Source organism: Vitis vinifera, chromosome 10 (assembly GCF_030704535.1).
Source record: "Vitis vinifera cultivar Pinot Noir 40024 chromosome 10, ASM3070453v1".
In the NCBI taxonomy this organism is placed as follows: Eukaryota; Viridiplantae; Streptophyta; class Magnoliopsida; order Vitales; family Vitaceae; genus Vitis; species Vitis vinifera.
In genome coordinates this window covers 9004087-9148265 of record NC_081814.1, presented here as the reverse complement: position 1 = coordinate 9148265, position 144179 = coordinate 9004087, and the positions used below count along the sequence as shown (strand labels likewise).

Genomic DNA, 144179 nt, shown 5'->3' with positions numbered 1-144179 from the left:
AGTACAAGGTTCTAAGAAAAAATAGAATAAATGAAATAAAGAGCAAACTCAAGAAGAAATGATAGAATAATGAATATGTTGGAGAATTTTAAAAGACCCTCAGTCAGAGAATGCATGAAGATTTTGAAGAGGCTCTTGACTTATGAGGATCCATTATACTATGTAGCAATTAATGTGTTTTGAAATAAGAAAGAGAATAGAGAGGTGTGGGTGGAGATGGAAAGTGACCAAGAGCGAATGGGATGGATTCAAAGCTTGTGAAAATAACTTTTTAAATATTTGTTTTAGATTTCTGGAATGCATATATGGTATATAGCTTATATGATGATTGTAATGTGGTATATTTGGTCTGCTTGTTTTGGATATTTGATACATTTAAACTTTTCCAATTATAAGACTTTCTCTCTACATTTTATTGAGAAGACTCACTCCTATGGTAGTTTATCTCTACTATGATGATTTGAAATGAGTGTGATATAAGTTAGTTTTTCATGGTAATGGATGCATAATGTAATGATATAAGTTGTTACTCATACATTGTTATAACTATTTGATTATATTGTTATGTTTTTATTTCATAACTATTGTTTTTTTATAATAGATATTCTTATGGAGAATCCTTCACATCACTCAAACAATTCGAGTTCATCATCATCAAGTGAAGATGAAGATACAAAGTTAGAAGTGACAAGAGTTTAAAAAAAAAGATTGATTGAGTTGTTACTCCAATTATTAAGTGACTCATCCATTAATAAGGAACTAGTATCTACATCATCATTTACAAGTTCAGTTTTCATTCAAGAGCTTTTTGATGGTTCATCTAACACATGTTATGAACTAATGGGGATGGAAAAGTATGGATTTATTTCTCTATGTCACATGTTTCGAGAAAAAATATGGCTTGTTGACAATAAACATTTGAATGTTGAAGAGAAAATGGTTATGTTTTTTATGACTATTAGTCAAAATCTTCAAAACCGATTGATTAAGAATAGATTCCAACACTCAAGTCAAACAATTCACAAATACTTCCATGAGGATTTAGTGGCCATGGTGAATTTCTCAAAAAATATGATTACTCCTCCATCATTCAATGATAATTCAAATGGTATCTCTAATTATCAACTAAGACAAATTTTTAAGGTACATTATTTTTTATTTCTAATTATTCATATCATATTTGTATTATTCTCTTATAAAAATAATTATTTATATTTTAAAGAATTATTAGCATGTAGGATGTTGTTGGTGCAATTGATGGAACTCTTATCTATACATGCATTCCTACAGATCAACAAGTACCATATCAAGGTTGTGGGAGAGGAGAATGTTTTCAGAATGTTATGGCAATTTGTGATTTTGACATGATATTTAGGTATGTTGTTGTTGGATGGGAAGGTACAGCTCATGATTCAAGAGTCTTGATAGAAACTATATGTAACCTGCAACATAATTTTTCAATGCTCTCATCAGGTAAATATTTTATTTTCATTTTATTTAATATTATTTGTTATTATTCATAATAATAATCAACTCAATCCTTTTTTTTTTCAGAAAAATATTATTTAGTAGATGTAGCATACACACACACTCGAGGTTTTATGGCACCATATCGTAATGTACGCAATTGGTTGAGTGATTTTCATAGAGGTGGTATAGCTATAGGAAAAGAGGAGATATCCAACCAATACTATGCAAGATTAAGAAATGTCATTGAACGTGTTTTTGGTGTTGTTAAGGTGTGTTTCCCAATATTGAAGAGAATAACACCTTATTCATTTACTACTCAAACAAAAATTGTCATGGCATGCTTCTCTATTTATAATTTTCTTCGACAAATCTCAGTTACAGATAGATTATTTTTTGAATATGACAATGAAGTGGAATTGGAAAGTGACAATGCAAATCAAAATCAAAATCAAAACTCAACTACAAGCAGTTTTTTTGCAGCATTTGATCAAGAATTCATGCAACAATTCCGAGACCAAATCGCAAATGGATTCTTTCAAGTATTTAATTAACTTGTCATTTTTTGCTTTTTACTATTATAAGAAATGCAATGTTTAGATATTAACACAAAATGTGATGACTTTAGATATTTGAAAATATGTACTTGAATTGTTATGTTTTTTTCTTTAATTTGATTTAGGTTTTATCAATCCATTATTTTTTAGATTATTAAGTTTAAATGTTTTGTTTTAATTATATAAAAAATAAATGTATTAATTATTTTTTTGTAAAAATGATAATGATAAATTATTTATTATAACAATTTTATTATTTTGAACTTTTTAGAAATACATTAAATTATATTATTTTTCTTAATCCATTAAAATATTAAGATATTGGTTTTTAGTATATAAAAAATAAACAGCTTAATACTTAAATAAAATATTAAAAAAAACAAACAACTTAATACTTAATATTATTAAGCATTATTAAGTATTAAGTTAAATATAAATTTTATTTAGAATTAAACGAAAAAAATAAACACTACCTCTATCTATATGTCCTTTTTGTTTTACCTAATAATATTCATTGATCGATGTAATTTCCTTTCCAATAAAGCTTATACCCATGTATATTTTATCCATTTTGATCAATGAAAAAATCAAGCTCTACCGCCTACCTTCTTACAAAAGTCTTCAATACAAACTCTTTTTTAATACAAACGTACGTATATTATTGTATTTTCTAATATTAATATATATATATATATACCAAACAGCCAATTTAATATAAGTGTCATGAATATTTATCATCTACCAAAGTTTCGTGACAAAATTCATATATTTTTGTGAATTTTTGTACCCTTACATACGACATCAATATTTTCATTAATACTTCCGTTTGATGGTATGTAAGCGAATTTATTAACTCCATCTATTGGGTGTTCTGAGCTGATGAAATCTTAATTTTCCAAGGGATTAAGATCGCCAAACACGACTCCTAACGTCTGGGGAGCTTTGACCCAAAATAGTGCTTTTTTAAAAAAAATTCCAAAAAATAAAGTGGTTTTGAAAATAATGCCCGATCTAATGCGTCTGTGCCACATAAGCTGCCAGGTCATAAAACCGTAGTTGGTGACTACGGTTTTATTTTTCTAAAGTGTTTAGAAACCATAGTTACCAACCACGGTTTTAACTTTGACTTTTTTTTAAATGGTCAAAGCCGCAGTTGGTGACCACGGCTTTAACTTTCCTTTTACCTTTTCCCCCTTTCCCGATTAGGTTATTCATTTTCCCAATTTCATTTTCCCAATTACCTCTCTTCTTTCCCGGTTACCTTTCTTTCTTTTAGGGTTTCGTCTCTTTAGGGTTTCATCCTTCCTTTGCATCCTTGGCTCAAATTCAAAGTTTGGAAGCCATTAATCAGGTAAGATTTCTGAGTGTTTCTATTTATCGTAAATTTTAATTTTTTTTGTAAATCCGTTTGGTTTTGAAGTTGTTGTTGTTGTTGTTGTTGTTATAGTTGTGTTTGGGTTCTATTTGGTGAATACATGTTTGATATTTTTTGTTTTTATTTTAACTGTGAGCTTATCTGAAAGAAAAAAGGGTTTTTTGGTAAGAAACGGATATGGAATGGGGGCCGCATGGATTTTTTTTTGTTAAAGATCCAAAAATGGAGGGGACCACTGTAAAAAATTCCAAAAATGAACGAGAGGAGAGGTGGTTTTTGTTATAGGAATAGAAAAAATAGGAGTACTCCCCTTTTCAAGGGTTAGATTTATCTTAATAGATTTCTTATTCCTGATGAAAAGGATTTCTATGAAGGTTTGAATTTTGGAAGAGTCCTCAGAACTTGACACCCCATAGGAGATTTAATCTTACTGTAAATTTCGGATCACTTCAAAATAAAAAAGGAGAATATTTATCCTAAATAACCAAAAATAAAATTAAGAATTAATCTGTATTTTCTCTAAGTTAGGATTTACGGATGAATATTTGGGTTGAATTCAACCTTCCTTAATAGAGAGCTAGATCTTTCCATAATATTAAATACTCAAATTATATATAATATATTTTCCAATTAAAACACTTCCTAAACAAAGCTTCTATTTTTTTTTTCTTTTTTAATGAAAACCAATTCCTATTTCCACAATTTTATTCACTAATTTATAATAATTTTGTTCTTAAACATGTCCTAACAATGCTTATGTTAATTAACAACAACAGTGGATATTCCCAAAATTAAGACTTATTTATTTTATTTATTATACATTTAATTTTGTGCATAGATATATTGTAATGTTACTTAAACATAGTACATGCAAGTATAAATAATAGGGGTAAATAACCTTTTTCCCATTTACTTATGAGCTCTTATTAGACTGGGAGAATTTTTTAGGTTTACATTCAACAGGATTTTATGGAACTTCAACATTTAAAATATGGTACTTAAATAACCCCAACTGCTTCTGTCTTACTCTTGTCCCTTTGATTAAGCTTAGGGGTCACAATCTCTCCAACCTCTCCTTCCATTAAGTTAATTAATTGTTACTTCTTTTTTTATTCATTAAGGGAAGAGTCTTACCTGTTTTCCAACTATGAAATGATTAAATAAGAACCCAGCAATGTCTTTTTTTTGTGCTCTTAAGCCCAAAAATTAATAATATATTGTCTGTTTGTGTTGGATTGGGTTTGGGTGCCAAGTGACTTGACTGACCAATAAATGTGAGAAATAAGAAAAAATATATATATAATTTTTTTGAAAAAAACTCTTATGATATAATAAAAAAATGGTTCTCGTGTTTATAATATCATTAATGATTTAAGATAAAAAAAATTGATTTATAAAACAATTAATTGAGATTTCTTTGATATTTAAGAAAGTAATCCAAAAATTTTATTATATATATATATTGTAGAGAAATATAGATTTATCTTATATTTTTCAAAAATTATTTTAATTTTTTTTATTAATGATTTAAGATAAAAAAAATTGATTTATAAAACAATTAATTGAGATTTCTTTGATATTTAAGAAAGTAATCCAAAAATTTTATTTTATATATATATATATATATATATATATATATATATATATATATATATATTGTAGAGAAATATAGATTTATCTTATATTTTTCAAAAATTATTTTAATTTTTTTTTAAATTTAAGAGAGTATTTTTTTTATATCTTAATTTTTTTCTTAAAATAATATTTACTATGATTTTCTATTTTAAAAACAAAAAGAAGGAAATATGTCCAAATGTGTACTTAAGTAATGCCTTTTCAACGACTAAGCTTTGATAAGTTTGACTACACGTGTTGAATTATTTCCATGATGGGGGACTTTTGAGAAATTTCCAAAAACCCATCTGTAACAAGGTCCCATGCAGCTTTAACCTTGTGAAAACTCCAAAAAGGATGCCCAAATAGGTAGAGGGCAAATTCCCCTCCTAGCATTCCAACAAAGGCTTGCTTGGTTAATTATTAAATTGTAACGTTATAACTCAGAAAAATGGACAGTTCTTTTTAAGTTTGTTTAAGGTTTTTTCTCAAACTTTTTCCACAATGGCCTAACTAAAACCTTGATTGTGATAATATATATGAAAGGAAAATGAGGCTTTTGAATTTCTATTATATGTTCTTTATGAATATGATAGACAAACAGTTGTATCTCCATTCTTCTTGGGTGTACAACCTAATGAAGTTGAGCCTTCGTAATAGATTATGTTGAGTCAGCCTTAGTAAAAGTGGGAATCTAACTCTTCAGGGTACTTGTAAACAAAGGTATTTATATGGCAATGTTGTCAAGTGCTATGCATTTAGTAATTTGGACATTTCCCTGTTAAGCTATGACATTATGCCTTTTGACGAATTGGGCCTACTTTGAGCATATTATTCTTTATTCATATAATTATTTTTATTCTGCTAATGGATATGTTTTGTATATCAGACCATTGAAAGCAGTCCGAGCTAATGGATATGTTTTAATGTCGAAATTGATTTCTAGTGAATTCAAAATCCGAGTAATTTTTTCATTAATATATTTTGTTCTATTTTTTATTAATTTCATTTTTTCATTAATCAACTATTGACTTTTATGTTGGCATCAATTTTATTAAAATTAAAATCAATTTTATTAAAATTAAAATTAATATTCAATAGTTATAAATTAAAATTAAATTTAATATTAATTTATAAATAAATTTTTTTCCCTATATTTAAAATTAATATTAAATGGATTTATAAAATGTTTATTTGTTTGCATTTTTAATATTCAAATAATGTTTATATATATATATATATATACAAATGATTTTTTTTTTAATAATTGTATATTTGATATTTTATTAATATATTTTTTGTGGTGGGTTACTTTTATTTGATTTTGAGTTTTTAACTTTTTTTTAAAAAATTTTTTTAATCAAATATCAAGTGATTCATGGATAATAACATAATTATTTAAATTATATATTATTTAATACTTGATAATATTCAATTTTATTTTAATATATGATATTTTATTTAAAAAAATTTGGTCGAATATTCTTTATTTAATTTTAAGATTATTGTAATTGTTTAACTCAAAATTTATTGATTTATAACCCACTATCTAAGTTTTGAATTAAACTTCTATAAAACATTTATCTATGATTATATTTGTATCATAGATAGCTATTTAAATAAAAAAATTATTATTATTAAGTGATTTATATTTTTCCCCCCTAATGCGTAAGAAGGTGTTTTATTATATACTTTTGTATTCACATGTTAAAAGATTATACGCAATTTCTTTTGCTATTATTTTCATTAATTATTAAACCATTTGATATTGTATTTTTTGTAAGTAAATCATGTCTGAATGTATTGTTCCTGTTATTTGCTTTTATAAAGGAAAAATGTTGAGGACAGAAACAGATGTAAAGTATATTGGGGATGAAGTTGTAATTGTGCCTTTGGATGTGCCTGTTAGTGCAACCTACGAACACTTGTTATCTATGATATACTCGAGAACTGGCATTGACAAAAAACAATTTCAAGTAGTCCTCAACTGTCGGTATCCTTTAAAAAGGGAAAATAGGTTCCAACCTTGTCCAATATGGGATGATAATAGTTTATCTCAAATGTTGAAATTGGTTAACACATTTGGAATGGACAAAATTGAATTATATATTGAACAAGTGCCAGTACAACCATGGGTGAGAGAGCAATTATTGGGTAACTTCACACAATTATTACTCGGACAAAATGATAATGTTGAGGAATTTAAGTATGGTTGTGGACCTAGTAGTGCCCCTGTTGCAATGACTTATGAGTGTAGAGCAAATGAAGATGAAGATGAAGATGAAGAAGAATGTGAATCCCAAGAAGGTGATGATCAAAGTGAGAGAGCAGAAGATATTCAACATGATGACGATAGGGTGTTTGAAGTTATTGATGAGGAAAACAATAATGTTAATGTTGTTTCATCTTTCTTAGCTCTTCACAAAGCAATGGAAGGTGAACAAGGGAGATATGTCTCTGTGGATGGGGAAGGTTGTGATATGTCAAATAACCCAGATCCTGAGGACCCAATAGAGTTTTCCCCTGTTCAGTATCACTCGGCACCATCATTGTAGTTTGAAAATGTAGAAAACATTGGTAATGTCGTTTCAAGTGACTGGACGCCATGGGAGAACACTAATATTGGAAACTCGGGTGGAGAGTTCATGGTTGGCCAAGTTTTTAATTCAAAAATAGATTTACAACATGCTGCAAAGTTGTACTCTATTAGTGCACATCAAGAGTACGTTGTTGTTAAGTCAACTACAAAGTTGTTAGTCTTAAGATGCAAGAAGGCTAAGCAATCTCAATGTCCATGGAAACTCCGTGCTATGGTTGTAAAAGGTACAACTTCATTTGCAATCAATAAATACAACGGTCCACACAAATGTGTAAATCCTTGCTTGAATCGGGACCATCAACAATTAGATTCCAACTTGATTGCTGCTTATATCCAAGGAATGATTAAGGCACAATTCACATTGTCAGTGGCTGCTATTCAAGCAAGTATTGTGGAGAAATTTGGATACCAAATATCATACAAAAAGGCATCTAAAGCGAAACTTAAAGCTCTTACAAACTTATTTGGTGATTTTTATAAGTCATATGCAGAGCTGCCACATTTTTTCATTGCCTTAGAGCAGGCAAATCCAGGATGTGTTGTTATTTCAAAAACATTTCCTGGTATTATGGAGAATACGGAGATATTTCAGCGAGTTTTTTGGGCATTTCATCCATCTATTGAAGGATTCAAGCATTGTCGGCCTGTACTCAGTATTGATGGTACACATTTCTATGGCAAGTATAAAGGCACTTTAATGATTGCTATGGGTTGTGATGGAAATAATCAGTTATTCCCATTGGCTTTTGCCCTAATAGAGGGCGAGAATATTGATAGTTGGGGCTGGTTTTTGACATGTATTAGAACCAGAGTAACTCATAGGAGGGGACTTTGTGTTATATTAGATCGACATCCAGGCATTATGGCTGCAATGAGCGATGTTCATCTTGGTTGGTCTGAGCCATACGCATATCATAGGGTTTGTATGCGTCATCTTGCCAGTAATTTTATGACTCGATTCAAGGATAAAATATTGAAAAATCTGATGTGCAGAGCAGCCTTAGCAACCAAGATTGAAAAATTCAATAAACATATGAACACAATTGGGAGGATTAATGCAGTCGCACAACAATGGTTGGAAGCAATCCCTTTTGAGAAATGGGCGCTCTCTCATGACGGAGGTCGAAGGTATGGCATCATGACTACAAACATGTCGGAGGTGTTCAATAGTGTGCTTAAAGGGGCTCGTAGCTTACCCATAACTGCTTTGGTTCAATTGACATTTTTTCGGCTAAATAGTTACTTTGTTGTGAGAAGGGAATAAGGTGCTAATCGACTTGCTTCAAATGAGGAATACACTCCATATGTTGATGCTAAGATTAAGGCAAATGTGGTTAAGGCGGGATCTCATGAGATTGTTTTATATGATCACATCCGAGGACAATTTCATGTGAAGACTAATAAGGGTACTAAGAGTAGCTCAACTCGTGGTCGAACATATCGCATCAACTTACAGGAGTATGCATGCACATGTGGTAAAACACTCATATATGGATTCCCATGTAGCCATATTCTAGTAGCATGTCATTTTCGTTAAGTTGATTTTAAACCACTTGTTCAACACTACTACAGTACACAATCGTACTATAATTCTTGGGCACCCTTGTTCCATCCTATTTTCAATGTATATGAGTGGCCTCCTTATGATGGTCCAATTATCGTGCCTTCTAAGTCGATGAAACGTGCATCAAGTGGACGACCTAAATCGAGCCATTTGCATAATGAAATGGATGTTAGAGAGGGCAAGACTTCTATTACATGTGGGTTATGCAACCAAAGTGGCCACAATCGTCGTTCTTGTCAAAACAATAATAGAATTGATTAGACTATGTGATTTATGTATGTAAGTTTCTTGGATATTGTGATGTAAGCTACTTTGATACTACCTTTATGCAATTATTGGCTTTGGTTTGATTATAAATATTGATGTTATTTACATAATCAGGTTATTTGTATTTGGAATAATGTCCATATTATAGGGGATACTTTGTCAAAATTTTGAAATTTTCTATTAAAAATGTTAACAAAATGCTCAATTGTATTTGTATCTCTATTTTTAATTTAGGCTAGTATGACTTGTTTATTGGTCATAAATAAATTGATGTACTTAAATTTATAAAATTGATATATACTTAATATAAGGAAAACTCCATAAATTTTTTAAAAAAATTCCATTAGAAATAATATTTTTTTTTAAAAGAATAAGTATTGTTTATTTATCTTCACAATTTTGTTACAGATATGGAGTATAGAGGACATAATTCTGATCCAGATCCATTAGATACGTCTGTTTTGGTTCTACAGGATAGACACAGGTCTCATTTAGTTGACTCTGGCCAGGTATGTATATGCAAACACATAATATCTCATTAAATAATGGAAAAATTTGCAGTTTATTATCTAACTGATATATTTGTACTTTTACAGCTTGCTTCAGTCTTGACTTGTCGACAGCATGTATCTAGGCTTATGCGGGAGTGGGAGATGGATTCTCTTCTTCGACCTTATATTATTCGATCTGGATTTTATGGTGTATACCGTATTGGACACATTACACTAGATTGGGGATTGATCACTAGTCTAGTTAAGAGATGGCGTCCTAAGACACACACATTTCACTTACCTGTTGGGGAGATGACCATTACTTTACAGGATGTTGCTGTCATATTAGGACTTCGTATTCATGGGCTTCCCATCACTGGCACATGTGACATAGATTGGTCACTGCTATGTTATGAACTTTTAGGAGTGACTCCCCCTATATCTGAGATTAGAGGATCAGCGATATCGACACGATGGCTATGTCACCAGTTCTCTCAGCCACCAGTTGATTTAGATGATGCCACATTAGAGCGGTATGCACGAGCTTTCATATTAGGACTCATAGGTTCAGCGCTATTTACAGACAAGAAGGGTACCCACATCCATATGTGTTACCTCCCACTACTTAGAGACTTGACTCAGACATCTATGTATAGTTGGGGTAGTGCAGTATTAGCACACCTATATAGGGAGTTGTGTCGAGCGAGTTTGGACGGTGCCACCGATATTGTTGGATGTGTCACACTATTACAGGTATAATTAATTATTCACATTAGATTAAAATTTCTAGTTGCTTCAAGTTTATAATTTAAGTAAAATTTTAATGTTACATTTTTTTTTCCAGTTGTGGTCTTGGGAGAGACTCCACGTGGGTCGCCCTGATTTTGGTCGACCACCAGCCCCTCCAGCAGCCCAGCATTTAGAGCATGATGCAACCAATGATTTACCAGCTGAGCAGTTGGACCACGGATTACAGGATGAGGCATTGTTACACGAGGGTTTACCAGCTGATCCGTTAGGATGTAAGTAGAGAGTACCTTTATCATGGGCTCAAAACCCATCACGTGTGTTGACATTTTATCGAGACCAGTTAGATGCACAAACCCATGACCAGGTACATATAAGATGTAATGTGCTATTGTTAACCATTTAAACCTGTACTCAGTATTAATCTTAAATGTTGATTTTAACAGGTTTTATGGGAGCCTTACATGGGAGACTTAGTTGCCCATCTTCCGGCGATATCTCTAGCAAACCAGGAGATTTGGCAGACGATGTCACCTCTTATTTGCTTTGACATTGTCAAGTGGCATCGACCGGAGCGAGTGCTACGACAGTTTGGCCTTCAACAAGGGATACCTCCATCTTGTTCCATAAAGCTAGACCTCCATTCTGTGGATAGGCGAGGACGACATAAGTATGATTGGGGAGCATTCCATGCACAGTATATTACCTTATGGGGTAGTCGTGAGGAGCGTATTGCAACGGCACCACCTATGGTGGGTGTTATGCAGTTTCATGATCCATATATGGAGTGGTACCGACATATTACACGACGTTTGATCACACCCCCTCTCCATAGAGATCAAATGAGGTATCATAGTACAGCAGCAGCTACTCAGTTATTGGTAAGATTTTTTAATTTATAAATGGTTTATTAAATTATAATTAATTAAAAATCATTTTTGTTTGTTTAACGTTTTTTTTTTTTTTAGATCACTGGTATGGTTGAGATTGCTAGTCGATCTGTTGGGCCTACTTCAGGTGCATTAGGCGACATTCATCAGATTGCTATTGATATTTTGCATGTTATTGGAGAGGAGCATCGCATACATTCACTCCGTCAGTCGCCTACATCATCATACCCATCCATGAGCCCACCTGTGTCAGCCACTACAGTTAGGATGCAGCCTATTCGAGGCCGAGGGAGAGGTAGTAGACGAGATGATGGGCGAGCTGGTCGACAACCTCGACGATCTATGCATCCACCTGAGACCATGTTAGCACCATCCACATCATCTACCCCATTTGCACCTGAGGATTCCACACTTCCCCCTTCACCCCTACCATCACCTTCACCTGGACCTTCTCCCTTAGGGCATGTCATATCAGATACCACTCTACCATCACCTATATTTCCTACCACAGAGGCCACTATACCTGATGTCACTATACCAGAGACTACCCCACTATCTACTAGTCTACCATCACCTCTACCTTCTCTCGAGGAGACCACTACACCACATGTCACCTCACCATCATCACTTATATCTCCTTTGCTCAAGTCCACTATACCAGATGTTATTGCACCAGCTACCATATCAGATGTCACTATACCTGAGATCACCCCACCATCTACCACTTTACCATCACCTACACGTCTTCCCATAGAGACTACCATGCATCATACCCTTACACATGTTACACAGTTAGATGTATGTCCACCTAGGAGACATCGTGGTCCACGTAGACGTCGAGTCTTGCCTCCATCAGCTCCATCTCAACCTATACATACTGAGACATGGCAGATTGCACAGATAGATTCCACAGAGATGTCTCTTTATCATAGGCGTCCGCAGAGAAAGAGGAAGACCCCATCATGTGGCACTCATTGAGGATTGTTTTTTAGTTTTTGTGTTTATTTTCATTTGCATTATATTGTTAACTTTTTTTTATTATTATGAACAAATTATTATATATTTAAATGAAAATATGATAAATTTTAAACTTAAATTGAACTTAAATATATATATATATATATATATATATACTTACATATAGCAATCTGACAATCTAAAATATTAGTTTTAGGTTTAAATTTAAACTAATTATCTTTATAACTAATTAGTTACAACAACACTATATTGATATAGAATAAATAATGTATTAAAAAAAATTTACAATCTAAACCTCCAATCAAAATAATTTTTAAAAATTGAACATTCACATGATTTAAAATTTGAACATAAAAAATTGGTTTTAGGTTTAAATTTAAAGTTATGATCACCAACTACTATTTTGACTATTTAAAAATAAAAATAAAAAATCATGATTACCAATTACAGTTTTGTGATGTGAATACCTACATGAATACGACACACATCACATTGAAAATTATTTTGAGAATAAAATTATTTTATGAATTTTCTATTTTAAAGAAATCATTTTTGCCCAAAACTCCCATTAGTACCCAATAAGAAACATTTTTCCTATTATCAATGAATTTACAAAAATATTCCAAAAGCATTTTCATCTATTTACCAAAACAATTAAACTAAATAGTGAATTGATTGGAAAAACAAAAGTATTTTCTTTCTACAATTCTATATTTTAAGAAGTGGAAAAACAAATTCTTTTAGGTTGGCATTTTAAGTTTAACATTTTAAGCCTTTCCATTCCATTTTGATCCCATTTTGAAAGGAGAAAAATGGAAAAAAAAATTCTTTTTGTTGTATTTAAGCAATTTTCCAATTATTTACCCACTTGAAGTCATATTATATTTTGTTCAAGTGCATAATTGCCTTTAATTTTTACACAAAGTTACAAAATAATATAATGTTCTTCATTATAAGGGTATAAAATAGTATATTTATAACTAATTATATTTATATTGAGTGTAGTGCCAAATATTTTAATAAAATTATCAAAATATATTTTTATATCAAATTAAAGACCTCAATTATTTAATTTCATATATTACTATTCTTTAAATAATGAGATCAATTAAAGTTAAATATTTTTATTACACCACTTACATATTTTTAATCAATATAATATAATATTTTATTTAAAAAAATTAAAGTTAAATATATATATATATATATATATATATATATATATAAAATTAAAGTTAAAGTCGTAGTTTATATACTATATGTAAGTGGTATATAATGTCACATGTATATAAGTTCAATTAAGTTTAAAATTTATCATATTTTAATTTAAGTTCATAATATTATATCTATATGATAATAATTTATTTATATATTTAAATAAATATGCTAAATTTTAACTTATATATATATATATATGTGTGTGTGTGTGTGTGATATTATACACTATTTACATATAATATATAAAAAAAAATTATTAATTAATATAATAATTTATATTATTTTTTTCTCTAAATAGGCATTTAAAATTTATTTATTTTAAATAAACATAATTTATTATATTTTATTTATATTTAATTTTAATTAAATAATTATATTTATATTAAATATAGTGTCAAATGTTTTAATAAAATTTATTTATATATTTAAATAAAAATGTGATAAATTTTAAACTTAAATTAGACTTTTATACGTGTGTGTCTGTGTGAGAGGTATTATATACCACTTATATATAATATATAAAAAATTATTAATTAATATAATAATTTATATTACTTTTTTATTTTTCTAAATAAGCATTTATAATTTATTTATTTTAAATAAATATAATTTATTATATTTTATTTTAATTAATTAATTATATTTATATTAAATATAGTGCCTATTGTTTTAATAAAATTTAAAAATATATTTTTATATCAAATTAAAACTATCAATTATTTAATTTCGTATATTATTATTTTTAAAATAATGAAATAAGTATATTTAAAATCAAAATAATATAATATTTTTATTAAAAAAATTAAAGTTATATATAAATATATATAAAGTTAAAACCGCAGTTGGTGACTACGGCTTTGACCATTTTAAAAAAAAAGTCAAAGTCGTAGTCACCAACTACGGCTTTAAACTTAAAGTTAAAACCGTGGTTGGTAACTACGGTTTCTAAACACTTTAGAAAAATAAAACCGTAGTCACCAACTGCAGTTTTATGACCTGGCAGTTTATGTGGCACAGACGCATTAGATATGGCATTATTTTCGAAACCACTTTATTTTTTAGAATTTTTTTTAAAAAAGCACTATTTTAGGTCAAAGCTCACGTCTGTGGCATCCAAGTACTGACAAGCCAACTTTTTTGTGGAATCTAGTCAAAACCATAAAGGAAGACTGGCAGACAAAAACCTTTAGTTTGTCAGAGTTGCATCACGTTCCTTTGATCCTTTCTTGTCAAACTTTTTCGAAATAAATGTGGACCTCGTGTCGATTTGCAGTGTCGCAAAATATATTCCTATGCCTATTGGTAGATGACCAGCCGGGCCCTTGGACAGCAACCAACCTTCTTTTTTCAAAAGCAGACTGTCAGTTTAGTGCGCCAGACATGGGAGTGGGATATGAAGTGAAATGAACCTAACCTATTAACACATTTAACTTGTTATGTATCCCCTTTTCAATGCTGACTTAACCTCCTAGACACTGCACCAATATTTGTACCTTCTCTAATTCTAGAATGTGTTTTGGCGTTGCTTCGCAATAAATTAAATAAAAAATAATTACTATATATAGGTAATAAGCTGTGTTAATGTCATTAATTTAGGATAAGAACAAGAACTTGGAAAAGAAAGCAGAAAATTTTATCATTAATCAATCAATTGAGTCACCTCCAGTCTTTCGTTATCATGAATATGAATATGAAGTGGGCCACCAAGCCTGATAATTAAGATCATTCAAAAACTCCCTAAATTGACTTTAATTCAATTTGGATAAATTGGATGGAAAATGCCAACCAAGGATGCAAGTTTTCATGAAATTTTCTTAGGACTAATAATTCAGACAACTCGATATGAAAGCCATGTGGAAAGCAAAGAGTGGTGGCATTAGAGACAATTCCGCAATCCAAATAATTTTTTGTTGATATTTTAGGGATTTAGTTGTTGAATTTTTTCGAAAATTCTGGGGCATCCACTTTTGATCCAACATGATCCAACAATCATAAATGCACAATCCAAAAATCGTTTTAATCAAATTTTAACTATGTACATACCTCATTTTGATCCCAGTGCAATCAGATCTCACTTGATTATTAATTGATTGTTTATAAATCATGAATTTATTAGTTTGTTTATTAATTATAATTATGAATAAATATTTTAATATCGAATGATTTCTATCAATATACATTTTATTATTACTCATCAATATAAATTTTATTATACATATATTATTTTCTTAAATAAATTAATTTAATATAGTTGATTATTTGTTTTATTTATCATTTTTTAGAACATCACTTTAATATGTTTTTTTAATTAATTTTCATCTTATTGATTAGTTTTTTATATTTTGAATATTTTGGTAAAATCCAATCATAGGTGCTTGCTTTTTTATTATTTGTCATGATGGCAGACGGGAAATGTATGGCACGTGTTATCATCGTGTTAGAATATGGAAACAGTAATGGACACATCATTCAGTATGGCATTTTGTATGACACAAATGCCCATGGCCTTCAGGTCCATCCCATGCATTTCATCTCAATGGGGGACCATGTCGGCCAGCCAGGCATTCTTGATGGGTGCACCCAAACATAATTGAACAGCTGATACGATCCTGCTAACCATTCATTTGTGCTGAGCTTTCTCGGAATCATCATTGCTGACGATTGAGCATTTGATCAGCTTCAAGCATGTCCCAGGGAGGCTGTCCAGTCTTAATCAGGATTACATATATAATAGACATCTTCTGTCAATACACATAAAAGTATTCCATATTTCAGCTCGTTTGTCTTCTGAAGAAGCTTAGAGGATCCATGGCTTAAGAAACAAGACATAGGGGGAAATAAAGGGATCCATAATTAACTAATTTTTAGGTTGATTACAGTACAAAAATGTGGCTTAACCATTGTACTACCTTGACTGTGGAATATTTGACTTTCTAGCTAGTCCATGTGGCTATGCCTATGAGGAGTTCCATCAAGCTTTTCACTGTTTTTTACGCATTTGTATTTTAGCAAGTTATGAAGCGATCTCCTTTACTTCCTTCTGACCATTTGCTGAGAGGCAACTATCAGTAATATGGATCTTGGTACCTAAAAACATAAATTGCCAACTCTGCATAAACCTGCATTTATGTGAAAAGCAGCTAATATTGACCTTTCCAGAGTGCGATGAGGATATTGTTGCAAAGCAAAATCTTGGTTGTTGCTTTTTCAGGATACAATTTGTCCTAATTAGATCCGTTACCAATTGAAAGGGAGAGTAACTTCAATATCATTGAATGACTAGTGCAAGTATGAAAAAATGCCAACACTGAACAAAATTTAGTATTAGATACGAGTTGTTTACATGGGTCTGTTGTTGGAAATCCAACATAATAAGCACTAAGAAGATGCATTGCATTTGTCATGGGGGCATGATCTAGGCAGCAATATTCCAGAAACAGTCAGCTTCCTTAATTCATGTGTGTACCACCATGGATGATAACACAAATGGTTCCTTAAATTTCGTTCTTCTGAAAATTTGGTTTAGGCATGTTGGCAAACTTAATTTGAAGTTGCTTCAATATTTGTATGTATGTATGTATGTATACAGACATGTATGCTTACATATATTGCAATATTGCATTGCTGGTGCTATTTATTAATTTATTTTTTCTTGGTTCTCATCAACTTTCTAGTAGTTCTTCATAAGGTGAGTCATTTCTTGTTTCTTTTTCGTTTTTCCTCCTAAGACGCATCTGTATTATAAATACCTATCTTAAGATGGTTGAGTAGATGCTCTCAATTAGACCCATTAGCAATGGCAGAGTCTTCGAGCTTTCCGAGTGTTCCTCCTATACTAAGTGTTCAGGAGCTCGCCAAAGAGCCCATGACTGCAGTCCCGCAGCCCTTTATCCTGGATGATCCGGAGCTTCCCCTTGATCTTTCAAAGAGAGCCTCCCTGCCAACAATCCCCACTATTGATATGAAACATTTGATCATGAGTGAAACCACGGATTTCGAGCTGGAGAACTTGCACTCGACTTGCAGGGAATGGGGCGCCTTTCAGGTTTTTGTCAATGATCTTTAATTATTTGTCTACTTAATAAACATGATTGCACTTGAACTTTTAGGGTTTTTTTGGGTGTGTATGAAACCTAGTTTCATGGATCCAGCAAATGATGAGGAAGATATGATGGGGAACAAAAATTATTCATAAAGGATTTGGCACATATCATATAATTAAGTTGTAATTTTTGTATATAGTAGACTCGGGATTTGGGCAAACCCATTATTGGCAAACCCATTATTAATTCGGTAGGACCAGAATTTATATATTTATGTAAAGATAGGATTAGAAAAATAATGGGAACTAACAGTTGTGTTGATGACTCACAGTTGGTGAACCATGGAGTCAGCTCTTCACTTATGGAAAAACTGAAATCTGAGATCGGAAAATTTTACAGACTCCCCTTGGAAGAGAAGATGAAATACAAGATCAGGCCAGGTAGTGTTGAAGGATACGGCCTGTCCCTAATCCGATCGCAAGATCAAAAACTTGATTGGGGTGATAGGTTTTACATGATAACCAACCCTTTTCATAGAAGGAATCCACATCTATTGTCAGAGCTCCCTCCATCACTGAGGTTCTCTCTGCATCTTCTTCCTCCTCCTCCTCATCATCATCTTCTTCTTCTCTTTCTGTCAGGCCCATATATCTTTTCTTGACTGCAGGGATACCTTGGAATCTTACTTATCGGAGATGCAAAAACTTGCGATGACGCTTCTCGGGTTTATGGCTAAAGCTCTAAATTTGGACAAGAGAGATATGGAAGAGTTGTTTGATGATGGGATGCAATCAGTGAGGATGACTTACTATCCTCCATGCCCACAACCAGAGCTGGTGATGGGCCTCACCCCTCATTCGGATGCGTCTGGCATCACTGTCCTTCTCCAAGTCAATGGAGTAGATGGTCTCCAAGTAAAAAAGGATGGGGTTTGGATTCCTGTGAACTTCCTCCCAGATGCATTTGTAGTGAATCTAGGAGACATTCTAGAGGTTTTCCCATACCCCATCTCTCCCCCTTGAAAGAAAAAAAAAAAAAAATGCATTAGAACAAAGTATATGACAACCTGAGTTTAGCTCATAATTTAGAGACACCAGATATAATTTTTCAAACTTTTTAAAGTTTTCCGTTTTAGATAAATATCATCTTCAATCATTGTAGTTAACTTGCAGCTCAATTTCTTAAAAAAGAAAAAGAGGGGAAAAGAGAGAGAGAGAGAGAGAGGATCCACCCCACAACAACCTGAACTTTCCTTTTAGTTAGGCAGAGTGCATGAACGTAATAATTGTATGCTTTGAATCGATCCTGGCCCATATTCTTCACATTCTTACAGAAAAAAAAAAGGGGGGCTATTCCAACAAAATTGCATTTTGTTCCACCTACTCATTCTAATTGGATTTCAACATCAATACATCTCAGTTGGAAGTGAGGAGTAGCACTATCACTGACTGCACAAGTGTTCATGCATGATTAGGCAAAAAGTTCTATGGTTAGGTGTCACTACTAAAATTCATTGGAGAAGCTAGCATTCTAACGAACTAATCATTTTTGTAAATCATGTTTCTTTACAAAATATCAAAAAATCTATTTAAATAATTTTATAAATAAAAATTTTTCTAATTAATGAGGCTACATGATAAGTTAAATAATCAAGCCTGTGAATACTAAGGTGAATATCATGATTTAGGAAGTAGAAGCCATTTCAGTCCCATGTTTCTTGGTTTTAATAACTATATACGAGTTAGTTAAAATATCACTAAAAATTTCATATTAATTTTTTGCATTATTATTTGTGTCACCTCAAAGATAGTGGGTTTGTCATTTAAAGAAAGAATACAATTAACTTTTAGTAGGTTTTTAAGGTCAAAATTGGACTACAAATTGTGTTTTTTTACTTATTTTATACGGAGGATCGACTGGGATCTATACACATTTGCAGGTGGAGATATATAGAATCTCACTATCTACTGTGTGGTCTTTTTAGTGGAAGCGGTTCCACTAACCATGCATGTATCTTCGTTTATGGATGTTATCATTGTCATTCTGAAATGGGTGAATCCTTATCCATTTTTTCTTCTTTTATTTTCAATGGAATCTGGTTTTTTGTCTCAACACAACTGTTAAAAGTTATGTACTCATGATGTATTAATAAGACTATTCTAAGTTGCGATATTCACAAAAGGAAATCAAAACAATTGCGGAAACATTTCTTCTTTTTTTTTTTCTTTTTGACCAAGTAGTGCTTCCTGTATTGCAGATTGTGAGCAATGGGATCTACAACAGCATAGAGCACAGGGCAGTGGCAAATTCAGTGACAGAGAGGATCTCCATTGCCATGTTCTTCAACACCAAATTCTCGGCCGAGATTGGACCTGCAATTGGTCTGATAAATCCTCAAAACCCACCTTTGTTCAAACGGGTGGGGATGGAAAAATACTTCAGAGATTTCTTCGCCCGTAAGCTGGAAGGAAAAGCATACCTAGAGTATATGAAGATTAAAAATGGGGAAGGCGACACTGCTTGATGGCAACAATTATATGGTTACAATAAAAAGTGTGAGCAATATATTATGGTTTGGCAATTGCTATCTCACTACATTTGAAAGTAAAGATTTCTTGTAATGGGTTGTTTCCTTTGTTTTTCCTTTTGTCCTTATATTGTACAAATATAAAAATATAAAAATTATATGGTGGTTGTAAAGTCGATACATATTATCAACTTTTAATTATTTAAGCTTCAGATTAAATGGTTACATCAGAGTATACCTATGTTGAATTAAATTTGTTTGAAATGTAATTTTTGTTAAAATGGTTATGCAGGAGTATATAATATGCATCCCTTGAGAAGGTACACAATAGTGTAGTAAGAATGGAGAGTTATTTTTCTGTTATTGAGCTTGAACTATTTATACAAAGAAGTTCTTGAATCTTGATCCTAACTACCCTAGGTCTAATTAATTACTTACAGGTGTAACAGTTTAACAGTTCTGAAGTTGTTTGTTAGTGAGAGTTAGGTGCCCCGCAAGTGCAAAGGGCAAGGAAAGAAAGGTTTGTGTGCGAAATCAAGAGGAGGAGGAGCTGTAGGACTGAGTGAAGGACAATTTCACATACTGTGTGAAATTTCGCACACCCTGTGAAACCACAAGATGCAGCTAAAATGAATTTTGCACACCATGCGAAATTTCGCATGGTCTGCGAAATCTTCTTATGCACTAACTCCGTTAGATTTTTATCTCCAGATTTTTGTGTAAATTACTATTTTCTCCTTGTAATCAATCAATGATAGGATTTCTTGGTTAGGAACTATAAAGGGGGGTTGGAAAGACCTCTTTATAGAATAATATCTTTTTGTATAATCTTTAGAGATATACGACACTTGTAATTCCCATAGGAAGAAATATACAGAGCCCTTGCTTTGCCTTTCATTCTCATTTTGTTTTCATTTTTCTTTCTAGCCAAACAACCTCTGAGGATGATTTCTCAGGGGATGAGTGGTTAAATTTTACGTTTCTTGGAGTGATGGAAACTAGGTGAAGGACCCGGATGCATGGGTGGGAGTTTTCCTTGCTTTAAATGAAGGTAGTTGTTAACCATTAATGGTTTTTATTTCAAGGTTTAGCTTTAAATCCCTTAGAATCACCTTGAATGACCAATACTTGGTAAGCTTTTTGGATTCTATGGATGTTTATTGCTAGATCCATGGATGTCCATTAGTTATCAAGTACGAGCCATTGGAATGTGGTTCAAGGTGAGAATCACCTTGAATGGCCAATACTTGGTAAGCTTTCCGGATTCTATGGATGCTTATTGCTAGATCCATGGATGTTCATTAGTTATCAAGTACGAGCCATTGGAAGGTGGTTCAAGGTGAGGGTCTTTAGTGTTTGAAGCCATTAATGGTAAGCAACTACCATTTTTCATGAACCCTTTGGATCAAATCTTAATTTCTAAATACAAAACCGGTTCGGGAGATAACCATCCTTTATGTTATTGTCCCCAATACGAGGAGAAGATCCGAAATCTCCCCCTTTGCCTAAGGAACCCGATCCTAGTGACCTAAAGCTCCAAGAGACATTCTCTTTGTAGTTAACTTCAATTGCTATTTTTGCTTAACTTAAAATCAACTTTTTCAACCACAATTCCATTTTCTTTAAAAGCTAATTTTCATAAGGAAAAACACCATTTCATTACCTTCACTAAAGTCACTTGTACAAAGAAAACTCATCCCTGTGGACGATCCTAGAGCCACTATACTATAGTAGTCATGCTACCCTAGTGTGAGGTGATTTAGGTTTTATAAATTTTGTTGATAACACCCGTCTGGCGCAAGAATCAAATGGCACCGTTGTTGGGGACGAATCAACAGTCCAATGACATGCTTCGGTAAAGAATTGCATCAAAAATAGGATCACCATGGGAGAAAGATAGTGTCTTGCCTAGGTAACCAGGTGTGGGAGTTGGTTTAGCTTCAGTCAGTGTTGTTCAATGTAATAAGTCACTGATGTATTTATGCTGACTTAGATGAAAATGAGTATTATCTCTATGAATTTCAAGACCAATGAAGTAGTTAATAGGGTAAAGGTCCTACAAAGCAAATATGGATCTAAGTTGCGTAACAAATGAGTGAACTTGTGGTGTAGAACTCTTTGTGGCTAATATGTCATCAACATAGATAAGAAAATGAGAACATCAGTTGCTATGTGGTAAAAAAAAAAAAAAAGGAATTGTCAACACGAGAGCACTGGAATCCCCAAGTAATTAGTGAGTTTTTTAGTTTGTTTAAGCCCATAGATGGCTTTGTGGAGACTGCAAACACAGGAATGATGATGAGGATGAACATAACCAAGTGGTTGTTACATGAACACTTGCTCCTGAAGCTCCCTATTCAAGTATGCATTTTGAATGTCTAGTTATCGAATGGTCCATTAGAGTGCAAGGGTGAGCAATACACAGATAGTAGAGGGTTCACCACATGGCTAAATGTTTCAAAGTAGTCAATACCTTGAGTTTGATTGAACCTTTTTGCAATGAGGCGGGCTTTGTAGCAATCTATGCTGCCGTCTGGTTTATATTTCAGCTTGAAAACCCATTTGCATCCTATTATGTTACCATGAGATGAAGGTGGAATGAGGGTCCACATATTGTTTTTCAGAAGAGCTTGATATTCAGTATCCATGGCTTGTCTCCAATTGGTGTCCTTGACAGCTTGTTGAAATGTGTGTTGTTCAGTAACTGAGAGTGTGAAGAAGATTTTGGGTTTGATAATGCCAGCTTTGGATCAAGTAGTCGTGAGATGGATGCTTTTGACAGAAGTGAAGAAAAGGAATCAGAAGTGGAAGGGTCAACAAAAGGAACCTATATAAGTAAATGAATGGTTTGAGTATAGCTATCAGCTATAGGCAAAGGGAAGGGAGTGAAGTTGTTTGAAGAAGAAGAAGATAGGGTCGATGTAGTGTTATTGAGAGAAATAGCAAAAAGTATGGGTGATGGAAATTCAGGGGTGCTGACAGGCTAATAGGAAGAGGTAGGTTGTTTTTACGCTAAAATTGTTTGAAATGGGAATGTGAGCTAATCAAATGTGACATGTCGGGTTATGTAAATGCAAACTGAATTAGAATGGTAGGCACATGTAGCCTTTGTGAGACATGTTATAGCCCAAGGAAATACATGGAAATGATTGAGAAGAAGTTTATGAGCATTGTAGGGCCTGAAATGTGGAAAGCAAAGGCACCCAAATACTTTGAAATATTTATAGTTTGGAGATTTTTGAAAAATAATTTGAAACGAAAAGACTTGAGCAAAAACTAGTGTTGGCATACAATTGATGAGAATTGTAGATGTCTGAAATGCATAGGACCAAAATTTGAGAGGAAATTAAAAATGTTGTTTGTAGAAATGTTAGGTCGATTTCAACTATGTGGCAAAGTTCACATTTGACTCTGGTGTATAGGGATAGGAGAAACAATGTTGAATGTCATGTTTGGTAAGGAAATAAGTAAGGGCTTTGAACTATCCTCCATTATCAAATTGTATTTGTTTAACAGGTAGAGCAAACTATTTGTCACTAATGTTTTGAACTAGACAAAGGTAGATAACGCTTGGTCCTTAGTGTGTACAAGATAGATCCAAGAATATCTGGAGAAGTCATCAAGAAAAAACAATAAGTATTTTGCTCCTATTATGAAAGACACTGGGGTTGGTCCCCATAAGTCTATGTGAAGCAATTCAAGGGGTTAGGAGGCTCTATAAGAGGATATGGTAAAAGGTAACTTGTGACTTTTAGACATTTGACAAGAAGAACATATGTGACCTGTATTGGTATGACTATTATAGGAAATATTACAAGTGAAGAGCATTTGTTTTAAGACAGGAAGTGTTGATGTAGACCCTCAATTTTGTCCTCCTATCACATGTCCTATTAGATACTTGTTCAATACTTTACAGTAGTTCTTTGGTGGCCCATAGCTACTCATACTACTTACGTTTTTTAAGCCACCTCAGAGACTTTGGTTGAGGGATTTATCTAACCCCGTTGTGACTCTTGACAGCCCTAATTTAGACTTAGGCCCACTTAGGCACCCTAGACCCATTTAGATACATTTGGCCCATTAGGCATCACCTTAGGCCCATTTAGATGCACTTGACACCCTCTAGCTTGCACACATTCACCCTAGGTTACTTAGACAATCTTTCAGAATAGGTCACTTGGACACTTCTTTTGGCATAGCCCACTTAGGCATGTTCTTGATTTTGGTTACTTCCTTTTCCAAGATAGGATGAGTATTGGTTTGACTATTTATTGCATGAAATGATTTTTTATTTTTTATTTTTGAGGGTTTGAGTTTGACATTTAAATTATTATAATCCGTTGCATTACTTTAATTTCTTGATTTTTTCTAATTGCATACGTCTGATATTTATTTTTATACCTTTATCAATTTATTTGTTTATTTACTCACTTATTCATTTATTCTTTAATTCCATGAATTGACATTTTGGATTTTTGTGGCTGTGTGATTTGATTTTCTATTTTATTTTATTCTATTTCCAATTACATGATTTCTTATTTCAACTTGCATGAGACTTAGAGCCATCAATGAGAGGAGATCACGGCCAAATAGGGAAACTTGGAAGGAATCCGGGCTGCATATAGAAAGTGGGCAGATCACGGCTTTAAGAACGAATCCGGGCTGCATATGATTTGCTTTAAGAAGGAATCCGGGTTGCATATAGAAAGTGGACAGATCACGGTTGAGGCACATCCGGGAGCATATGGAAAGAAGATTAAAGGGGATCTGATCACTTACCAAACAAGATACGGCTGCATCCTTGGGGAAATCTCCAAGTGAGCCACACATAATGGACTTCCCATATCCACGCGCACGTAGGAAAAAATAGAAATAAGATATTCCATAAGGAGTGGGTTGCCTTATAAATGAAGGAGAGAATCCAAGCATAAGGGAATTTTATTTTTTTTTCGGAGGGGAATAGGCGGAAAGAATTTTCACGCAGTATTTTGGAGGAGAGCAAGGGACTTCAGGTAGAGACCGGGCTATCACCTTAGTCACCAAGAGGGGATTTTCTCTTTCACTTCACAGGTTAGTTTTCCATATAATATTCTTATTTAGTCTAGATTTCTTTTAAACAAATTTTAGTTTTTGATTAATTCTTTGTGTTAAAGTTTATTTGGTTTTTAAAATTCTCAATTAGTTTAGTTCTAATCCACCTTTTAATTTTAGTTTATGATTTAATTGAAATGAGTTAGTGATTTTTATTCCTTAGTTCAAGTAATTTGTGAAGTAAAGTTTATTTTTTAAAATTCCGGATTAACTTGATTTTAGTTTATGATTTAATTTGAATAAGTTAGTGACTTTAATTCCTTAGTTTAAGTAATTTGTAAAGTAAAGTTTATTTTTTTAAAATTCCGGATTAACTTAATTTTAGTTTACGATTTAAATTAAATGAGTTAGTGATTTTTATTCCTTAGCTCAAGTAATTTGTGAAGTAAAGTTTAATTTTTTAAATTTCGGATTAACTTAATTTTAGTTTATGATTTAATTGAAATGAGTTAGTGATTTTTATTCCTTAGTTCAAGTAATTTGTGAAGTAAAGTTTAATTTTTTAAATTTCGGATTAACTTCATTTTAGTTTATGATTTAATTGAAATGAGTTAGTGATTTTTATTCCTTAGTTCAAGTAATTTGTGAAGTAAAGTTTAATTTTTTAAATTCCGGATTAACTTAATTTTAGTTTATGATTTAATTCGAATGTGTTAGTGACTTTAATTCCTTAGTTTAAGTAATTTGTGAAGTAAAGTTTATTTTTTTTAAATTCCAGATTAACTTAATTTTAGTTTATGATTTAATTTAAATGAGTTAGTGATTTTTATTCCTTAGTTCAAGTAATTTGTGAAGTAAAGTTTATTTTTTAAAATTCCGGATTAACTTAATTTTAGTTTATGATTTAATTCAAATGTGTTAGTGACTTTAATTCCCTAGTTTAAGTAATTTGTAAAGTAAAGTTTATTTTTTTTAAATTTCGGATTAACTTAATTTTAGTTTATGATTTAATTTAAATGAGTTAGTGACTTTTATTCCTTAGTTTAAGTAATTTGTGAAGTAAAGTTTATTTTTTTAAATTCCGGATTAACTTAATTTTAGTTTATGATTTAATTTGAATGTGTTAGTGACTTTAATTTCTTAGTCTAAGTAATTTGTGAAGTAAAGTTTATTTTTTTAAATTCCGGATTAACTTAATTTTAGCTTTGTAGACCCTCAATTTTGTCCCTTTAGCACGTGTCTTTAAGTTCATTTTCAGCGCTCCACAGTAGTTCCTTGGTGGCCTATTACTACTCGTACAACTTACCTTTTTCTGAGCCACCTCGGAGATTTTGGTTGAGGGATTATCTGACCCCTTATTGTGACTCTTGGCAGCCCTAATTTAGACTTAGGCTTTTTCGTTCATTTTTAGGATAGCTTTTAGGTACACTTGGCCCATTAGGCACCGCTCTAGGCCCATTTAGACACACTTGGCTCAGTAGGCACTTTTAGACTCACTTTTGTATGACTTGCATGGCCCGCATAGGATTGACTATTTTATTCAATTATTTTTTCTTACTTTATTTATTTTTATTTTATTTTAATCTTTGATAGGTTGCAAGATTGCTAACTCTTTTGTTTTTTATTCTCTCTATTTTCGTTTTTTTATTGTTTGATAAGAGAATAGGGGCTGCTATTCAACTCTCACTAAGGTATGTGCACTCACAGCCGCAATCCTATCCGACCGACATCCCACTTTCTCCGAATATCTCACAGCCGCAATTTTATCCGGCCGACGTTCCACCTTCTCCTCTATTTGCTTCTTTGATTGGGAACTTATTATTTTTTTAAATTGAATTTTTGAATCATTGTTCAACTAAACATTCCTAGCTATGAAAAATTCATCTTAGATCCTTTCTAGGTATGAAATCCATATTCTAACATACTCTTGCTGTCATTTTCCTCCCGACATGCATTTTCACTATTTTATTTTATTTTCAACCAATTTTCTTGATTTTTCTCAATTTTCTCAAGCATGAACAAACTTCATGATTCCAAATAATGGAATTCATATAACCAACTCATGCGAAATCAATTAGGGCTTTGGTGGGGGCCCGACATTCATGATACTCTCTTCAATATTGTTTACTTGATATGTCGATTTTTTATTATTCTTGATGATAGACGTGAATTTGTTTTGTATTTATGGTTGAGATATCCTTGCTTCCCATAGAGATGTGGATGCTTGCAAATCAGGTACGCCCTTTCTACCCCACAACCCTAAAATTCTATGAATGTGTATGTTCTTATGAGACATGACCATGTTTGATGACATAATTGATTGTCTTGATGCTTGTTTGATCGTCTTTGATGAAAATACATACTATGTGTCATATTTCCAAACTAATCTTTAATGTCTTGTGTTAGCGCTCAAGAAGTGATCCGGGTATGCATCTTAACCCTCCTTTATTGTGATTAAATCTTGTTTGGCATGCTATATATTTGAAATCACCTAGCCTATTTAGATACCTATAATGTACCGATTAATTGCCACACTTCCCTTAACTTAGTTAGTAGAGACCTTTATAGGGCTTAGAGGAGTGCTACCTCTTAGAGGTACCTTCCCAATAAGTAATCTGATCCCCGGACTTAGACTAGGGTTTTTCAAAGACACGATTTTCCAAAATTTATGGAGTCATTTCTTAGGGTATTATTTCTTGTTTTATTTTCCCTTTAAAATAAAAATAAAATAAGTGGCGACTCCAACTTTTTTTCAAAAATCAATTTTTCACAAATAAAAAGCGAGTCTCGTCGATCGAGTGGGGAGGCACGTGAAAAATGCGGGTCCACAAGCTTATGATTTAATTTGAATGTGTTAGTGACTTTTATTCCTTAGTTTAAGTAATTTGTGAAGTAAAGTTTATTTTTTTAAAATTCCAGATTAACTTAATTTTAGTTTATGATTTAATTTGAATGTGTTAGTGACTTTAATTCCTTAGTTTAAGTAATTTGTGAAGTAAAGTTTATTTTTTTAAATTTCGAATTAACTTAATTTTAGTTTATGATTTAATTTAAATGAGTTAGTGATTTTTATTCCTTAGTTCAAGTAATTTGTGAAGCAAAGTTTATTTTTATTTTTTTTTAAATTTCAGATTAACTTAATTTTAGTTTATGATTTAATTTAAATGTGTTAGTGACTTTTATTCCTTAGTTTAAGTAATTTGTGCAGTAAAGTTTATTTTTTAAAATTTCGGATTAACTTAATTTTAGTTTATGATTTAATTTGAATGTGTTAGTGACTTTAATTCCTTAGTTTAAGTAATTTGTGAAGTAAAATTTATTTTTTTAAATTCTGGATTAACTTAATTTTAGTTTATGATTTAATTTAAATGTGTTAGTAACTTTAATTCCTTAGTTTAAGTAATTTGTGAAGTAAAGTTTATTTTTTAAAATTTCGGATTAACTTAATTTTAGCTTATGATTTAATTTGAATGTGTTAGTGACTTTTATTTCTTAGTTTAAGTCATTTGTGAAGTAAAGTTTATTTTTTAAAAATTCCAGATTGACTTAATTTTAGTTTATGATTTAATTTGAATGTGTTAGTGACGTTAATTCCTTAGTTTAAGTAATTTGTGAAGTAAAGTTTATTTGTTTAAATTCCGGATTAACTTAATTTTAGTTTATGATTTAATTTAAATGAGTTAGTGATTTTTATTCCTTAGTTCAAATAATTTGTGAAGTAAAGTTTTTTTTTTTTTTTAAATTTCGGATTAACTTAATTTTAGTTTATGATTTAATTTAAATGAGTTAGTGACTTTTATTCCTTAGTTTAAGTAATTTGTGAAGTAAAGTTTATTTTTTTTAATTCCGGATTAACTTAATTTTAGCTTATGATTTAATTTGAATGTGTTAGTGACTTTTATTCCTTAGTTTAAGTCATTTGTGAAGTAAAGTTTATTTTTTAAAATTCCGGATTAACTTAATTTTAGCTTAAGATTTAATTTGAATGTGTTAGTGACTTTAATTCCTTAGTTTAAGTAATTTGTGAAGTAAAGTTTATTTTTTTAAATTCCGGATTAACTTAATTTTAGCTTATGATTTAATTTGAATGTGTTAGTGACTTTTATTCCTTAGTTTAAGTAATTTGTGAAGTAAATTTTATTTTTTAAAAATTCCAAATTTTAGTTTATGATTTAATTTGAATGTGTTAGTGACTTTAATTCCTTAATTTAAGTAATTTGTGAAGTAAAGTTTTTTTTTTTAAATTCCACATTAGTTTAGTTTTAGTTTATGTTTTAGTTTGAATGTATTAGTAATTTTAATTCATTAGTTAAATAATTTTATTAGATAAAGTTTATGTTTTTAAATGAGTTTTAATTTAGTTTTGTCCCATCTTTTTATTTGATGCATTTTTATAATCTTAGTTTAGTTTATTAGATTAATTAATTGTATTGATAAAATTTATGCCTCTGATCTTGTTTTAGTTTAATTGCAATTTATTTGTTTGGTTTGCATTTTTTTTTACATAATCTTAGTTCATTAATTTAATCAATTCTATTGATAAAATTCATGTTTTTAACCTTGTTTTAGTTTTCTTTTAATTTATCTATTTAGTTTAGGTTTTTTTTAGGATTTTAGTTTATCAATTTGGTTGATCCATGTAATTAATCTCATGTCTTTTAAAATTGTTTATCATTGTTTTGATTCATGTTATCTAGTTTAAGTGGTTTTAGAATTCTAGTTTATTAGTTTAATTGATCCTATGCGATTGAATACATGTTTTTAAATATTAATCTTATTTTTATTTCATCTTTTTAGTACATGAGTTTTTAGGACTTGAGTCGTTTAAGTTGATTGGTTCCATGTCATTTTCATATTCTGAACTTGTTAATTTTATTTCTTGGTTGATCCACTTTTAGTTTGTATGTTTTTCAAAGCTTTAGATAACTTGTTTAATTGATCTTAAGTTGTATTATTTCTATCTTAAATATATAAATTTTCATTCTTGGATTGATCATAATTTAGTTCATATGTTTCTCTAAAATTTTAGTTAATTAGCTTAATTGATCTTATATTAGTTTTTTATTATTCTTCTATGTCTAATTCCCCATTTTTAATTCTTGATTAATATCTTCTAATTTTATTTGATCTAAAGTCATTTAGTTTATTGCTTTGATAGTTTTGTGAAGTTTAATTTTTAGAGGTCATTGGAAAATCATGAAGATTGGCCTCTACCCTCACCTTTATTAGTCTTGTTGATTATTGAGAAAATTTTACTTTGTGATTTTGTTTTATTTTGGGTTGCCTATATTTGATCTTTGCGAATTGTTTATTTGTGAATAATGTCTTTCCCTTTAAAATAAAATATTTTTCTCAAAATGTTCCTTATAAAAATCTATTTTAAAAATTCATTTAGAGCCCTTAGAATCAAAAATCTCATTTTCTTAAAATAATATGCAACCATTTTTTTATCAATTTGCATCTTTCTCGGTTTGTTTAATGAAAATTTTGGTTTTAAATCAGACGCGAATCCAAGCATGTAGTCTCACATAAATGGGATAATTCTAGGTTAGATTTGTGTATCTCAATTGGGGAATTGGTGAAACCCCTACATAAAAAAATCTTTTCAAAACTTATTTTTGCTACAACCTTTGTTGGTTGTTACAATCATATCTATTTTTTTAGGAATTATATACAAGACGTATGTGATAATTGATGAATTAGTATACTCTGATAAATTTTGTTATGCTAATTAGATAACAAGCATGGTAGGATTTATCTTATTATTCATTATCTAACCCCTCATGTCTTGTGGAAGCACATTACGAGTTACCCATGCTATTCAAGTATGCTTCTTACCTTCGTATCTTAATTCCATAAATTATGTATTGTTTTATATATGATCGTTATGTATTGTTTCGTATGCGATTCTCAACCTATTCAGCATATCTTTTTTATTGTTTGTTTAGCTTGCCATGTTTGATTAAGAAACTAGGATAAAAATATATGTTGTGTGTTTTATTTTCCAAACTAATCAGTGATGTCTTTTGATGGCGCTTAAGAAGCAGTCAATGTATGCACCCTAACTCTCCTTTATTGTAATTTGATCTTGCTTGGCATGTTATTTTTTAAATCACCTTAGTCTATCTAGGTATCCTCAATTAATCAATTAATTGTCATATTTCCCCCAATTTAGTTAGTAGAGACCTTTTTAAGGCTTAGAGGGATGATACCTCTTAGAGGTACCTTTCCAATAAGTAACCTGATCCTCGAACCTAGACTCGGGTTTTTCAAAGACACGCTTTTCCAAAAATTATGGAGTCATTTTTTTAGGGTTTTATTTCTTGTTTTATTCTCCCTTTAAAATAAAAATAAAATAAGTGGCAACTTCGATTTTTCTTTCCAAAAATTAATTTTTCACAAATAAAAGTGTGTCTCGCCGATCGAGTGGGGACACACGTGAAAAATGTGGGTCCACTGTTGGATGGCTAAGTCATTGATGCCACAAGGAGACTTCATGTGAGGACTTGGTTGTAAAGGCTAAGTGATGATTTGGAATGGATGTTGATGAGAAAGTTGGATGTTAAAGAGGAAACTTGTATAACCCTCGTTCAATGTTGCCTTGTAGTAATGTTTTCTTGGTGAGATAATCCTTGATACAAAAGAAGGAGGGATGGAATTCAAAGTACGAGTGATTATCATAGCAGAACTTGGAAACACTTATGAGGTTAATGGCAAGGTGAGGTACATGAAATGCAAATTGTAAGTGAAAAAATCGGTGAGGAATATGAAATGCCTTAAAACCAATATTGGAGATTGTCAGTTTCTTACCGTTGTCCATTGCAACTTGGTTGTCACCTTGATATGGTTGAACATTGTGAAAGTTGTTTTGATTGTGGGAGAGATGGCGAGTGGCTCCAATGTCTAGGAACCAAGTATCATCAAACCCTAGAGTGGGTGAAGCCATCATGGCTTGTTTAAGGTTGTTGTTAACAATCTATTTGGATTAAACACTCTTTAGTCCTTGGAAGTTTATATCAAACATGTGGTAACAAGATGCTACCATGTGACCATACTTTCCACAAAGTTGGCATTGTGGACAGTGATTGTTACTATTGTTGTTATGGCTATAATGTAGATTGTGACCTCGTTTACCAAAGCAGCCTCGGGCATGAGATTGGTGAGAGTTAAAATAAGTATTGAAGGAAGATGGATGCTTCCTAGGTGTATGTCGTCTTGGCTGGGTGGTCCATGTTTGTGTGGCAAGGTGGGGCATGGTATTTTCTTCTTCTAGTATGGTATTTTGCACATGAATTTTTTGTTCATGGGTCAGTAGAATACTATGAACAAAATGTAGTGGTGAGTCATCTTCTCTCACAGTTAAAGATGCTACTATCGGATTATATTTTGCTCCCAATCCTCTAAGAAGTTAGAAAACCTGATTTTTCTCAGATATAGGTTCGCCAATAGCTACAAGATTGTCTATAAGGAATTTTAACTTGAGAGTATATTTCATCATTGACTGTGACCCATTCTGAGTGGTTTGGAATTCTAGTCTAAGCTACATGATATGTGCCTTAGATTATGTAGAAAAGATTTTCTCTAAGGCAGACCATGTCGCCTAAGATGTTTAGTGGTCAATTATCTAGCTCATTATTTTTGGTGTAAGTATGGAGTAGATCCAACTAAGAATCATTCAACCATGTTTTCTCCATTATATGAATTCTAGGTTTATGGTTCCTAAATTTGTTTCTTTTGGTGAACAAGCCTTTAAGCCTTCAATGTAATCCTCGAAACCATTTGCAAACACTATGTTTTCCATTTGTGTTCGCCAAAGGATTTTTTTTGCTTTTGAAGGCAATTGAGAAAAACACTTACCTCCCTTTAATGGATAGCTATCAAAAAAACATGGGCTTGGCCCCTTATGAGGCATTATATTGCAATAAGTAAAGATCCCCTGTATGTTGGAATGATGTTAAAGAAAGATGACTAGCGTGAAAATGGAAAAGATAATGATGGGATAAGATATCCCAAGTTTAGAAGCATTCTCATATAGCTTAGTTAAAGAGAAGAGTTATGTTGATGTTTATATAGATATTTGGAGTTTGAAGTAGGAAACCATGTGATCTTAGGAGTGTCACAACTAATTGGAATTTTGAGGTTTAGTGGAAAGCGCAAGTTGAGTACAAGGTATGTGGGTCCATTTGAAGTTTAAGAGAAAGTTAAACACTAGTTGCTTATCAAGTTTGTTGGCAGATCGGAGGGTTGGTCATGTCCATCAACTTCCCTTGTGTTCATCGTGGGCGCTTGGGTGAATGCACTATAAGGATAGGGTATGCGCATTTCCTACAAGTAATTGCTTTTAGAAGAGTTGGTAGCGCCTGAGGTCCTACAAGTGGTATCAAAGCCGAGGTCACGGGTTTGAACCCTAGGGGTGTTGCTGGGGGGAAGATTGTTGGCAGATCGGAGGGTTGGCCACATCCATCAACTCCCCTTGTGTTCGTCGTAGGCGCTTGGGTGAATGCACTATAAGGATAAGGTATGTGCCTTTCCTACAAGCAATTGCTTTTAAGAAAGTTGGTAGTGTCTGAGGTCCTACAATATTTAATGTGCCCCGGTTTTTTGCATTTGAAACACACCAAATCTCTTTTCTCTTCCCATTTTTCCTTGTCACCATGAGATGAAGATTTCTTTTTAGAAAGGTCTCTTCTAGAGGTGAACTTTCTTCCTCTAAACCTTTCACCCCTCATGTATTTGTTGAGCTTTCTATTGATGAGGGTTAAATCATCATCTTCTTCACTTGGTTTTCTTCTTCAACATCTTCTTCTTTCTTAGTTGTAGCTTTGAGAGCTATGATTTTCTTCTTTTTGTCTTCACCCTCTTGTAGCTTTTTTTACCAAATTGATCTCATATGTCATTAATGACCCTATGAGTTCCTCCATAGGTAACTTAGTCAAGTCTTTTGCTTCTTGAATTGTGATGACCTTTGTATGCCACTTTGATGGGAATGACTTCAATATCTTCATCACCTTTTCAGATTCCTTGTAGGTTTTTCCCAAAGCTTCAAGACCATTGACAATGTCGGTGAACCTAGTAATCATCTCAACAATAGTCTCATTTTCTTTCATCACAAACAATTCATAGTTATGAACAAGTATATTTATTTTTTACTCTTTCACTTGATTTTTTCTTTCATGAGTTATTTCAAGCAATCTCCAAATTTCTTTAGCTGATTTACATTGACATATTCTATTATATTCATTTCTATCCATAGCACATTGCAAAGTAAAAATGGCCTTAGCATTTAATTGAAAATTTCTTCTATCAAGCTCATTCCATTCTTGCTTGGTTTTGGAACCAAGACTCCATCAACTAGTTTTGTAGAAAAAGTTGGGTCATCTTCAATGTTGTCCCATACATCTAAATCGGTTGATTGTAAATACCAAGTCATTCTAGTTTTCCAATAGGGACAGTCAGTTCCAGTAAAAAATAGAGTTCTATGTTTTGTAAAATTTTCAATTTGAGATGAGCTTGATGGAATAGTCATTTCCTCTTAGACGATTAAGTCTTAAATAAGAGGTCTTGCTCTGATACCAATTGAGAAAATAAAGGTTATGCTTAATTAAGAAAAACACCCAAGAGGGGGGTGAATTGGGTTTTTCAAAAACTTTTTCAACACAACAAATTCAAGCACAATATAATCAAAAATAAAGATCTAGAGTTAGAGAATTCAAACTCGGATTTTATCGTGGCTCGACACTTCCTTGCCTACGTCCACTTTCCTCAATCTCCTAACCGAGTGAGGGTTCCACTAACTTGAAGCTTTAACCAAGCTTCCAATCCTTTACACTTGGATTCCGGTCTCAATGGGCTCTTACACAATCTCTTCAAGATTCAAACATCTTGAAGGCTTTAACACTCAAGTTTTACAAGAAAGAATCCATCAACCTAGCTCAAAGATAGCTTAAATACAAAACAAAGCTAAGATGACTCACAAGGGTGCACTAAAAGATATGCAAGTGAGGATTTTATGCATTAATAAAGAAATGAGAGCTTTTAGGCCAAGAACAGGTAGGTAGACAATTGATTGCAAGTGTTCTCTATCTCATAAATGAAGTGGAGCTCTCAATTTATAGGTCTCTAAGCTCAAGAGCCAAGAAAAGCAAAAGGCAGTCTCGACCGGTCAAGTTGGGGGTCGATCGGTTCACTAGCTATTGGAGCATTTAATGCTTTAGCAGGTTACCGTTGCCTTGACCGGACTTCGATCGAAGGACGACCGGGAAAGAGGAAATCTCAACCGAGAAAAGGAAGCTACTAGATGAGAGAGAGTGTTTTTGGCACTTCTCGACTAGACCTTGATCGAACAAGGGCAATCGGTCGACTGATTCCCTATCCAGTTGAGCCGGTTGGCCAGAGCCTCAATCGGTTCAGCCTTTTAGCCCTGAAAACCTATCTTTTTCAATTCTTTTCTTTTCTAACACTTAGGCAAGGTCTTTAAGTAAATTAATATGCCAATTTTGAAATATTTTGCCTAAGGTACATTTGATAAAACTCGGGTTTTAATGAAATCAAAACTTTAAAGAATAAACCGAGTTTTCAAAGATGCATGAAAAGGTATGAAAAACCTAAGTGCACCCATGCACTCATCTTACATTCGTTTCCTATAATCTAAAGTCTTCCAAAAGTCTTGATCTTGTATCCATTTGGTCCTTTGATGAATTTCTAAATTTATACCTAAGATTCTTTACCATTCAAACCAATTACTCACTTAACCATGGTTTGTTATCATCAAAACCTGATTAGGAAAACCCTTGGGCTAACAAAGTTACCATACCAACAAGTCCCTCATATAATCACAATGTACTAAATGATCTTCAATAATAAAATACATATCAAATTCATCACACATCCTAGACACAAGTAGAATTATGCAAGGAGTTATCTTATGAGAATCAACATGTCCAGATTATATATCATTAGGAGAGGGTACTATGAAACAATTCATACAATTATCAATTGTCTTGTGGTCCAATCGTCTTATTGAAAGAGCTACATGGAAGACAAAGTGTGAGATGAAAGAACAATACCTTTACTTGTTTAAGCATAATTATAAGAAATTTTGAGGATCTCTAACTTTTAATACTAATATTTTTGAAGTTTCCTTTTAATTGCCTCCTTGCTAAGCAAAAACATCACTTTTTTGCTCATCCCTTACCAAGCACGAGGTGTCTAAGGTAGGCAACCAAGCATAAGGAGTCTAAGGCAAGCAACCAAGCACGATGTCTCTAAGGTAGGAAACCAAGCACAAAGAGTTTAAGGTAGGCAACCAAGCATGAGGTGTCTAAGTTGTCGCACCTGCCAAGCACCTGCAAGGATTAAGCACGTGTCACATGTCGCACCTACCAAGTAGTTGTAAGGATTAAGCACGTACCACGTGTCGCTTTCATGCAATAAGGAAGACACTAATCACTTTCCTTTGATCGACACCTAGCGACGAGTCACTTAAGTGTTTACTTGCTTAGATTTTTATAAATAGGGGCATTCACCTACCAAGAAAGGAAACTAGAGAAGTATGAAAAGCTCTTATGGTGGTGTTATGCAAAAGGTTCGATCTTTGAGTCCTCGTAAAGAATGTAGTGTGACAATTCTAGTCTAAAAATTGAGTGATCTTATAATGCATGATTTTATATGAATTTAGAATTATATATCTCATGTTTCAAATGTTATATATTTATATATTAGTTTTCTTAAATATCATAAGATATGCTTTGAAAATGTGTTGGTTAAATGTTATGTTCATAATAGATATGTGTTCCTTATATCCTTGATATGTATATATGTAAATAGTTAAGATGGTTCTATGATCATGAAGGGATGAGTACATATTAGGGAAGCTCTATCTAAGGAAGTTGGGTTTTAAGTGGGACAATTGTGACCCCTCCAATCTTTCCTAGAAGCCTACCTAGAACGTACTATTTCATCGAATATCACCGGTATTGTCATTGTGGTACTTTAATTATTACTATGGATATTATTGTAATATACCCTAGGCCTATATCGTGTCGTTGAGATGGAAGGGCACACCATAGTCGATTGACCTAGTGATCTTTTGTGTCGTGAGATGAAGGGACACTAGAGCAATTTGTATGAGAAGTGTTCCGAGAGATATAGGAGCACTATGTTTATAAGGCACCATGCTATGTGAGACATATGTCGTTTGCAAACACATATGTGAGACATATGTCATTTGTGGACACATATGTGAGACATATGTCATCTGTGGATGCATATGTGATATATGCCGATGGAGGAAGGCATAATAGTAGAAGCTATATTGTATTATATTGGGATGTGCCGAGAGTGGAGCGGCACCATAGTCGTGGATTATGCATGTGTTTGACTGATTATACATCAGTTTGTCGATGTTGTATGTTTACTTGATTGTTATGCTATAAATTATTTACGTTGAGTGTTACATGAATGATGAAACTTATTTTTCTATCTTAAACTGACCATCCTAAAACCTTCATTATATGATCATTCACTAAGTTATATTCACTTTTTAGTTTCCTAAATTTTTCAAATGATGACCTAGTAGAACCAAATATTGAGCAAGTTCCAAAGGACGAACAACAAGGCATATAACCATTGCTGCTTTTTTTCTTTTTGCTTTTTTTGGATAGATTGTTGAGATGTAGTCATATCCTTAGGTATGTATAAGTTTTCGATCCCTTAAGGCCAGCTCTTATGTACTAAAAACTTTGTACTTCATAAGAATAATGATTATATAGTTCCTTTAACATGCTTCCTTGTGCTACTCTGACACAACTTATTTGCTCACAAGTTAAATTCCCTTTGTAGGATAGTATCCCCATTTCAATCTTTAGACTAGAAAGAAGGCATTGTCTTATAGGGACGGCGCCTGCAAGGGCGGGTCATCACACATTGACTCTAAAGCATCACACCGCATCACACCACATCACATCACATTACCTCATATTTCCAAAAACCTCTTTTTACACTCTAAGTATGGCAGTCATGATGATATTATCATCGATTATGGTAATCAAGGTCCTAATACTCATATCAATTGCACTAATTTTATTACATCTCAATCTAAACACTGGCTAAATAATGTTTTGTTTGCAATAAAAATATTTATATATATATATATATATATTTTACAACCAAAATCACATTTCCATTGAATTTTTTTCTTGATTGTTTTGTTGTTAAGGACCTGAGCACTAAGGTATCTCTCATTCAAGAGCCAAATAATGGGCACGTGCACGAGTGGTCATCCTCTTTGACCGTCAATAAAATTGTTTGTGTCTTCCACACCTCCAAGTCGTCAATCAACCAATAGCATCATCACCTCCATCATCCATTAATAAAAGTTCTTCAAAATCTTGTGTTCATTGAGTCTTAGCATGTTATGCATCCAATTTTAGTCATTTCAATTCTTGTTTGTGTAATAAGAGCCATAGACTTTCTATGGGAATTTCATCTATCACTTGTGATAAACCTCGTGAAGTTCTATACAGTGATGTTTGGGGTCCTACTCCCATTGATGCCTTTGGTCATTTTCACTAATATGTTATGTTTGTGAATTATTATACTAAATACTTTTAGCTTTATCTTATGAAACAAAAATCGAAGGTTATCGCTATATTCGAAAATTTTAAATTTGTGATTGAAAAATAATTTCAAACTAGCATCGTTACAATTCACTCCAACGAAAGAGGGAATTTGACTTGGTAAATTCTTCATTCTGCCTCCATCAAGTTAGGCAAGTAGGCTTGTCGATTGAAAATGGAATTTTGAGTATCCATTAAAAATAGTAATAAGGCAAAAAGCATGAAAATAGAGCAACATGCAAAATTCTTACAAAGTAACATTAATAAAGTGTCCTACTAAGAAAGTGAGGAGTTGATAAATGCAAATTGTGGGTGAGTCTAGATGAAGTCTGACTTGTCTTTATGCTTAAAAAAAAAAATTTAAAGATCTTAATAAAGGATAAAGAAGCATTGGTGGAGAGAATCTATAAATTTTTTCTTTTTTTTTTTCTTTTGAAATCACATTAACCTTGAAAATGTTGAACAATTAAAAGGAAATAAAATAGAGATTAACAATAAAATGAAAAAAGATACTAAAGCTTATAAAAGAAAAAGGTTTAGATGAAAATGATGGAATCGGAGATGGAAACTTGAAAAGACCACCACTTATCAAACTAATTGAGGATTTCTAGAGAAATTGTCAATCACTCAGTGAGTGATATGATAATCTCACTTAAATGCTAAGGAATAAAATTTTAAAGGCAAATATAGGAAAGATACTTCATCTATCAGTAGTTTAAAGTCAAATTCAGATCATTTAACAAAGGAAAGGAGCAGTAAAAATAAAAAAGCTTTGAGCAAAAAACCTAGAAGCAGAGGAAATCATCACACATTGGAAATCTGAAGTTGAAAGGTTGAATGGTAAAAATAAATAAATAAACTTTTGATTGAGAATGGAGGTCTGAAGAAAAAAAAAACTAGACAATACTAGTAATTTAGAAGTTGAACTAAACTAGAGATTGGAATATTTAAAGCAAGAAAGAGAATTTAATCATAAGAAAAGAGACTATCATGAGAAGGAGCAACAAACATGAACTTCTTCATTCAAGAAAGCAGATGGACAATGACAAGAGGAGAGGCCATCGAGATAAAGACAAGGGAGCACAACACAGTGAAAAAGATGATAATTTAAAGAGTCATGATGGAAACTTGGATGAACTCCATAGCAAAAGAAGGAAAAATGAGGAATACCTAAGAAATGGTCATGCTGACAAAGAAGAAATCTTCTATAGCCACAAAGAAAGTACCAGTTATTGGAAACGCGAAAAGGATGTTATTTTGGATTGGCACAAAAGAGATAATCAACCAAGAATAAGCGATAATCTGATGATCACCATTCTATCAGACACAAAAATGAGGGTTAATTAGATGCAAAGGGAGAGGGAAAAAAAAAAAGTAAGAAATGGGCAAGATGCAAAAGACAAAGTGGGTAACCCATACTAGGAGAAACAATGAGTATAAAGGCTCTAATATTATATTATAAAGGCTCTAATATTATATAGCAAAAGAAGAAGATTGAGAAAATATAACAGTCTTCTCATTGATCTCATTGGTGATTGGTGAATACTTATATACAAATATCTTTTGAGTCTAACCTTTACTTTAATTCCAACTCTATCTTTTACTCTAATCAAAACTAATAATAATTATTTTTTATTTTAAGTTAAAATAATAATAAATAAATTCTAATATTTAAATTAAGAATAAACATTAACTTAATATTATTTATAAAAAAAAATATAATACGCCTTGACCCTTATGAGAAATGTCAATGTACATATTTGGTTTGAAATACAATGATGTCTTCTACAAGTATCAACATATTTAAAGCATATGATGATATTTGCTCTTTAACTTAATACTTTTTAGGCATCAACATTGACAAAAGATGATACTTCCAAAGCCTCGAAGTTTTTCACCACATATCTTGTCAATATTAAACATGACGCTTTCTATAACCGTCAATAAAATGAAACAATGGAGCAATAAATGTGAATGATTAAATTTTTTGTAGTAGTGACGTGTGACGTCAGGCATTTCAATAGAGCACCATCATGAAGTAGCTAGAGTTATTTGAGCCAAACTCGACCCACAAGACAAAACTTAGATGTTAAAGCTCCCATTCCTCCCATCCATCCCTAGTGGTTACCTTTGAGAACGACATCTAGACCTTAGGCTGTATAGAACTCCTTCATGTGGAATACCTCATCATCCATATCTATAACTACTTTCAGACAGGATAAAGATGAAATCCCTTAAACCATGCTAATTGTCTTCTAATTTCCTCTCATGATCATCCATAAAAAGCAACAATGAGTAGAAATTAATAAGAGACAAGTAAAAAAAAAACGTCAGTTTATTCAAATATCCTCATTGCTGACAAAGTGACAAGAAAGGGTCTAGGAAAAGAATCTCAGGACCTCCTCCTTCCCACTATCAAAAGGGAGGAAGATTTTTTACAATTTTTCTCACAAATTATCATTACATTTTGAAGTTATGTAGCTGCTATTCTTCGTGGAATCTTTCTTGCCGTGAAATTTGAATGGAAAGTGAGTTGTGGAAACCGGAAAGTAAAAAGGTTTGTCCACAGAAAGCAAGAGTACATGCACTACCAAAACCCAAGTTTCATGCCTTCAGAAAGTTTCACGTGAATATATGATCAAGTCTACCTCCTCAGATGTGACGCCCATATCTAAAGTTAGATAATAATTTTGATTTGAACTTCTATCTTATTGTTTGTGGGTACTGCCCATAGTTTCAGAATGGTAGAAATGGTGAAATTAGTTGAAAGTCAGGTGGTTTTTGTTTGTATTGATTTTGCACTTGGAAACTATGTTTTAAAAGTCATGTGTTAGTAGAAAATAAGGATAATGAGATAGCTTCAAAAGTTTGTTACACTGATGAGAAAAATGTAGGAGTCTCTTAATTTATTAGAACCTACGCTATACTTGCCAAAAATATTTTGAAATTAATAAATGATATTAAATTATGAAATTTGAATTAGTTTTGTTACATTTCATTTGGGATGATGCTGGGAATCGAGCACTTTATTGAAAGGGGGGCAACACCCCTAAAAAAAACATTATGTGATGAATGACAATCTACTCCTATTATATATTTCATCCTTTTAAATTTTAGGGTTTTATTCTTAATATGTGCATCGCAATTGAGAAGATTTTTTTTTTTTTAGAACTTCACCAATGTAACCCTTCCTTTCTTTTGAAAATTATTTAAATGTTGATACAATTCATGAACGCAAGGATTATATTAATCATCAAATCATACCTAAAAATCTTGTGTTTTATTTATTTTTTGTTCGTGTGTATGTGATTTGATTAACAAATAAATGGGTTTAATTAATACTCTTACAAAAATAATAATAATAATTGCATTTTATCATTTTTTTTATAATTAATATAAAATGTTTTTTAAAAATAATCGTTTTGAAAAAACAATAATTTAAGATGTTTTTAATTATTTTAAAATAAAAAATTTTATTATAATAATACAAATTTTAAAAATATTATTTTAGATAATATTTATTATTATAATAATTGGTGGAATACCGGAGCAGGAGGGAAAACATTGAGTAATGGCAAAGAAAAACAAACAAGACGTTAATTATATGATTTCTAAGCATAAAAATATGATTTAATGATTTAATTTAAATTATTAAATATATTAAATATTGTTAGTATATTAATGTAGAATACTAAGGTGACAATTTTGTTCTTTCAAATTGAAAACCACCTTCAATGAAATTTTATTTTGTTGCATTTAAAGGGTGTTTGGGTTTTTAATTTTTTTGTTAAAAGTAAATTACTCTGAGACTCTAAATCATTTATTTTTTTTATTTTTTTTATGATTTGTTATAAATTTTTTATGATTTAAGGTGCATAGGTTGTCCAAAGTCCAAACGTTTATCGTCCAAATCTAATATAGAATAAAATAGGAAGTCCAATAAGGTAGAAGAGTGGAAACTAATAAAAAAAAACAATATTTTAAATTTTTTAAAATTTCTTAGACTCATTTTTGCATTATAATCAATTAGTAACCATTTGTTTCCATACTTCTTCGAGTCTTCAATATTTGGTCTTAAAACCAATAAGTCCATTAAAAGTAATAGCATTAATAATTCGTTTAAGTTTTCTAGTACTAAGAGATACTTAGGATATGTTTTCTAGTACATAGCTCCTAATAGTAAAGAATCATAGTTTTAAAAATCGGACCGTCGTCATGAACCACCATCAAACCAAACGACCAGCCAAATCCGATCCAGGTTGGCGATTGAGTTGGAAGAGTCATGAGCCGCCATCAAACCAAACGACCCAACCATTGAACCATTGAGTCCGATAACTAGGCCCCCAGTTCGAGCCTGTATTCTTTTGGCCAAAATGAGTTATGCTGTTGGGCTACGATTGAACCATTGAGTCGGAGAAGTTCGAGCCTGTATTCTTTTGGCCCAAATGAGTTATGCTGTTGGGCTTCTAAAGCTCTTACCCAAGATAAGCTTACGATGAATTTTAATAATCCCCATGTTAGTATTTCCATTCCTAATTCTTCAAATTCATTTTCTAAAGTTTCAAAGATCAGACAAATTTGAGTTAAAAAAGATAAACTAATTACATTCAAATTAAAGGCCTAATAAGTTTCAATTCCACTCTTTAAGATTTCCCTTCTTTTTTCTTTTTTTCTTTTTTAAGAATTTCATCTTCTAGGTAATCTTTAAGAATTTACACTACTTAATAGTGCAACATGTTTCATGGCCTAGGATCATATCTTAGCTCTTCATTCTTTATCTTTAGTGTCATGTCATTTTAGAAATCCTTTGATATTTCTATTTTTGTTTTAGGACTTTATTGTTAGTGGGCTATATTGTTAGTATAATTGGTATTTCTATTCAAAATCATATTAGGATATTTATGAAATAGTATAATTGGTTCTATTCAAAAGAAGAAAATGAAAATAAGAATATTTTGCTCTGGTGATTACGTTATTCAAATTATAATTTCATATCGTTAAGTCAAGAATAAAAGTCATCACTTGCAAAAACGGAAAATATTTTCTATGGGTAAAAAGACTATCTTACCCTCTAGAAGTAATTTTTAGATATTAAGATTTAAACCCATCATATCATAAAAAGGGGAGGAAAGATAAGCCACAAAAAAAATTTAAATATTAAATTTAATTTAACTAATTGATAAAATAAAAATATATAACTCATTTAAAGGATCTTATTTTAATTTCACCTTAATTTAATATCATTCTGAATTATTCATATAAAAGAAATTTGAAGAATAAAAATGCAAATTAAAAGTTTTAAGTTCCTAAAGACCACTTATTATGTTTTACCTTAAATGAAAAAAAATTCCCATCTACTTACCAAATTAAGTGGGTTTTGATCAAAATTAAGTGATAAGTAGTATAAAATTTATGTCATAAGATAAAATTCATGTTATCAAACATTATTATAAAATGAAATCTATCGATTTTTCACTTATTAATAAGTAATTGTTTTATTAAATACCCTCTTAATTAATATTTTATATGAAGTTAAAAATATTTGTGGGCAATATGTATTCAAGAAAAGAATGATATGCAACTATTGTTTAAATTATATAATATAGTTGAACGAGCTTCAATACACACAAAGGGCCTCATTCGGGCCCAATTCTGAGCATTTGGGCGGGCCCAAAGATGAGCACTATTAGGCCTGAGTCCACTGCAAGGGCCCAAAAAATCAGTCTTCAACTTATATTATTTAAATTATTTCATATACTAATCAAATTCTCAACAAAAAAAATCAAATATAAATCAACATTATTGAGTGGGAAACTTTGGATTGAATCTCTCATATACATCGGCCTCATCAAGAAGAATTTTGATGATCCTTAAATTGACATATATATATATATAGTTTAAGTGAATTTTTATTTAATTAAACTTCAAAAATAAATAAAGCTTCAAAGTTTCAAAATAAAAAAAAATACATAATAATAAATTTTTATTTGTTATTTTTTTAGTTTTATTGAAATCCTAATATATATTAATTATTATTAGTACTTAATCATTAAGCATAAATATTATTTATTTAATTAAAAATATTTTTTAGCCTTTAGAATCTAGAGGGCCAAAATTTCTATTTTTTTTTTATAAATTCTTAATAGTCTAATACGTCATTAAAATAAGTGAGAGGAACCCCCAATTAGGGTCAATCATACAATATATGGTGGATGGGCCCGTTCTTTTCCCATTTGAACAGATACATAGTCTCACAATTATAAAGCCTAAGTTTATCCCTATAGATTTTATATATGGACTTCTCATCAATTTTACAAAATCCCTATCTTGTTGACCAATTATGTTGGACAATTCGATATCTATTTGGGGTTTTGGAGTGCATGCATCTAAGATCATGGGCATAACAAAAGCGAGAAAAATTTAAACTTCAACCTCATAGGATATGTTAGAAATTATAATTAGAATTTGAATGCTTTGAAACCTAAATCCTTTTATAGTAGAGATGTTGAAACCTCATGATTTTACACTTGATAGCTCTTTCTCGAAGCTAGGCACCAAAGAAGGGTGGACTTCTCTCCATAGGGATGAAATTTAAGGTTCTCGATCTCTGTAGACGGAATAGTTAAATGATGCAAGCCTTAAACCTTAAAGAGGCTTATATAGACTTACATATAGGTTTAAGTGATTTGATTCCTTCTTAAGTCTAGGTCACTTAACCTAGCTCACTAGGTCTTAATTAATTAATTAATCATATGAGGTTTCAGTTAATTAATTAGCCTAATTTAAAAAAATCATTTATAAGCTCCCATACAAGGCTGTGTTTCTATCAAAACACCCTTATGCACACTTATGATTAAGAAAATTCATCTATCCCTTAAATGATATGCCACCCAAGAAATATGAGTTTGAATAAGGATCATTCATGCCCATAGGAAAACACCGACTCCCTTAAAATTCAATTCTGAAGTTAACTTAACACTCCACTAAAGAAAGTCAACTCTACTAGTATCTTATGTCATTACATTAAAAAAAAGAATTAATTAAATCCAATTCAATCAATTCCTTAAATCTATGACCTATTATCTACTATCCATAACCTATTATCCAATGCATATAGATTCCCTGTAAATCGGTGTCCATAATCTAATTAGATAAATGTCATCATCCTCTCAAAATTACATCTATAATCTTTGAGTATTAAATGCTCTTATTATATAACTAATTAATATACTCTAACTCACTAAAAGTATATATCAAATTTCACTAAAGAATTACTATGGTGCCACAGATTTCATAATTACAAGTTATTTGGATCACTCAAGAGGGCATACTATCTCATACCTATGAGATATCATGTTGTTTATCTTGATAATACATATTATCACTTATTTTAATCAATAACAACTTAACACATAAAGAATATATAACCACCTTACGATCTCACCCATAGGTTAAAGTCATTGAAAACCTCAATACTAGCTCACTATTCTCATAAGATTGAAAATTCATGCAATATAATAGCTTGGTGAATCATAACTACCTAATAATCAATATCATAATTCACAGTAGGTTTTATCTAATATATAATCGTACATATTAGTGCATTCATAAGGGGAAAATCATATTTATGACCAAAACAGGTCATTTCTCTAATTAAGAGGTAGTATACTACAATCTTAGATTGGTTACCTAAGTTCATGAACCATCTATGAATAACTCATCGATTTATAAAGAATTTATGATTTAGATCTTTCATGCAACACCTAATACATTCAGATCATGTATAATACAAAATATACAAATCTAAATGCTTAAATAAATATCAATGCAAATAAGGGTAGAATAGCAACATCATGTATTATTTTTAAAGGGTTATATCCCAATGTATCTAACTTTAAAGCCATAACTGTCCCAACAACAAAGAACAAATGCACAAAAACATGTAGAAAGCGAAAAAAGCATTTTAGTTTTCTCGGAACAATGGGTAAGGGTGCGGTGGAGTCCACGTGTTGTCGCGGATTCTAGGTGTTGCCATGGGCATGGCACAAAGTGAGACCCTACCATCCTTTCAACCAAGATCAACCCATTATTCTATTTGATTATATTCTTATCAGTGATTAGTCTTCACTCTTCAGGATGATCCGGGTTGACCCGTCTAGAATTCGGTAAAAGAAGGCCGACCCATGGCCCATGGCCCATGACCCATGACCCATTCTCCATTCCTTTATATCTGATGGAGGCCGGCAGCATTGTCTAATACAGAGAAAATACAGAGAGCGAGACAGCGTTGGAAAATAAACCAAAGAAAGCCAAGATAGTGAAGGAAAAAATGGGAGATACGGTTGTAGAGGAGCTACCGAGGTCTGCCACCACGGAGGATCAGGGTTCCACCCACAACCCTAACCCTAGGCCTCATGGCGACGATGAAGAGGACCTCGAGGAGGGAGAGATCGTTGTCGATGACGCCTCGGCGTCACTGAAGCAGTCGGCGGCGATAACCCATCAACCTCACCCGCTGGAGCATTCGTGGACTTTCTGGTTTGACAACCCCAGCGCTAAATCGAAGCAAGCCGCATGGGGCAGTTCGATGCGCCCGATCTACACTTTCTCTAACGTTGAAGAGTTCTGGAGGTATCCGATTTCTTGGTCCTTTTTCTGTTTTTTTTTTCTCTGTTTGTTTTCCGAGAAATTTCAGGAAAAAAGAAGAAAATAAAATGAATTTCAGTTAAGTTGCGGTATTACGGTACAGTTGGTATAGTTGTGTGTTGGGATTGATTTAGGGTTTGATTGGTTTCAACGATGTTTTTTGGTCAATTTTGCATTCTAACCGTATCATCATCTGTTGAAAATTGGTCAATCTTGTAGTTACATTCTAATTAGGTTCAGTTTCATTGTTGGGAAAGCTGGGTGGGAGCAAAGATAAAGTAACCTTTTTAATGTTGAATTGTTAATATTTCATGAAACAATCAAGGTTTACCTTACCTGTGATGTTCGGTTGTGCTTGTTGCCTGGTTGCATGATATCAACAAACTGTATCCAGGGCTTTTGTATTAAATTGTTTCTTGATTTTATTGGAGAAAATTTTCTAGAAACCTGCTAGTGTACACTAGGTTTTGCGAGCGTTTTCAAATGATCTTATCGATGATAAGTTGATATTCAAAATTGATCTCACATTCATTCCCCAGCACTGAATTGTAAATCACCAAGAAAAATAGGCTTGTTCATTTTTTCCTCTGTAGTTGTGTAATCAGTTTGATGTTATATTTTTCATTTCTTGCTTGTCATTGTTTGTCTTTGGTTGAATCTATACAACCATAAGAGTGATTTCTTGTGTTGGATCTTGAAACGTTTCATGCTGAAATTCTTGGATTTTGATGCTGAAAATTTATGCACCTTAAGGAAATATGAACTTTTTTCCACTTTCAGAATTTTGTATTACAAGTTTGTGAATGATGGTTCTTTTTTGTTAATTGTTGCGGCAGTTCAGTTTTCTTGTATCATTGATTGTTTGTGAAAAATCATCACTATTTGTGAATGAACGGTGCTTGTGTTATCGTATTCCCCATGAGAACCAAGATGACTATTCCTTCTGTGCAATCTTATTAATCTTCTGTGTTCTATTTGCTTTCTCTTTTCCTTTTTGCTTCAACCTAGTCATTCCTGAGGAATCTGGATGTTGTTCTTTTGTTTTTCCTGGTTTTTCCGTTTCATGTTTTTCTGATTGGTTTATTTATCTTGAAAATGTGCCAAATTATAGAGATCAAAGTATTTGACCTTGATATAGTGAGGAAACTGGTGACATGTGTTAGATGTTGTTTACGCTTATGTGTACACACTAAGAAGATTTAAGCTGCAAAAATTGAAGTCCCATTTCTCCACCCTGGTCATTTTATAATCCCATCATCCATCCGAAAGAATGTTATGCTTTTACTTCTTGATTGAAGGTTCAAGTTGCTTCCTCTACTTGAATTGAATGTGAGTGAGGCAGTTGAACCAACTGCAGTTTTGCTTTTGGTAAATTTGAAGAGATCAAGACCCTTGATTTGCAGTTGCTTCTGTATTTCTGTCTGAATTATTGGCTTTAATTAGTCTTTGTTGGAGTGTGAACCTGCAATTATGATTTAATAGGAAAAGATCTTTTGTTCTTCATGTGGAGCAAATTTAAGCCTGACAAATCTTTTAATTTACTCTGATAAATTTTTTATCATAGAATCACAAATAGAAAATAGTAAAATGATAGGTGAAGAAGAAAATTAGTGAATTATTTTATAGACAAATGAAAAACTTTATTAAAAGGAAAACAAAAATTAAAGAAACTTATGTTCATGAAAAGCCCAAAGCAAAACTATTTTTCCTGTCTAATTTGCCTTTGCTTCAAATGGTTACTTTCCTTTTATGAAGTAGCCATATTCTAACAAACAAGTTATTTTTCAAGAAATTTGAGCTAAAAGCCCTTGAGGCTTGGCTTAAGTAGGAAGGGAATGGGATGTGGAAGGGACCAAATCTTGGTTCAATTCCTTATTAAAAGGCAAAAACAAACATAACAATAAATAAAATCCCTTTCCTTATCAGAAGAAAAAAAAGGGGGAAAAAATTGAGCTAAAAGCAAAGAGAACTTAGTGCATATTGCATATACTTTTTGCCTTAAGTAGTGATGTGTATTGCTAAGGACATTGATTTGAGTTGGAATTTAATAAGGAGCTAAAAATGTATTTATAAACTTGCAAGTTCTTGGCTCATGACTATATTCTTTAAATCTTCATATGCTAATTCTTAACATGAACAGAAAATAAAAACCGATCACCACCACCACCAAAAAAAAAAAATGATGTATCAATATAAGCTTTTGTCTGGTGATCAGTTCTCCGGTTCACCTGCTTATGTCTGCTGTGAGTTCCTCAAATACTGAGATGTTACTTCAAGGGATCTGGGCCTTCATGCTGCACCTAAAGCTGTTTCCCTTGAAAGTCTCTTCAAGACGTGATCAAAGGCATAATCGTTATGCCTTTTAGAAGCTTCTATTCACCTTTGCTTGTTGTGCAACTGCATTTTCCTTTGTTCCCCTGTACATAATTGCTATCCTAGTGTTTCTCCTTCCAAACTGAAATTGCCTTTCCTTCATCTTTTCTTTAATGACTGATATAGTTGTCATGAAAATTCATTTTGTATTTAGCATTTACAACAATATACATCATCCGAGCAAGTTAGCTGTCGGAGCAGACTTCCATTGTTTCAAACACAAAATTGAGCCAAAATGGGAGGACCCTGTTTGTGCTAATGGGGGGAAGTGGACTGTAACCTTTGCTAAAGGGAAATCTGATACCTGTTGGCTTTATACGGTATGCTTTAGGCTGTACAGAAATTTTATGTTGAGCCTTAAATTTTTAATGTGGCTTCTAATCTTCAATATATGCTACTAGTTGCTAGCCATGATCGGAGAACAGTTTGATCATGGAGATGAAATCTGTGGAGCAGTGATCAATGTCAGAGCTAGACAGGAGAAAATAGCTCTATGGACCAAGAATGCTTCAAATGAAGCTGCTCAGGTAGCTAAATTTTATAAATTAATCTGCATTTTCTGAGGTTGTCCTAACTATTATGTTTTGGTTTATTTAACATGTTTTAATGAGTGACAATTGAATTATTGTTGTTGTTGTTGTTGTTGTTCCTGCTGTTGTTAACGCATTTCAACGTTCTTCCTATTTTCTACTCTGAATGCTCTACTTGGTTGCATGAAAGAAGAGAAATTTTGGGATCAATAGGGCTGGAACTTATGTTGTAAAATCCAATTTTTCTGCTTCTTTCTCCTTTGTTGTTCAACAAACAAAACCGGGTAGAGCTGGTGGAGTCCAAGTGATTATTTTTATTATCTTCAAAAGGAGTTCATTTCTTATTCTTTGATATGAATTACATTGCTGCATTTATTGAAGCTGGTTTTAAGTGAACCTTTTTGGTTCATCATCTTAAACAGTCCATTTCCAACTGCAGTCATCAAGCTCATTCACATGTATTGATTGCATTGTCTGGCCCTTAAGCCTGGCTCAAGTGGTAAAGGGTTGGGGAGGGTTTGTGTGAGGTTCCAAGTTCAAGTCCCAATAGAAACAAAATTGATTGCATTGTCCAGCTTTGCATGTTCGTTTGTGAGTGTCTTAGTGCTATTACTGTTGTTTTCTGAACAATGTGACAATATGGTGCATTTTGTTGGTCTATGTTGGGAAGTTAGTCTATATAAATGATTCTATGCGATCTGTTAGTCTTTTGGATGATTTCTCTGATCCAGTTAGCCTGTTGGCGATTAGATTGTACAGTTTCCAGGTATTACTAACTCAACTCGCCGGTTTCATGTCTGGCAGTAGTGTTCCAAATTGCTTTCATGTCTGTTAGTTATAAATGAATTGACTGCTTATTTTCAAAACAAGGTGGTTGCTGCCTGTTATTCACAACATTATGTTAATTGATTAATGGAGTTGAAGAAGGGGCAAATGTAAAACTGTAATATGAAGGGATGCAAAGCATTAATGCGGTTCTAAAATAACTTGGATAAAATTTATTTACATCAACTGCAACTTTAGTTAACAGTCAGGAGATCGACAGGAATCATGTTTCAGTGGTCTCACTATTTCCATCCTGTCTTTGTACAAATGGAAGTCCAAAAACTATGCACACCAAGATATTGATTATAGAATAGAACCAAGCTAGGACAACAAGTATGTTGAGATGGATTGTAGTGACTCTTGCAAATTAGATAAGATCACAAGTTAGCACATGGAATACTTGAGATTCACAGCAATAAAGCTGGATTTGTCAATTGTCTCCACTTGCAATAATTGCTCAACTCGCACTTGCAGAGTGCCTTACTTAAAGTTTCTTGTTGCAGCTGAGCATTGGAAAACAATGGAAGGAATTTCTGGATTACAGCGAAAGCATAGGCTTCATATTTCATGTAAGGATTTTGTGTTTGATGCATAGTAGAAGCATCTGCCTGCCCTTTCTGGTTCCAATTCATCAAAAGCAAGGGCCTACATAATGTTCTATTTTTCTGTTACAGGAGGATGCAAAGAAGCTTGACAGAGCTGCCAAGAATCGATACACGATATGAGGCTGTACAGAATTGTGTCTGTGGAGGGACACCAAATGATTCAAGACGTCAACCAACATGTTAAGAAGTTACAATACATAGTTGAGAATTCAGAACTGAGTTTTAGCCGTCTTCTTGTCCTGTTTGCTTCTGTTTAGGCCTTGTTATAGAAAGCAGTCTTAAACCATCTTAATTTTTCTCTTCAAATTCTCATTTCGTTCTCCTCCATCCCCCATTTAAATTTTATATGTACCAATATATACTTGGTAGAAGTTGTCACGCTTCAATCATTTTAATCTCCATTTAGAGTTAGGAAGCGCTTTTACTTTAAAAAGCGTTTTTGATAAAATAAAAAAATAAAAATAAAAAAATGTATTTGGTGATGTTAATTGCTTCCCGAACTTACGGGAAACCAAATTCATATAATGCAGTGGATTTGATGGCATTTATTCACTTGTTTTGAACCTGTAGGAATTGAGAAAATTAATGTTCAATTAACTTATTTAAACCATATTAGAGATGGGTATGGTGAATTTAGGTTGTATTAGAACTGATTTGATTATTAAATCAAACTAATCCAATTTAATATTAGTTGGATTCATTGGATTTAAGACCTTGACATATTTTAACTAAATATATATGATATGGGCTCAATTGGACTCGCCAGCCCTGTACCATTCATCTTTTTATGGAGTTCAAAAATTAAGTCTTACAAGCACTTGTGAGGAGAGATTCAAAAAGGAAAATAAAACAAAAGTAAAAATCATTCTTATATTACCCAAAAAAGGAAAAAGGAACAAGAAAAAGTATTTATTAGATCTGTATCAGGCAGGACGGGTGAGTACTAGCATATTTCACTATAACGCTATAAAGAATATTCATTTACAATTCCTTTACAAGTCAAGGTAAACACCTAGATGATCAAAATTAGTAAATTCAGTAGAATGTTCTTTAAAAATAACACTCATTTATAACACCATTGTCTTCTTTCCCTCTCCAATTACAAAATATATAAACAAATTGAGCTGGAAAAAAGACAGTTTGGGTTTCAGTACTAATAAAGAATCTCTCCCTCCTCCCCATCTTCATTCAAAATTATCTTTTCATCTTCATCAACGAAGAAGTCATCCTTTATATACAAACCCAATCGCTCTAACGGATTTCCAAAGTTGAAAGCCCTCAATTGCACTTTGGAGTCTCTCTGACGATAATACTGGTAAGTGAGGACACAACCACTGAGCTTCTCAAGCTCTTTTACAATCTGCACATTATTCTCGAACTCAACAGTCCTTGCCATCTGAGGAGAGACATCCCACAGCATTGTGTAAATGAGAGCTTTTAAGGCTTTTTTATGAAAACAAAAATATGAAAGCAATGAACGATAAAACAACCTTCTGCAATGCAACTCGTGCAGCTTCCCTTTCTTTTTCCCGCTGCAGTTTGGATTCAGTCTCTGCCTTCATTCGTGAGGCAGCTTCAGCAGCTCTGACTTGAGCTTCAAGTCTACCTTTCTCTGTACAGGAAAAAGCAAAAGCATTAATTATCAATTTTTTAAAAATAAATATATATATAAAAAGAAAACAGAGAAGATGACATGCACGCAAAAGAGGATAAGCCTACAGAACTTGATGATCTGTACAACAATTACAAGTCCCCTAACAATAGGGCACATTGTTATTGTTATAGTTAAATATGCACACCTCCAATTGATAAGATTATCAATTGAGAACAATGTGATAGCAATATGCAGGACTTCCAATTTGATTACAATATTGAGAAAATATCATCCAAATGAACCCAGATTTTGATGTCCTCTCTGAATTTGAAGCTGTCCACAGGATATAACAGTTAGAAGGGTAGTCTGTGTGTTCATATAATGGGGAAATCTGGGTATTAGAAGGCATGTTACAAATAATGCCTACCTAAAGATGTGGGGTTATAGAGACTTGCAGTTAACCACAAGCATCGTGGAGGAAGATTATTGAAACAGGGAAGTTTGAGGAGAAAGACGGCAAATGGTAAGGAGAGTATGAGAAGACCGTTTCTAGATTTTATTTTTATTTTTAGACCTTTTTTAGATTTTATTGAGAGATTGAAAGATTGGGCAAGGCTTTTTCAGGCTTTGGTTTTTTTTCCTTTCTTTATTCCCTTTTTTATTTCAAGGTTTCTTGTACACTACTTGTGCACCTAAGTCTTGCATATACATAAAAGGAAGCCTACAAAATTCATCATATTTCCTGTAAAGTGGCATCCCATGCCCTAACCCCAATTGACTCGAGCGTTCTTTTAAATGAAGCCTACACTCATTTGCAACAAGTCTTCTTCCCCACTCCCATTTATATACACCCAATCGACTTGAGCGAAGGCCCTAACACCCCACTCATATCAAACTTTTCATTTTATAGGCAATTGCGATTTTATTTTTGATAGGCAATTGAAATTTAATAGAAAAGCACAAAACAAAAGTGGGCTCACCTTAATCAATCATATCATACTTGAAAAGGTTCTAATTTCTACTTCATCAATTTAGTACAGATCTAAAAGCCAAAAAAAAGAATCTACTTACAAAAAAAAAACAAAAAGGCCAAAAAAAAAATCAAAGATTGTTAAGCGAAAGCCCTAACACCCCACCTCAATCCAGAGAAAATAAACAAGCAATAGGCTTCAAACTCATGAATTCCTGGAGAGAGAGGCCCAATTACCACATTAAGTCACCAATTTAACCCAAAAGTTTAAACTTTATTTTTTTTTTTTTCATGGTTAAAAAGGGTGGCAACAAAAGTTTAAACTATTTGGCAATGGCTACTAGTGTAAATCAAGCCAAACTTTGGCTAAAGCTTACTATAGGTTTTTGCACTTTCTAGAAAATTGTCACAACTACAGTTTTGTTTCAAGGCAAGACTTAATTGCCAGAAATCTAAAAAAAATTCAAGCACTTCATAAAAACAGGAAAATATAGATAAAAATTGCAATTTTGTGATGAATCTTACGCTTAATAGTCACGCACACCAATGTATGTATAATAAAGCAAGAAATTATTTGACCATTGACAAGCATGAAGTTGATTAAAATTTTGTCACAATTACAGTTTTTTCTTTTTTTTTTTTTTGATAAGTAAATCATAATTGTATTAAAACAGAGGCGAAAAGCCACAAAGCATACAGGGTACAAAGCCACTAACTCCTCTCAAGGTAAAGACATAATTGCCAGAAATCTAAAAAAAATTCATGCACTTCATAAAAACAGGAAAATATAGATGAAAATTGCAATTTTGTGATAAATCTTACTCTTAATAGTCCACGCACACTAATGTATGTACAATAAAGCGAGAAATTATTTGACCATAGACAAGCATGAAGTTGATTAAAGCACCTTCAAGCTGTTTCTTTTCTAGTCTTTCCTTTTTCTGTTGCATTTTCACTCGATCAGCTTTATTACCCTGAACAATCAGTCAACAGCATGCATCAGCAACATTTCATATTAAATCAATTAACAATTTCTCACTTGCTAAATGAAAACAACCAAGTTATCCGCACCCCCCCCCCCCCCCCCACAACACACACACACACACAGAGAGAGAAGGTTAAAGGCATTACATGGTCAAGAAGTGTCTTCTGTTGTGCTTTCAAGATAGTGTCTGCAAAACGGCTTTTTAGCATTGCCGCACGGAGAGCTTTCTTCGGTGATAGTTGGACATCAAAAATTGGAGTTATCCATCCTGAATGAAATAAACATACACAAAACATTAAACAGAGCAAGATATGCCACAAGTTTGTTTGGTAAAGAAGTTTGATGGCTGAAATTGAAATTTAATTCAACAAGAAAAGTAATACATAAATCGGACATCAAGAGTAGGCAAACTGACCTTCACCGGGAGCAGCTGCTGTAGTAGGAGTCATAGGGTGAGAACTAGTACAGATGTTTTCATCATCCACTGCACTTACTGCACCTTCAGATCATTTCCACATCAGTACCTCATATTATGAAGTAATAACTAGTGGAATATCAAAGGGAAAACATCCTCACCATCAGAATCTGGATCTGATTTGCTAATCCGTGATATTGTGTTTTTCACCTGACAATTCTAAATTTCAAATATTCAGTAAAAGTTTCAGTTAAATTTTGCACAGCACACAGACCAAGTACAATTAGTCAATAATCTCTACAAAGATCAAGATATAAGATAAAGCACGATCATTTTATACCGGTTCAGAAGCATCACTTGAACATGCACGATAATCTTTAACGAATGATCTCTCTGTAGATAGATCTGAACAAAAGCAAAACATACTTGAGGCAACAACTAGTGAAAATCAAGAATAAAGAGCAGCAAAAGAGCAAAATAACTAACCACTTGAGGATCCATTGTTTGAATCATTCTGAAGGCTCAATGGCAACTTGGTATTCCCAGAACCACAAGCATGAGCATTGTTTCTATCAGTGCCTATAAGACACATTGCCAATTAGCTCCTGTAAAGAGCCTTAAAGCAGAAACTGTAATTTGCCAATTCATACCTTTGTCTAGGTCTTTCCCAGATGATTTGGTTCTGCAATTTTCTGCTGTTTTAGTGCACTCTACCTATGTAACAAGAATAAAGTACTCATTGATCAAATAATAGAAAATAAGAAAAGATTCAATTTAGTAAAGAAAAAAAAAACAAAACTCAACCACACATAAAACCATCATATAATCTTTGCTAGGATTAAAAAGCTTTAATTGGTTCAATAGTTTGGCAAGTTATTATCTTGGTTTCAGTTTACACAAACACGTGATTCCAAAATTGTGAAATTTACTTACCTTTTCAGTTCTTGCATCGCATGAGATCTTCATCACTCTTCTCAGCTCCAATAAAGTTTCTTCATCAAATTTATCAATGTTCACCTCCATTGTTTCTATATTTTGGCAGGTCATGCCATGTCTTCGAAGAAAACCACCCAAGTAGGGTGGCATCTTTCCCCTTGACACTTCCATGAGCTCTTTTCTCAGCTTTTGCTTGTCCTCAAATGACATTGAATTGGCATGCAAGGAAGGTGTTGTGCTACATTTCTGCCTTGAACTATTGATTGTTTTTCCTCTACCTCCACTTAATATTTTCCCTGGATCAACCTTTGAGCTTTCAGACCAGTTTGTGTCCACAGTTTTCCATCTTGTATTAAAAAGGTCATTTAGTTTCTTTGCCATCTGATGAACATTATTAGAAGGAGGATTATATAGCATGGCATTGGCAAAAGTTAGCCTGACATCAGCTGCAAATTCTTCAGTAGCAAGGTACATATTTTTCTCCAGTTTGGACTTTATTGTTCCCAAATCCATTGGTTTAGATATAATAGAAAAGTAGTCTGGGATATTCAATGCCACGGGATCCACTGGTTGATTGAAAACCCAACCAGCTGGATGAGTCATCAGTTTTTTCAGAATGGAAGTACACTGCAGTGTCGTACTACGATCCATCTTCTGCCTCTTCGCCTTTGGAACATCTGTAATGCCCGGTGTGCCACGCTTCTTTGTGCCTGCAATAGAAGATTTTGCTTCTGACTTGTCAGTAGCCAAATTATTTTTAGATCATCTGAAGAATGAGCCACAGAATTATATAGTTTATTCATCTGAAAATTATCATTTTTAGTGACATAGTACCATGAACAGATTCATCAGTGAGTGAAATATCATTCCCAAACTCACATGATAGTGTCACAGGTTCAGCTTCAACTTTTTTAGCTGCAAATTTGATCTTCAACTTCCGATTCGGTAATATCTTTCCAATAGCATCCATAGTGAGGAGCTGCAAGAATCGAAGAGGAGGACTGTCTAGATGCTCAGATGGATGCTCATTCGACAAAACTGTTAAAACTCTTTATATGCAATGACAACAACCAAAGCAGTAACTGCTCAGCCTCCCACCCAAAAGGAAATCAACAACAGGGAAGAGCAAAAGAAAACCAGCATGCGTCAAGAGCAAAACAAAGCAGAGGCTCACTGCACAATAATTGTATCACATTAGCACAATAAAAAAGACACTGATGCAGTATTAGTGTAGTCCTGAAAAAATAATAAGCTAGTAGGGGAGAAAATTTTGGGCAACTTCCCTAATGAAAATAGAACACAGTTTTAACCTTTTCATTGCTTAACACCCTTTTTAATTTCTAGAATAGGAGAAAGAAAATTGGAGTCAAACAGCTGTTCCATTCTCAAATAGCAGTAAGGTCCCAAATATTCTTTCCTCTTCCCTTCTCTTCTCAAGAGAACCAAGTAGAGGTGATGATTCTTAGTAGACCCATGAAAATGACTCAAAATAAACACAAAATTAGTGGGCTGGGACGAAGTTTAATTCTGTTTGTGTCATAGTCAGATCGATCCACTTACCCTGGATATAGCCTATCAAAACAAAAAAAAAAAAAAAAAAACAGTTACCCTGTCAATTAAACAGGTCATGTTTGAGTTAGGGTTTCACCCTGTTTAATTGTCATGTCATGTTGACTTGATTGTCACTCAACCCCTTTTATAACCCGTTCAGTTATCAACCCCTTTTATAGCCCGTTCAGTTATCATATCAGGTTGACATAATTATGACTAGATAGGTATAAGACCTTGATTCATATTGTTTTATGTATTAAGATAACAAATTTTAAAACTATAGGAAGGCTTTTTCAGGATTAGGAGATGAGAAAGGTGGATAAATTCATGAATCTCAATCATGTTGTTGTCTTTTTTGGCCTTGTATACATCATGTATACTTTAGGTGCTCTTTCGGCGCTTTTAATACAATTGCTTTATGTATCAAAAAAAAAAAAAAAATCATGTTATAGTCCACAAGCAGGAGGGAAGGGCAATTTACTCTGAAGGGAGGACAAGAAGGGGAGTTTCTAAGTTAAACGCTGTTATATAACTCATTAATAGCAGAGAATTTAGAGCTGTTCTCTACCAAGGAAATTCGTGGTACCTGCACTCCATTGAGAACCCCCTGATTCTTGCTTGGAAGGCAGTTTCAGGAAAGATACTAACAATTGATCTGCCTACGAGGAGAGTATTTTTTAAAGTAAATAGGTACACTCTGTGTATGGTAAGTGAAGAATCAGCAAATCACATTATAATTTGAACTAGAAAATTGCAGGACATGAGGGAAGGCTCCAAAATAAAAAATTAAAGGAGAACCTTATTCAATCCCTTTGGGAGTGGGTCTAGAGCCTGTTAGGATTGAAAAATTATACAGTGTTGAACTTTTTGGACAGTCTAAACTATAGATAGCAGTTATGACACAGGCTTTTTGTCTAGGTGTCATATACTTTTCTCTTTTCTTTCATTGTTGGCCCATCTTGTACATAGGGTGTGCCCCATTTTTTCTAGGCTGTTATGTGCTGTTTAATACATCCTCCGTGTGTCTATCAAAAGAATAAAACAAAATTCTATAGAAAATGTACTTTAAATATTCAAGCGTAAAAATTAAATAAAAGTAAAAGCCAGTTGTTCTATTGTATTCTTCAAGCACACATAGGAGGAGGGATCTCAAAGAGCCAGTCTAGAAGTCGTGGCTGGCTTCTAGAAGCCGTCCAAAGTTGGGGTGGCATGACAAAATCCTTATAATTGACAAACTTATTAGTAGAAAGTGGATAGATTACAAATACATGCTTGAGGTGTTTGGGAGGACAGATTGAACAGAACAATAAAATGATTGTCATGTTAATAAGTGCTCTTCATCGACCTTGTAACGAGTTCCTTTGAGATATTGAGGTTTGAGGTCTTGAATTCTGTTTCACCTTGGAGACAACAGAATCTATTAATGCCTACCTCCATGGTTTTTGGCTTTTCATTATTATTATTATTATTATTATTATCATTATTATTATTTCATAGGTATTCTTTTGTCCCCATTGGGAGAGGGGAGTCTGTCTCAACAATGCGCAAGCCGAAAACTCTAGACTCTATGGATCGAGAGCTAGTGTCATCTTTAGCAAATCTTGATGATCAAAAGATGGTTTACAATGAGGCTGCTCTATCTTTGTTGGTTCACTCCTCCCTAAGCCCAGAGGAGAGAGTGTCATCTGCAGATGACACCCTTTTTTTTGAAGTAGAAGGTCTTGCCAATAAGTTATTGCCTTTGCAAGAGCTGAAGGGCTCCGATCTGTCTTTCAAGAAATTCGCCTTCTTTTGCAAGTTTTTAGGATTTCTAATGGAAGGGTATGAGAGGGAAATTGTGTCCCTACTGAGAAAGTTGAAAGCCAAAAAGGATCGTAGAGTAGTGACATTAAGTATAAAGAGGAGGCCTTCCTCTATGTCCTGCTTTGACAGGGAGCTTCGAAAATTGGAGTGCTTGATTAATTATAGTAAATCAAACAGAAAAGAGAGGATTTGAAACAGTGGGTGGGTTATGTTTGGTGAGTGATCATGAAGTTTGAGATTTTCGGTTTGCAATTGTTTGGTTTAGAGGTTGGGTGTTCGGCTCTCCTCGAAAAAAGGATGGATAGAGAAGAGGAGACGAATTGGAATTGTATCACTAGGTCTTAAGGTAAGGGTTTTGGAGATGTGGGCTTGTTTTGTAATTCCTATGGGAACATAAGGTAGTCATTTCAAGAAGTGGGGAGGGAGAGTAGAATCGGCAATAGTGGGTAGATGAAGTTTGTTTTTACCCAAGGGCTCGATAAGATTGTAGTTTGTGGATTTGGGTTGCAAGCTTGAAAGGCCTCTCTTAGGTCTTTGTCTTTTTAGGCCTTTAGGGTGATGTTTTTGTATTTGGTTATGGTTTGATGTTTCTCTTCTCTTTTACTTGCCTTATGTGTTATTTGTATACTTTGTGTGTACTTTGTGCATCTTTTCCAAGTGCTTTTAATATATTTGTTCAATTTACCAATCAAAAAAAAAAAAAAAAAAAAGCCCACCCACCCTTGACCACTTGAAGCAGGCCTCAAGGGTGGTTTTTATTTTTTCCTTAATATTACATTGATGGTGGAGCTCAGGCATATGAATTCATTATTTGTTACTTGCAGCATGCATAATATTTGTGCAGTTTATAACTTTTTAGTCAGGTATTAGGACACAAGGTTAGGACACGTCCACAGGAACTCTAATCTAGGTGAAGGGAAGAAAAATACAAAGAGAAACAAGAGTTTTCACTGATGCTATAGCTTCTTGCCAAAAAATAAAATTGTATATAGATTAAAAACCAAAAATATGCTCGATCTAGTACATTTCAACCATGTGGATGTCCACATGGATGGATTGATGCTTTTTGTTTTCCTTTGCTTTTCCTTTTCAACAGGGCAAAATCACAGCCATGGAGTACATTTTTTATCTATTTAAAAAAGCCCAAAATAAAAAACCTTGATCTATGCTTTTTTTCCCTCTTGAAAAAAGCCTAAAAATGCAATAATGGAATACGTTTTAGAGTTTTTCCTTTTCTTCAGTTTCACATATGTGTTCCGTCTTTTTCTTCAAATTAAATTTGAAAAATCTAAATTGAAGAAATTTGAGCATGAGAGAAAGAGTGATCCTAACAAATAAGCCATTATTTCTCTGTACTTTCTAAGTGATAGTTTCATGACCTTGGTTTTCTATTTTTTCTTTTGATAGGCAAATGGACAACATATGAAAAGATCAGCACCTAACAAAAAGAGGCACACCCAATGTACACTAGGGGTATACAAAAGGAACCAAAAATAAAGGTAATAAAGGAACGAAACAAGAAAGCCCACAAAAAATGATCCATCTATTTCACAATTAAGGCCATCTAAAAAATCCAACTTTGTGAAGATCTCAATCCTTATCAAATCCCAGACCACTTCAACAATGATTGTCAAAAGGGTCTCCTTAAAACTCTGTTATACCAGTTCTTCGTCATTGAAGATCCTTCGATTACACTCTTTCCACATGCACCACCAAAATAAGCATAGGGGAGACATGCCCCAGATCTTCCTTTGCCTTTTCTCCATCCCCTTGACCTTCCACCCTAAAAGAAGGTTTTTCAATGAGTCCACAAACACCCACTGCAACCCAAAAATTGCTAAATAAAATTCTACAACTTTTTTGTCCTATTGCAATTGATTACAATGTGATTGTTGTACTTTCACTATCTTTACAAATGCTACATCTATATTTACCATCATCCACCCTCTTCTCACGAGAATATCTATTATAAGAATCCCCCCGACAGCTTCCCATTTAAAAAAGTTCTTAGAGGAGCATGAAGCCTTCAAATATCCATGGTTGAGAACAATTTTTTACTCTCACCACATAAAGAACTATAGTAGGACTTCTAACACAAGTTGCCTTTCATATCTTCTTTTCAATGTAAGCTATCTCAACGATGTACTTTCACTATCTTTACAAATGCTACACCTATATTTACCATCATCCACCCTCTTCTCACGAGGATATCTATTATAAGAATCTTCCCCCCAGACTACTTCCCATTTAAAAAAGTTCTTAGAGGAGCATGAACCTTCAAATATCCATGGTTGAGAACAATTTCTTACTCTCACCATATAAAGAACTACAGTAGGACTTCTAACACAAGTTGCCTTTCATATCTTCTTTTCAATGTAAGCTATCCACCCCCTCTCCTTACACTCACTAAATGTATGAGCTAGAAAAATTGAACCACCACATCCATGTCCCAATCCTAAAAGTGTCCTCTGAACCACACAGAACTATGGTCTCAATTCCCTTCCCCTTCCCACAAATCTGCTTTTGCAGCATCTTTGGCAAAGACTAAACTACAAACTCTCATCCACCCACCTGTCCTACCAGAATTAAAGAATTTAGTTCTCATACCACATCTAACTTGAATAGTTGTTTTGATTCTAAAATATCTAATTCTCTTCTACTGATTTATCATAAACTTACACCGAAAGACCCTCTCACCTAGAGAGCGCTCCCAACCCCATCCGTTTCTCCATACATGGCATGGATGAACTTCCTCTAAGAACTATCATGCTCATGTGCAAACCTTCATAATAATTTGCTTATGGTAGCTCAATTTAAGGCCTTCAACTTCTTGCTTCCCAATCCACCATACTTCCTATCCTTGCAAACAATTCCCCAACTTACTAGAAGCATTTCCTTTTCTTCTAAGTGGTGACCCCACAATAAATCTCTCTGAATTTTTTTCAATCTAATCCTTAATCTTCTGGGAATTGAAAAAGGGACACGAAGTAAACTAGAAGACTTCATAAAGTGCCCTTTAATATTGTTAACCTCCCTTCTTCTCACTTAGATAGATATTGCTTCTTCTCGGAGGCCAATCATCTCTCCTCTACCAAGTCCCACACAACACAGAAATCCCGAACTGGTCTTAGAGGCAAGCAAAGATATGAGGTGGGAAGACTCCAAACTTGCATCTAAATAGCAAAGTAAATTGTCCACCCTACCACCTCTCCCACAGGGACCATCTCATTTTTGTTAGTTTATCTTTAAGCCTAACACAAATTTGAAATAGATAACAACCCCTCCCAATATCTAAACACATCCACATCATCCTCATAGAAAATAAGCATGTTATCTATAAACAGTAAACAGGATATATTCATTATCTCTCTTCTCTACCCTTCACAACAAAACCTCTAATGAAACCACCTTGCCCTGCTTTAATAATGAGGCAACTGAGAGCCTCCATTATAAGCACAAAGGGGATAGTGTATCACCCTATCACATGTTTTACAACTCTAAAAAATATCCATGGGATGTCATTAACAATGACAATCTCACAATGGATATGCTAAAATATATCTTCTTTCTCAATGCATGATCAAAACTCATCGTTTAGATGACAAAGAGGAGGAACTTTCAATTTAAATGATCATATATTTTTTTTATATCCAACTTGAAAACAAGGCTGGAGCTTTTTTTTCTCAAGTCAATGCCCTTGTTGGCGATCTCTAGGTTTTTTCTTCTCTTTTCTTTTTTAGTTTTGTTCTATAAATGCTTTAAATTTTAACAAGTATTGTCTTCTATATAACTTCATTCTTCTCAATTCATAAAAAGCTTCTGTTTTTTTTTGGTAGCCTTCTTAGGGAGATTGTCAGCACACCCCTTGTTTGTGGAGACCGATGATGCCATGGTATGGTAGCCTATGAAGGATGATGTTTTCTCTGTTAAGTCCCTCTACTACTCCTTAGCCGATAGGAGAGTGGAACTGTTCCCCCACGATATTGTTTGGAATTCTTGGGTGCCCCTGAGAATTAGCTTTTTTGCTTGGGAAGCAACTTGGGCCAAGATTTTGACTCTAGATCAACTCAAAAGGAGGGTTTGGAGGATTCCTAATAGATGTTACTTGTATAAGGAAGAAGAAGAAACTAGTGACCATATTTTCATCCATTGTTCAAAAGCTTGTTTGTTGTGGCAATTGATCTTTGCACATTTTGGCATTCAGTGGGTGTTGAGTTGTTCGGTTAGAGAGGTCCTTCTGAGTTGGCACGAGTCCTTTGTGGGTAAAAAAATGAAGAAGGCTTAGAAAGCTGCTCTGTTGTGTATGTTTTTGGGCTTTATGGCGGGAGAGAAATAGGAGGGCTTTTGACAACTTTGAAGGCATGGATCAAACAATTAAAAATTCTTTTTTGTATATATTTTGGGGTTGGGCTAAATTGTAGGGCAGATCTTTATCATTGTTAGACTTTGTGGATTGGGTAAGCTCACGATAGGGTGCGGTAACGGGTTTTTGTGTTTTCATGCCTTTTTGTCCTTTTTTTCTTCGTATACGTGTATACTTTCTTTTTTTTAATGCAACTCTTATTTACTTATCAAAAAAAAAAAGCTTTTTTTAGGGGAAATTTTTCATATTTTAGATCATTTTTCTTTTACTTTCTTTCATAAATTCTTTTTTTTTATAGGTCAAAAAAAAGCTTTTTGTGAATTGAGAAGAACAAAGTTATATAAAAGACAATACTTACTAAAATTTAAAGCATTTATAGAAAAAAGTTAAGAAAAGAAAAGAAAAAACCTAGAGATCACCAACTACTTTTCTTTCATAAATTCTCATATATTATTAATTTTGTATGCTATTACTTTTAACTCAAAAACATTATTTTGAATTTTTAAAATTTTAAGTTCAATTTTTAGGTAAGTAGAAAGCTATAGGAAGTGGGGAACTAGGGGTGAGATTTATATGAATAATATAAAATCTAAACAATATACAATTAATATATCTTTATCTATCTATTTTAAAAAAATAAAAAATGTCTCCTCAATATGTTATGGGTAACCAATATAACTTTTCACAAATTTCTTAATTTAAAATTATATACTGTGATATTAATTTCAAGAAAAACTGGTTTACAAATTTTAAAGGAAAAACTAAGGAAAAACATTGTACACCCTAAAAATAGTTCTCACAATTTAATAAAAAAAAAAAAAAAAGTGACAAGAAAATTAATAAACAGAATCTTAAACTTTACTCTTACTCAAAAAAAAAAAGAAGAAATGGGAAAGGAAAACCTTCTAAATAAATTTTTTTTAAATGCAGACTGATTTTTGACCATTTTTGAAGAGACAAAACCGCATGCCATGGATGCAAATTTTGTTAGTTTTATGTCCCAAATTGCAGTCATGTCTGCACTTTTCCTTTTTAAAAAATGTCCAAACATGCAGCTATAGCCTGTTGCTTTTACCTACTTTAATACCGAAACACACAGGTTTTGTCCACGTGGCAGAGAAGCACTAGATTGAGTTTGTTTGCATTCTAATCTAAAAGCATCTGTTTTTTTTTTCCTGGAAGAAGCTCTACTATGGATGCAAACTCAACAGGCCAAAAAAGAAAAACTATAAAAACAAGACCTAAGTAAATATACCAAAAACAGCATGATCATATTTTAAAAACCCGAGGCGCAAGTGTTTATGCCGTACATGATCTAAGTCGCATACACATACGAAAAGGTGCAAGCACCATACCCTTCTGGTGCCAATCTTGGTTGAACTATAAGCCACAAGGTCTTCGCTGAAGAAAAATTGTGTTTATTTCATTTTTAAGAAAATGATGGTCTAGCTTAATGAAGAAAAAAAAAAATCAATGGGTCTAAACACTGAAATAGGAGACCTTTTCTCGGAACAAATCAAAATGAATTTTATCCGCACACAAAAACCCAATCATCAGAAACCAAAACAAAAAATAAAGGAAACAAACAGAAAACTAGGATTTAGGATTCGAACAAGAATCAACAAAACCCAATCAACATCGCAAATCTGCGATCAAAAACCTTGAATTCATATTACAAGAGGACCTCAAAAAAATATTATACGAAACAGCAATCTATTGAAACGCAGATCATCAAGCCACACAGAATTTCTAACGAAGCAGTAAGACGGATTCCTACTTTTAAAAAAAAATTAAAAAAAAAAAGGGATTCATCGGTTTTTCAAAATAGAGAAACCCGGAAACTCGTAAACTCCGATGGTACCCCACTGAGCATTAGGCTTACGATTTTTATTGGCTCCCAAAAACTGAAAATCGAAGATCGATCCTCTTTTCTCCATAACATAACTAGAAACCTCACAAACTAAAACAGAAAGCGAAATTAAAAAAGAAATTAGGGTTTAGAATTGGGAAGATAACTCACCAAAAGTGTACAGAACCCGCGAAAAGCACCGATCGAAGACCTGGAATCACAGCGCAGAAGAAAGAGCGAACCGCGGAAAGAGAATCTTCTGGGCTTCGAAAGAGAAAGAGCTTCGACACGGAGAACGGCACTGTACTACCGCGAGGGATATCGGAGGGGGCGAGGTTTTAGAGTGGACAGTAGTAAAACAAGGACTAGGGCTTTTCTATTTCTTGATTACAAAGTTACTTTTAACTCCCTAAAATCCCGGTGAATATCATTTTAACGCGGTGTGATTACAACCAGGTCCTCCTTTTTTCTCAATTTCCATTTTACACCCGAATGCATCTAATTTCATTCGCATATTACCCCTCCATTAATCATATTCATTTTTTTAAAAATTACACAACCTGTCTAAAATTTTACTAAATTACACAAACTTCATATCTTTTAAAATTATATTTCAACGTAAAAGCCTCAATTGAATCTTCTCCTTCCAGAAAAAAATCTCTAAGCCCAAATAAATTAAAACTCTAACAGCCACTTAAATTAATAAAAAGAATCCAATTTTTTCCTCAAGTCAACCAAATCCTATGATGATCCAATCAAAATCAAAGAAATTAAAAAATTAAAAAAATAAATAAATAAGACCAAGTGTCATGGGGAAGGAGATAAAGATAAAAGTGGCCCCACTTGTTCTCTTATCCATCTCTTAAACTTGGGATAGTGAAGTCAAACTTTTTTATCTTTATTTAATCATAACCTAAAATATGACATAGGCATATATTATATATCATATATTTATTTTTTTATTATTTTTTTTAAAAATAAAATTTTAATTTAAAAAGTAAATTTATAGTTGAAAAAAACTAAAAATGTATACAATATATCATAAATAATATTAATATATATATTATTTAATATATATATATATATATATATATATATATATATATATATATAAATTATTTTTATATATTGAATAACATAAAATAATTTTATTATAAATTATAAATATTTTAATCAGACTATTATTAACAAATAAATAAAAAATTATTTACTAAATTTTAAATTGTTAAACAATTTTCATATAATGTTGCACATATGAGAGATTTTATGGACTTGTTTGGTTGTTATTTTCAAGAACTAATTTTTATTTTTAAAAATAAAAAAAAATATACTAAAAAGAAGGGATGTGTTTTTATTTTTTTGTATTTTCCATATTCTCAAAAACCACTTTTTTATAACAATAAAAATGTGTTTTCATTATTTTTTCACTATTTAAAAAATAAATTATCTTTCATGTTTTTTCTCCGTTCTTTTTATGTTTTCCTATCTATTTTTTTTATATTTCTACGAAGATGAGCTACACCCAACCACCACAACCCCACCCGCAAGCCCTTTCTTTTTCCTTAAATTATTGAAATTAATTAATTACACATGGTTACAAAGTCATCATTTGTTTAAGAAAATTATAATTTGTATAAAAATTTGAAAATAGAATATATATATTTTTAATTTAAATGAATTGTATATATAAAAATTATTTATATATTTATAATATCAAGTTAATGGAAGAAAATACTTTATTAATTAAAAAAAACAACTTTCGAACATGTTTTTTGTTTAACTTATTCTAAAAAAAATTATTAAGTTAACCAAACATGTTTTTTTTTTTCAAATTTAGTTTCCAAATACAATTTTTTTTTCTAAAAATACCAAAAACTGCTTTCCAAAACAGTTTTCAAAAACAACCAAATAGGCCTCATATTTCTTTTAATAACAAATATTAAAGTGAAATAAAATTTTTGTTTTAAATAAATATTGAACATTAAAAAATAATATGTTTTTATTCTATTTTTTATTCATTTTACAAATCAAAACATAATATATCCTGAAATAAGATTTTGGAATATTATGTCCACTTAATATAACATTCATTGATATTATATACCATTTAAGAGGTGTTTGGTACGGTCGGAATAGGGAATGGAAATGAATATTTTGTTTTCATTCTTATTTCTTAGTGGATAGAAATGAATTTGATGATTCCATTGTTGGGATTTTATTTCTCCTGCATTTTCGGTAATAAACCGAAGACGTGATTTGGTCCACATCATTCCATCAATTTAGGAACGAGAATTCATTCTCCAAACCACGTTCGCATCACTACCCCATGTTTTGTGCATGTTCCAAGTAGACTCAATGATGGAGAGAGTCTTTTAAAACGAGGCAGAACACTAACGGGAGGGTACCCTAAGCCTGCAATCTCTTTTCAGTTTTCAAAACATCATCTAAGCGGAGATTATGAAGGTTTAGAAGCACCCGAAACCCGAAAATAGCAAAACTCATTTTAACTTGTAGAATGGCAATACCAGGAGGTATGTTTTCCGATCAGTTTATAATTTTGTTTATGATCTAATTGTTATTTAATTTTTTTTATATAGCATGTTTAGATAAAGATTACAGTTGGTATCAGAGCCTTGTATACCTTTGCCTTGTTCATTTTACAATCTGCATTTTTCAATCAAATGAGTTTTGGTATTTTGGAGGTTTTGGTGTTTTAAATCATCAATTTGGTGTCTAGAATGCCTGGAAACTGTCGGGTTTTATTTCGGGTTGCAGATAGGTCAAACAAACCCGGTTGAAACAAGGGGTTATCATTTTGACTGTCAATAAGACTTAAATAAGTAAAAAAGTAATCAGAAAATGGGCAGTAGCCCAGTTGGTCATGGCCTTGTCTACCTTCATTGATTGCACAGGTTTGAGTCTTCCTGTCAAAAACCTATAAACTTATTTTTATTTTTTTTTTATAAAGAGATTGATTTAGCTGGTATTTCTTTCCTTCAACAAAGCCTCTGCCTCAAGACTTGCATGTCACGGATTTCCGTTTCCCTGGATCTAGTGAATTGTAATAATAAAAAAAAAATCATAAAATTTAGTGTTTTTAAAATATGTTAATTTATGGATATTTTATGTGATATATTATTTATTTTTGCTAGTTGAATGCATATTTTTATTTTAATGGTTTATTGTGCATACACATTAAATTAAATAATTTGCACATTAAATTTATTCTTAAAGGCTTTTATGGTTTTAATTTTAGATATTAACGTGCTTATAACTTGTACAATTTCAGAAATTTTGCACATTGATATTGAGTTTTGTGTAAAAAAAAATTACTTATTGTTTCATGCAATTTATATAAGTTTTCTTGTGAATTAATTAAATGTCAAGTGATCCATATAATTTTAATTAATTAAGGACTAGTCACAACATCTTTAATTATGCAAAATTATATATTAATTGTTTTGGGATCACATATTGGAAAATGACATTATGGGTAATTAATTATATTTGATATAACAAAATTTTATCCCACAGGAATTTTTTATTATATTTGTATAATTAATTAGGGTGGAATATCAAATTATATTTCTTAATTACCCACAGGAATTAGGAAATAAAACACAATTTGATAGTTTTATCATAAGGTTTTACATGGATCTAATTGAATTAGAATTTTAGCCCACAAACAAGTTTTATGTCACTAGATTCATAATTTTTTAACATGAATTACATTGGTAAAACATGATATTTGTTTATTAGTCTCAAATTTGAATTATAAGCATGTATGTTTAATTTTTGTGCAGTCATGCAACCTACGAATTTCTCTAATATAAAATGTGACATTCCCGAATTAAAAGGCGATAACTATAAGGTTTGGAAGGAGAGAATTCTCCTTCATTTGGGGTGCATGGACATTGATTATGCTATTAGGAAAGACAAAGAAACCATTATTGACACCAGCACTACAGCAGAAAAGGCTCTTTATGAACAATGGGAGCAATCAAATCGCCTTAGTCTGATGTTCATAAAGACCAAAATCTCTTATGGTATTTGTGGTTCTGTGGATCAGCATGACAATGTCAAGGCATTACTAAAGACTATTGATGAACAATTTGTGACTTCAGATAAGGCACTTGCCAGCACCCTGATAATGAAGTTTTCATCTTTAAGGCTCACCAATGTGAGTGGTATGCGAGAACACATAATGCAAATGAGGGATATTGCGGCACAATTGAAAACACTTGAGGTTGAAATGTCTGACTCCTTCATTGTGCACTTCATTTTAAACACTCTTCCACAACAATATGGACCCTTCAAAATCTCCTACAACACACACAAAGATAAGTGGTCAATTAATGAGCTTCTGACCATGTGTGTTCAAGAGGAGGGAAGGTTGAAAATGGAATTGGGTGAGAGTGCATTAATGATAATGGAAGGAAAGGATCAAAATTAGGCCAAAAAGAAAGGGAAAGGTAAAATACCGCCCCAAGGTGGAATCAAGAAAGTCAATAAGTGCTTCTTCTGTAAGAAGAAAGGGCACAAGAAAAATGGTTGCACCAAATTCCAGAAATGGCTTGAGAAGAAAGGTAAACCAATCTCATTTGTTTGTTATGAATCTAATATGGTTGATGTTATTTATAACACATGGTGGATTGATTCTGGTTCTACAATCCATGTTTCGAATACCTTGCAGGGTATGCGAAACCTAAGGAAGCCAATGCCAAGTGAGCAATGCATTTATTCAGGAAACAAGATGCGTTCACATGTGGAGGTTGTTGGAACATGTAGTTTAGTTTTAAGTAGTGGTTTTATTTTAAATTTAGAAAAGACATTTTATGTTCCAAGTTTCTCTAGGAATTTGATTTAAGTTTCAAGAATTGTACCTTTGGGTTATTCCTTTAGTTTTTATGAGACATCTTTCAGTTTGTTTTATAAATCTAATCTTGTTGGAAATGGTACATTGTCTAATGGTCTTTTCTCTATCAATTTGCAAAATAATACCACTAATAATACTATGCATGTTCACATTGGTACAAAACGATGTGTTATGAATGAAGATTCCTCTATGTTGTGGCATTAGAGATTGGGACATATCTCCATACAGAGAATTAAGAGATTAGTAAATTATGGAGTACTTAGTACTTTAGATTTTACTGATTTTCACACTTGTGTGGACTGCATTAAGGGAAAGCAAACCAACAAGTCTAAGAAGGGTGCCAAGAGGAGCACAGACATATTAGAGATCATATATTCAGATATTTGTTGTCAAGACATGGACGCGTATGGTCCGAAATACTTCATCTCCTTCATAGACGATTACTCATGATACATGTAGATCTACTTGCTTCATAACAAGAATGAAGCATTGGGTGCCTTTAAAGTTTTTAAGGCTGAAGTAGAAAAACAATGCGAAAAGCAAATAAAAATTGTGAGAACGGATAGAGGTGGAGAATATTATGGTAGATACACTGAGGATGGACAAACACCTAGTTCATTTGCGAAGTTTCTTCAAGAGCATGGGATAGTTGCTCAATACACCATGTCTGGTTCCCCAGACCAGAACAGTGTGGCTGAAAGAAGAAACCGAACATTAATGGACATGGTTAGGAGTATGCGTAGCAACTCCAAGCTTCCCGAATCCTTGTGGACTGAAGCTCTTAAAACAACAGTGTATATATTGAACCGAGTTCCAACAAAGGCTGTCCCCAAGACGCCATTTGAATTATGGAAAGGTTGGAAACCGAGTTTGCGACATATACGCGTTTAGGGATGCCCATCTGAAGTAAGAGTTTACAACTCACAAGAGAAGAAACTAGACCCAAGGACCATTAGTGCGTATTTCATTGGATATGCCGAAAGGTCTAAAGGGTATAGATTTTACTATCCATCTCACAACACTAGAATTGTGGAGTCAAGAAATGCTAAGTTTCTTGAGAATGACTTGATTAGTGGGAGTGATCGATTTCAAGACATTGTTTTTGAAAAAGATCATATAGATGTTCAACCATCCACTTCAAGTGATAGATTGATTGTCATTCAGAACGCCCCTCAAGTTCAAACGGGTGATAGACAACCAATCATTGAAGCTCCACAAATTGCTAATGACAATCCAGTAGATCAAGTTGTTCAAGATTCGCCAGAAATTATTGAACAACCCATTGAGCAACGTGATCCTCAGGAAAATGTTGATTCAATATTAAGAAGATCTACAAGAGTGAGAAAACCAGCAATACCTAGTGATTATGTTGTGTATCTGCAAGAATTAGACTATGACATTGGAGCCGAAAATGATCCTGAAACGTTTTCACAAGCCATAAGTTGCAAAGAGTCTAATTTATGGTATGATGCTATGAAAGATGAGATGAATTCTATGGCATCTAATGGAGTCTGGAATCTTGTTGAGTTTCCTAATGGTGCAAAAGCCATTGGATGTAAATGGGTCTTCAAGACAAAGAAAGATCCATTGGGCAACATTGAAAGATATAAAGTGAGACTCGTTGCTAAAGGATTCACTCAAAATGAAGGAATTGACTACAAGGAGACTTTTTCTCCTGTATCTAAGAAAGATTCTCTTCGTGTCATTATGACATTAGTTGCACATTTTGACTTAGAGTTGCAACAAATGGATGTGAAAACGACATTTCTCAATGGAAATCTAGAGGAAGAGGTTTACATGAAACAACTAGAAGGATTTTCTTCTAGTAGTGGTGAGTGAGCATTTGGTATGCAAGCTTAAGAAATCCATATATGGATTGAAACAAGCATCCCATCAGTGGTATTTGAAGTTTCATGATGTTATCTCTTCATTTGGTTTCGTGGAGAACATTATGAATCAATGTATATATCAGAAAATCAGTAGGAGTAAGATATGTTTCCTTGTTTTGTATATGGATGACATTTTACTTGCAACCAATGATAAGGGTTTGCTACATGAGGTGAAACAGTTTCTATCTAAAAACTTTGATATGAAGGATATGGGTGATGCGACTTATGTCATTGGCATTAAGATACAGAGAGACAGATTTCAAGGCCTTTTAGGTTTGTCCCAAGAGACCTATATCAACAAGGTTTTAGAAAGATTTCGAATGAAAGATTGTTCACCAAGTATAGCTCCCATTGTGAAGGGCGATAGGTTCAATTTGGACCAGTGCCCGAAGAATGATCTTGAGCGGGAAAAAATGAAGAACATTCCTTATGCTTCTGCTGTTGGAAGCTTGATGTATGTTCATGTCTGCACAATACCTGACATTGCATTTGCTGTTGGGATGTTAGGGAGATATCAGAGTAATCCAAGTATAGACCACTGGAAAGCTGCAAAGAAGGTGATGAGGTACCTTCAAGGGACCAAAGACTACATGCTTATGTATAGACGGACTAATAATTTGGAAGTGATTGGCTACTCTGATTCAGACTACGTTGGCTGCATTGATTTGCGAAAATCAACTTCAAGATATGTCTTTATGCTAGCCGGTGAAGTTGTTTCTTGGAGAAGTGCAAAGCAAACTTTGATTGCAACTTCCACTATGGAGGCTGAGTTCGTGTCTTGTTTTGAGGCTACCTAGCATGGTGTATGGTTAAAGAGTTTCATTTCTGGGCTTAGAGTTGTGGATTCAATTTCTAGGCCATTGAAGATATATTGTGACAATTCAGCTGCAATTTTTATGGCTAAGAACAATAAAAGTAGCAGTCGAAACAAGCACATCGACATCAAGTATTTAGCCCTAAGAGAACGTGTTAAAGAGAAAGCAGTGGTTATTGAACACATTAGCACTGAATTGATGATTGTTGATCCTTTGACTAAAGGCATGCCACCGTTGAAATTTAAGGATCATGTAGATAGATTGGGACTTGGTTCCTTTATATGATTTTCGTTGTAAGAACGAATGTTATTTTCAATGAAACTCTATTTGTGATGTTTTCTCATATTTGATTTTCTTTGTGTACACTTTTATTCATTTATTGAGAAATATCATTAATGTTTGGACCTAGAATAAACATAGGGTTTATTCATTAAGCCATATGGGCTAGTGTTTAAGAAACATGATGCATTGTGATACATGGAAGATAATACTCGATATTAGAGGACCTATCACCATGATTCATGTGTTTTGTTTCTTGCTATGATGAATGATGGAATATATGGACCAAGTGGGTGAATGTTGGGATTTTATTTCTCCTGCATCTTCGGTAATAAACCGAAGATGTGATTCGGAATGTGGTCCACATCATTCCATCAATTTAGGAACGAGGATTCATGCTCCAAACCACGTTCGCATCACTACCCCATGTTCTGTGCACGTTCCAAGTAGACTCAGTGATGGAGAGAGTCTTTTAAAACAAGGCAGAACACTAACGGGAGGGTACCTTAAGCCTGCAATCTCTTTTCAGTTTTCAAAACACCATCTAAGTGGAGATTGTGAAGGTTTAGAAACACACGAAACCCGAAAATAGCAAAACTCATTTGATCGCTCAGATTTTGTCGTTTATTGGATCAAAACAAAATTTATAACCTAATTCACTATTCTATAGCAATTTGTACCCAATCAAAAAGTGGTTTTAGTACAAACTACTGTAGTATAGTGGTTTTTAAGTATCGTCCACAAGGATGGATTATTCTTGGTAATTAAGGCTTGAATGAGATGATAAGAAATGATTGTGATCAAATGAAATTGGTTTGAAAATGCATGATAAAATCTCAAGGTAACAATGTATTCAAATTGAAAGGAAAATGAAGTGTAAAAGAGAAGAAAATTAATAAGATGTGAGATTCTCGGAGTTAGGATTTTCTAGAGAGCAATTTCCATAGTGAATAGGTGTTAAGATATAATTTTCATCAAGTTAGATTGAAAACCTAAATTTTCATCAAAACCGATTTTTGATTTAGCTTTAGATCTAGATCTAATTTCTCTTCAAATTAGGTAATCTAATCCAAGAGATCAATTTGAATCATATATTCAATTCATCTTAAATTATCTTCCAATGATTCACACAATGCAACTATTCAATCTCATCAAATCTAGCATTAAGAATTTGATGAATTTACCTAGCATGCATTGTAGTAATCATCCAAGACAATTTGAAGAGAAAAATCCCCAAATTTCAATTAATCAATCAATTGGATCAAATTACCTTAGCAATTCAAGCTCAATTCTCTAATTCACCATAGATCTTGCCTCTAGATCCTCCCTCCTCCGAGAAAAACGAGATTTAGCCACTCATGCTTGGAGATTTGATCTCACAAGACATGTTTGGCTACCGAGAAAATAAGAGAAACTGAAGGAAAGTGGAGAATTATATAGAGAGAAGAAGTATGAAAAGTTCTACAATTAGAAAATGTATCAAAAGGTCCTTAAATGAGTAAATCTCGTTTCTATTTATAGGCCAAGGTAAAAAGGACACTTGGCAACATTTTAGAGGTCTTTCGGATGCTTCTTCATCAAGGAATCTAGAGAGAATGCATTTTCGCACGATCCCCTAGCAATCTCGTATGATGGTGCGAAGTGGAGAATCCATCAGCTTCAATTTTGTTCTTCTGGAGCGTTTCGCACGGTCATGCGAAATCACTTTTTCACAATTTCTCTATGTGCTGCAGCCACAACCTTTCTATTTCATTTCGCATGACTATGCGAAATTTTCGCATGGTCATGCGAAATCAAAAATCATGCTATTCCGGCTCCTCTTTGCAATTTCTCTCATTTCTTCATGTTTAATCCATCTCCACCACCTTCAATTAAGCTCCAAAGCTTGGTCCAAGTGCATTTCCTCTTCCTCTTCATCCACATTATGTACCCTCCTTCATTCCATTTTCCATTTGTCACTCCATGCTTCAAAAATCACCTTAAAATATCTCCAAAACTCAACAAAGAACCATTAGTATCTCTTGCAAGGGTAGCAATGTATTACTTGGGCATATTAGGTATAATTACTACTCAAAAGATGTAAAACTCATGAAAGTTAGTATCTAAAATGTGTGGTTTTTGAGTAGTAATCATCATTTTAACTTGTAGAATGCAATGGCAGGAGGTATGTTTTCCGATCAGTTTATAATTCCGTTTATGATCTAATTGCTATATATATATATATATATATATATAGCATGTTTAAATATGAGATTACATCCATTTCTAGCATTTGGATGAACTTAGTAATGCAAGATTGGAATCATTATTTGTTTCCATTTCAATGTTTGATAATAATAGGAATGGAAATGAAAAAGAAATAAATTTACAATAATATCCTTCCATATAATTTAAAATAATTTTTTATTTTTATTTTTATTTTTAAAAAATAAATTTTGAGAGTTTTTTTTATTAAATAATAAAACTAAATATATATATATATATATATATATATATACTCAATAAATAAAAAATTAACCATAAAAAATCATATAACCCTAATGTACAAATATTCAATTATCTATCGTTTTTATTAAAAATTTGAATAATTTGTCATGCTTAAGTAGTTACAAAATTATATTTTTCCAAAAAAAAATATTTATTATGATATTTAAATTCTCAAACCTAGCAAATATTTTTCCTATTTCCAAAAGACAATATAAAAGAATTCAAATTTCATTTAAAACCCTAGAAATTAGAAATTGAAATTTTTTTTCTAAATGTCGTGGAAGGTTTGATTGATTCAGTTTTGGAGAATCACTTGTTACATAGAAGTAGATGATGAATGGGTCTCTAGTTTTCCAAAAAAGATAAGCATCAGGCTTGAAGAATGAGAGAAGAGGGTAAAATAGTAAATTTAGGTTATTTTATATTATCAAATGGGTTTAATGAATTAGAATATCACCTACTTTTGATGAATTCAAATCTCAGTTATAAGTTGGATTTGATTTCTACCTAAATAATTTTTTATTCTATTTTTGTCTTCTTAACATTTATCCAAACATAGGAATAAGAGAGAAAATGAATGAGATGTCTATTCTCACTCCCTATTCTCGTATACCAAACAGCCCCTTAAGGTATATCTTATCCTCCAAACCAAACATAATCTCAAGATTTAGTTAAGTTTCATTTAGGATTATTTAGTTACTTTAAGGATTAATATGAAATCAATTAAATTAGATATTAGTTAATAATTATGATGAGTTAATATTAATTTATTTTTAATTTCAAAACTAATTTAGACAAACACCAAATGATGTCTTTTTAATCAAATCCATCATGGGAATAAGTCTAATAATTTGAAATGAAAAATGTATTACGAGATTACCTTTAATTTCATAGATGATTAGGGTATTTTATACCCAATTTTCTCAACACGGATTGGACAATCATATCAAATAAGAGCTGCTGATTGGTGTTATTTGTTGTCTATCGTGCAAGAATTCTGGACCATATCATTGACTATGCATTTACATTTGCCAATGTTGTCGATTGTGTGTAACAACTGGATGACATTGATTTTTGAGTATAAATGTTCTCTTGATTGTCACTCAGACATTGGTGGTGATTAATCATCTGTCCAATGCTTGGAATTTCTAACTGGCTTGGTTTGTCCGTTTGGAAGTCCTCGGTTGGCTTGGTTTGTCCATTCCGTCTAGCATTGGGGAAGAAATAAATATGTCTTTCCTCTTGCGCCAAAGCTTGTCTTGGTCCAAATGGATTGCTCCTAGATGAATCATTTGCTTACCTTGAACGGCAAAAAAGTCTCAAACCTGAGAAGGACACATGGAGGAAAGCTTCCTACACTATTGATTATGTCCTATGCATTGGCCACTTTTTGGGGAAGGTGATTTTTCCTTCACTCGATACAACATTTTAAGCAGCTTTTCTTCCATGAGAAATATTCTTAAATGTGAGAACTTTGATTTATAGATTCTATAATTGTACATTCGCCCAACATGCATAATCCATGCTGATACATCGTTACTATTTGATGATTCATGAAGCTTACATCTTTGCCAATTTCAAGAACACACGAGAAGTTTGTCTTGTAACTTGTGCCAAACCTTTGTCCTTCTTGATGTTAGAGAGAAGTTTAAGTTTACAGTAGTTCATGCAGTTCCTCCCCAGGTCTAGTATTCATCTCGAGTGTCTACCTAGCCGAAGATGAAATACAGCCAAAAAATATAAATTCCGCTTGTTTCTTTTGCATTAAGTCATGCCCACATTTATCTATCACACAAAATAGAAGCAGCATATATTATACATGCATCCTGGAGTTCTAGGCGTTGGTTGAAAGTTCTTTGCAGAATGGAGTGACATAAAAGATTTCCAATTGTAGTAGTAGCTATTGATTTCATACTTAGTGATATGCATGCATTATTAAAGGATTTGGCAGAATTTTCAAGACCATGTTGAGCTTATCTTGTTGCTTTCAGTCTGACGGTGGAAGCCTTGCACATCTAGATGGTTTACCAGTCTATAGAAATTGAGCTACTGTATGAAAGGGTATCAGTTGTAGCAAGAACATATTTCCTGAACATCTAAATTATAGATGGTGTTTTTTGTCAAATGATTGAACAGAAATAAAGCGATGGGCTTCAACAAGTTTTCTAATCTTACCAGTCTATTTTTGAAATTTGCCTACGTACCCTGTCGCAGGCTTTTGTTTTACTATGTTAGTCATAGGAATGATAATCATTATGACTTTAAAACAAAAAGGGTGTTTTTCATTTAGAATTTTGGCCATTCAACTGTGATGGTCATAATTTCCAAACACAGCCCAGGATGAACATTCTTCAATAAAATCCGCACCTGATATGACTTTATGCACACAAGGGAAATCACATGCAGAATTCCCCGACTTTCCCTTGGATTTGGTGTCCTTCCCTGCACTCTAAAGAAAGTCCCTTGGCAATTCTCATTATCCCTTTCTAGGTGAAATAAGCAGGCGCCCACCTTCCATCCCATGCCACCTTTGACAGATTTGAGTTGAATATTTATCTAGGTTCTGAGATCGATCAGATGTAGAGTATGGCTATAAAAAGGTAGCTAGGGAAGGGGGCTTTAAACCCAAAGCCCTAGTAGAGGAGCCAAGCCTCTTGACGATTTTGAAGTTGATGTGTATGACTCTCATGCATATGAAGGCATTCTCTCCTTTTCCCCAATCTTTGCTCCTGCACTAAAAAAGATTTTCCCAAGTAAGACAAAGAGATGAATCTGAGTTAGAGGTCAGCTGCCTCAAAAGCTATATTGGAAAAGGTGAGTTGCAGAGTTTGAAATCTGAATGAGAAGGCATGCCAAACCGAACAAGTGGTACACAAGTAAACCAGTGAGCAGGGGAGTTGAAGCTGGGATGGGATAGGTGGCCATTCTCTCGGACCACTCTCCACCACACTAAATAAAGAAGAATATGACACTTCTATATGCATTGTGAGCTCATTTCCCAACAGTCTAGGGATTTTTCAGCATTTGAAAATGAAGCTAACATATTCATTTTGAGAAGTAGAAACTCGCTGAGAGTTTCTAAATCGAACCAGATGATTTTATTTAAAGACCTTATAATTAAGAAAAGCATTTAAGATAAAAGTGAAAAAATAAAAATATTGATTCTTATATAAACTCTATTTTTATACCAAGAAAAGCATTTACGATTCCCTTTCTCCAACTCCCCTTTTTAAAAGTTGGGATCCACTACTTTCCTTGTGTAACATGTACACTCTTCAATAAAAATAGTCTAAATTTCTAACAAAAAAATACAACTATTAATGTTGATATTTTTTAAAATGTCATTTATACGTGATCAAATGATATATTTAATTCTTACTTAAAATTTTGTCTTAAAAAATTAAGTGATAATTAATTCAAGTATTCTTTTCTTCTTACACACTAATTATTAATTCAATTGTTTATATAAATGAACAAGAATTAACAATTATATTATTTAAAACAATTGATAGAAACATTTGAATTAAGAACATTTTAGGAAAAGAAATATAGAAAAAATAGTTTATTTTTAAAATAAAAATGAGGAAAAAAAATATTATTTGCAAAAAAATCTCCTTCCAAATATATTTTTGTATATCAAGCATCTTTAAAATTGAAAATGTAATGTAAAAAATATTTTTATTTTTATTTTTATTTATAAAATAATAAAAACAGTGTTATAAAATACTAAAGTGAAATGAAAATAAAACAAAAAATGAGAAATTAGAATATAGAAAAAAAATGAAATGAAATTTTGATTATAGGTCTCATTGAAATAAAAAAATATACATTATCTATAAGTTCTCGATAAATTTTCATATTTTATAACAAACAGAAATATATCATTATAAAATATTATACCATTTTTTTACCCTTTTTTATTTTTAACAAGGAAAATAAAAATGAAGTAAAAACGTGTTTGGTATGATATATAAAAAAAAACTGTTTCCAAGAAAAGAACCGTTATAGAAAGGTTAATCCTTTATTTGCTTTCGTGCTGACTTTAGAAACTTAGCCTGCATCCAACTTATCATCTAAATTGATCCATTTTTTTTATAAGTTTGGCTTAGTTCCATTTTTTTAATTAAGCAAAAACCAATCATGTCATTCTGTTCTTTTTTATTTTTTTTTCCCTCGAAAAACAATCAAACCTTTTTGGACCCCGAAAATATAACATCATAAAACGATGTTATCCTCAAAAAAGGATAACTGTTTTAAACCAATGCACAGTAAACCTATAAATAGGCGATATCAACCCATCAAGATTGTGCAGCATCAACAATGAGGTTTTGTGATTTCTTTTTGCTTTTCCTGCTTCCTCTCCTGGCCTCATGTGCAGAAAGAAAGGTTGTCTTGATTTTCCTCTGATGAAACCACGTTATTTTTTGGGTTGTTCTGTGAAATATTTTCATTGCTCATCTCACAAGTGCTGTGACAACACAGGTCTATATAGTATATTTTGGAGAACACAGTGGACAGAAAGCACTTCATGAGATAGAGGATTATCACCACTCGTATCTTCTCTCTGTGAAAGCATCCGAGGAAGAAGCTAGAGATTCTCTCCTCTACAGTTACAAGCACAGCATCAATGGCTTTGCAGCAGTTCTCAGCCCCCATGAAGTCACAAAGCTTTCGGGTAAAACAAAGCGTTCAAATGGGTCAGCATTTATATTTTCTCTCATGGCAAACAAGTCTAATAGTTTTTCTTTTCCAACAGAGATGGATGAAGTGGTATCAGTATTCCCCAGCCAGCGGAAAAAGCACACCCTCCACACTACAAGGTCATGGGAATTTGTAGGCTTGGAGAAGGAACTGGGAAGAGAACAGTTGAAGAAGCAAAAGAAGACGAGAAATTTATTGGAAAAAGCCAGATATGGTGATCAAATCATAGTTGGGATGGTGGATAATGGTAATTCCAATACGAACGATTTGATTTTCGTGTGATTCCCCTCTTATTTTCTTTCCTGTTTTATGGAAAACTCATGTGCTTTTGCCTCTATCATAAGGCTGCAACCTGTAATGATTGATTAGTTGAAGGCAGTGTATACTGATTGCATGTGATGGATGCGGTGTTGATTAGGTGTATGGCCGGAGTCGAAGAGCTTTAGTGATGAAGGAATGGGACCTATCCCAAAATCATGGAAGGGAATCTGCCAAACTGGAGTTGCTTTCAACTCCTCCCATTGTAACAGGTGAGCGTTCAATCTCCTCCTGCTTTTGTGGCATTAATCCTTTTTACCATTATTCCATGGCTGTTTCCTAGTCTTCGTCAGGAAGAGTTAATTTTAAGCAATACCCGTGATCGTGTTTCTTCTCCATATGGTCCACTCATGTTTAACAGATACGGGTGCTATGAATTCTAGGCCTTTTGGGTCTTTTGATCAATGTATACATCACCCTTTTTTTCAACCATAAACCTAATTGATGTGTTCTCTGGTAGGCCACATAGATTCTTATTTTCCTCCAAATCTTAGCCACAACACTATTCCTACATAGCATTAGAATGATTCTCTCTTTGCAAAATGGGATGTTCTTAGGCCTCATGATTGGTCGAGAAATCTCAGAACCAATAGGAATCTTGCCTGTTAGAAACTGATGATAGTGTTAGGACAGGCATGGTGACACAGTTCAGTCTCCTTTCCAGGACGAGGATGAGAGTGGCCCCATTCGAGGTTTGGACCAAAAGCCCTGATGCTGCAGCCCACCGAGAAACCACTAGCTGCCTCTCCAAGAAGGCATAGAGTGGAATCTGTGTGCTTCGCATTCATGGAACATGTATCAGAGATGGATCATTCTTCTTTCTTTTCAACTGTAACCTACATCATCACTTGATCCCATTCTGCTTATTCTGGGTATACTGTTATGGGGACCCCTCAGTAACTTTAAAAAATAAAGATGTTTCAGATTTCAACTATACTTGTCTAGTCTAAAGCATGATCGAGTGTTGCATCTGGTGACTGTCATGTGATTTTAAACGGCCGAACGTTCACACTTTACAATTAACAAAAGTTTGACAAGAAATTAGTAAGTAAGAAGGGATCCAAAGCATACTTTTGAAAAGGTTTTTGATTCGCAGTTTCTAGTCTTTTTAAGCTAAACAAAGAAAAGTTGATTAGAACAGTTACCCAGGAAAAGGCCAGCATTCTTTTAGTTTGGTGGTATTTGTATCTTTTCCTATGGAGAGAGCTGAAAATGGTTTCAAAACTAATACCAAGAGGGACTTATGTAGCTTACCAAGTAGCAGAAAAGTAAAAGCAAATTTCAGATTAATTATGCCCTAGTGTACAAAGTCCAATGGTTTAGGTATAAGAACAAGCTGGCATGGTTGTAATTGGATTTTACACACTTCTAGAACTGAACCAGATCATGACAATCAAGGTGTTTTCTTCGAAAGCATCTAATGGGCCTCCTTCCCTGTGCTACACGCTGTCCTTTTGTAGGTGTCGGATGTTATTTACACACACCGTTCCTGATTCTAATGTTGGAATATTTTTTTAGTGTTACTGTAAAGAGTGTGTTTTAATTGGTGATCCCTATCTGTCCATTTTGATCTAAAAGTGAACGGTCTGAGCTGTTGGTCGTTTTTTTAGCTCCTCCCATTACCATCTTGTGATTTTTATAAATCCAATGCCAAGAAATGCTCATGAGATAGTCCTCTGGGCTTGTTTTCAGTGCACACACCTTGGTCAGTCCGTGACAGGGGCCTACATGTGACCCACAATTTGATGTGTCCCGCCTCTCTACTACTGAGGTCATATGAGGATGGAGCAGATGATCCTTATAAAAATTAAGCTTTGATGTGTCCTACGTATTGGCAATTTTGCAGGAAGCTGATTGGAGCTCGATACTATCTGAAGGGTTATGAGTCGGACAATGGCCCCCTTAACACCACAACAGATTATAGATCACCACGTGACAAGGATGGCCATGGAACCCACACAGCATCAACAGTTGCAGGGCGAAGGGTTCACAATGTTTCAGCACTTGGGTATGCCCCCGGCACTGCCTCAGGAGGAGCCCCACTGGCTCGTCTCGCCATTTACAAAGTCTGCTGGCCGATCCCAGGCCAAACAAAGGTGAAAGGGAACACATGCTATGAAGAAGACATGTTAGCAGCCATAGATGATGCCATTGCTGATGGAGTTCATGTACTTAGCATCTCTATCGGGACTTCTCAACCTTTCACTTATGCCAAAGATGGTATAGCAATTGGAGCACTTCATGCCACCAAGAACAACATTGTAGTGGCGTGCAGCGCTGGGAATTCAGGCCCTGCCCCCTCAACTTTGTCCAACCCTGCACCATGGATCATCACAGTTGGTGCTAGTAGCATAGACCGAGCATTTGTCACTCCTCTTGTTCTTGGAAATGGCATGAAACTCATGGTAACTAAACCTTTGAGAAACCAAGGGAATGTTCTATGAATATTTTGACAATTCTTGCTTTTATGCCCACTTTCTGTTCTGATTCCTTTTCAGGGACAATCCGTAACCCCATACAAGCTGAAGAAAAAGATGTACCCCCTGGTATTCGCAGCAGATGCCGTCGTCCCTGGAGTGCCCAAGAACAATACTGCAGCGTAATCTCACTTTCCAGTTAAAATAAGAATAATTAAAATCATTATTAGTTAAGTTGGATTTTTTTTGTTAATGTTTATCATACAAAAACTTGTGTATGTTACAGAAATTGCAACTTTGGTTCCCTTGATCCAAAGAAGGTGAAAGGAAAGATAGTTTTGTGCTTGAGGGGTGGTATGACATTGAGAATTGAAAAGGGCATTGAAGTGAAAAGAGCCGGGGGTGTTGGTTTTATTCTAGGAAACACGCCGGAAAATGGATTTGATCTCCCAGCAGACCCTCACCTTCTTCCTGCAACTGCAGTGAGTTCCGAGGATGTGACTAAAATTCGTAACTACATTAAATCAACAAAGAAACCAATGGCAACCATCATTCCAGGACGGACGGTGTTACATGCTAAACCAGCACCATTCATGGCTTCTTTCATCAGTAGGGGTCCAAATACTATCGATCCTAATATTCTCAAGGTAATTCCTGTCATCATTTTTTTTTTCTCTTATTGAGCATTCAGTCCTTGTCTGTCAAACCTTTTAAGACTTCTAACTTCTCAAGGTAATTCCTGTCACCATTTTTTTTCTCTTATTGAGCATTCAGTCCTTGTCTGTCAAACCTTTTAAGACTTCTAACTTCTGGCATACCGCATCCGCAACAGCCTGACATCACAGGTCCAGGACTCAATATATTAGCAGCATGGAGCGAAGGATCATCCCCTACAAGGTCAGAATTGGATCCCCGAGTGGTGAAGTATAATATTTTCTCTGGAACATCTATGTCTTGCCCTCATGTGGCTGCTGCAGTTGCTCTTCTCAAAGCCATTCACCCTAATTGGAGCAGTGCTGCTATAAGATCTGCTCTCATGACCACGGGTATAGTTAAACAACATTCATAGTAGTTGGGTTTGGAAGGCCTTCATTCTAAGTTTGTCTGGTCTGTCCATAATTTTTTTACCTACCCTATTCTGACCTATGGTTTCCATGGAGTATGTTTGTTTTCTAATATGATACATTTCTCACATTACAGCCGGACTTGTAAACAACATTGGCAAGCCAATAACTGATTCATCTGGCAATCCAACAAACCCTTTCCAATACGGTTCAGGCCACTTCCGACCAACAAAGGCTGCAGATCCCGGTCTAGTATACGACACTACATACACTGACTATCTTCTCTACCTCTGCAATATTGGAGTTAAAAGTCTGGACTCCTCATTCAAGTGTCCAAAAGTGTCACCCTCATCCAACAATCTCAACTATCCATCCCTCCAGATCTCCAAACTCAAACGCAAAGTGACCGTCACAAGGACTGCCACTAATGTTGGCAGCGCTAGAAGTATATACTTCTCTAGCGTTAAGTCACCAGTGGGATTTTCAGTTAGGGTTGAGCCAAGTATCCTGTACTTCAATCATGTTGGGCAGAAGAAAAGCTTCGACATAACAGTAGAAGCAAGAAACCCTAAGGCAAGCAAAAAGAATGACACAGAGTATGCTTTTGGTTGGTATACATGGAATGATGGAATCCACAATGTAAGAAGCCCTATGGCAGTGTCTTTAGCTTAGTTTTGTCTATCACTTCCAAATTGGACTATATATGTAAGGGATTAGAGTTTTCTCAAAATGATTGAAGATTTGAAGGGATTGCAAGGGCAGGAACATGGAAAGAAGACACTGTTCCTGGATCTTTTGTTAATCCTGTTCCAGGTTTTCTAAGATTTGAAATAATATTACTAGTTAAACTTGAAACCTCCAAAGCAATGTGGCTTTGAAGATAACGAGAATGAGAATTCTGCTCCTCAATTCTTCTTCTTCGAAACTGGCTTGCCTGCAAGTTCAGAATCTCAAGTGTGTGCAATTTTGTATTATAGTTAAACAGACAAAAGTAATAGCAATACAAATACAAAAGCGGTATGAACTTTCTAAAACTTTCCACAGTGGTACAAATTGATTCAGAATTGGGGCCAACCAATATTTACAAAAGATCACTGGAACCACAGTGATCAACATAACTGCCATTGCTCCAAACACGTCACCATAAACACCCCCACAGTGCCCGCCCCCTCCCCCCTCTAATTTAATTATATGCTGAAATCTTAATGCAACCAAAGAAACAAACTGGCCTCAGACTACAGTAAATCCATTTCACTTCCAAAGTACATTCATCCAATGTCGCAACACAGTCTAAAGGAAATTTGAAGATACCAGTGCCTCATGTTTTATAATTACCAAACTATCTTTTCTTTCTAACTACAATTTACAGCAAATGATGACATATTTATGGACATATCTACACAATACATTAGAACCACCTCCAGGTTAGCAAACAAGGATAAGGCTTCAACAATAGCTAGTAGGTGCTTTACCTTACCCACAAAGGGAGTTTGAGTTGATCAAACCTCTATAGCAACAGCCATGAAATCTCCATGGATGTCCTCCTCGGTTTCTAAGATCTAGCAAAGAAGCCCATGTGCAAAGTTCAGATGCTGTGCCTTCAATACTGAAAATTTAAATTCAACCCCCATTTCATTTGTGGTTCAATTAGCATTTTTCATCCCATGCATCTCTTCTCACTCTAACCCGTTCGCCGTTAAAGTGAATGTACTTCCATTTGCATTGATATTTTTTGAGAACCAGTTTCTGCTTATCTTCTTGGCCTAGTGTCTGGAATGCACATGCCACTCTCCTTACTGTATCTTCATCTGGTTTCACACCCAACTCCTCCATGTCAGCAAATACCTGAGTTCTCTCAGAAATTTTGAAGTTTAGCACCATAAAAATAAATGTGACCAATGATGAAATCATACAGAAGTTTCAGAAAAAATGGTTAAAAAACTTGGGTCCAATTTTTTTATGCCCAGAAGTTGGAGTTGGGAATCATTATGGAATTCAAGATACCTCAATTACTTTATCTCGCATGTCATGATGATCATACAAGGAAATCATTCTAGAAAACAACTGCTTGGAAATGGAGCGTGTATGTGTATGCAAAATCATGTTCCATAATGATTCAGCCTCATCCACCCTCCAATCCATATCAAATGCCAGTAGAAGAGTGTCATATGTTCCCATCGTAGCTCCTTGGCCTTTACTCAACATCCACTTAGCCACCTGAGAAACATTTTAGGATTTGTAGCAAGGAAAATTATCTAACATTCAATTCAGATACTTCTAATAAATCTAAAGATAAAGCTGAAAAAATTGTCTAACTACATGAATGCATTCACCCCAGCTATTGAAATAGACAACAACCAAACATTAGTTTTGTCATTAGAGAGAAACTAGAGATTCTCATAGTATAGCATCCATCAGAGAAGAAGATATCACTAATGAACCTTCTTCTTTTTTTAATTTTTTAAAGGCTTTTTCAGATAGGCATATCTAACTTTCTTATATAGCATATAGCTCAATAAATTCCCACAAGAAAAAAATATCTACATTCTTCTTTGAATGTTAACTTCTTTAGATTCTTATGAACTTACATATTGCATTGAAATTGCAATGTCTCAAGGGAATTATGCCCTAGAGGGGAGGTTAACAGGAGTTACAAACGTTTATTAAAAAAGAAAGCTCAAAGAAATAAACCAACACAACAAAAAGAACCTTTGTCCATAGGTAACTTTTTTCTTTTATGTTTTTGGCTTACATGGAATCAAACCTCAAATCTCCAACACTCATATTCTATCACAATGAAAATATGCCAAGACAGTATATGAATAATTCAGACAATTACAATAACATTACTCACGTGCATTATATTAATATAAGAAATTCAAGCACAATGCAAATATGGAAGACAACAAGAATTATAGTTGTTAGGGCTCAAGCCTATATCCACCTTCTGATCACAAGCTGGTATTAACAGTATATGAATAATTCAGACAATTACAATAACATTACTCACGTGCATTATATTAATATAAGAAATTCAAGCACAATGCAAATATGGAAGACAACAAGAATTATAGTTGTTAGGGCTCAAGCCTATATCCACCTTCTGATCACAAGCTGGTATTAATCCACTAATCATATAGGATTTTATTGGAATCACCTAAAATCATTTACAATATACACTTGGTTTCCACAGCTCACAAAAAACCGATCAAGCAATCAATTGAGTTCTCACAAGCTCAACCCAACACAAGCTTTTTTCCAAGCTCACATACAACTAATTAAAACAATGGGCTACAACACTACCTCAACCAAGCAAGAGCTTTAATAAGCTCAACCAAGATCAAGGGATTCACTTCCTTTAATTTATTTTGAATTTTCGATAGAAAACCTACAATGCAAATTAATGGAATATTAGTTTTGAATATTACCTCCCAAAGCACCACCAGCATTCAAGGCTCTCCAATCACCCTTGAGCATCTAAGTTGATGAAGAGCTCCTCTAAACTTCACTCATCCATAGCTTTATGACCACCTTGATGGCAATCAAACCACATTCACAGCCAGAAAGGAACTCCTCACTAAACAATTTCTCAAATAATGATTGTGAGGAATCTATGAAGTTTTAACCTTGAAAATTTTTACTCTAAGTCTCTTTCTAGGCTTAAAATCCTGCCACCCACCCAAAAACAATGGGTTTAACTAGAGGTGCTAACTGCACTGTCAAAAGCCTACTTGGCCAACTCCCAAATCTCAACAATCATATAAAAGAAGAAACTTAAAATAGCTTGTCCAACAAAGGCTGTGAAACCCAGGCTGGTGAACGGGCAATAGTTCAGTTAACATTTTTTTTTTTTTTTTGATTGGAAACGACACAGATTTATTGATAGATAAAAAAGTACAAAAGAAAGATGAGGAATCCTCCTGCCAAAGACAGCTAAACTATAGAAAAATACACTGAAAAACAAGCAAACACTCTAAAAAGACCACTCCTTATGGAGTACACGCAGCTATCCAATCAAGATGTATCGCATTAAGGGGAGTCCCCTTAAAAACCTTGGAACAATAAGCCCAAAGAGAAGCAAGGAAAACAATAGAGTCCCATAGAGACTCTGAATTCCTTGCTTTATCCTCAAAAATCCTCGCATTTCTTTCCCTCCACACAATCCGAATAAGAGCGATGTTTGCAGCTTGCCACAAGGCTATCCCCCTCTTAGACGAACCAAATCCATTGAATTTGATGTACATCATGTCAAGGATGCTCCTCGGGGGAACCCAATCCATCTTAGCTAACTGAAATAACCTGTGCCATAACCCAATCGTCAAGGAGCAATGAAGAAACATATGATCAGCTGATTCCCCATGCTTCATGCACAGAATACAAATATCCGGACTAAGGGCTTTGTAGGGTCTTCTCACTTGTAGCATGTCATTAGTATTCACCTTCTTGTGTGCCACTAACCAGATGAAGGACTGCACTTTGAAAGGAATTTGAGAATTCCAAACGAATTTAGAAGGAAAAACCTGAGGAGATCCAAAAAATTGGGATAAAGCTAGAAAGAAAGATTTAACTGAAAAAAGCCTTGAAGAAGACAAGGGCCACAATCTGGCATCTGGAACCGAAGGAGATAAATGCACTCCATCAAGAGATCGCATGAGGCCTTCTAAGTCCTCAATCTCAGAATCTGACAAGTTACGACGGAAATTTAAATTCCAAGAGAAAGGACGAGTAGGACCGAGAACTAAAGAAATAAGTATGTTTTTATCCAAGACTACTCTAAATAGACTTGGATATTGGGATCCCAAAGGTTGGTCCCCCCACCACAAATCTTCCCAGAAACGAATTCTTTCCCCATTTCCTACCACAAATCGAGTAAACGAGGAAAACTCCTGAAAGACTTGAGAAATAGCCTTCCAAGGACAGCGATGTGACCATCTGACTATTGTGTTGGCATCCCAACCATTGGAGTGTGAACCATAGATGCTTAGTATGACCTGATGCCATAGAGCTGAACCCTCTCTAGGGTACCTCCACAACCATTTCCCTAAAAGAGCGAGATTTCTCAGAGAAATATTCCCAAAACCCAAACCCCCTATTTCCTTCGGTTTACACACTACATCCCACCTAACTAAATGATCCTTTTTGCCTTCCCCAATCCCTGACCATAAAAAATCCCTCTGCAACCTCTCGATTTTTGCAGCAACTGAAGCGGGTAACTTAAATAAAGAAAGATAGTAACAAGGCATATGGGTAAGGCAAGATTGGATGAGAGTTATCCTCCCTCCAAAGGATAGGTATGCCTTTTGCCAACCATCTAATCTTCTTGAAATTCTCTCAATCACAGGATCCCAAAAACCACCTGCCCTGGGGTTCCCGCCCAAAGGAAGACCCAGATATAGTATAGGCCAGCCAGAAGCCTTGCATTCAAGTGTCTCAGCCAATCTTGAAATATGAGCTTGATCCAAATTGATGCCATAAATATTACTCTTGTCTAAATTGACCTTAAGTCCAGAAATATGCCCAAATGCTAACAAAAGACTCTTGAGAGTCTGCAAGTCTTCCTCCCTAGTGTTAGAAAAGAAGATGGTGTCATCAGCAAATTGCAAATGAGATACCCTAGTTCTGTTTCTACCCACCCTGAAACCCTCCAACATATTTCTCTCCTCTGCTCTCAAAAGCATCCTACTCAATACATCTGCTACTAAAGTAAACAAAAAGGGGGATAAAGGGTCTCCTTGTCTTAATCCTCTCGATGCCTTAACCCAACCTTTAGCGCTACCATTCACCAATACTGCATAAGATACCGAGGACAAGCATCCATTCATCCATTTCCTCCATTTAGGACTGAACCCCTTCTTCTCCAACACTTGATCTAAAAAATCCCACCTTACGTGATCGTAAGCCTTTTCAAAATCAATTTTAAAGACGACACCTTCCTCCCCTGATCGTCTTCTCTCATCCACTATCTCATTTGCTATGAGGACTGCATCCATTATTTGTCTCCCTTGAACAAAGGCGCCTTGAGTAGAATGGATGGTTTCATGTAAGACCTCTTTTAGACGCCCTGAGAGCACTTTGGCTATTATCTTATAGAGACTAGTGATCAAACTAATGGGTCTAAAGTCTGAGATTTTCTTTGTCGTACTCTTTTTGGGCAAAAGAACAATGAAAGAGGCATTAGTGCTTTGATTGATAACTCCGCTCCTATGAAACTCTGGGAACACTCTCACTAAATCCTCCTTAATCACATCCCAGCAGTCTTGGAATACTGCAATAGTAAAGCCATCAGGCCCCGGAGCCTTGTCCCTATCCATCTGAAATATGGCCTTAGAAATCTCTTCTTCAGTAAAAGGGGCAACCAAACTTATTGCACTTTCTTCCGAAATAGGGGACCAATCTAAATCTTCAATACTCTAAGACTCTCCTATAGGATTCGCGTAGAGTTTTTCAAAGTAGAGTAAGATCTCCTCTGTGATGCTCTCGGCATTATTCAACACTAAGCCCCTTTCATTTTCCAATGACTTGATATACTTCCTATTTCGCCTACCATTAGCCACTTTATGAAAAAACTTAGAGTTGCAATCCCCTTCCTTAACCCATTTCACCCTAGCTTTTTGTCTCCAATGGATTTCCTCCCTCAAAATTAATTCCTCTAGCTCCCCTTTTCTTAAGGCTCTTTGAACTAACAATTCAGAGGTGAGACCCCCATCCTGCTCGATGGCGTCTAAGTTAGCTAAATCCTTGAGGATACTTTTTTTCTTTTCATTAAGCACTCCAAAAGAAAGCTTATTCCATTCCTTTGCTTTGGCTTTAACAAATTGTAATCTCCTCATGAACTTGTGGCCTTCCCATCCGTTTCCTTGAAAACCCCTCCACCAATTTCTAAAGTTCTCCTTGAAACTAGGATGTTGCAGCCACATGTTCTCAAATCTAAAAGGAGTTGGGCCCCACATGAACGGATTGGTATCCAAAGCAATTGGCCAATGATCCGAGGTCCTTCTGATAAGGGTTTCTTGCATGCCTTGGGGAAATAGCTGCCCCCACTCATTTGAGTAAAGAAAACGGTCTAATCTCTTACACACGGGAGACTCTTGCATATTTGACCAAGTGAATGATGCGTTCCGAAGAGGTGGATCAAGCAATTCACTTTCACAAATAAAACTATCAAAGTCCCTCATGCTTGAAGTTAGCCTAGAGCCCCCCAATTTTTCTGAACTTCTCCTTATGACATTAAAATCACCGCCCACACACCACAACGGAAAAGTTAGACCATAAATGTCATAAAGTTCCACCCAAAAATCCTTCCTAAGTGAGAGACTATTTGGACCATAAACTGCAGAAATCCAAAGAGGTCCACAGCCCTCCAAGGCGAACTTGACCGATATCGAGAAAGAGCCTAATATCACCTCCTCCTTGCACAACTTTTTTGAGTCCCAAATGAACAAAATCCCACCTGAAGCCCCACACGCCGGGAGAATAACCCAATCCTTATTTCTGACCGTCCAGACATTGCCCACTAGCCTTCTGTCGCACTTCTCATTTTTTGTTTCCTGAATCATCACAACATCCGGCTTCTCTAACCTAAGGAAATCTTTAATCACCCTTCGCTTATTACTTGAACCCAAACCCCTAACATTCCAACTGATGATTTTCATGGAAAAACACACAGGCCCTAACCCTCCAAACCAAATCCACCTGGATTCAAACGCCTATGGGCCTCTATTCTTCCTCCTAGAGTACACCTTAATGTCCAGAGAGCATAAGTCCTCTCGCACTTTAGCCATTTTCCTAGGGGATAGGCCATCTATAAGAAAGTCTTCCGGCGGGGATGCCTCATTAACCCCCGGACTGCCTGGCATCAGGTTAGAAGACTTCCCAGGGGTAGATCTCTCGGACATCTGGTTAAAAACAGCTCTCTGATTCTCCTCCTCAACATGGACAGGGATGCCAACAAAATTTAATGGGCCAACATCGCCTATTTCAGGAAAAATTTTAAATTTACCTTGATTTACCGAAGGAGACTGGGAAAGAATTTCTGAATATGGGAGATGAGGACCGGAGGGACACGGAAGATTCATTTCCAGATTACAGGAAGGATAGGGATAAGGCTCGGGTGGCTGAGAAGAAAAAGGCTGACTTACCTCCAAGTTTTCCACTCCCGGAACTTCACAATTTCCTCCCAAAATGATTTCTTTACCTCTGGTTCTTGGAATAGAAGGTGACACCGTGACTGAAGAGCTACCAGGATCGTACCCCGCTCGGCCCTTAAATCCTCCTTTGTCTTCTTTGAGTTGGGATTTTCGCGATTCCATCACTCCTCTTGACGTCGAGGTTTCTTCCTTCGACCAACTGTTGCATTTCCTTGGCAGAAGACATCGGAAGATGGGACTCTCTCTGATACCTCGTGTCTGTTGAGATCCCATCCCGCCATCCACTTCCAGATTGCGGCCTTCGCAAAGTGACGTTGCGCTCCGTAGGGGAAGAGTCTCGCTGCTACTCCGTTGTCCATGACGGCGATCCGCACTTGGAAGGAAGAGTTTGGACCACATCTCCCTTGAATCCATCGTTTTTTCCCCTTGCGTGAAGTCTTCCATCTGATCCATTGGAGCTTTCCCCTTTCTCGCTGCACTTTCTCTCTCTCGAGACCCATATCTCAAGCCAGACGACATCGAACCACCTTGAACTTGGCCCAACCCCGACGGGCCTGATGACTTACAGCCCACAGTCCGACGCCCGTAACTCTCCTCTTCTATCTCTGAAGGTGGGCTAGGGTTGGATGAAGTCTGGGCCTGAAACTCATCGACCCGACCATCCTCTCCAAGATTTACTTCGACGCCGGCCCTCTCATCGCCTGAACGAGGCTGCGTGGTCGCTTTTGCAGAGGAGCCCGCTCGCTGTGGAGAAGAAAGGGATGCGGCAGCGTCATGGGCTTGAGGGACATCTGGGCCAGCGTGAAGCCCACGACTCCTTCTCCCTTTTTGGGCCCTTACTGGATGGGCTTTAGTGGAAGACTCAGGCCCTGTGGGCCCAAGAATGACTTCTTCTACTAAGCCCAATCTGCGCCCTTCCCATCCATTCTCCCTTTTGGCCACCATGCTTGTACTTGAACGCCGATAACGTGCCCGGGGAAGAAGCTCCCTCCTGTAGCACTCATTACCCCTGATACTACCTCGTAGCCCCTCTGCAAATTTTGGCGTCTGAGAGACGCAACCCCCTTCTTTCAACCACTCGTACCTGCAGTGGGATGTCTCAGACGTGACATTGCCATCTTCGCCCTCTTCTCCGATGACTGAAACTGCTACAGTATGTTTCCAGGCCCCGTCTTCCACCTCGAGCAACGCTGGAAGCACGACACTAGGATGCATCTCCACCCACAGCTTCACCTTCGTCAAGTCCAACAGCTTCACGGTTTCCCTTGCTACCTCCGTCACCCTCCCCCACTTCTTCAAGATGAATTTCAGCTGGTATTCCTCCCACAAGTGAAAAGGAAGGCCTTTCAACACTAACCAACCCCTTCTGAATTTTCCAGGAATAAACATATTTTCTCTTGGCGACCATCTTCTTAGGAGAACAAGCCTTCCTTTCACTAAAAGTCTCTCCTGCTCTTGTAACCATTTTGCTCTTCCTGCTGTACTCACAAAGAAACACCCCTTAAAGGCGGAAATGGGGTTTATAGACACCATACCTTTCACTCCCAACAACCTCACAATGGCCTTGCCTTCATCAGTCCAGTCTTGAACTTTTTCTTTGCATTCGCATATTACGGCTCTGGCCCATTTTCCAGCTGCTAATGGAACTCCACTCCTAATTCCATCCTCTACAACCACCTCTGCGTATGACCGACCACCTCTATATCTGCTTTTGCTCATCTGATTATTGCCAAACATCTTCTTCCGCTCTTCTCCGACTTGATCAGAATAATCTTGCACTGAAAGAATCGCCCTCCTAAGTACTTCCCATCCACTACCTTTATCACCCTCGGGGATGACAAGAAGTAAAGGATTCCTTCTTGTGGCAATCTCGGTGATTTTCATGAATCGCCCTCTATTGTTGAAGCAAATCTCCATCAAATGAATCTTATTCTCGCCCCTGAACTTTCGTGTGAATCCCCTGGTATTCTCCAACTCCACAGCTTTCTTCAAGTGCTCCGTTAACCAATCCACCTCCTCCCTTCCAAATCCTACTGATACAACAAAACCACGGCTCCTTTCTGTTACTGATACCCAAGTTCCACCATTCGATCCTTCAAACTTCACCTGAAAAGACTTTTTTTCCACTTCAAACTTTTCAACTTTGCACTTCATCGTGCCTAAACCTTCATCCTCTTTGCGTAAGGATTAATAGTTCAGTTAACATAACTAATACTATATCAACAAATCAAACACACAGGAGGCTATTAATCCCAACTGGTTAACCAATAGGATCCAGGTCAACCTAATTTTGAAAATCAGCACTCCCTGGACAAAACGAGTCAAACTTCCATAAAATCTTCACTTGGTTCTTCAAGCTTGAGGAACCATCCAAGGTCTTTAATGCCCTTGAGGCCTAGCTTAAGTGGTTAGGGTCGGGATGAGGGAGATTCCAAGTTCTATTGCCAGAAGAGAAAAAAGGGTTACCTACCAAAAGAAAAGGAAACTCGTCCAGGATCGTTAAGCAGTTATAACTTTGGAATGGGTTGCCAATCTTCACACCAAGGAGCATACCAATAAACAGGGTTACTCAGGACTTCGCACATCTTCATGAAATTGTCAATACAACACTCCTAATCTCTTTGACTTTGCAAATATGTTGGTGAATGGTATAACTATCCTACATAACTTTGAAAGCATATTACTTAAAAAAAAAAGGATGTAGAAGACCTTTGAGGGTGTGCATGCCTAGCTATTTGGGCAAATGTGTTTTCATTTTCTTTTGCTTTTTATTATTTATACACAAGGAAAAAAGTTCAACACAAATGTTTTCATGCGATATTAAACAACATGTTCTATTTCCAACAATGTTGGAGATTGGATGCTTATATTGCCGTTACACAACTGGTGTGACAAAAACATTGGAGGTATAACTTTCAAGTTGGTTTAGTTTGCATCAGGCAAAAACCAAAAAACCTTGGTCAGTTCTCATTTCTCTAATCTGTTAGTTGAACTGAAGCTCATATTTCAGATTGGTCTAGCTCAGTTTGACCTAGTGAATGAAATTTTGATATATATGAAATATAAGCCTTTTGTTACATAAAATATTATCAAGATGATGATACACCATTTATCTTAACAAATTCAAAAATCAATGTGAATATCCCAAAAAAGAAGCTCCAAGGGCCTCAAATAACCACCTATGGTGACCTACAGGATCAGCATAATAAGGCTTCGCCTTCTGACAAAAAAACAAAAATGGCTTCACCTTAAATAAAAACTTGGAAGGGATCCAGAGCCTCACTTTCCAAGCTTCTATACTAGAAGAAATATAGAATCAACCTCAGTTGCTAGTCAGTCTTGCCAACTAAAGCCAGACCAGATCTTGCTTCGTAATTCTTTGAAAATTTAAACCATAAAAAATAAAGGAAGCTAAGCCCTTTTTTTTGGATAAATAATGAAGGAAGGCATACTTATTGTGCTCAAAGTGCATTACATCAACCACAGAGGGGAAAAAAAGAAAATAGAGAAAAAAAGGCAACTTTGCATGGAAAAGCTCTAATGAATTACAGGATTCAAAAAATTTTTGCCCGTCCAGGAGTGTTGAAATCAGGCTTAAAAAAAAGGTAGTTGGGTTGGTTGTTTTGGATCAAAGATTGACTAGGCAAAGTTGCACCCACCACACAATAATATTAGACAGACATATCTAGAATGGAATTTTCAACATCTGATAACTCAACAGGGCTGTTCAGTATATTTTCCCATAATCTTTGCAAAAACCCAAGAGTATTGAAACCAGGCGTAGGGGGGGAAGTAGAGTAGCTGGGTTGGGTTGGTTTGGATCAAAGATTGACTGGGGAAAGTTGCACCCACCATGCAGTACTACTAGAGATACAGATCTAGAATGGAATTCCAACATCTCATAACTCAACACATGAGACTATATAATGCATCAAATAAATAACTGTAACCACATGGGTTATGTCATTCCATCACAATTATAACAATACAAATTCTCACCAAATATGAAACAAAGTTTGCGATGTATCATACTTGAATTACACGTTTCCATTGATTCCTCTTCCTTAAGATTCTTAGAGCTTTTGCTGCAGCAATCAATGGGAACTCAGTTTCCCAAGCCGTCCACTTATCTAATGCTCCATAGACAGCCTCTTTCTCATTAGGGAGCTCAGAAACCTGTCAATCTCAACATTTAAAGTAACGTCATTTTATTTTTCCAAACATCAGTAACTATTATAGAACGTGTATGTCATCCCTCCCAACCTTCTTGTGCATACTTTTTCAAGAATCACTGAAGACCTAAGTTTGCAGAAATAAGTGTGTGGACTACAAAAAGATGACCACACAAACTTACAATTCGAACAAGATTGAGCGCCTTTTGTCCAGACCCAATTGAGTCTCTTTTCCTCCACAAGTGGTGTTCCTTTTTTCCCACTTTCTTGCTTATTTCCCTACATTCCGTGCTAAGAAAATCTATCATAGCTCAACAAAACTGGGAAATTTATTACCATATTAGTAGTGCTGAAGAGTTTAAGCTTCTAAATTCCCAAGAGAGGAAAAAGAAAAAAAATTTAAAACCACAACCGCTAAACTTGTTTCACATTCAGTATTCAGGAGGGGTTATCCTTTTAGGGGCCACAATTAGTGAAAAAATATATTGAGGTCTATCCATCAAAGAACCATAGCAGCAAATTTAATGAGAAAAACTACAATCAAACATGTTATCAAAATTTAGGAGTTATATAAAATTATCTATAATTTCTGGACCTACTTCTCAACAGCCCTGTAACTGGGCGGATTGTGGCAGCACTTAACATGACGCATGCTGGTCACCTACAAATTACAAAAGAAATTTTTGTAAGAGAAGAAACTTATTACCAAAACGAAATTCATATTCAAATATATACGTTCATCCTTGCCTTGTGAAAGGGGGAAAAGCTGAAACTTGAGAAAGGGTGTTGGGTTATCGTTTGAATTGAGGAGCATCTGTGAAGACAGATCATGTTATTCTGAATAGTGTGTTCCACTGCCATTCTCATTTTGCAGCTCCTTCTCAAAACTACCCAACCAAGACAATTCAATAATTGTATGAATACTTCCTCGCAATTTCGCCAACTACTTTAAATGTTGCTGAAGGACAAGAAAACCCACAGAAAAAACACAAAACCGGCTATATTAGGGTTATGGTTTAGGGTTTTGAAGCAGGAAATGAAGAGAGGGAGCCCAAACTTGGGGTCCTCATCAGTGATGAGAAAGCAAGCAGAGACGATGGTCAGTCCACCGAGCTTTAAGGGCATACACACTGGCCCAATATTAATCTTACAGGCCCATCAACGCTCCCCATAGCCTAATTGGGCTGAGTGTTTGTCATTGCAGGCCTACTGTTAATTCAAGCCCATTGGCAACGAAGGGAAAATTGACATAGAACAATTGTATTTTTATAACATTCAACATACAAATAAACAAACATTTTCTTGAAATTGGCCTTTTTCAGTTTTTCCACTCTCAAAATATAGAGTCATAACAACAGCCAAGCCTTGCTTCACTAAAGAATACATTTTAAAATGGATTTAAGTTACATACCCACTTCTATAACAACCATTGTTGTAACTGGGGACAAACCAACCTAACATACATATTATTATGAAAATTTTATTGTACAAAAGGCGCTCAACTGGGTCTGGACAAGAGGCGCTCAATCTTGTTCGAATTGTAAGTTTGTGTGGTCATCTTTTTGTAGTCCACACACTTATTTCTGCAAACTTAGGTCTTCTGTGATTCTTGAAAAAGTATGCACATGAAAGTTGGGAGGGATGACATACACGTTCTATAATAGTTACTAATGTTTGGAAAAATAAAATGACATTACTTTAAACCTTGAGATTGACAGATTCCTGAGCTCCCTAATGAGAAAGAGGCTGTCTATGGAGCATTAGATAAGTGGATGGCTTGAGAAACTGAGTTCCCATTGATTGCTGCAGCAAAAGCTCTAAGAATCTTAAGGAAGAGGAATCAATGGAAATGTGTAATTCAAGTATGATACATCACAAACTTCACTTCATATTTGGTGAGAATTTGTAGTGTTATATTTATGATGGAATGACATAACCCATGTGGTTACAGTTATTTAGTTGATGCATTATATGGTCTCATGTGTTGAGTTATGAGATGTTGGGATTCCATTCTCTAGTAGTACTGCGTGGTGGGTGCAACTTTGCCCCGTCAATCTTTGATCCAAACCAATCCAACCCAGCTACTCTACTTCCCCCCTAGGCCTGGTTTCAATACTCTTGGGTTTTTGCAAAGATTATGGGAAAATCTACCGAACAGCCCTTTTGAGTTTATCAGATGTTGGAAATTCCATTCTAGACCTGTCTGTCTAATGTTATTGTGTCGTGGGTGCAACTTTGAATTAGGTTTATGATTTTTATTGGCTCCCAAAAACTGAAAATCGAAGATCGATCCTCTTTTCTCAATAACATAACTAGAAACCTCACAAACTAAAACAGAATGAGAAATTAAAAAAACAAATTAGGGTTTAGAATTGGGAAGATAACTCACCAAAAGCGAACAGAAACCGCGAAAAGCTCCGAGCGAAGACCTGGAATCACAGCACAGAAGAAAGAGCTAACCGCGGAAAGAGAGAGAGCTTTGAAACGAACAACGGCACTGTACTTGTGAGGGATATCGGAGGGAGCGAGGTTTTAGAGTGAGCATTAGTGGTTTTTCTTTGGTTTATTTGATTAAAAGGCATCTCAAAACCCAATTTTTAAAATTTAACCACTCATCTTTTTTTCACACTGTTTACATAAAAACATCATCATCATTTTCTCGTAAAAATAAGTGAGAATTGAGTTTTACACCCACTTTCAAACTTTCTTGAAATGCCAAAAATGATCTTCGTAAGTCAAATGAGTATTTTTGTCTATTCCAATCTTATATTTTTGTAATCAATTATGGGTATTTAAAGCACTTTTTATTAATTATCAAGCCTAAGTAGTTGTAAAATACAATTATCCCTAAAAATAATCATTTCTTTTAAAATCTATATGTAAATACTTAAAATAGAAAATGATATTTATGTCAAAAATTGATTACTTTTAAAAAAAAAATATGAGAATGATTAGATTTTTAATTTGGGGATTATTTCATCCCTTTTAACCAAATATTTCTTTTTGTATTTCTTGAACACAAAGTTACTTTTAAGTTTTAAGTGGGGATGAAAATTTTGATAATCACTATTTCAATTTTACAGATATATCAACAGATATTTTAATACAAAATATATGACATAAAAATTAATAATAATTCTAAAAATTTATATAAGAAGTAAAAATAAATATTTTTATTTTTTTAAAAAAAATTATTTATATATATATATATAATTTGTTATATTAGATAATAATATCTTAAAAAAATGCAATTTTTATAAATGTTTTATTATATATTATTTTATAATAATATTATAATAACATATCTAATTTTAAAATATCAAAAAATCGGTAAAATATAATAATTGGTCATGGTGAATATCGGAAAGTGCACTTCGTCAATTTATTACTCTTGGATAGTCAACACCCGGAATTAGGATGTCACTCATTTCTTGGACTTTTGACCCAAAATAATCTATTTTACAAATAAAATCCCCAAACTAGATTCCCCAACAAAACTATTTCTAACCTAATGTCCCCAAACTAGATTCCCTAAAAAGAAAAAATTCTAAACTAGTATTTCCAACTTCATAAGCTTGTGATTTGCACGTGACAAAATTTAAAAATGGGAAAAACCCATATGATTATGGGTTTATTTGATGATCTTAAAAACTGTGATAGTAACCGTCAACCAAGCTTTTGACTTGCAACCTTTTTATTTATATAAAATTCTGTCTAAGGCTTTTTTTGTCAGTGGTTTAGGTTTTTTTATCATAAACAAATCATTAGATATTTGAATGAAAAAATTATAAATTTTAAACTTAAGTTGAACTTTGTATGAAATATTATTTACCACCTACATAAATAATTAATAAAACGAATTTATAATATAATTTCCTTTTTTAACAAAATTATACTAAAATACCTTTATATAAGATTTAAAACACCAAAATTTTAAAAATAAAAATAAAAAGCAAAACCTATTAAAAAAAAAAACTAAAAGGTGCAAAAAGTCAAACTTTAAAATTTTTAAAAAAAAAATTAAAAATAATCACATAAATTTAGGTACAACTCGCATACTAATAAATAGAAAAAAAATAATTAATATAATAAAAAAAATTATAAAAAAAAAAAAAGTTTTAAGTCAAAATTATATGATTATGATTATAAGCTTAAGTTCAAAATTATAATCACCAATTATGGTTTTGAATTTAAGCTATAATTTCAAAATCACCATCAGGTTCAATCTTAAACCAATATTTAAAACTGTTACTATGGCTTTATCCATTTAAAAACAAAATTATATATATATATATATATAAACCACAAGTCACGTAGATGCCCACAAACATTAGTTTGGAAATAATTTTGTTGGAAAATCTAATTATGAAAATTTTTGGGAAAAAAAAATATTATTTTGGTTCAAAACTCCATTTCTTCAAATTTGACAAATATTCTCAATTATTCTACAACCATCCAGCAAGCTCCAACATTTAGTTAGCTCTAGCACTCAAAGCTAACTTCATGCTGCCGCTAGATAATTGTGGAAAACTCTAGGATGTCACAAGTAATCCCACCCGTTGAAAATGAATGATAAAATTTGGGTCTAGAGGGTCAGGATTATTTTACTTATATGGGTCTTTTGTTCATTTTGTATAACCTTTCTTGGTCAACAGAGGTTGACTTAGGTGATGTTTGTTTTTTTACTTAATTCTAAATAGAATCTTAATGCTTAATAGAGTTAAATATTAGGTTGTTTGTTTTTATAGTATTTTATTTTTAGTAAAATATTAAAAATTAAAAAAATCAATATGTTATTTTTTCTATTTAGAAAAAGCTACATATTTTAGTTTTTTTAATTTAGTAAAAAGTTTATAATAAGTCATGAAAAAATAGAAAAACAAACAATATAAATTCCGAAAACAAATTACTTTCACCAAAAAGCCAAAAAAACAAACACCGCCTTAGTTCTTTTGAATAGACGGCCTTTGTACCTTGGTTAGTGGAGGTTTTCTTAGTTCTTATGATCATGCTTACTTGAGGGGGATTCTTCATCCTTCACATGTTTCGATTCTCATTTAATACATATGTTTTGGTTTTTATTAAAATAAAAAATAAATAAAATGGTAAAATCTAGGTCATTGGAAGAAGGTATATATAATAGAAAGACTGGAACATCATACAAATAATGAGATGAAGGTACAAAATAATAGAACCTAGGTAGAAAGCAATGAGATGGAACTTGGTACAAAACAATGGGATCCAAATGCACACCGTGTAACCTGACTGATCATGCTTTTAGTTTGTAAGCATGGGCAGGAGCTCATGGTTAATGGTCATGTTTGTAACCCTTCCGTCCATCTACCATCTACCATCTACCATCGACACAGGTAAAACCAGACAACTAACACCACTCAGCAATAAACTTCCATCAGTTTGAGGGAAGGCCAAATCAACTGATTTGGTCATTACAGGTAATATAAATAAAAGGTAGCTGAAACCAGTGGCACCTGTCCATGTCCTTTTTTGATATTTTCCATTGGGAGATCAATTTTTTATGCTATTCAGGTCCCTCCCAAAAAAAGGAAGAAAGGTAAGATAAACTGAAGCACAAGATACTGCATAAAATAAAATAAAATAATAAGATACTGGATTTAAACAGTTACATCACAAAGCATCCAATCGAGGTCAAAATACCATTACATTGATCATATGGTAAAATCATATATTTTACTGTGAGCACTCGTATGATCAATGTTAAATAGTTCTAATGACATATATGCCATCAACCTACAGTAAGAATCCACGTATTTAGCAACTCCATCGCAAGATACCATTATGGAGGTGAACTTATAGAGGGAACCAAAGCTTAGCATAGCATGCACCAAAATTATCTGTGTCCATGAGCCCGCTGCATGTCATATGTGCCCCACGAACCAGGACCAGGTCCATATTGAGGAACACCTTCTGCACTGCCTTGTCCCTGAAGCAAAGAAAACAATTCCATAGGTGAGCAATTGTAAACAGAAACTAATCCTATATACACAGACATAAAGCAGAAGTACTTACAGGATTCATGCCATAACCAGCTGGATAAGGATTTCCTCCATATCCAGTCTCGGGATTTCCATAACTTCCGCCATAAACTGCACCAACAAAAACACAGTAAATAAGTAAACCTCAAAGCTGCAAAAAGAAATGACTAAAACTACAAGAGGAAAGGGAAATGAAAGAACTAAATCCCTAACATCATAAGCCAATAAGGTTAACACAGTTGCAGCAAAGATTAAAGTGTGCATTTGTGCTAAAATTAATACAGTATAAAACAAACATGAAATGAAAACTTGAGCAGATCCAAAGTTTCTTTCCTGCTGAATATTAATGCAGCAAAGAAATAAGCCACACAACTGTTTAGCCCTTTCTCAGTTCATTACTGGGATATATACAAGCCTAACTGCTGGCTCAGGTGATTCTGGTCATTAAACCTTTACCAGCAACCTCAATATATATATGATATATATATAGGAAACTAATTAAAATAACTGATAAATTTTTTATGTAAAATGAAATGTAACATTATTACATATCTTGTCTTAAGTGTATCTTATCATATAAAGTACACAACATGATACATAGGATACACCACAGTACAATACAACCAGTGTTGCTATTTTTAATGGTTTCTCGAAGAGATCATATTTCATGTCCTGGAAAAATTATATATATACATATAGGCAAACAGAAAATCTAGTAAAAGGAACATAACAAAAAGGGGGTGCACCCTATTGTATACAAGGGGTATACCAAGAGACACCAAATAAAATAAAAAAACTAAACCACCTGACCAAGAAACAGCAAAGCCATGTCATATCATCCACAATTTAGACTATCAATAAAGTCCAAAACGTACAATTATCCATTCCCCACAGGACCCTAAAGGGACTTGATGAAAATTTCCTCAAACTTTGATCTAAATGCTCTTCCTCATCAAAAGTTCAGTCATCACATTCTCTTCAAATGCACCATAACAAGTAAACAGGAGTCCCTCGCCAAACCTCCCTCCGCCACTTCTCCATACTCCAAACCTTCTAGCCTAACAAGAGTTCTGTAACTAAATTTGGGAAGACCTATGGCCCAAAAATTGTTCACAACATACTTTAAAATTGTCTGATACTATTATAGTGAATTAGGATGTGATTTTTTGTTTCTTCACTAGCTTTATAAAGATTTCACCCATTGACCAATGTCAACCCTCTTATCATTACAAGATCTATGGTTAACTCTCCCTGCACATCAACTCCGACGAAAGAAGAAAAATAAATCTTCATGTGAACCTCCATGCCCTCAGCCCATACAGAAATAAGGAATTTTAAAAAGATCACACCTAAAATCTCCACTTTTTGTCTTCCCTTCATGAGAAGTTTTCCTCCTCAACTGCTTGTAAACATCATTAATAAGCTCCAAAAAATGTCCCACCCCCTCCATCTCCCAAATATGAAAGGCCTTCAGAAATGCATGTCCCATAAATTTGCCACTAACATTTTTGGGAGAGACTAGGCTGAACAGCATAGAGAAACTCTCTTTCAAGATCGCTTCTCTACCCATTTATATAACTAGAATTTAGTTCTTCTCCTATTCCTAACCACAATGGTTCAACAATTCCACATCGAAATCCTTTCTCACTTCTTGAGTGCACTATCACCCTTCCAACTCTCCAAACTTTCCAAAATGATCCTTCTCCACAAAATACACTCATGAGCATATCTCCACAACTATTTTCCAAGCAACACCTCATTCAAAGAATCCACCTTTCTAATTCTTTGCCCTTGCATACCATGACCCAATTCACCAAATACATTTTTCGTCCCTTTACATGATTACCCCACAAAAATTCTCTCTAAATCTTTTCCAATATTTTTTTCATAAGTAAAAGAGAAAAGTATATTATATATAAAGAGAAACGGGTGCCCAAACAACAGCCTAAAGCATACAGGGAGTATACAAGAGGTGCCTCAAGGCAAAAGCCAAGAAGAAGAAAGGTTACAAAAACTTACCCACACTCATTTAGAACCTAACCAATCAATGATAATGGACCTACATCTATGAACAACTTAGCCCAAGACCAATAATTACAAACAAAAGAATTTTTCAATCTTAGAACCGAAAATTCCCCATTTTTTGAAAGCAATCTTGTTTCTTTCCTTCCAAACCATCCAAAAGAGACATAAAGGGACTGCCTTCCACACCTTTTGACACTTCTTGCCCACAAAGGAATCATTCCAACCAAGAAGAGTCTCTTTAATTGACGAAGGAATAACCCACGTCACCCCAAAAAGAGCAAAAATTGACTCCCACAAAACCTTAGCCTTGGAGCAATGAATTAGGATGTGGTCTATAGACTCTTCTTCAACAAAGCAAAGGAAACATCAATTGGCTAGAGTCCACCCCCTCTTTTTTAATTGATCCAATGTTAAGACCTTACCTAGGATGCTTCTCAAGCAAAAAAACCCACTTTGGAAGGCACACAAGGGTTCCATATGATGTTCCACAAAAAAGGGGTTGCATTCCTTGCATCCAAAGCGCCATAAAGAGACTTAATAGAAAACTCCCCACTTTTAGTCTCTTTCCATAGCATCCTATCCTCCAAATCCACAAACACCCTCTTTCCTTGAATTGATGAAAGGAATTGCTCCACCAAATCCACCTCCCAATCATTAAAAGGTCTTGAAAAAACAAGGATTTCATCCCCTTACCTCACTCGATGAATCCCATACCTCCGCCACCCATACCTATTTAGAGTCCACCAAAGCATACAAAAAAGGGAAAGAATCGCACAAAGCAACATCACCACACCACTTATCCTTCCAGAATCTCACTTTTTTCCCATTACCCATTGAGAACCCAATGTTATTACTCCATAAAAATCCTTCCTTCAAAATTTTCCTCCCTAACTGCTTGAGTACTATCCACCCCCCTTCTTCCACCCCAAACTTCCTACCAATAACTTGCTCCCAAAGAGCCCCCCTTTCAACCACATAACGCCAACTCCATTTGCACAAAAGGACCCTACTGAGTGTAGAAAGGCATCTAACACCCAATCCACCCAAATGTCCAAGGTAGAAAACACATGACAGCAATCTTCAATCACATTAGCTTTATTCATGTCTATATGGAAGCAGTCCAAATGGCAGACACTAAAACTAAACACAGGAAATCTGGCTGAAATTATAGTAGAAAATCGAACCATAAATTAAATACGATTACAATGGAGGATGAGAGAAGGGGCTGTGACCCAAATGTTCCTACATTGTTTTTAATCATCCTAATCCTAGTTGACCAAAATAAAAACAGGACCATTCCACCCTTTCTCTACAGCATTCTGCAGCCATAATTGATCTTGTCTATGGTAAGTTCTTTCTGAACAACCCTCTTTTTAATATATTTTACTTCTCTTTACTTATCAAAAAAAAAAAAAGTTATTTCTGAACAATAACCCTATATTAAAAATCCAAGTTTAGATTTCTCCCTGAGCTTGATGCATTTCATCAGAATCTGCCTAAACTGATCTAAGTTAGCCTAAAAACATAAGACATTTTCTACAATTCTGCGAAAGTTATCCTATTATCTCATCACATCCATGTGGAAACACCATAATATCCACATTACATTAAAAAGCTTACCTTTGATTTTTTTTTTTTTTTTTGATAGGTTAAAAAGCTTACCTTTAGTATTACTACCCCCATCATGGCAAACTGGTAACATCCCCATTTTTTCACTGAAACTCCTCTACCAGTCTTAACCAAAATTAATCCTTAGGACATTTGGGCTAAAGGTATTTCATTATGCCCTGAAATTTTGGAACCTTCTTATCAAATGAGTCAGAGCAAGATTCCGAAAACCTCAGTCTGAACGGCACCTAATGGTGAACCGAGATACCTGGCACTAGGTAATTAGAGCTAAACCTAAAACATTTTCCATGCTCAAAGAAAAAAGAAGAAAAAATAAAAATAGATTCTCCAACTCCTTTTCACACAACCCACAACCTCCCGAAATCCAAACTCGCATCCAACAAAAGTTTATTAGAAATTCTTAACTTCAGATCAATTTTTTAATATTTAGCCAAATGGAAAATGTACTCTGATTCCCAACAGCAGCAGCGGCACGTGCTCGCTTTTCAGCATTAGCCAACTCCGCACGCAACTTTTCCATTTCACGAGCCATTGCTATCAGATTCTTCTCCATTGCCTGACCATGCTCATAATTTTCAGCATACCCTTTCTTTTCATACTCAATGGCAGCCCTGCATACAATCAATTACCACATAAAAGTTCCATTAACCAACAAACGAATACAAGATTTAAGTAGCACCCCACTAACCTCGCCCGCTGCAACTCTTGCCTCATGCCCTCAATCTCCCCCTTCAGCAAAGGTACCTGCTGTAAATCCAAATTAGCTCTATTCAAATCCTGACTCAGTCCTTCAGCCTGGCTGGTCAACTCTTGCCGTGCTGCAGTCAGCTGTTGAATATCTGCCCGAACCTGCATTACCTCTGCCCTCATGGCATCTGAGGCCCGAAGATCTGCTTCCAATTTCATCACTTTCTCAAAAGCTTCCCTCAACTGTAAATCCATCTCAGTCTGAGCAGAAGCAGCAACATGAGCCATTCGCTTTATCTCATGCTGGGCAGCCTCCACTTCTTGCTTTAGTGCAACATGCGTTGCAGCAAGCCTCTGATTATCAATCAGAAGGGCTTGGATGTCTTGGTGCTGCAGGGCAAGGCGGTCCTCAAATATTGCTGCCGGATGAGGGATCAGGGTGCCAGGACGAGGACCACCTGCTCCACGCCCAAATTGAGGTTCATCGAGGAGTGCGGGATGGGGCATTGGACCAAGGCCCCTGCCGCGGAACGGAGGTTCATGCAAACCACCCTTGATTGGCATCGGAGGCCCGCGATTTCTTCCAGACATATTTGCTGCAATAATTCGGATTTCGGAGACAATCGATTAGGGTTTTTCTCTTACATCCAACAAAACCATCTATAATCAATTAAATGTTGCCAAAATCAGGAGAACAATTAAACCCTAATGTTCCTCTTGGTTGGCTGGGAAATGAAAAGGTTAAAATTTTCGATCTTACTTTCTGTAGACCTGAGTGACCAAAGCTCGAGTATCTCGTGTTTTGGAAACCGAAAAAACTGAAAGCATAAGACACAAAATTCTCTCTTCCCTTTACTTTTGTTTTATTTCTCGTCCGTTTATCCAGCAACCCAACGTAAAAGAAAAAAGGAAGAAGAAGAAGAGGAAAAAGCTCTGTTTGATTGGCAAGAAAAATATGGGAGGATAAAATAAACCAAAATTGAAAATCAATTAATCGTTAACCACTTAGAACCCGATAAAACAGAAAACTCCGGCGAACTAATCCTGATACAACTAATTGGCTTAGCAAAGTTCAGGCTTTTAGTTTTCTTTCACTTTCCCTGCGCTTTCTCAGCGACCAAACAGAGAGCAAAATTTAAAAAAATATATATATATTTGTGTATATATATCAGTATTGGAAGAGAAAGGAGAATCCGACGGACCTCTGCAAAGCCTCTCGTGAGAATTCTCCAGCCGCGAGAGAGAAAGAGAGAAACTCTGTATATTTCTGTGAGTCTCGACTCTCTTGGGTCTAGAGCGTTGAGCCTCGAGCTAACTTTCGCATAGTGGCCAGACTGTCAGCCCAATCCAAAGTAGATGGATGGGCTGTTGTTTTGGGCCATGTAATGAGAATGGAAAATAAAAATAAAAAACTTACATTTATGAAAGTCAAATCTTACTAAACTTAAATTATTTTTTTCCACGTGAGGTTATGATTCCTTTACTCTTATTTTAATGTTATTTCTATTTCTTTTATCTTGTGTTGATTTTTTAAATAATAAAACTATAAAAATATGTTTGGCAATAATTTTACAAAATATTTTTATCCTTTTTAACATTTAGAAGTGATTATAGAAAGCGTTTATAATATTTTTAATACTTAAATGATAAAAAATTTTAAATATTAAAAATATTAAAAGCGTTTTCTAAATTTACTACCAAACAAACTCTTAAAAATTTTTATGTTTCAAGAATTTAAAAATGTTAAAAATACTTTCTAAATTTATTAACAAACGCATTCTAAAAGTGTGTTTGACAGTGATTGTGAAAATGGGTTATAGCGTTTCTAACACTTAAAAGATAAAAAAATTTAAGTGTTAAAAATATTACAAGCGCTTATTTGAATTACTACCAAATGGACTCTAAGAGCTGGTAGTGATTTTAGAAAACATTTTTAATATTTTTAATACTTTAAAATTTATATCATTCGAATGTTATAAATACTATAAACACTTTTTAAAATCACTCTCAAACGCACTCTAAAAACCTATTACATAGTGATTTTAGGAAGCGCTTTTAATATTTATAATACTTAAAAAAATTTATCATTCAAATATTATAAATATTAAAAACGTTTTCTATAATCACTCTCAAACATACTCTAAAAGTGTGTTTGACAGTGATTCTATAAAGTGTTTCCATTATTTATAATACTTTAAAATTATTATTTTTTAAATATTAGAAAGATTATACACCTTTTCTAAAATCACGGTAAAAAACATTTATTAAGAGTTCGTTTTAGAGCGATTTTAAAAAACTTTTCTAATATTTTTAATACTTAAATAATAAAAAATTTCAAGTATTATAAATATTAAAAACATTTCATACAATTACTACCAAACATACTCTAAATAATTTTCCAATTGATAATATTATATAATATAATAAAGTTATTTCTCAAAATTAATCAATTTTTTATCTATCAAAATATATATTTTAAAATTAAATAACTTTAAATCATAGAAAAATTGCCCCCTTCAGGAAGAAAAAAAAAATTCCTTTAATCCTTAAACTAACTAGAAAATTACATATGTTATTTTTTATTATTTTACAAAATGGAAAGATATTTTCAAATTGTATATTTATTTCTATACATACGAGAAACCATTATAACTATATCCGGTTAATTGAATTATAACATAAGATGAGATATTATTACTTATCCCATTTTTCTATGATTGATTGAATAAAACAAGTTATCCATCGTAACAAGTGTTTGATAAACCAATTTAATAATTCAAAACGACTTAATAACTTAATTTTTATTAAGTAAATTAAATATGTTTGATAAAATAACTTAATGATATAACTTAAATTAATAAAGTAACTTTAAGTAATAAGTAAAAATAATTAACTTATTCTTAAAAGTTCATTTTATTTTAACTTTTTACTTTCATTTGTCATAATTACCTCTATAATCTCCTTTATTACTCCATTAGTACTCAACTTCTTGTGTCCTAATTATGATTTCCGATAATAAATATATCAATTTGATAATTTAAAATATGTTTTAAGTTAGTTCTATCAAACAATTTTAACATTTAAATTAATAATTAAATAATATGTTTTAAATTAACAATTTAAGTATAATTTAACTTAAAATTGACTTAAATTATTAAATAATAAATATTAAAATTTTTAAACACACTCTTAATCTATGTTTAATCAAATATTGAATAAGATAAGTAATGAATCCACAATTTTTTTTTTTATATTCGTTCTACATATGAAATATTAATCCAAAGTTAAGATGTATAATATATATATGTCCAACATCATAAATTTATTTATTTTTATAAATTTTTATTTTTTATATTACTTAATTTGAAAAATAATTTTCTTATTATAAAATTAAATTTACCATTAAAAAGAACTAACAATATCTATAAAATAATATTAATATATGAATTATATATATATATATATATAAATTATTTTCATATATTGAATAATATAATATAGAATTTTTTATTTATAAAGTTTAAATATTTTAATCATGAATATCAATAAATGTAAGAAAATTTTCATTTTAAAAAAATAGAAAATATTATAATACAATATAATTTTTATTTCAAATATTAAAAAATAATATATATTTTATTTTATTTTTTTATTCAGACTAAATATAATTATAACATAACATATCTCATTCAATATATTATCTTTAAATATCATCTCTAATGAATTTAATATCCAAATATATCATATCCCATTAAAAATTATATATATATATATATATATATATATATATATATATATATATATATATATATATTTTGATGAGATATAAAATCCTAAAATATTGATATTCATATCTTATGAGTCAACCATATTTTCCAATTCCTCCCATTTTTGAAAGGAAACCACAAATGATGGATTTGGGTACATTCAAATAAAAGATTGGGCTATAATGATAACCACAAACCCTAACCTATGTCTAACTCTTGGAAAATCTAAGAGAAAATGCAATGCAAAGAAAAGATAGAAAGAAATAAAAGATAAAAAAAATATCTATACTACTTCACGTTTAACTTTTTTATATAAAAAATAAATAAATTTATAAATAATTTGAATTATAACTTATTTTCTTTTATATTTTTCATTGTAAAGAAAATAAGTTTCCTTACTAGTTTTTTCTTTTCTTTTATTTTCTTTTCTTACCATTTCCCAAAAACCAAACATAAATTTAAAACGCTTTTGAAAACAATTCTAAAAAATAGTTTTTTGAAAACAATTTTTAGGAACAGTTTGTAACAATTTAAAGGTAGCTTTTAGGGATAATTTCAATTTGGTAAAACACCTTCAAAAGGAAAATAAATGCATACCAATCTGAAAGCAACTCAACAACAGCAGCGGGTAACAAGAGGAAAAGCACAAAGAAGAATACATTAACGGAACAGGCAATTTAGGAAGCAGCAAATCAACATAGCAACAATCAGGTCATTTTTCTATGGAGTTGGCTCTGCTACACAACCAAAAAGCCAGAAAGAAGAATACGATTGATCTCAAAAGTAGAAGAGAATACAACGATTTCCAACACAAATAAGGCCCTTCTGAGTTGAATTATTCTTTGATGATATAAATCAGAAGAATCACAAAGAAGGATGAAATGAATAGCACATTTCTACCACAACTGAATGCCTCAAACTCAGCTCTTACATCATGTAATCAAGAATCTGTGTTCCATCTTCATAGGGATGGCACATTGACAACAGCCAACCAGCCAATCCTGCAAGTCTTTTCAGTGCCTTCTACTACTCTAGCAGACAATTTTACACATAATGTTGGCTTCACCATTTTTCTCAACTCAAAGCTTAGGCAAAAATAGAAAGCGGCAAAGAGGCTCAGCAATGGAACAAATCGAATAATTTGAGTGACAGGGTACTCACACAATTAATTTCCCTTATGAAACCGATATTCTAATAGCCAACTTCTCCATGAAGAGAATTAAAATGCAGCTTTTCAACAGCCAATTTGTTGAATCAGGCATACGACTCTATGAAGGACTCTCTTAATCCCAAGTCTTCTGTGGATGTTCTGCTATAATAGGCGTACAACACCAATTGTACAACCCCAAGTATGGTTCCAATTCCATTTGGGACCTGGATAAAAGAAAGTGAAATATTTATCATATAAAATTAAGCTAAGGGGGCGTTTGGACTTCTTATGGGAATTGAAGCAGTTTATATGTTGCCTTTAACACCATAATTACTTTGCTAAAACCCTAAATTAGTTAATTGTTTAGAATAAATTTATCCATATCAATATATCAGATAACTCGGTGGAAAAACTTCAAATCATATGATTCACATCTAAGTGAATAGACTAATTCAAACCTCGAATCATAGGACTAGTTACTTACATAAATGAAAGGATCATGCTTGAACATTCCATATGTGAAGAAGGAAAGGCTCATCAAAAAGGTTGACAGGGACAGATAAAATGGCATGTATTCAACGCTCCTTGTTCGAATCACCAAATTCTAACACAAAAATATTATTATAAACATGTAAATACGAGAATAAAACATAGAATCTCAAAATCAAATCAAGGATAGCCAAAATCTCATATGAACTTACAATGATGAATAGAGGAGAAGCAAACATTGATATAAGGGATGCAACACTCAAATATCCAACGAACAATTGCCGTGCATGAGGGTCAAAAAGCTTCATGCTTGCAAAAACTATGATAGCATATATGCCAAAAATTGCTGTCAATAATCCCGACATTTTCATCTGGAAGCAACATCCAGGGGCAATGAATAATAATGCTTAATCATTCACACAGGAGTTAAGGATCACATTGCAATGAGAAATGCAACTAAAGTTAGAAAATAGAAGCACCTTTTTTGCTTTTTCAGCAAATGTAATGAAGATGCCTATGTAGATTAATTGAAAAATTGCTCCAACTGAATTCACTGTAGCAACCAATATGATACCAGGTGATACAAGGGGCATCCCATACCAGAGGCATATCAAGCAGTTCAAGAGGGCATATATATAAGGCAACCCCGAGAACTGTTCTGTCGATCCATTTCGAATGATTCTCCTAAATGTAGGTCTGCAATAGGATTTACAAATTAGTCTCATTAATAAGTGTGGAGTCATCCTCTTTCCTTTCATTTCGAACAAAAAGATCTCTAAGCAACTTACATGGGCGACACGAACAATACAAAAGCAGATAGATTCCCTGTAAACCATGAAAGCAGTATATGAGTATTTCCGAGCCCTAGCAACCCTAACCAATCCACTAAGAAGTAAATTCAATTGCCACCTCAAGGAATATTTGATTGCCCCATGGACATTAAAGGACCCTTTGAGCATAACATAGCTTATGAAGGAATAAATCCATCATAAGAGTTGGGACCACTACTGAAATTTGAGAGCCATCACTTCAGTTGATATAGGCTTTAGTTTTAAGATTGTGTGAATTAAAATGAATTCAAATTTTATTGTCAGTTTGTGACAATGATTCTAATAATTGGTAATAGCCTAATTTTCAATTAATCAATTGAAATTCAACATACCCCCAATCAACCCCTTACAAAACAGACCTTATACATATCAGAAGTGCCTTTTTTTTCTAGCATATGCCTAGGCATTCAGAGTATCGACTTCTTAATCCTTCATTAGATAAATTATTAAATAACATGGTTGGTTCCGGAGAAAACTGTGAGAAGAAAGAAAGCTTGGAAACTGTCAGTGATTTGGACATGTATGTATGAGACACAAAATGGAAGATTTCAACCATTGTTTGGCTCCATACATGCTTAACAACATCACACATTTTCACCCAAGAGGGATCATATGCCCCATGTGCAACACGTGAGACCTAACTTTCTTCCATTTTCCTGCAATTTTCTCCGCAACCAAACAGAGCAAATGAGCTAACCCCACCATCCACCCCCACCCCGCCATTTTTCTCGACAGGTCAATAATCCAGCAAAAAGGAAAAATTAATTAGACACCCATTAGGAATATTCCATGGATATCTGCGAATCCCAAGAATATATTTTTCCTAGTTTTTCTACATGCCAAACATATTGAAGGAAAAAGAAAGAAAGAAACCCAAAATTGAAGCTTCACAGATTTAAAAATGTACCTAAACCTATTCATTTTACATAGAAGAGATTGCCAAGAAAGAAAATAAATCATGGGTTTGCTTTAATCGACATTCAAGAAAACCAGAAAACCAAGATCAAGAAAGGTACCAGCAATTCCAGCTGCATCACAGCATACTGAATACACAGAAGACATGACAAACCCAGTTGAAAATGGAAGTTTCCTCCAGTTATATCAGCTTCCCTGATCACCAAACACCCGCACCAGTCCTCTCTCTCCCTCTCTCTCAAGTCACAAGACTCAAAACTATGTCCTTGCATTCATGACAGCTCTTATACACCTTTTCTTTACAAAATGGACCGCTAAATACTCTTTTTTGGGCACAATTTTCGCAGATTTTTTGTGGATATTTTTTTTTTCCTCAGTGAGGTGTTGGAAAATCTCCAAATCCAATGGTGTAGAATTTCAGCAGATGGGGATAAACTCCAAGTGGGACATCTCGCAAGTGTTTTAAAACACATGTTTGGGACACACACTGGTCCGCCATCATCCACGTCCTTTATCAATTAATTCAATATACATATTGTCCTTTTCAGTTCATTTCATCCTCTGCATCCCACCATATCTACCCATTCCTACAATCCCCAGCAAATAAATAAACACCCATCTGATTTGATCAACCAATGGATGAGAATCTAAAGTTTTTCCTCCGCAATCTTTCATGTGATGGGTGGTTCAGATTTGAAAAAGACTAGTGAACACACTGTTCCTGAAAGCAGCTTACACCTACTTTCCTCCTCCTACTGTTTTTGTCATTTTGAACATTAACATCATTAACTTATGTATTATTTTTCTTGGTTGCTAACAGTTGGTGGTATTCTGGGTATTGCAATAATATCTTGATTTCCAGAAGGCGACATAAATAATTAAAAATAATAATAGTAAATTGGAAAAACAATCTGGTCATCACACCCATCACAGCCATGTATAATTATTATAGCAGGCATGAGTTGATTACGGATTTCTTCAAAAGGACTTTATCCTTGTTTTGGACTTTTGTCCTGACTCTCCTTGTTGAGCTTCTCACAAAAGGAATTGCCTTTTCTTAAAAAAAAAAATATTCAAATCTAGATGCATTTCTAGAACATCAATGATGCTTCTGCCTTTCATATTCGCTTTGGTTCAGGAAAGAAAAAATATATAAAAGAAAAATAGTTTTTTATGTTTGTTTTTACCATAAATATAATTAAAATTAATTAAAAGTTTATATATTTTAAAATTATTTAATATTTATATAATAAAATAAGTTTGAAAAAAATTTATAAAAATAATTTCAATAATAATATTACTTAAATTTCAAATTTGCCCTCCACTAACTCACCCCCTTCCCCAATCATTTTTCTTTATTTATTTATTTTTTTTAACTTTATAAGTCATGGAAGTTGATTAATAAGTTTGTTCCCTTTTTTAAGTTTCACACGTAAAATCAATCATGTCACATAATTTTATTTATTTATTTATTTATTATCCTTCTCTTTCCTATTAGCTTTGAGCGACAACCCTTTTCACCTTTTCTTTTTTAGTCAATCATGTCACATGATTTTTTTTTTTTCTTTTTTTTTTTCCTTCTCTTTCCAATTACCTTTGAGTGACACCCCCTTTTCACCTTTTCTTTTTAAATATGTTGGCTACACATTCTTACGTGAAATCTTATTTATTTATTTTACTTTTTCATCTTTTAATATTTATAGATTTTAATTATTTATAAACTCTTTAAATACAATAATATATATATTTATATATAATGAGAAAAAAAATATAAAATTAAATATATAATAAACAAATTTAGATTATTTATAATATAATATTTTATATATTTATATTAAATAAAATATTTATTTATGTAACAAGTGAACTCTAATAATAATATTATTAAAATTTCAAGATTGTCATGTAACTCACCTTTTTCTTAGATCAAACATAAGTTTGTTTGTTTTTTAGTTTCACCATGTAAAATCAATCATGAGTTTTTTTTTCCTCGCCACTTTTGATCTTTTCTTGTTTAATATGTTGGCTACATGTTCTCTTATGAAATTTTTTTTTTTTTTTCACTTTTTCATCTTTTAATATTTATTGATTTTAATTATTTATATACTATTTAAATACAAAATAATATATATAATGAGAAGAAAATATAAAATTAAATACATAATAAATAAATTTAGAGATTTAAGATATAACATTTTATATTTTTATGTTAAATAAAATATTTATTATTTAATAATTATTATCATATGTAAAAGTTAGCTCATGGGTTCTTTTAAGCATGTTTTGATGATAATAAATTATGATTAGTTTATTAATGACTAAAAATCAAGATGAGTTTTAGTTTTTATTTAAGAAATTTAAATGTAAATTCAAGATAATTGTCAAAGGTTCAAAGGAGTGCAAGTGTGAACATGCATGAAGAGCGTTCAAGCCTAAGAATGAATATTTTGGTACACTTAGGATTTTCATATTAAATCATGCATCAATTCATATTCGATTTATACATTAAAGTTAAAATTTTATTAAAACCTAAGTATTCTTACTTGAACTTTAGGCAAAATGATTTAAACTTAACTTCCTAAAATACTTAAAAGACTTTATCTAAGTTTTAGAAGAAAGATGATTTGAAAAATATAAGTTTTCGAGCAACAATAGGCAAATTGGCCTAAGGGCTACTCAACTAATTAGGGAACTAATTGATTTGTTACATTTTCTTAGTCAAGGACGGGTCAAGGACACTAAAATTTTCTCTCTCATCCAGTAGTTTTGTCTTCCCAATTGATAAGCTACTTTTCTCGGTTGAGGTCCGGTCTAATCACCTACAATGCAATTAATGTCCAATGACTAATCAACCGGTCAAATTGAAGCTTGGTTGAATGAGGTCAATTGGTGTTCTCTTTAGTGTCCAATGCTAAAAACCTATAAATAGAGAATCTTGCTTTATTTATTTGATAGAGAACATTGACTATTAACTTCCTACCAACCTGTTTCTCATTAAAAGTTAACATATTCCTCTTTAGTGCATTCAATCCTTATTTGAAAATCTCCGTAGTGCACCCATGTCATTGAAGTAAAATTTTGATTGTTTAGAGCTTCAAGTGGAGGTTATACTTTAAAGGAACTTGTGTGCCAATTGGAGCCATAAATCATGTTAGAACTCAAGGAAAATTTTATTTTATATGAATAACAAATTAAAACATTTTAATTAAATAAAAAAGTTAGAATCACAATTAAGTTAAAACCATAAACAAAAAACTAAAGCTATGATCATTAATTTTGATTTTCACATGAAATTTTAAATTTTAAAAAATATAAATAATAAAATAATATAAATTTTTTTTGTTTAATCTATATACAATAAGATTTATAAAATAAATAAATATCTTATTTATCATAAATATATAAAATCTTATGTCATAAATCTTTTAATATGCTCATTATCTATTTATTTTTATATTAATTTTTATAGTTAATTATTTATAATATATTATTATTTTGTGTTTAAAATGTCCATAAATAATTGAAATCAATAAATGAGAAAAACAAATTTTTTATTTTATATAAATTAAATATTAAAAAGGTTATAAACTTGGTCAAGTTTTTATTTTATATAAATAAAAAATTAAATATTTTAATCAAGAAAAAAAAAAGTTAAAAACCATTGTCAAATGAGAATCATAAGCAAAAAAGTAAAATCATCATCATTGATTTTGATTTTCATATAAAATTTTAAAATAATAAAATAATACAATAAAAATATTTTATTTAATCTATAGGATAAGATTTATCAAACAAATAAATATTTTATTTAGTACGAATATGTAAAATTTAATGTCCTAAACCTCTAAATTTATTTGTTACATCTTTATGTTTATATTTACTTTATTTTCATTAATTACTATGTTGTATTTAAAGGGTTGATAAATAATTAAAATTAATAAATATTAAAAGATGAAAAAGTGAAAAAATAAAATTGAAATGATTTTGTGAAGAGAACTTGTGGCCATATATTATAAAAAAAATTAAAAAAAAAAAGTCAAGGACTACGCGACTTGAGAGTAATATAAAGGAAAAAGAAAAAAGAAAAATTACTTTGGTTCACATGAAAAAAATAATAATAAAAATTAAAAATTAAAAATTAAAAAAAAAAATTGATAAACACTATAAGTTCTCTTGACTTGTCGTGTAACGTTAAAAACATATATGAATGGGTTAGTTGGCTAGAGGAGTGGGTTGAAGGGCAATCTTGGAATTTTAGTAATGTCACCATTGAATTATATGTTGGTGGAATTATTTTCTTTAAACATGCGTTTTGAAAGTCAAAAATAAAAGTTTTCAAAAATTCTTTTTTTTTTTTAGTATATAATTACATGATTTTTCCTTTTTTTTTTCAATGTTAAAATCATACTTACTAGTAACCATTTTAGTCAATGATAAAAAAATTGTGTGGATGCTAATGTGGTAAAAAAAACACTATTTTGATAAATATTTTAAAAATACATCAATATTTAGATTTATTTATTGGAAATAAATAACACCTCTATCATAAACATTTTTTTTTTAGTAAAGGGGTTAGATGAATATAATAATGGTAGTAGAGATTACGTACTTTTGCCTAATTGTTGTGAAGTCCATAAAAATTTTGTGAAATGAAATATCGTTTAATATTCACACCCCTCCATTTATATGTTTTTCTTGATTTTTATAATATATATATATATTTATCTGACATGTATAAAACAATTAAACTAAAAGTATAAGTACTAGTCTATATATATTGTAAATATATTTGCATGTTTTTATGAATGATAATAGAAAATGTAAAAATTATTAAACCAAAATTTGGTTAATCTCAATTTTAATGATAATAAAACAAGATATGAAATTAATGTTTTATCTTGAGTATGATTAAACAAAATGATTTTTAAAGTGACAATTAAAAAAAGAAAAAAAGAAAAAAGAAATCTTGAAAAGTGTCAAAACTTTGTTTAGAACATTTTGTAAGGTAATTGATATGTTAGGATTATACATCTTATTTTTATTTATGCACCCAAAATTATTTAATTTGATATTGCTTTAAAATCTTATTTAATTTGATAATTTTGTATTTTCATTTAAACCATTGTGTCAAATGTTTTTTAATGTTGGTTTAAAAGGTTTTAAGAAGTTGAATGCTGGTTATCAAATGTTTCAAACCCTAAACCAAAATATTTTAGACACTTTACAATTTAACCGGTTGAGACATAGAGGAACCAGTTGAACCATTGGCTCAATTGATTGAGATGCATTTGTACATGGTATCTCTTATAGTAGCGTGTATTCAATGGTTGAAGTTAAGCCTCGATCATACAAGGTCCGATCAACCCAACGATCACTTACTATAACATTAAATGCTAAGACTAGTGAGTTAGTTGAATTGGTGTTCAATTGAATAACCCTAAATTGTGTCTAATAGCTAATCTAACCTATAAACTCTCATAAAAAGACTTCAAACTTTTCTGTTTAAAAAGTACAATAGTTCTAAATATTTTACGAACATTATTTGAGCATTTGGAAAATGTTTTTTAATATACCTTGTTTTAAACTCGCATATCATTAGTATACACCGTTCAATCTCAATTTATCTTGTATCATTTAAACCTAAATTTTATACTATGATTTTTTGAAAATATCCCTTACCATTTCTTCTAAACCTTTGTAAGAGGAGACCAGGTGTGATGTGTCGCTTAGTGTTCACTAAGAGCAAGGTATCATTTGGGTACTCAAGAGTGAGATATCTCTTGAAATATTTGTAAATGCCAATTAAAACATGGCAATCCAATCGTAAAATTTGAAAGCCTTAAATTGAAATTAGAGAAGAATTGACGTAGGCCGGGATTGGATCGAACTACTATATATCTTATGTTTGCTTTATTTTTTCCCTAAATTTTTTAATTTATATGCAATTATTTTTTATTATATTTTTTGTATATTTGTATATAATTATTCATTGTACTTACATAATTTAAATTTATAAAATAAAACTATACCATATTCACCTCTCTTTAAAGTGATTACCTTAGGTTGAATTAACTAAAATCCTAACAATTGGTATTCCGAAAATTATTATTCTTATAGGATTAAAGAAAAGGACTTGATTTTTAAAGTCTATCGATTTTGATTTGTGGGAAGTCATTTTCAATGGATATTACTTTCAAACTAAAATTGAAAATGGGACGTGAATTCAAAAACCCAAGTCATAAATGGAGCGATGTACAAAAGATAAATGTATATGTCTTAAAGTGGGTATCAATAATGAATATTAACTCCAAAGCATAGCCCATCAAGTTGATGGCTACTTCTATTGTATGTGAATTAGTAGAAAATGTCGTTATTCAAAATATATAAAATAATAATAAAATGAGTATATACTAAAGATAGGATACTCACTACCGACCTTATGTATTCAATAATTTTCATGTCTCTTGAAATTTTGAAAAATGGTCACAAAAAACAAAAGTAACATAATTAATATGGTATTGAATTCTAAAAGAATAGCTTTGAATCTTTTGCGAAATTTCCAAAAATCCACAGTTTTGTTTTCAAGAAATTGTGCAGATTTTGTAGAGTAATGTGAAAGATACGAGTTTGTTCGGGAATTGTTTTTAAAAATAGGCTTTTTTTTTCTTTTGTTTTTTAGAACAAAAGACAAATATATATATATATATATATATGTTTTAAATAAAGTATTTTTAGATATTTTATTTTAATTGTTTTATATTATTTTTATTTATTTTTTTATATAACCGTTTTAATAAATAATTATATAAATATGTAAAATGATTAAAAATAAAATATTATATATAAAAATTATTTTTAAAATATATTAAAAATATTTTAGATTTTCAAACCGAAACATTTTTATACAAATTTCATAAAATAGTTTTTAAAAACTATTGTCAAAATCTATTTTTAATAATTGTTATAGAAAATAGTTACCTAACCGGCCTATGATAATTATTTGTATTAAAAAAATGAAAATAATTTATATAATTATTGTTTTTCCTCTTTGTTGGTCTAATTAACAATCTGAAGTTACCTAACAGGCTTGTTTTTTTTTATATATTTAAATTGAGGTAGATAAATAAATATTAAGATTTTCTCTATTTTTTTTAAATATGTTCTTTTTGTAATATTTATTATTTTTACATTCTTCATATTATTAAATTAATATTTTTTTTTCTTGATAGTTGATACTTTTCAATTGCTATTCGTAATCTTAATACTAGATAAAGAAATGAAATGTAAGAATACGTGAAAATAAAAAATTCAAATTTTGTAATTTAGTTTATCATAAATAATATAAAGGGGGTTTGAAATAGGAATATATTAGAAAGAAAAAAGAGAAAAATATAGGAAGGAGTCCGACTCTTTTATTTGGACTATGAAATATATCAATGATCGTAAAAGGAGGCGAATAGAGTGAATATTACTTTTTGTAAATTTAAATTTAGAAAACGTAGGTCAACATTATATGCAATTATAAAACAAATATAATGGAATAATAATTTATATAAAAGGGTATCGAATAAATATTGTAAATATCGGTTTTTTATAGTGGTTCGACATAATCAAACTTATATCCACTCTCTTCAAGCTTTTAATCAAGCGATGTTTCTATTAATAAAAACTTTAAACCTAAGTCTTCGAGCTTTACAATTTGGTTATAGTTTTAATCAATCTTATTGGACATAGGACTCAAAGAACTCTTTTGGATTGTGGTTCCAAAAAAACTTTTCAATATAAAGTTTTCAAAATTTTCCATTTCAATTATGGTTCTAAAGTGCCTTCATAACATGAAGAAAAAGATTTCTAATTTATAATATTTGCTCAAAGAGAATATAAATAAATTAAGGTTGAATAGTATACTAATATAAAATGTAAGTTTGAAAAGTAAATACACTCTATAAATGTTGTTTTAAGACTCAGAATAATATTTAAAAGTAATTTACAACTCTTCATAAAAAATATAACAAATTTTGAGCATTTAAATAGGATTTGAAAACCCAAACTAGTCGTTGAGGTTATCATTGTCCAATTAGTTCAATCGCGCATATAAAAGACTTTGATAAGAATTCTATAACCTTCAATAATTTATATTCAACTTTTTAAAATCCTTTAAAAACAAGTTTACGAAGGATTCGATTTAAGATTTTTAATTAAAACACAAAATCAACTAATTTTAAAATAAATAAAACCAATTTATGCTCTTTAATGATTATAGGTGCTTTAATAAAAAAGTAATACAATATAAACCTGATGAACCCACAACCTTACAAAAGGATCATAAAAAAATTAACTTCAAATATCATCTCGGTTTCATTATTCTTCTTGATTTATTTTTGACTTGATATATATTTGATGGTTTTTTTAAAATCCTTTTTGTCTAAATACATGTGAAATATAATCATTAATTTCAAATACTATTTTATTATAATTTAAATTGATATTAATCAAACCTTAGTTTCACATAAATATTTGTTAAATTAAATTACTAATGCTGGTAAAAGAAAAGTGGAAATCATAATCTATGTGTTAAAACACTATTTATGAGAGTTTTTTTTGGGCTTAATAATAAAAAATTATAAGTATAACTATTTTTTTAGTACATCAACTAAATGCTAAGTATACTATCGATACATTTATTGTTTTTTATTTTTAAAATTATAATAATTTTTATATAAGACATAATAAAATTTTAAGACTAATATTAAAAAAGTAAATTGGGATAGAATTTATTTATTTATTTTCTCAAATTTTAAAATTTCAAAAAATAAATTTTAGATATATAAAATAAATTTATATTTTCTGTGCAAAATATTATACTTTTAAATACATATTTTATTTTATTTTTTAAAATAAAAAATATGATATGTATTGAAAGTTGAAACCAACACTTAATTATTAAATGTATATGCAAAAATACCTCGTATTTTTTTTTTTTAACAATGCAAATTAAAGATTCTTATCGAATTTAACGTAGGAGAGAACGTCACGTTTTTTAAAGTATTTTTTTTTCCAGAAAATCCGCCACCCCCCCCCCCCCCCCCCCCCCAAAAAAAAAAAACAGAAGAAAAAACTTAATTCCAAACACACCCTAAACTGCTACCTCTTTTCCTTTCTCATCCATTATTTCTCAAAACCTTCCCGCCATTTCACACATTTTCTCTCTCTACTCTGTCTCTCTAAAATGGGTGTTGCTGCCGCAATGCAGCATCAAGATTAGGGTTTTGATCAGCATTGGAGTTGCAGACGTCGATCAGAGCTAGCAGAGATGGGGATTCAAGGGCTTCTACCACTATTGAAATCGATCATGGTGCCCTTTCACATCAAGGACCTAAAGGGTTGCTCTGTGGCCGTAGACACCTATTCTTGGCTCCACAAAGGTGCTTTATCTTGCAGCAAACAGCTCTGCAAATCCATACCCACCTCCAGGTCAATGCCTGTCTCTCAATCCACACTTTGGAAATTCTCATTTTGGGTGTGAGGTCTTTGATCAGGCTTTTCTTTGGCAATGGCGGTGGGGGTTCTGGGCTTGGGGAAGATGGGTTCTCTTGTATTGATCATTTGTTAAATTTCAGTTAGTTTTATTGTCATTGTTACCTGTAGATATTAATGAATGCCAAAATTTCTATGATTTTGGAGAACAAAATGGTATCAATTAGAGGAAACCTGCAAAGGATCGTTCTTTATTCCTCATTAGCCATCTTTTTGGCTGCCTTGTAAATTGGGGATAATTATGCATTGTTTGGTGTTTAAAAAGAATGGGAGAAAAGAAAAATGATTTTCTTTTTTTTCAGGTTAAATTTATATTTTCCGTATTTTTTTTCCCTGTTTCTCCAATTGTTTCCAAGAAACAAATGGAGTAAGAAAGAAATACATATTTGAGGTATTTTATTTTGTGTTGTTGTTGCTCAACCGAAGTGGAAAAAAAATCCACCCAACTAAGCCAAGTAGATATTGCAGGCTTAGAGCAGAGTTATTTGTGGGTTCTAAAAATTGAAAAAAAATATTATACTCTAAAATTCTGAGTTGTTTTCTTTTCCTAAAAAAATGAGGTTAAAGGAAAGCAAAACGCTATATTAGTGTTAGTATAGCCACAGTATCTTTGACATTGCCTAGTGGAATGACAAAATTTTGAAGACATCATTCATGGTGTGATTGTGTTGCTAGGAAATAAATTCATACATGAAGAAACAGTATAGGATTGAAGGAAAATAGTTTTTTTCCTTTTGTTATTGCAAAGGAACATTGTATTTAACATATGTTTTTCTTGTGTCTGATTTTCTAGGCATATTGATTATTGCATGCATAGAGTGAACTTGCTCCGCCATTATGGTGTTGAACCTATTCTTGTTTTTGATGGAGGTCTCCTACCAATGAAGATTGAACAGGAGAACAAGCGTGCAAGGTATTGTAGACATCTCTCAAAACCTCAATTTCATGTGTGTTAGCTTGATTCACTTGAATGTGTACTGTAAGAAATTTTCTTGACATTTTATTCAAGTATCTAGCAACTCTTTAAACACCTTGGTAGAGATAATTGTGGTTTTTAACCTAAACTTAATAAACAATACAATTGTTTTTTTTTTTTTATAATATTTTTTCTTACTTTTTTGGGGGGTTCAATGGTGGCAATGGGTTAAACAGCCATCATGATTTCAGATATTTTTCTGCTCAGAACTGATCTGGTTTTAAGCCTGCCTAACTCTAGAATTGATTTTCAAATATTACCTGTAGAATTGTATAAATCATATCTCTTATTTAATTAGGCATATTGTATATAAATCAACATGAAAGATCCAGATGTGGTTTTAAACCCAGATATAGGTTGGACAAAAAATACCATGATTGGTCATTTAATTTCCTCATCCTTTGGGATATGGGGTTTAAACACTTTAATGCTACTCCAAATAGTAAATAGGTTTAGTTACGCTGAACTCCTCATCTTTCCCAAGTGGGGACAGAGTTACCTTGGTCTATTCTTTCATTGATGGTTGGACCACACATATGGGGGGGGGGTTCGGGATTTCTTCTCTTCTACTCCTTCTTCTGGGTGTGATTGGGCTTTGGTGGTGAGGGGCCCTTCGGGATTGGATGAGACTGTTGAAGGTGTTGGGTTTCAATCCCCGTTGTGTGCAGTGTTGAAGGATGGCAGCCCGTGGGTGATGGACTTGGTGGAGGAAAAGTACAAGGGTAATATGTCGGATGCTGTTGAGGAGATGCAAGAAAGGGAGAATCCTGGGAATAAGTGGGATGAAAGTAGTTTGGTGAAATTCAGTAAGTCGTTGGGGTTCTCAACTAAAGGCGTTGAAGGGGAAATCCTAAAATTGCTGCTAAGATTGAAAACCAGAAGAGATCAAGGCAAGAAAAAGGGAACTCTAGGACTGACTAGGTTTGATCGGGAAGTAAAAAAGTTAGAATGTTCGATTAATTACGATGGAGAGAGCAGAAAGAAAGGGTCGGACAGAAGAGGAGGGGACAAAGCTTTGTGTATTAAATGAAGATAAAATTTTTATCATGGAATGTTCGAGGGATGAATGACAGAAATAAGAGGAAACTAATTAAAGCCTTAATTAGATCCCAAAAAGTGGATTTAGTTTGCCTTCAGGAGACTAAAATGACTGAGATGTCTTTAGGGGTGGTGCGAAGCCTAGGGGTGGGGAGATTTTTGGAGTGGGGAGCTTTGAATGCCAGGAGTGTAGCTGGAGGGGTGGTAGTATTATGGGATAATAGAGTGTTAGAGCTAATGGGAATGGAAGTGGGTCTTTTTTCCATTTTGTGTTGTTTTAAGAATGTTGAAGATGGATTCAGATGGATTTTGTCAGGAATGTATGGTCCTACGTTGAGAAGATACAGAGAATTATTTTGGGAAGAATTACGGGCCATCCGTGGGCTATGGAATGATCCATGGTGTATTGGAGGAGATTTTAATATGATCAGGATTCCGGATGAGTGCAAAAGAGGAGGCAGAGTGTCTTCTTCAATGAGAAGATTCTCGGAGGTGATTGATGATCTGGATTTGAGGGACCTTCCTCTTCAAGGGGGCCCGTTTACCTGGAGTGGAGGGTTGAACAGTCAAACCATGTCAAGACTTGATCGTTTTTTGGTGACGGAGGATTGGGAGGGCTATTTTAATGGGGTGGTGCAGAGTACTCTTCCTAGGCCAATGTCGGATCATTTTCCTATCCTATTGGATGAGGGAGGGGTGAGGAGGGGGCTTGTCCCCTTTCGGTTTGAAAATATGTGGCTTAAGGAGGAGGGTTTTAAGGATTTGCTGAAGGGATGGTGGCAAGGTTTAAGATTTAGTGGTTCATTCAGTTTCATCCTTGCAGAGAAATTGAAGGCTCTGAAGGTCATCTTAAAATCTTGGAACAAGGATGTTTTTGGGAAGGTGGGAGCGAATAAGAGACTGACCTTGGACAAAGTGGATTTCTGGGATAATCAGGAGAAGAGGCGTATTTTATCTATAGAGGAGTTGGAAGCTAGAAAAGAAGCAAAAGGGGATTTTGAAAAATGGGTTCTCATGGAGGAAATTTCATGGAGGCAAAAATCAAGAGAAGTGTGGTTGAAGGAGGGTGATAAAAATACTGGTTTCTTCCATAAGATGGCCAACTCCCACAGAAGGAAAAATTGTTTGTCTAAGATAAAGGTTAATGGAACTTGGTTAACAAAGGAGCAGGAAATTAAGGGGGGGGGGTGGTTGGAGCCTTTAAGAATCTTTTGACAGATCTTGGTGAATGGCACCCATCTATGGATGGGTTGGATTTTAATAGGATTGATGGTGAGGAGGCAGCTAGGTTGGAGGAGGCTTTTACAGAGGAAGAGGTATTCTCTGCCCTCTTAGATCTGAATGGGGACAAGGCTCCTGGTCCAGACAGGTTTTCTCTCAGCTTTTGGCAGTTTAGTTGGGATTTTGTGAAAGAAGAGGTTATGGGCTTTTTGAAGGAATTCCATGAGCATGGCAGATTCGTAAGGAGTCTAAACTCAACTTTCCTGGTCCTTATCCCTAAAAAGACGGGTGCGGAGGATCTTAGGGATTTTAGACCGATAAGTTTGGTAGGGGGGTTGTATAAACTGTTGGCAAAAGTGTTAGTTAATAGGCTTAAGAAGGTCATGGGAAAGGTGGTGTCTTCGGCTCAAAATGCTTTCGTTGAAGGAAGACAGATTCTTGATGCTGTCCTAATTGCCAATGAGGCAATAGACTCGATGCTAAAAAGAAATGAGAGCGGGGTGTTGTGCAAGCTGGATATAGAGAAGGCTTATGATCACCTAAACTGGAATTTCTTGTTGTTGGTATTGCAAAGAATGGGTTTCGGGGAGAAATAGACTGGTTGGATATCTTGGTGCAATTCCACAACAACATTTTTTGTTTTAATCAATGGTACTCCAGAGGGTTTCTTCAACAGTTCAAGGGGATTGCGTCAGGGGGATCCACTTTCTCCCTATCTTTTTGTGATTGGGATGGAGGCCTTTAGTAGGCTTATCCTTAGGGTTGTGAGAGGGGGGTTTCTTTCAGGCTACAGGATAAAAGGAAGAAGAGGAGACGGGACTTTGGTATCTCATTTGTAGTTCGTCGACGATACTTTAGTATTTTGTGATACATCCCAAGACCAGATGGCTTATTTAAGCTGGTTGTTGATGTGGTTTGAAGCCATATCAGGTTTGAGAATCAATTTGGATAAGAGTGAAATCTTGCCGGTTGGGAGAGTAGAGAATCTGGAGGTGTTGGCTCTTGAGGTTGGTTGTAAAGTGGGAAGGCTGCCAACTTCTTACTTGGGGATCCCTTTGGGGGCGAATCACAAGTCCGTGGCCATTTGGGATGGGGTGGAAGAGAGGTTCTGGAAAAGGCTTGCCATGTGGAAAAGGCAATTTATCTCCAAAGGCGGGAGAATGACTCTAATTCACAGCACCTTGTCAAGTATGCCCATATACTTGATGTCTTTACTAAGAATTCTTAGAGTGGTTAGTTTAAGACTGAAAAAAATTCAAAGGGATTTTTTGTGGGGAGGAGGAGCTTTGGAGAGGAAGCCTCATCTAGTAAAATGGGATACCGTGTGTTTGGATAAAAGGAAGGGTGGTTTGGGAGTTAGACGTTTGTCTACTCTCAATAGGGCCCTTTTATGTAAGTGGAACTGGCGCTTTGCGAATGAAAGAGATACTCTTTGGAGGTGCGTCATTAGTAGGAAGTTCGGGGAGGAAGAAGGGAGTTGGTATACTAAAGATGTCAGGGAGGGCTTTGGAGTAGGCTTTTGGAAGGACATAAGGAAGGAAGGCGCTCTTTTGCAAAACAAAGTGGGCTTTTCTATGGGGAATGGTAGAAGGGTGAAATTTTGGAAAGATAATTGGTGTAGGAATTTCACTCTCTGTAATTCCTTTCCCTCTTTGTATGCCTTTGCAACATATAAAGAGGCTTGGTTAGAGGAGTTGTGGGATCATTCGGGAGGAGAAGGCGTTTGGAGTCCTAACTTCTCTAAGCCCTTTAATGACTGGGAGGTGGAGGAGGTGGAGGGATTACTTTTGACAATCCGGGGTAGGAGGCTTAATCCTCTTATGGAAGATAGAATGCTGTGGAAAGAGACAAAGGATGGGATTTTCTTAGTTAAATCTCTTTATAGTATTTTAGTTTCAAGAAGAGTTGTTTAGTTCCCTATCAACATCATTTGGAATCCTTGTGTGCCTACTAAAGTGTGTTTCTTTGCTTGGGAAGCTTCTTGGGGTAAGGTGCTAACTTTGCATCAACTCAAAAAGAGGGGTCGGTGTTTAGCTAACAGATGCTTTCTTTGCTGTGAGGAAGAAGAGTCTATTGATCATATTCTTATTCAGTGCTCTAGGGCAAGAGTGTTATGGGAGTTATTGTTTGCTCTTTTTGGTGTTACTTGGGTCCTGCCTTATTCGGTTAGAGATACCCTTAGTGGTTGGTGTGGCTTTAACTTGGGCAAGAAGCGCAGAAAGGTGTGGAAGGCAGCCCCTTTGTGTATTTTTTTGGCAGTTTGGAAGGAAAGAAATAGGATTGCTTTTGATAATGAGGAGCTTTCGATGCATAGGTTGAAAAATTCTTTTGTTTGTAATCTTTGGTTGTGGACTAAGTCGGTTGTAAATGATGGTCCTCTCTCTTTACTCAGTTTTTTTGATTGGCTAAGTGCTAGTTGAGGGCTGGTATTGTATTTCTGATTCTTTTTGTGCCCTTGGGCGCCTCTTGTATACTCCTTGTATGTTTTTGGGCCTGCCTCAAGGGGCCCTTTTCTAATATATGTTTTTTGTGTGTTTGCCAATCAAAAAAAAAATGAAGTAGCTTTTCATTTGTCATACGGGGATAGGGTTAACTATGAATTTGCTTGAGGATATTTTGTATATGGCATATGGATGTTTTTGAGTATTCATGTGTAGAGCTAGCCATTGATATAATGCTACCGTCATAGTCTTTTTTGGAGTTTGGGACAAGCTATGTAAAAGATATGCCACCAGACATAACACAGTGTTCATGTTGGATAACAAGCTATTGGAACATTGCTTGTTCAATTGATTCAAGTTGAATATATGTGCAACTACACAGATACTCACATAAACACACTCTAAGTTGTTTTTGCATTAGAAACAATAAACATAAGAAGCATTTAATTCTAAGAAATACATGCAATTTTGCTTATCTCCTCCTGAATGTAGGCATACTACTAAACCTTGTAATTTGTGTTTGAGATCCTCGTTTGATTCATTTGCTGCACTTATCATTAAATTCATGTAATTTGTGGTAGGAAAGGAATTAGTTCTGAGATTTGATAGCCACATTATGTGTCTAATGATAGATTTTGAACTAAAAAAAAGTTTATACTACAAACTAGGGTGAGGAAGGAAAATCTTGCACGTGCTATTGAGCATGAGTCGAATGGAAATTCTGCTGCAGCTTATGAGTGCTATCAAAAGGCAGTTGACATCTCACCTTCAATTGCACGTGAACTAATTCAGGTAGGGAAATGTTTTTATAAGAAAATGTTCAACTAACATTGCAGGCCCCGATACAAGTTTATTGGGATATAATCTAAAGAATTTGTGTTGCTTCAAATATATTCTTCTTTTTTTCTTAGTTCTAGATAATTTTATATCTTATTCCATTGATTTGATTGCATGTGGAAGGTCTTAAAGCAGGAGAATGTATCCTATATTGTGGCTCCTTATGAGGCAGATGCCCAAATGACCTTCTTGGCAGTCAGCCAACAGGTTGATGCAATTATCACTGAGGACTCCGATATGATACCATTTGGTTGTCCAAGGGTGAGTTATCTCTCTGTTGATGATTTGAAACTTATTATCATTTCCTCTTTAAGACTGATCTGTCATGTTTCATTTTAGAGCTGATATCTGACTGGTCAACGGGGATGCTTTAATCCTTTCTGAAATCCAGATTATCTTTAAAATGGACAAGTTTGGGCAAGGTGTTGAGTTTAAGTATTCTATGATACAACAGAACAAGGAGCTGAGTTTTGCAGGATTTACTAAGCAAATGATTCTTGAAATGTGCATTTTGAGTGGTTGTGACTATTTGCAGTCTCTTCCAGGAATGGGCCTGAAAAAGGCACATGCACTTATTAAGAAGTTCAAAAGTTATGACAAGGTGAGTTTTAAATTTTAAACTGCTGATGCCTGATCTGTTTCATAATTGCATTTACTATATGGAGGGGTAAAACCCAATTTTTTGCTAGTGCACTTGATAATTGCATATTTCCTGGAATTTCATTTTTGCCCTTATTTTTAACTTTTTTTTTTTTTAAATTTTTTATTTTTTTATTACAAATGTTTCCTAATACTTTTGTCTGATCAAGTTTTGAAAACATCTGATCTGGGTCATACACCAATATTATTTCCAGGTGATTAAGCACTTGAGGTATGCTACAGGTTCAGTTCCACCCCTCTATGAAGAATCTTTCAAGAAAGCAATGTTGACTTTTCAGCATCAACGAGTTTATGATCCCACAATTGAAGATATTGTACATTTGTCTGTCCTATCTGACAATGTTGGTGATGATTTGGACTTCTTAGGCCCATATCCTTGATGTAAATTTCATTGTACTAGTCTAATGCTCTGCCAATAATGAGTTGCACCACTTTATCATAAATCTTTCAGATCGTATCTTAACCATTATTACATTGATATCACAAGATATAGCTAAAGGTATAGCAACAGGAGATCTTGATCCATTCACAAAAATGCCATTTCAGGTACTTTTATTATATTATTTTTAGACAACTAATTTAGTGAAGTTATGCTTCTAGTTGTATTTCTTTTTCTTAAATGCTGAGGTCTTTTTTTGTTGAAGTCTTTGTTAGAGCTTTAGTCAAAGTTAGCTTGATACATCTATGGCCCCCTACCTAACAATTTAAGCTTTTGGTTCAAATAGATTGCTTAACGTGTCATCAGAATTTTGGTTTTAAGAAGGTAATTAGTTTGAATCATACCACTTGTTGATTTTCTTTATTTATGGAATCCTCATGCAAGTTCAACCCATGGGCAAACAAGGTTTAATCTTTTGGCTGTGTTGCATGGGTTTGGGTACTGGTGTTGAATACTTGTACGTGTCTAGGTGTTTGATATTTTACACCTACAAATTTTAGTATATAAGGATTTGGTTAAAAAGGAATGAAGGATTTCAATAATGGGTATGGACACTTGGATATAACATAATAAAAGGAAAAAAAGAAAGAAACCAACTTTATATCAATAAAAAACAAAAATATCTTTGATAAAAACTCTTTTTTAATTTATTGCTACATGTTGAGAAGCTCGCTCTAGCAAACTCTTCCTTTTTTTCAATGTAATTATTTGTTGAGGAAGTTGAAAATAGAAAAATAAATCAATCAGAGTCAAATAGCTAGTTCCAAAGTAAAGTAGGATCATCCGATAAGGATCCCATGCTCATGTCCATGCCCATATTGTATCATGTCGACATGGATGTGCTAGTAGCTTAATAGTTATTACTCGCCTCTAGTCATATGTGTGATACATGTATCATTGACCCTAAAAAGAATGAGATTGATCTTTGGAAGGATAAATAATTCTCAAAAAAACTACATAATTTAATTATTGTGAACTATATTTTTAAGGTGGTAATAGTGTTGGTGGACTAGAGAAAAGAAAACAGGGAAAGATTGGTCACTAAAGAGGGAAAATTCTGAAAGAAGAATTCCATGAAGAAACAAAAAGTGACAAACACGCCCTTGTTGTCTTGGAACAAATAATCTGCCTGTTTGTTGTAAAAAATGGATGGTTGTACTCAATCTGATACATTTCCACACAATTCTATATTGTTTCAAAGATCTCAACTGTCTTGGCATCCCTAAATTATTTGAAGTTCTTTATGAGGATGACAATGGTGTTATACATTTAATTATTTTTCTTCCTAGAACATATTAGGGCCTGTTTGGCAATGCTTTCAAAAATAGTTCTCAAAAAACGACTTTTGAGAACAGTTCTCAATTACTTTTGAGAACAAATTCTGGTTGGGAACTCAAATATGAAAAACAGTTTTCTCGGCTTATTCCTCATAAAGGTATTATATACTTATGTAGAATGCAAAAGCTTATATGATCAAATTTTCAATTCTTGCTCAAAAAACAATTGAAAGCACCTCAGAATTGTTTAAAAAAAAAAAAAAAAAAAAATCCTGTTTCAGAGCAAATTCTGAAAAAACTGTTTTCTATCTAAAGTTTGTTAAAAGTGTTTTCTAAGTTAGAAAACAGTTATCAAACATAGCCTTAGTTTTCTCTTTCTCTCTCAAAGTTAGAATCAATAAATCCTTAGTTAAATATGAAGCCCTTATTGGGGATGCATAGATTGAAAATGACATTGAAATGGCTAAGCAGAAGAATTACTCTTGTAACTTGATATGAACAACCCAATTCCAAACCCTTAACTGGGAATAGCACTTATTGCTAAAGTTTATGAAATTGTCTTAATAAAAATGATTCCTTTTCCTTAATCATTAGGATTTGAGCTTGATGCATCTATCTTCTTTTGCCTAACAGGGGCAGAATGCCAGTGATGGGTTGCTGCTTGATGGAACGTATCAACTCGAGAGCTTTAAACCTGAAAGTGAAAGGAAAAAGATAGAATTACCTGCTCAGAAGAATCTTCTGACTAACTATTTCTGTATCCATCTAAGCCAATTTTTTCTTAACTTTAATTTTGTTAATCTTAGAAAACACTTTATATATTTTATTAACAGTTATTTCCTTCCTTTTGGTTAATGAACATCTTTTATGTTCATGCAGCAGTCATTTCAACCTAAGTAAAAGAAATGCTGTTGAGCATCCTATGCCATGCAAGAATACTTCCTTTAGGAGATCTGAAGTGTTTGTGTGTGTGTTTTCACTCTTTTTTTTTTTCAGAAAATATACTAACTTCATAAAATATTTACTCTTGATATGCTGCTAAATTTTCCTGTTTATATGTCTGGGAAATATACCAATCATACTAATGTCCTAATGAAATTTACACTTTATATGCTGCTGAATTTTCCTGTTTATATGTCTGGGAAATATACCAATCATACTAATGTCCTAATGAAATTTACACTTTATATGCTGCTGAATTTTCCTGTTTATATGTCTGGGAAATATACCAATCATACTAATGTCCTAATGAAATTTACACTTTATATGCTGCTGAATTTTCCTGTTTATATGTTTGGAAAGTATTTGTGCATGCCATTTTTCTTGGTTCTACATCATCCTTCAAGGGTTGTCAAATGTTGCATTGAGGGCAAATGGGTGACAGCATCAAGTTTCCAACTGAAGGTTAAGCAGGAAAGGACATGATATTGGGGGATAAAAACTTATAAATGAAAACACAAAAGGGATGGAAGATCTAAATATTTGTTAGAGAAGTCAGATGGTAATGGCTTATGATAGGAGGATGTGCATCAGGCATGTGCATTTCAATTTATTTGGCATTTGATCCTGGGAGCAGTGGCTTTATTTATTTAAGTTTCTGTGACATGGTTGCTTAGTAGTTGCATTACATTCATATTTCTAAGAGTTCTCATTGTTTGTGTGCATGTTTTTTGACATTGTTTTCAATTAACAATGAAGGCTTTACATCTCTTGAAGCAAAAGGAAAATTCAGGGCTCCTCGAATCACACCAAATGATTCTAATCCAGTTCATGGATTTCCTCCTACAACCTGCTTGTCAGCATCTGTACTCAAATCAGGAAATCTGGGCAATGCCACTCCTTCTAATGACTCTGTGAGTAATATCAATTAGAGCAATTGCATATTTTAGCTAAATACTGTTTGGTAGTTGGCACCATTCCTAAGCATTTTTCTGCCATTGTTTATGGTCTTTTTGATAGGTGGAAGATGTTGGTGCTGCAAAAACTCCCGAGTTTATTGAATCTGCAAGTCATGGTAAGGATATGGTGTTTTCTAAACTAGGTTTACACATTTGAGTATTGAAACTTGAACTATAAGATTCAATTCATATGTCTGTGGACAAAAGAAGTACTAAATGGCATGAAAGACGTGGCAGGTGACAGGAGAAGTCAAGAACATTCTTTGTTGCAACAGTACAGGCATTCTATACATAAACCTTGTCTAGCATTGCATAAGGAGCACGAATGTAAGTATGACTTAGATGCAGCTGAGGGCAAGATGCCAGTAGAGAATAGAAAAATCATTGTAAGGAGTCGTTACTTTCAGCACAAGTCAGTAAAAGAGAATGACAGGGACAATGAAAATGAAAAGCTCTTAGTTAACAATGGTGATGCCACTGATATATGCGAGAATAAAAGTCCTCAAAGTCCTTTTGAGAACAACTACTTGAAAAGTGCAATCATGAAAAGGAAGCCCACTTCTGTGGACAGCATTCAACCTGTAGGAGCTTTGTCTTTTATTGCCTTTCCTTCTTAAACATTTTTATTATTATCATTATTATTTTGTTTATATTCCATGCTTTATGTTTTCTCAGGATGTGAAAGCCAAGTACATGCGGACAAATGCATCTCTTGCCAATAGAAGTATGTAGCATTCACATTTACAAGAGCTGTTAAGGCATTATATGTTTTATTTACTTATTTATTTTTAAATGGACACTTTTTTTTTTCAATCAAATTGGCAGTCTTTCACTTCTTGGCTTATGAAACTTTGCTTGAGTGCCACCTTAAATCCTCACTTTCTAGAATTCCATGCTCATTGTGTTATACATAGACTTCTTTTTTGAAGTTAAAGGAATTTATTAGTACCTTTGAATTTATATATTTCTGAAGACACTAAAGAATTTTATCAATCAGTTGACAATAGAAAATTCTATAATGAACCTTTGGGAATTCTAACAAGATTTATTGTCATATTTGTATTATATGGTTATTCTTAAATCAAATTATTGATCTGTGTCTTTGTAACTTAAGAACATTAAAAATTATGATCTCCAAATACTTCATGTAGTCATAATAGTTTTTTTTTTTTTTTTGTGTTCTGTATGTTAATAGGCCATATTTGTTTGATAGTTTGTAGTTTTGCCTCATAAACTTGCCTTTTGTCTTCTTGCACATGTTCTTTTTAATCACAAGTATACTTGTTTGTTAGTATTCATATTTGTTACACATTCTTCTTTTTTCTTTCTTTTTCTACATGTGTTTTTATGCTATTTTTGATTTTTCCCTTATTTTCCCCCATGTTCTAGAAATTGAATTGCTTCTTCTATTAAAATTTTCTGCAACATATCCAATTTTCGGCAGTTGTAACCTTGCACTGAATGTATGTCACATCTACATATTCTTCAAAATATATTAATCCTGCAAAAGTAAGATTATCCAGTAAGGTAAAAAAGCAAAACTGAGGGTATTAATTCTTCCAAGATTTATATGTCTCAAACTTCAGGCTGATGCAAGGTTAACTGGTTAACCAAAGTTTAGCATAGCATGATTAGTTCATTATTTATACTTTAGGTCAAGTCAAGGCCGGTGCAACCTAATTTGCCCCATTATTAGTGACTGCAATTGAGAAACCACCATGCTTTCCATCTCAGCTACCTTGTTCATAAAAAATGAACTGTCCCCAATATGTGCATGGGTGTCGGTGGGTCTGTGTGTGTGCAGGGTAGGGGAATGGATGCATTTTTGTAAGGTCTAATAACATTTTAGTCAATTGTAAGAGTGTTAGTTCACTTCTGCCAGCCTAAACTATGCTAAATGTACAATATCTAGGAAAAGCTTGGGTCATGTTCAAGTTTTTGATTGAGATTGGGATCTGGCCTAGGAATTCCCAAGTATTACATCTTGGGAAGAGCTCAAATTGGCCTCAGAACCTTGCTTTGATTAAGGATGTTGTTTATTCATCTACCATATCTAGCCATACTCAAACTTAATTCATTTGTTTTTGCTGTGAAGTTCCTAATGCTTCTTAGTTCCAATGAATTTGCATTGATATGGTTTTTTCATTTCAGGTAATTGTGATCCTGACATAGATGATACATTTATTGAGACAGAAGGAGGAGGAAAATTTGGATCTAACATTTCGCATTTGGGTCATTATTCTGATATAGCAGAGAAATCAATGGAAAGATTTGTTTCAGTATTATCATCATTCAATTACTCGTCTGGTTCTCGTGCCAGTGGTCTCCGTGCTCCTCTGAGAGATGTGCAGAACATTCATCCTACTAGGTAATAGTGGTATAATTTGACTCTGATTTCAAACGTTATTATTGTACTAATCTTAGTACTAGCATCAATCATGATACTTGATTTGGTGTTTGTCCATTGAAGGTCAACTGTTGGCATTGATGTAAACAAATTTGCTTATGTACCAAATAAGATGAGGACTGCCTCAGCATCTCAAAAGAGGCTGAATATGAATAATATTTAAGCAGAAATCTACGTTGGCGGAGCATCCATTTAATCCATTTCAGTTGCAGCAAGGACTGAAAAGGCCCATTCTTTTGTTGACTGTAAGTGGGACTAATCACTTCTCTGCAAATTTTCCTTTTTATTTGTTGATGTATGTTTTACAGTTCGTTCTAATTGTTGCCAATTTCTTAAATTTAGGGTTCAGATTGAATGCATCTTGAATGGATTGAGGGCATTGGTTATGCTGCCACTTGTATGATTAATGTGCTTCATTTTGTATCCATTTTTAGATATGGCCATTTTTTTCTTCTTGTATTTTTACTTATCCAAGCTTTTGGATTGTGGAAAATACCCATGAAGTTGGTATCTCTGTAAGTGTTATGATGGCTCAAAGATTTTCTGGTCTTCGGAGAAATTTTCTTTTTTTCTTCTTTTTGGGTCATCATTGAGATTCATTGTATTTCCATATTTGTAAAAGTTTTGTATCTTGTTGAATACACAAAAACATTTCTCTATAAATGGAACTTTTTGTCTTGAACCAACATTGGACAACAAGATGTTTAATGCAATGTTGGTATGAACTATGATGTTTAATGCAATGTTGTTTTTTGTTGAAATACCATGGTATTGTTCTGAATTGTAGGTCAAAAAAGTCTCAAGGATAAAAGGATGTATTTCAATCTGAAAATTTTGTGGTATCCCCAGACATACTATCATACCTTCAAAATATTGACCATTGGATGCTTGAAAAACAATATCAACTATTGAAGTTCAATGATCAGAATTGATATTCAAACATCCTATGATCCAGAAAATGGAGCTATATTGCCTCTGTTGTATTGTAGAACACCATTTCAACCTGTTCAAAGTCTTCACTTATCATCATGGTAAGGTTAGTTCTAAGTAATTGTCCTCTCTAATAACCAAGTCCTTTTATGATAAAATATAAGATCTTCTCATAAAACCTAGTTGGAATGCAAACCCAACTTTTTAAAATCGACAGGTGAACTTAGGTTTGAGGATAAATGCCATAACCCCTATGCTTGAACCAACCCAGCCTATGATTCCTGGAAATTTTTATGTTTGACTGGACTTCATTGTTATAGTGGTTCATGGAGACCCAACATGCCTTAAGTGAGAACCTAAAACTCATCCCATTGGATGCCTTTATTCCTTTGCTAAGGACCTTGAAGTTTATTCTGAAAAAATTAGTGCCTACATTTGTTTATTCTGGATAAGATTAGAAGTGAAAACTAACTATTTTGTGATGAAACTGCTTCCTTGTGTTATGAGTAGCAGGAAGTTAAAGCATCTTGTGAACATGCATGGGTGCAAGTGCTGTCTCTCCAACAACACCCTGCATATCTCACAGGAAAGTGAAGACTTAATATGAAAACCACATAATTTCTGCCAAATAAATATGCTCTGAGGGGATTGGTACATATAAGAACTGTAAGGTGAGCCAGTCAGAATTACAAGGATGTGTCAATGTGTCATAGTCATCCCATTAACATTCACTAACTACACGTTATTTTCCATCAAGTTGCTTCCTAGACATTCCTATGCTTCATCTGCTGGCAAGAATTGTAAGTTATGGCTCTCTTGTCTGTTCAGATTACAGATTCCCCTTTATCTTCTCCTTAGGCTATATTTGGAATGTTAGAATAGAGAATAAAAAAATCCATTGTTATGAAAACCAAATCCCATTCTCACTAGGATTTTGATTCCTTATTTTTATGAGTTCATAATTCACCCACATTCCCATCCCATTTTCATTTCTGTTCTCATATACCAAACGTACCCTTAGCATGAACAACTATTCCGAGCCTTAAATCTGTTTGATGGTAACCTAATCTGCTTGAATCTATTATCAACCCTTTTCGAGGAAAATGAAAATTAATAGGAGTTTCTGTTGTTTGATAGTCACAGAAAAGAGGAAAGAAAAGAAAGACTCAAAATCAGGGGGAAATGTATACATCTTCAAAAGTTCCCATAGTTGAAGGAAAATTTGAAAGTAGGTTAGAAAAAGGTGCTGGTTGACACTTGTACTTATTACAATTTTTTTCCCTATGCCAATGGAAGCTTAGTACAATTGCAAACAAGAAGACCCATAGTTTTTTCATTTCATACGTGGGGGTAAGATCCTAGTCACCCTGTCTCCGTAAACCTTGACTTTGAAGGATAAAGATTATATCATATTACAAGATCCAAGGATAAGGTTGATATTACTACCACTGGTCCCCCCTTCCAATATAACCATGTACTTCAATGCTGTAGAAGTAATGGATAAGAGTAAAGAATGGAAAGGGAGATGTGATAAATGTTCCAATGCCAGGCGGTAGCTCAATTAGTGGGGAAATTCTTGCCTACACGTCTCTCTCTCTTTTTCTCTCTCGCTCTCTCTGTGTTGTATGTTGTATGTTGTATTTTTATGTGTTTGTTTTCTGTCCCTTTCTCTCAGCATTAAAATTGGTTGAACCATCATTAGAGATATGGTTCTCTGTCCTTTTATGTGATTGGAACCTTCTGGTTTGACCACTATTACCAGAGATAAACTGATAAAGCAAAAGCCTGCTTATTCTTTGTGTGTTTCTTGTGATTGGAAATCCACTAACACATCTATGCTAATAGTTTTTTAAAATGGTTTTTTTTTTCTTAATTTTTTTTCTCCTTTCTAGAAAACAGAGAATTATTTGCCAAACGTGACCTTATTCTTCAGAGCCACAACAAAATGAAAAGTGGAAGTGGAAACCATGAAAGCAATGCATTTGTCTTTTACCCTTTAGATTTGGCTTTGCCTCCATCTCAAATTGAACAAGTCCTTCTCCATTGCTTTCACGCCTTTGCTCCTTTCTTCCTTTTTTTAATACTACTATCTAAAATGTTTCTTTCACTTTGCCCTTTTATTTAGATAAAGAACGAAAAGTAATTATATTTATTATGAAAAATTGGGTAATATGTTTCATATTTGACATTTGAGAGTGCAAACAGGTGACCTAATTTAAATCATCTGAAAATCCATGCATGCAAAGCAATTGAATCATGCACAGTCAAAAATATCAGGCGTCAAAAAAAAAAAAAAAGTCCTCTTGTTAGTTTAGAATTGGGATTTCACAAGGCACTGCCAATTCTCACTTTGATCATTTCTCCACACATTTAGTGATATTCATACATTCCGTTTGCGTGAGAAACAAGTGACATGTTTCACTTGTGTTTAAGTTTGATTCTTTTTCTATGTCATTTTTTTTTCGAAGAGTTTGGTCAACTTAAATTTGCATGGATTTATATTTTTTCGGTCATATTTTTAATTTTTTTTAAGGTGTTGATATCTGTTGAATTTAAATAGACAAAGAAATTTAGCTACCAAAGTGAATCCTATCTCCGCATTATCATAAATGGGAGAGTAATCTGTCTAATGAGAAAATAGGGGCATCGGCTCTGATCTTCGACCACCCTCCCTCCCTTCGTCGTGCCTTTCCTTTAATGGTTGGGGAAAGCATTCCCTTATATAAACTTGTCGGACATTCTTTCCAAGTCTTATTCAAATAGGGGGTGAGTTTGATTTAAACATTGGCTTAAACATGATTTGAGGGTCCTAATTATGCCAATTTCACACTTTCATAATTAAATAGGGGTGAGTTTGATTTAAACATAGACTTAAACATGATTTGAGGGTCCTACTTATGCCAATTTTGCACTTTCATAATTAAAAGTGTACGATTTATAAGATGAAGATGTCAACAAGAGGATCAAGGTGTAAAATGAGATTAAGACATAAATGAAGAAGATCAAAATATAATATAAAGTAATATATATATAAAATAATAAAATTAAATACATATCCGACCTAATTGGTCATATTTTTCTTTAAATAATATAATCATTAAAAATGTTAAACTCAATTTAAAGTATTTATATAGAAATAATAATTCTATCAAAATGATTTCTTAACCAAACTCTAATAAAATTTAGAAGATAGAAATAATTATATATCATGATTTTTTAATTATGCAATAAATTATTGGAAACTTGATAATATTTTTAATTGTTTGAAAAAATTTTCTTTACCTAATTGAGTTTGACAGTTTTCAGTAGACATTACGTCTCTTCTTTGCATCCCAACAACCCCTCATTTACTTCAAACACATTAAAAACTGCAAAATAAAAATAAATAAATAAATAAAAACATAAAAAAAATTTCGCTGTGATTGGATTTAATCAAGTCACAAAAAATATTATAAAAATCAATTATTTTAGTAAACTGTTTATAATTTATTGTTTTTTTTCTTCGGTGTGAAAGCGCAAGACGACAACCAAAATAATAATAGTATACTGGTAGGCATATCTGTTAAAAATCGGAGAATCTGTGGGTGGGAGTTCCAAAGAATCTGTGGCTCTGATGTTGTACACGTCATCCAAGGATGAGCTGACAATGCCCGGTCTTTTTGGTGCAAAACGGAAATTATTGACCACGTGGCACTGCCTTGACTGATGAAAACTGACGTTGCTGTATCTTACACGTGGCCTCGTTGTCAATGGCTTGCATCTTTCTATTAGGACACAGACCATTCAATCATGACCGTTGCTGTATCTTGTACGTTTATTTCATATAATATTTGCTACTAGAGTCTACGATACTAATATAATATTTAAAAAAATATATTAATTCGTCAGTATATTTTGATTTTTTGAACAATTTTTTTAAAGCCATATTAATTAGAAAAATTTAACAACCCAAGTTTGAATGATCACTTCACCCATTCCAAATCCCCCCTTTCAAACTCATGTTACAACATTTAAAGATATTTTAATAGTTGAAGATAAATAAAAACTCATATTAAATAAAATAAATAATAATATATAAATTTGAATTTCAACAAAGAGTATAACATATGACAATTTTAATTTCTCAAATTACAAAATGTCCATAAGAAATTGGATTATTTGTTGTCATTTCATGTTTTATATAGTCGACTAGATTATAATAATTTTACATGTGGGCCTCATGTCTTATTTTTTTTTTAATTGATGAATGATACTGCTCTCTTCATATAATATATATTATATGAAAATAATTACACTAAATTTCATGCGACATCGACCCTTTTCACATCAAATTCTTTAATGGGATTCAATCGACAAATCCAGATTGATGGAATATATTTGTTGAATTATTGGTAGAATATAATTGTTAAAAATTATACCTTCACTATGTGAACCTATCCTCGAACAAATAGACATGAATATAAATACAAGATTATAAACTTATCGAAATTTATTGATATAAATAATCACGGTCCTTAAACTATACTTTATGGACAATAGTGTCTTGACGTAACAATTGTAATAATGCATTCCAAAAAGAAGTTATGTTAGCTACTTTCAATGGCCTCGATGTATCAAAGCAAAGATTCATTTCATATGGCTATAATGTCCAATCAAATGGGCATAAAAAGGGAAATGAGCACGTGATTCATGAACTTGAGAATTGAAGAATGCATCCACACCCTTCGGTTGGTGGAGACCCCCATTGGATTCAATTGAACCAGTCCCATAAAAGGGTAAAAGGCAGAGTCACATGGCTATGACTCGTAACAAGCCCACCTCAATTATGTAGGAGATTTTTGAGTTCATAGATTACCAAAAATCAATTACCATAACAGACAATTATTTCCAAAAATTGCAAAAAAACATGGGGGTTCCAAATACTGAACCCCACTCCGCATTTCCCATTCCAAATGTATAGACGAAGCCTTCACGGTGTTACAATGCATATGTCCTTCAATTATTTGGATATCATTTAATTGAGCTTTTAAACTAATACATGCGTGCATGCACTTGATTTCAAAATCAATATTAATGATTTATTATTGTAAATTTTTATTAAATTTTTTTAATGTATAAATATATTTGATTTTATAAAATATATATTTTAAAAATATTAAATTTTAATTATCAATAAAAAATGGGAAACAAATTTTTTTGTGAAGGGATGGAGAGGTAACTTAACATGTTGGAAACAAGGCATGAGGGGATTCCAATTTTTAATGTTACCATAAAATTATTTGAAAACTAAGAAAATAATCCCAATTTTCAGTGTCTCTTATAATTTGTTGACTTTGATTTCGGAGTTTCATGTTGTCTTTAATAAAAAAAAAAAAAAAAAAAAATTGGATTGCTTTTACATCACATCACCCTTCATAA

General features: G+C 33.4%; 9 protein-coding genes across 28 annotated transcripts; 5 read left to right on the top strand and 4 right to left on the bottom strand.

The window, feature by feature from the left end:
* Positions 1 to 17436: 17436 nt before the first annotated feature.
* On the top strand, positions 17437 to 20572 carry LOC100258917 (oxoglutarate-dependent flavonoid 7-O-demethylase 1). The gene is made up of 4 exons (XM_002269682.4): positions 17437 to 17812; positions 18142 to 18389; positions 18478 to 18802; positions 20068 to 20572. Exons 1-4 carry the CDS (start codon positions 17564 to 17566, stop codon positions 20332 to 20334), a joined length of 1089 nt encoding a protein of 362 aa, XP_002269718.1. The 5' UTR covers positions 17437 to 17563; the 3' UTR covers positions 20335 to 20572.
* A 26518-nt stretch (positions 20573 to 47090) lies between these two features.
* Positions 47091 to 52352, top strand: LOC100262414 (eukaryotic translation initiation factor 4E-1). 2 transcript variants are annotated; one of them, XM_002267452.4, is made up of 5 exons: positions 47091 to 47615; positions 50158 to 50323; positions 50405 to 50530; positions 51862 to 51927; positions 52033 to 52352. In XM_002267452.4, the coding sequence occupies exons 1-5, from the start codon at positions 47314 to 47316 to the stop codon at positions 52081 to 52083; spliced, it is 711 nt and encodes a 236-aa protein (XP_002267488.1). In that variant the 5' UTR covers positions 47091 to 47313; the 3' UTR covers positions 52084 to 52352. The 2 variants fall into 2 exon arrangements, with proteins under 2 accessions (XP_002267488.1, XP_010655613.1); XM_010657311.3 differs by having other exon boundaries at positions 47227 to 47615; positions 51862 to 52352.
* Positions 52353 to 52849: 497 nt separating this feature from the next.
* LOC100264084 (transcription factor GTE9) lies at positions 52850 to 66802 on the bottom strand. 17 transcript variants are annotated; one of them, XM_059740070.1, is made up of 12 exons: positions 66601 to 66802; positions 57743 to 58036; positions 56861 to 57573; positions 56578 to 56641; positions 56414 to 56506; positions 56268 to 56332; positions 56089 to 56137; positions 55928 to 56011; positions 55659 to 55780; positions 55435 to 55501; positions 53454 to 53575; positions 52850 to 53359 (listed from the first exon to the last, which is right to left on the bottom strand). In XM_059740070.1, exons 2-12 carry the CDS (start codon positions 57831 to 57833, stop codon positions 53117 to 53119), a joined length of 1713 nt encoding a protein of 570 aa, XP_059596053.1. In that variant the 5' UTR covers positions 57834 to 58036; positions 66601 to 66802; the 3' UTR covers positions 52850 to 53116. The 17 variants fall into 17 exon arrangements, with proteins under 17 accessions (XP_059596053.1, XP_010655605.1, XP_010655608.1 ...); XM_010657303.3 differs by having other exon boundaries at positions 56089 to 56146; positions 56861 to 57594; positions 57698 to 58036; positions 66601 to 66799; XM_010657306.3 differs by having other exon boundaries at positions 55928 to 56005; positions 56089 to 56146; positions 56861 to 57594; positions 57698 to 58036; positions 66601 to 66799.
* Positions 66803 to 70336: 3534 nt separating this feature from the next.
* LOC104880546 (uncharacterized) lies at positions 70337 to 70882 on the top strand. The gene has a single exon (XM_010657493.1). It carries the CDS (start codon positions 70337 to 70339, stop codon positions 70880 to 70882), a length of 546 nt encoding a protein of 181 aa, XP_010655795.1.
* A 10202-nt stretch (positions 70883 to 81084) lies between these two features.
* On the top strand, positions 81085 to 86255 carry LOC100252070 (subtilisin-like protease SBT5.6). The gene is made up of 9 exons (XM_002269519.5): positions 81085 to 81161; positions 81258 to 81450; positions 81532 to 81723; positions 81895 to 82006; positions 83641 to 84199; positions 84293 to 84393; positions 84498 to 84858; positions 85044 to 85257; positions 85412 to 86255. The coding sequence occupies exons 1-9, from the start codon at positions 81096 to 81098 to the stop codon at positions 85945 to 85947; spliced, it is 2334 nt and encodes a 777-aa protein (XP_002269555.2). The 5' UTR covers positions 81085 to 81095; the 3' UTR covers positions 85948 to 86255.
* A 245-nt stretch (positions 86256 to 86500) lies between these two features.
* LOC100257195 (pentatricopeptide repeat-containing protein At4g18975, chloroplastic) lies at positions 86501 to 100163 on the bottom strand. 3 transcript variants are annotated; one of them, XM_010657299.3, is made up of 7 exons: positions 99984 to 100163; positions 98342 to 98552; positions 98194 to 98255; positions 97777 to 97873; positions 97455 to 97598; positions 87280 to 87492; positions 86501 to 87120 (listed from the first exon to the last, which is right to left on the bottom strand). In XM_010657299.3, the coding sequence occupies exons 2-7, from the start codon at positions 98459 to 98461 to the stop codon at positions 86923 to 86925; spliced, it is 834 nt and encodes a 277-aa protein (XP_010655601.1). In that variant the 5' UTR covers positions 98462 to 98552; positions 99984 to 100163; the 3' UTR covers positions 86501 to 86922. The 3 variants fall into 3 exon arrangements, with proteins under 3 accessions (XP_010655601.1, XP_010655604.1, XP_010655602.1); XM_010657302.3 differs by having other exon boundaries at positions 97777 to 97914; positions 99984 to 100162; XM_010657300.3 differs by having other exon boundaries at positions 98342 to 98481; positions 99984 to 100162.
* A 3033-nt stretch (positions 100164 to 103196) lies between these two features.
* Positions 103197 to 109298, bottom strand: LOC100267569 (uncharacterized). The gene is made up of 5 exons (XM_002267023.5): positions 109152 to 109298; positions 107951 to 108545; positions 107710 to 107873; positions 103643 to 103719; positions 103197 to 103556 (listed from the first exon to the last, which is right to left on the bottom strand). The coding sequence occupies exons 2-5, from the start codon at positions 108538 to 108540 to the stop codon at positions 103464 to 103466; spliced, it is 924 nt and encodes a 307-aa protein (XP_002267059.3). The 5' UTR covers positions 108541 to 108545; positions 109152 to 109298; the 3' UTR covers positions 103197 to 103463.
* Positions 109299 to 112392: 3094 nt separating this feature from the next.
* Positions 112393 to 115573, bottom strand: LOC100262300 (bidirectional sugar transporter SWEET2a). Its single transcript, XM_002269448.5, has 6 exons — positions 115202 to 115573; positions 114144 to 114180; positions 113835 to 114051; positions 113568 to 113726; positions 113351 to 113470; positions 112393 to 113090 (listed from the first exon to the last, which is right to left on the bottom strand). The coding sequence occupies exons 1-6, from the start codon at positions 115245 to 115247 to the stop codon at positions 112971 to 112973; spliced, it is 699 nt and encodes a 232-aa protein (XP_002269484.1). The 5' UTR covers positions 115248 to 115573; the 3' UTR covers positions 112393 to 112970.
* An 8644-nt stretch (positions 115574 to 124217) lies between these two features.
* Positions 124218 to 138513, top strand: LOC100245156 (exonuclease 1). The gene is made up of 15 exons (XM_010657295.3): positions 124218 to 124574; positions 125431 to 125550; positions 130982 to 131105; positions 131274 to 131411; positions 131542 to 131751; positions 132005 to 132180; positions 132284 to 132356; positions 134160 to 134283; positions 135225 to 135379; positions 135486 to 135540; positions 135653 to 136005; positions 136100 to 136148; positions 137576 to 137792; positions 137895 to 138076; positions 138174 to 138513. The coding sequence occupies exons 1-14, from the start codon at positions 124414 to 124416 to the stop codon at positions 137992 to 137994; spliced, it is 2055 nt and encodes a 684-aa protein (XP_010655597.1). The 5' UTR covers positions 124218 to 124413; the 3' UTR covers positions 137995 to 138076; positions 138174 to 138513.
* Positions 138514 to 144179: the final 5666 nt, after the last annotated feature.

What these genes read in the sequence shown, in the direction of transcription:
- LOC100258917 (XM_002269682.4), top strand. Translation starts at nt 17,564, where the DNA reads ATGGCAGAGTCTTCGAGCTTTCCGAGTGTTCCTCCTATACTAAGTGTT. An exon ending in GGGAATGGGGCGCCTTTCAG is followed by an intron (nt 17,813 to 18,141) that starts GTTTTTGTCAAT and finishes GATGACTCACAG; the next exon opens with TTGGTGAACCATGGAGTCAG. An exon ending in ATCTAGGAGACATTCTAGAG is followed by an intron (nt 18,803 to 20,067) that starts GTTTTCCCATAC and finishes CCTGTATTGCAG; the next exon opens with ATTGTGAGCAATGGGATCTA.
- LOC100262414 (XM_010657311.3), top strand. Translation starts at nt 47,314, where the DNA reads ATGGGAGATACGGTTGTAGAGGAGCTACCGAGGTCTGCCACCACGGAG. An exon ending in ATACCTGTTGGCTTTATACG is followed by an intron (nt 50,324 to 50,404) that starts GTATGCTTTAGG and finishes ATATGCTACTAG; the next exon opens with TTGCTAGCCATGATCGGAGA. An exon ending in CTTCAAATGAAGCTGCTCAG is followed by an intron (nt 50,531 to 51,861) that starts GTAGCTAAATTT and finishes TTCTTGTTGCAG; the next exon opens with CTGAGCATTGGAAAACAATG.
- LOC100264084 (XM_010657303.3), bottom strand. Translation starts at nt 57,833, where the DNA reads ATGGATGCTATTGGAAAGATATTACCGAATCGGAAGTTGAAGATCAAA. An exon ending in AAACAATGGATCCTCAAGTG is followed by an intron (nt 56,333 to 56,413) that starts GTTAGTTATTTT and finishes GCTTTTGTTCAG; the next exon opens with ATCTATCTACAGAGAGATCA. An exon ending in AGAAGACACTTCTTGACCAT is followed by an intron (nt 55,502 to 55,658) that starts GTAATGCCTTTA and finishes CTGATTGTTCAG; the next exon opens with GGTAATAAAGCTGATCGAGT.
- LOC104880546 (XM_010657493.1), top strand. Translation starts at nt 70,337, where the DNA reads ATGGACATTGATTATGCTATTAGGAAAGACAAAGAAACCATTATTGAC.
- LOC100252070 (XM_002269519.5), top strand. Translation starts at nt 81,096, where the DNA reads ATGAGGTTTTGTGATTTCTTTTTGCTTTTCCTGCTTCCTCTCCTGGCC. An exon ending in TGAAGTCACAAAGCTTTCGG is followed by an intron (nt 81,451 to 81,531) that starts GTAAAACAAAGC and finishes CTTTTCCAACAG; the next exon opens with AGATGGATGAAGTGGTATCA. An exon ending in ATCTGCTCTCATGACCACGG is followed by an intron (nt 85,258 to 85,411) that starts GTATAGTTAAAC and finishes CTCACATTACAG; the next exon opens with CCGGACTTGTAAACAACATT.
- LOC100257195 (XM_010657299.3), bottom strand. Translation starts at nt 98,461, where the DNA reads ATGAGAATGGCAGTGGAACACACTATTCAGAATAACATGATCTGTCTT. An exon ending in AGTTACAGGGCTGTTGAGAA is followed by an intron (nt 97,874 to 98,193) that starts GTAGGTCCAGAA and finishes CACGGAATGTAG; the next exon opens with GGAAATAAGCAAGAAAGTGG. An exon ending in CGCTCAATCTTGTTCGAATT is followed by an intron (nt 97,599 to 97,776) that starts GTAAGTTTGTGT and finishes TGAGATTGACAG; the next exon opens with GTTTCTGAGCTCCCTAATGA.
- LOC100267569 (XM_002267023.5), bottom strand. Translation starts at nt 108,540, where the DNA reads ATGTCTGGAAGAAATCGCGGGCCTCCGATGCCAATCAAGGGTGGTTTG. An exon ending in CAAGAGTTGCAGCGGGCGAG is followed by an intron (nt 107,874 to 107,950) that starts GTTAGTGGGGTG and finishes GATTGTATGCAG; the next exon opens with GGCTGCCATTGAGTATGAAA. An exon ending in TGCTGCTGTTGGGAATCAGA is followed by an intron (nt 103,720 to 107,709) that starts GTACATTTTCCA and finishes TTGTTGGTGCAG; the next exon opens with TTTATGGCGGAAGTTATGGA.
- LOC100262300 (XM_002269448.5), bottom strand. Translation starts at nt 115,247, where the DNA reads ATGTCTTCTGTGTATTCAGTATGCTGTGATGCAGCTGGAATTGCTG. An exon ending in CTTCTCCTCTATTCATCATT is followed by an intron (nt 113,471 to 113,567) that starts GTAAGTTCATAT and finishes TTTTTGTGTTAG; the next exon opens with AATTTGGTGATTCGAACAAG. An exon ending in AGCATGATCCTTTCATTTAT is followed by an intron (nt 113,091 to 113,350) that starts GTAAGTAACTAG and finishes TCTTTTATCCAG; the next exon opens with GTCCCAAATGGAATTGGAAC.
- LOC100245156 (XM_010657295.3), top strand. Translation starts at nt 124,414, where the DNA reads ATGGGGATTCAAGGGCTTCTACCACTATTGAAATCGATCATGGTGCCC. An exon ending in TCTTCTGACTAACTATTTCT is followed by an intron (nt 134,284 to 135,224) that starts GTATCCATCTAA and finishes TTAACAATGAAG; the next exon opens with GCTTTACATCTCTTGAAGCA. An exon ending in TATTGAATCTGCAAGTCATG is followed by an intron (nt 135,541 to 135,652) that starts GTAAGGATATGG and finishes ATGGCATGAAAG; the next exon opens with ACGTGGCAGGTGACAGGAGA.